The 144,179-nt window shown below is 31.1% G+C and overlaps 1 protein-coding gene and 1 long non-coding RNA gene across 4 annotated transcripts; both read right to left on the bottom strand.

Moving 5' to 3' along the window:
- Positions 1–32,333: 32,333 nt before the first annotated feature.
- Positions 32,334–33,795, bottom strand: LOC119609545. The gene is made up of 3 exons (XR_005231936.1): positions 33,677–33,795; positions 33,450–33,612; positions 32,334–33,391 (listed from the first exon to the last, which is right to left on the bottom strand). It is a non-coding gene; the product is annotated as an uncharacterized LOC119609545 (long non-coding RNA).
- Positions 33,796–34,962: 1,167 nt separating this feature from the next.
- On the bottom strand, positions 34,963–116,851 carry LOC119609552 (probable G-protein coupled receptor Mth-like 14). Of its 3 annotated transcripts, none has more exons than XM_037964389.1 (6): positions 116,437–116,851; positions 87,131–87,421; positions 52,224–52,685; positions 37,460–37,623; positions 35,404–35,593; positions 34,963–35,339 (listed from the first exon to the last, which is right to left on the bottom strand). In XM_037964389.1, exons 1-6 carry the CDS (start codon positions 116,592–116,594, stop codon positions 35,099–35,101), a joined length of 1,506 nt encoding a protein of 501 aa, XP_037820317.1. In that variant the 5' UTR covers positions 116,595–116,851; the 3' UTR covers positions 34,963–35,098. The 3 variants fall into 3 exon arrangements, with proteins under 3 accessions (XP_037820317.1, XP_037820325.1, XP_037820335.1); XM_037964397.1 differs by having other exon boundaries at positions 35,093–35,339; positions 116,433–116,851; XM_037964407.1 differs by lacking the exons at positions 34,963–35,339; positions 35,404–35,593; positions 37,460–37,623 and adding an exon at positions 69,237–69,322 and having other exon boundaries at positions 52,403–52,685.
- Positions 116,852–144,179: the final 27,328 nt, after the last annotated feature.

The raw sequence follows: 144,179 nt of genomic DNA, 5'->3' as shown, positions 1-144,179 counted from the left end.
TTTACTGCATGTATATTTACAAATCAACAATTATTTAGTGTTATTAATTTATTTTATTGGAATTTTGATGACCCAAGAGAAGAAATTAAATTGGATGATAACGCCAATGAGGAAAGTATTTTATTAGTTCCCGACAATAACTCTGCTGAGAACAATATTGAAGCCTCAAAAGCGCTGTTATTGAAAAAGCCGTAAAAATCATTTTACAATTTAATAAACATCGATGTTAAATGATGGATTTTTTAATAAGTAAAATGATATTTATATACATATGTATGTATGAACTGTTAATTTTGAAAGTAGTGTGACTCCACATTCCAAACAATGGGTTTAAGGATAACTATTCTAATTTTTAAGAGAAAATTATAAATTAGAGAATTGTGGTATATTCCATTCAAGTTTCTAATAAAAGTTTTATGTAATCTGAACATTTTAATACATTTTAGAACACATTGTATGTAAATTGCAAATTGTCTTTGGCACACATCTTTTTAAAAACATTAAAATTTAAAACCTTCTACATATATCTCATTTCAACCATTGGACTCACGATACTTTCAAAATTAACAATTCATATACGTAAATATGTCCCTTTTATGCCTGTTTATGTACAAGAAATTTATTTAAAATAATACACATTTATTATATTTTGTTCCGTTATGTAATTTTTCATGAAAAATAAAACAAAAATAAATAAAATCCAATATTTTATGTGTATTATTTGAATTTAAACATACAAAATGTGTTGTTCAATAATACGAATTTTTCGGTATTACGAAAGGGCCTGACACTATATAATTCGTACTAGTGGACGTCCACTGTACTTAGATAACATTCGATGACATCAGTATGACGTTTTAAGCGAGCAATCTAAGTACTTAGGGTGCAATGTATGCGTAATAGGGTGGGTCAAAAATATGCTTTTCTCTCTGATCAACTTCTAATAGTGAAATTATTTTGTATTTTAACGTCAAATGAAAGACTGTAAAATATTATTCAATTATTTTGAGGGTAAGAGCCCGCACATCGCCGCTAAAGTTTGTAAATGCGTTTATATGGAAGAAAATAGCACTTTTTGGAGTTTTTTCACAAAATGATTATGATTATTAATTATATTAATTATTGCACCATTATTGCACCATATTAATTATTGCACCATGTTATAGCAAAATCGTAATGTCTACAAAATTGTCTTTCGAAAAAGATAGAAAAACTCAAAATTGGTTAAAAAAGTTTTGAGTTATTAAAATTTCCCCCGAGAATTTTGTGATTCTGAAGTCACATAAAAGTAAATATATGAACATTTTTTTTAGTTTTGAAAAATTTTACAAAAAAATATTATATTTATCTTTATAAGATTCATAAATATACTAGTACGAATTTTTGTTCAAATTGGATAACGCTTACTCGGTTTAGTCTGTGGTCAAAAAAGGGCCATTATTTTAACAGCATTTCCAAAACTCCATTTTCAAACTTAAAAAAATTTTGTTAAATGGATTTTTAAAAATTAATCTTTTATATACTGAATATTTTGTGCTTAATTCTTATATATATATCCTTTAAAGTATCCAGTATAGAATTTTTTAAAATCCATTTAACAAAATTTTTTAAAGTTTTAAAAATTTAATATAAATGGCAAGAACGGATTTAAAAATTAAGGTAAATTTACTTCATACATTCTAGTTTTAATACTGATAATTTTTTCTTTGTTTACAGAAGCTATAAAGGTAGATGGCCGAACATTTCAAAAGATAATTATTTTTTATATTTCTATTGAATTATATTACATATAAACTTTATATGATGATAATTATACCCTACACCACTTTAGTGGGGAGGGTATATTGGATTTGTGCTGATGTTTGTAACATACAAAAATATTCGTCCACCTTAAAGTATACCAATCGGCTTAGAATCGTTTTCTGAGTCGATTGGATGAAATTTGGCACGCACGTTTTATTTGACCCAAGGACGAAGCCTATTGAAAATGGTTAAATCGGTCCATTATTTCACCTAGCCCCCATAGAACAGAACCCCCCGAAAAGGGCTTCTGAGCTCATAATTATGTTAAATATACAGATATATCGATAAAATACGGCACAACTAAGTTTTATAGAATTCTTGATGACGCTGCCAAATTTCATAAAGATCGGGCCCCATTTCACCCTAGCTCCCATACAAAGTTCCCTTCAGAAAATTACTTGAATGTCCCAAATTAACTTATAATCACAAATATCGCGATGAAATTCAGCACAATAAAATATTATGTAAATATAAATATATTCACAACATTTTATCGGGCTTGGTCCATATTTGCCCCTAGCCCCATATAAAGCCTCTTTCAGAAAATTAGTTTTTCATCCATAAATTGCTTAAATGTATCGGAACAAGGGAATATTGAAGATAAATGCTTTATTATGAAAAATAAATCACATTTAATATTCATAACTGGTGTAGGTATCATATGGTCGGCCACGCCCGACTATACTTTCTTACTTGTTTTAAGATAAACTTGTATATTTTAATATAAATACAAAACAAGTTAGAGTGCTATATTCGGCTGTGCCGAGTCTTAAATACCCTCCACCAGCAAGCTATTTTTTATTAAAACCCATTTAACTATCTAATTTTTAGATAACTTGACAAAATTGTTGTTTCCGTAGTGAGGGCACTAACATTTATGCATATGTGGAACTAATTTTGATTAGGTTCATAAAATCTTATATTAATAGGCCAGTTGTAAACATTTTAATATAATGATTTATCTATACACAAACATACTCATGTCGAATTTTATCTGGATGTAATTAATAAATTTAATAATGAATTAAGTGGTATTAAGTGATTTTCAGAAGTAAAATTCCGTATAACGATTTATATATACAAAATACACATTTATGTCGAATTTTATCCCGATGATTTCAATGTGTATGGGAGTTGCGACCAATTATGGACCGATCAAGAAAAAATTTCGTATAATGATTTATATGCAAAAAAAAAAATCAAGTCGAATAATACTCCAATAGATTTATTAATTAATAAAATATGTACGTTTAAGTGATTTTCGGAAGTGGACTTTATATAGGAGCTATGACCAATTTCGGGCCTCTCCAGAAAAATTTCGTAGAGTGATTCATATGTATGTACACAAAACATATCTGCATAGACTACTCATAGACTGGAATCAGCTGATTTTAGCAATATGGCGGAGGCAAACAAAAAAAAATTTACGAAAAATCAACAAAAGAAAATGTAAAATGAACCACGGTAGATTTAAAAGAGGGACAAATATATAAAGATATATTTCCATCTCTCTTCACCTTACACTTAATTTTTTTTCAAATATAAAAAACAAATTGCATTACAGTCAAACCCATTTATAACTTTTTCTTGCTCTTTACGAACTCATCTTAATTACCGGAATTTTGATAACTATTTTGATACAAAAACAAATTTTATAAAGAATTCTTGGTTAAAACGAATTACTATTTAGTCCCATGAATAATATTTTATGCATTTATCCTTTTTTATATCGAACTTCAAAAAATATGCGTTGAGATCAAATAAACGGGTTTTACTGTACATGCAAGTCAAAAAATTTGTTTGTGGTGTTGATAGTGTATTGAAAAGTGTTTTATAATGAAAGAACATTAAGGAATAATTAAAAAACAAATCCAGTACACTTTTAATTAGAATCTAAGCAAATATTTAATAAAATAATTGTTTTCTTTTTAATACCTTATTTTTTTGCAATTCTTCTTCACATACAATTTCTTCGATGTTTACATTTTTTGCTATTTTTTTTAAACGAGCGATGAAAACAATCATACAGCTCATCTCACACACTCATCGATTTTTTAATACATTTTATTTTTTCTTTTGCTCTAAAATTTTACCTAATGGCGGAACTCAAAAATGGTAAAAAAAAATGTAAACAAAACCATACGGTTCGAATTTACTTTTTTGACAGCTGTCAATGGTTTCTTATCTGGTTATCTGTGCATATCTGTGTCGAATTTTATAAAGAAATATGGGCAATTCCATACGTTTGTATGTGACGTTCGTACGCCTTCAAAGTGGTATAGATTTGGTAAAAATGGGAGTACTTGGAAAACAATATTGACATTCTGTTCCATTCTGAGAATACTACATTTGCAAAAGGAATCATCCCTTTCGGAATCTTGTTTTCCAAAATATGGATTAAAATATGGTGATATAATATGTGACGAAAAACGGAAATGTTTTTAAAGTACATGTAAATATTTACGAAAATCTGCGAATTCTTTTTCTTTTAATTTCTTACACTATGGGACATATTTTTCATTCGTAATCCATAATTTTTAAATAAGAAAAAAAATTAATATAATTTTATAATGAAAATTTTTGAATATCGTACGTGTTACATCGTATGTGACACATTTTTCTCCTGAATTTTTTTTAGTTATAAAATATATATTTTGGAAATATGTGCACACACACACCTCAACAAATAAAAAGGAGTAGGAAAGTTCAGTTCAGTGTTTAAACAATTTATAGATAAAATAAAAAAACAGAAGTTATATGGCGACTAGGGTCAAATATGGACCGATCCTCATAAAATTATGGGGTTGGATTTTTATTCATATATAGAACTTATTTGTGCCAAATTTTATTATAATACTAGTGCTTATAAGTGAGTTACGGACGTTTAAGTGAGGTCCAATCGTTATGAAAATCGCCATAGTGGCTTATATACATTATAGATAGTGGCTTATATACATTATAGATCTGCCGATTTTAGAAGGAATAGTATTTGATATTTGCGGGTCCGTTTGTATGGGGGCGAGCTGTAAAAATAGGCCGATTTTCAACAGTCTTCGTCTTTGGTACTACAAAAGATCATATACCAATTTTTGTTGAATTATCTTCAAAAATGCAAAAGTTATAGGGGTTTTATTTTTTCAGTCGTGGTTTACCTTTTCAGGAATTGCCCATATGTGAGTTTAAATGATTTTCGGAAGAGGTCCTTATATGGGAGCTATGACCAATAATGGACCGATCCGGGGAAAAATTGGTATGTATTATGATTTATATGTACACAAAACATATTCAAGTTGAACTTTATACCGATAGCTTTATTTATCAATGGAACATATGCGTTTAGTGATTTTCGGAAGTGGACCTTATATGGGATCTATGACCAATTATGGTCCAATCCGAAAAAAATTTCGCAGAGTGATTCATATTTGTGAATATTTGTGTCGAATTTTATCAAGATACCTTTATTAGACAATGAATTCGGAAGTGGGCCTTATATGGGAGCTACGACTAATAATAGATCGATCCAAAATGAAATTTGGTAGAATGATTTGTATGTACACAAAACATATTCAGCTCGTATTTTATCACAAAAGCTTTATTTATCAATTAAATATGTGCGTTTAGGTGATTTTTGGAGGTGGACCTTATATGGGAGCTATGACCAATTGTGGACCGACTGAGATCTACGTTGGTTGTATGATTTCTATTCATATTTTATTTGTATATACAAAACTTTGTGTTGATACCGATATATTTGAGGGAGTTATTAACGGTAAACTAATTTCCGGGAATATACACCTCTGTATGGGGGCTATGGGAAATATTGGATCAATTGTTATGAGTTTGAATATATTTGATCCCTCGCACAAAAAAATAATGTGTGACAAAATTCATCGAAACATCTTTGGTAGTTTCTGAGAAAACTACTTAAGAATTGGGAAAAAAAACTTTATTTTTTTCGAGGTAGTCTGAAATTTTTACTCATAACTTTTTACGTCGTAAACCGATTTTACTGATTTTTAATACCAAACTGTACCTGATAATAAAGAATGTTTTGGGTGAATTTCGTGAATTTCTATTGCTTTGTTTTAACTTGAGCGTGTTTTACACAGACAGACAGTCGGACTGACGACATAGCTAAATCGACTCAGAATTTCATTTGTTGGGTGTCAGATGAATATTTCTTGGTGTACACACGGAATGACAAAGTTATATATACCCCTCTATCGCCACTGACAGAGGAGGAAGTTGAAAGAGATGCTTCAGGATATCATAGTTAGTCAATCCCACGAAACTCTTTAGGAAAAATCGGGCTCTCTCACAATATCTGAGGCAAAGAGGATCAGGACTCCCAAGGAGTTGACAACTGAGAATAAACCTAAGAAGAAAATACGCAGTCGAAGCCAAGCCATACTTCACTCAAAGGAATCCTCAAGTTAGAATCCTGCGAGTAAGTGTGACAACACCAAGCCAGATATTTTGAAGACGAACACGTCGGCGAAACCAACCTCGAAGGTAAGTGTATCTCAAAAGAAGCCCCGAAAAACGAGGAAGGAAAAGCTAGACAGTGGAAAAGGAAACGAGCCGCCATCTTACGCCAAAGTGCCAGAAGAAGACGCCGGGACGATCTTTGCTATCCGACAGGCATGATGTTGATGAAGTTGGCATCTCACCAATGTGTTAGCACCCTAAAGTACTTGGTGGGAAGTATCCCTCCTCCCTGGGACGGCGCTAGGCTGGGACTGGAAAAGAACAGCGAGCTTCCGGTGCTCTTAAAGTCCACTGTCTACATAAAAGGATGGGGCAGTAAACTGGCTAATGAACGTATACTGGAAATTCTTGGAGGTCAGAATGCTGAGCTGGCCGGGGAAAAATGGGATGTCTTTTAGAGGAAAGAAGAACCTGAGGGAACTCTATTTGTAATAGTTATCGACAAGAATTCCATGGCTAGTCTTGCCAAGAATAAAGGTGGGGCTTTCTTCGCCTCTAAAGCTATCATATTCAAAATTGGGAAGGTCCCGATTGGAAGGCCTGTTACAACAAGCCCCGAAAAGGACACTAAAAAAATCTAAGAACACAGCCACTACTGATAAAGTTGAGGAGTCAAATCCTAAAATCGAGGAAGTTACCGCTAACTCGCCAGAAGAAAGTGCAGCTGCCCTTTCCAAAATTGGGAAGGCGCCAATTGAAAGGGCTGTCAAAAGTACTGGTAATGTTGAAGAGCCAAATCCTAAAATCGAGAAGGAAATCACTCATTCGCCAGAAGACAGAACAACAGTGCTTTCCAAAATTGGGAAGTTGTCGATTAAAAAGTCTCCTATTCCAATGCCAGATAAGGACACCGCAGTGCAATCAATAGTGCCCACTGCATCAATAGCCACTTCAGTCTACCCGGAGGAGTCAAGTCCAAAGAGCGAGGAGGTGAAAACCAACTCGCTGGGAGACAGTTTAATAGCTGACCATGATTGAGGTTATCCAAATAAACCTCCATCGGAGGTAGAAGGCTACCAATGCTCTACTTGTCTTCCATTCTCCGACGCTACCACCAACGTCGGATCTGATGAAACTGGTTGAATAGGCACAAAGAAAAAATAAGAAAATTGTAATAGGTTGTGATGCAAATTCCCACCAAGTAGCTTGGTGTAGTACAAACATCAATCACAGGGGACAAGCTCTTACGGATTTCCTTAATACTAAAGAGTTGATCACATTGAACTTAAGTAATAAAGCTACCTTCGTTAATAGAATCAGAGAAGAAGTATTACACATAAGATTCAGAATACTAAGACCACCACCAAGGCCGATAAAGTTTTGGAAAAGTTTAAAACTAATTGGACAATTTTCGGGACCTTACTACAGAACTTAAGTAATAAAGCTACCTTCGCACAGTGGGGCAGAATGGAAATTTTTTGGAAATAAATTTGGCATTTCTAAACGGCTGATCCGATCGGGATAAAATTTGGCGTGAGCGTAGCCAAGGAGTATTCGAGTTTAAGTTTTGAAGATGAACCCTGCAGATGCCCCAGGGACGGCGCTGTGGCGGCTCAAAGTAGGGTACCTACGACATGTAAAATTTTTAAACTCGTGCCATTTTTTTGTTTTTCACCCAAATACAAAGATTTTTATATTTTGTGAGAGCGCTCGACGAGATCTTGAAAAAACATGCTTGGACATACTACTTATCTCTTATAATATCCGAGTTATAGGCATTTAAAAATTTAGTGATACAAAATTTACCATACCTTGGTCCGCCTTTTTTTGAATACCGGGCGTAATTTTGGACCAAATGGACTCAATTTTTTCTTGTTAGTTAGACAACAAAATTTCCAATAATATACAAAAAATTTCAGATCAATATTGTTTGCAGATCCAAAAATATACGTTTTTTAATTTAAAAATTCAAAAAATTTTAGATTTTTGGCGTTTTTTTGCCAAAAATGTGTCTTAACTCTTTTATTAATAAAATAAAATTTTTATTAAGAACATATAACAATTTTATAGTTTTCTAAAAGGTATCTTTACGCAGAACGCTTTGGCGTAAAAAACTTGTCCTATTTTTTGAAAATGTTGCCACTGCGTCCTTCCGAATATGACCTATTTTTTATCAAAACTTCAACTTTGGGCGACATGTTCTAAAATCCAAAAGCTGGGATCAGAAAACTGAAAGCAGTTTTGGAAACCTCAATATGTTTTCTATTTACTCCAAAAGTATTTTCCCAGCCCTGAAAGAAATGTGGACCCTATGGGCAAAAAAGTAAAAAATCCCATTTTTGGGATTTTCATTCCTATTTTTGGGAATTGCGGGATGCCCTTTGACCTTTTCAATTTTTTTTTTTGCATATTCTTATTTGAAATGACAAATTTAACAAGCGTTGAAAATTTCATTGAGTTTTGTTCATAAATAAAGATTTTGTCATATATTACATATTTGTTTAATTTCTAAGACTATGATTTATATCAAAATTTTAATAGGATCGCAGATAGCTACAACAATTTAGTCCATATTTATCCCTTAATATCATTTTTTAGTTAGATATGGAAATTATCGACCCTTTACAAAAAATTTCAAGCCAATATCTCAATTACATTCAAAAATATGTTCATTTAAACCTGTGTCCTTTAATTTCATCTTTTTCATATTTTAGTATTAAGTATGACAGAACATACATTTGGTGTTGAATAAAATATTTGGACAATTTTTAAAAATTATTTAGTTAATTATTTTATTATAATATTGTATATAAAATAAAAAAAATTATAATTTTATTATGAGCCACGCACAACAACACCTAAATCACCCCACACAAATTACCTTTCCCGCCCACCGAAATATAAAACACAATATCATCAGTTAGTATAATAGCTTTTTTTATTTGAACTGTTTATCTTAAACATAATACAATTAATTCTTACAACCTACTTATATAGTATATATAACACTACTTATTTTCTATAAAATAATCTGTCATATCGGTATACATATCCAGAAGGTAATATAAGTCCTTTAAATCTTCCTTGTTTTGAGATGATAGAGTTTCATAACAAATCCATCTTTTTCGCATAGTTGAAAGAACAGGATCAGAAGATAGAAGTAAACTATTAAAAATATATTCATTCTGTGATTGCCTGGAGCATTTTCTTGAGCTGAATAGTTGAACATGCTTAAAATCTCGATTCCTCGCTTCCTGGGCTTCTTATGTTAACTCTCCAAGTGGAAGAATATTCGATTCAATTATTATTTGACCATGACACAATACTTTGTGTACTGTTGGTGTTAGTTCCCTCCATGGATACAGAGATACAAGTAATTTAGAAATTTCAGATGTGTATTCCCCAAATCGATTTTCATTAATTTTATGTTTACTATTCAGTGCCATTAAAATAGTTTTAACTCTTCGAAGCAACTCCTTGTCGATTCCAGTTATTTTTGAAGTAATTTCAAAATCACGAAAAAACCTTCTCGACGTATTACCGTCATTTGTACTACCGCAACTTGAAAGTGGTTTGTCGATGTTTAATCCCATCTGAACTTTAAATTCTTCATGGATTCTGCTTTTTTCCGCAGCTCTCAGTTCTTTCAATTCTTCATTATTTTTTGTTGATTTAGTAGGATAGTTTGTTTTTTTTTTCCTGGATCGCCTTGTATGATGGTAATATATTGTGTCCTTTTTCATGCAGAGCTTTCCTTAATATTTGGTACTTATTTCGACTGAGACCCAGTTCCAACATAAGCGCTATTGCTTCCTCTTCAGTAAAATTTGATTATGATGTTGGAGTTGGTATACTTTCCACAATTCGCTTAAGTCGTTTTGGTGATGCATTAGGAAGAATAGTTGCAATATGTACGACATCCATAGGTTGGTTTTCCTTTTTCAGCATTTCGTTAAATGTATCAGCAATTTCCTCATTTGAGATTGAAAAAAGTTTTTGTGTGACCCTCTTTTTTTTTACCTTGAACATAAGTCTTCGTATGACTTGCAAGGCGCTCCTGTTGATGTGTTGTAAGTTGAGATTTCCGTAGTAGTTTCCATCCAACTACAAAATTTTAATCGAAATTTCTTTTGATTTCCATCCACAGACTTACTTTTTACATCAAAAAGTTTTAAAAAGTTTTCAATTTTTGATATGCCTGTTTTGTCTACTTTTCTACTATATGTAGTTTTTATATAATTTGAAATGTCTTCAATTCTTTCTGGCCCTTTTGAAGATATACTCCATAAAACGGAACACAACTCTTCGTACTTTAATGTAATCTTCATTGTAGATTTGTTAAATATGGTACTTAAAATCTGAGTTTATTATACTTATATACCAATTCTTGTCATTTCCGATACAGGTATTCCAAAGTAAAAAATTACGAATTGTCTACCTATTAACATTTAGGACTATATTACTATAACCTGTAATTCAGTCATTGATATTTCTTATTAGTGAATGAATCGAAATTATCATTACCTGTATATTTTTACCTACATGATCATAAACGAAACAGAACGAAATGATCTGTCGAAAAAATTTAGGTAAAAAATAGTTATAAATTTTTGAAAATTTAAGCATAATAGGACCTTTCAATTATAAGGATAAGCAAACAAATAGAAAATAGGTAAATATAAGATTTAAATATGTGCTGTCATACTTAATACTAAAATATGAAAAAGATGAAATTAAAGGACACAGGTTTAAATGAACATATTTTTGAATGTAATTGAGATATTGGCTTGAAATTTTTTGTAAAGGGTCGAGAATTTCCATATCTAAAAATGATATTAAGGGATAAATATGGACTAAATTGTTGTAGCTATCTGCGATCCTATTAAAATTTTGATATAAATCATAGTTTTAGAAATTAAACAAATATGTAATATATGACAAAATCTTTATTTATGAACAAAACTCAATGAAATTTTCAACGCTTGTTAAATTTGTCATTTCAAATGCACATTTCTTTCAGGGCTGGGAAAATACTTTTGGAGTAAATAGAAAACATATTGAGGTTTCCAAAACTGCTTTCAGTTTTCTGATCCCAGCTTTGGGATTTTAGAACATGTCGCCCAAAGTTGAAGTTTTGATAAAAAAAATAGGTCATATTCGGAAGGACGCAGTGGCAACATTTTCAAAAAATAGGACAAGTTTTTTACGCCAAAGCGTTCTGCGTAAAGATACCTTTTAGAAAACTATAAAATTGTTATATGTTCTTAATAAAAATTTTATTTTATTAAAAAAAGAGTTAAGACACATTTTTGGCAAAAAAACGCCAAAAAATCTAAAATTTTTTGAATTTTTAAATTAAAAAACGTATATTTTTGGATCTGTAAACGATATTGATCTGAAATTTTTTGTATATTATTGGAAATTTTGTTGTCTAACTAACAAGAAAAAATTGAGTCCATTTGGTCCAAAATTACGCCCGGTATTCAAAAAAAGGCGGACCAAGGTATGGTAAATTTTGTATCACTAAATTTTTAAATGCCTATAACTCGGATATTATAAGAGATAAGTAGTATGTCCAAGCATGTTTTTTCAAGATCTCGTCGAGCGCTTTCACAAAATATAAATCTTTGTATTTGGGTGAAAAACAAAAAAATGGCACGAGTTTAAAAATTTTACATGTCGTAGGTACCCTACTTTGAGCCGCCACAGCGCCGTCCCTGGGGCATCTGCAGGGTTCATCTTCAAAACTTAAACTCGAATACTCCTTGGCTACGCTCACGCCAAATTTTATCCCGATCGGATCAGCCGTTTAGAAATGCCAGATTTATTTCCAAAAAATTTCCATTCTGCCCCACTGTGCTTCGTTAATAGAATCAGAGAAGAAGTATTATAAATGATATTCAGGATAGAAATGTTTCGAGCACTCCTTTTCTGACCATTGGTACATAAGATTCAGAATACTAAGACCACCACCAAAGCCGATAAAGTTTTGGAAAGTTTAAAACTAATTGGACAATGTTCGGGACCTTACTAAAGAACCGTTTATGTCAGGACAGTTTTCAATGTCGAAATGAAGAGGATATAGACGTCAAAGTAGAAACGTTCACAAATGCCCTGGTTGAATCATTCGAGGACAGAAACCCTGGATAACCGGGGAGATCCGGAACCTTGGGAAGACTCTTCACACGGCACGGCGTAAAAAGACCACAGTATACTGGGATGAGTATCGCAATAAACATGGTGAATATAAGAAAATTTTTCGAAAAGCCGAACGAGACTCCTGGAAACTTTTCCCGGCACTTTTGCAGATGTTTCCGTACATCTGTTACAGATATTTACTGCATGCTTGAAATTAACATACACCCCAGTTAAATGGCAGGATGCAAGGGTAATATTTATACCCAAACCAGGGAAACCTAGCTATGCGACACCTAAGTCCTATCGACAGATAAGTCTTACGTCCTTCCTACCTAAAACCTTGGAACGGTTAGTCGATAGTGTGGTTAAAAGCTGTATACTAGACAAAGACCTTAAATATAAGCAGCATGCTTATATAAAGGGATCAACTACATGCTAAGGAACAGATGGATAAGCTTGTTACCTTTACTCTGGATTACCATGATTAATAGCCTCCTAAGAACCCTAACAAAAAAAGGACTTAGACCAGTCTGCTATGCAGACGATGTCGTAATACTTTTAAAGGCAAAGGATCCAAATAACTTGTGTAGAAGAGCTGGAGGCGCTGAATACGGCCTTGAGCTGGGCTCAACCGAGAGTCTTCAATGTTAACCCGGCGAAAACGGAAATCTGTCTTTTCACAAGAAAGACAAACATTTCTACGTAAACTGAACCTTGCTTCCTGGGCAAGAAGATATCGGTGGCAGACAATGTTAAGTACTTAGATGTAATCCTTGACTGGAAATTAAAATGGAGACACCACATAGAGGATAGGATCAACAATAGGCATGAAATGGGGTCTTAGTCCTATTATGACAAAGTGGCTTTATAAAAGTGTAATCGGACCAATTCTAGCTTATGCTTAAATAATCTGGTGGAATGCTTTGGACAAAAAGTGTAATATCAAACTACTACAGGGAGTTCAGCGTACATGATGCTTGGGTATAAGTGGTGCCATGTGCACTACTTCGAACTGCACTACATTGAAACATATTTATGATATGAGGCGGCGCTTACAGCCAAACGGTTCTTTACTTTATGCGAACTGGTCAAAAGCGGTTATGGGACATGTTATCAATGTATACTGGACACATTGGAAGGTTATACACAATCATCGAACGCGCCTGATCGCATATCGGAGACAAAATATTTCGGAAACTTTCAGAAACAGAAATATACCACCGTTTACCTAATAATAACGCAAGTTTACGACCAATAACGGAATATATAAATTGGACTAGAATAAATGTGGCGCCTACAGGGCTGAATATATTTACCGGCAGCCAAAAGCCAATTACGGCGATATCTGGTGATAGAATTAAATCTAAGACCGTATTGGATTCTAAGAAATCTTTAACTTAATACTCTCCCAGAGGTAAGGTTCATATCATATGGGTACTAGGCCAATCGGTAGTAGTCTTCTTAAAATGAGCAAGTCTGAGGATAGTATTATGGTACGTATTCTGAGTGGACACACCTGATTACGGAGCACATTTTTACAAAATTGTACGTGCAAATTCAGAAATTCTCTTTTTAATTTAGATTTTGAGGTTCGAAAAAATTATGAAATTTTTTCTGCACATCAACGATATTTTGTATGGACATTGTCTAACATCTTAGATGTACAATTATCTTCTCGTGATTAAATTTTAGCAAAAGCCGCCAAAGTTATAGCAGTTAACAGTTTAAAAAAATCCCAAAATTACGTTTTTACCTGAAACTCGAAAATATAAGCGTGGATATAACACACAACGAAGGACCCAAAATACAAATTAATTTAACCCAAATATTTTATATATTCGTGGATAAATTCGCTTTTTAAGAGTTTTTTTCAACCTCACGACACATTTTTTTATAAACTATTTAACATAATGAATTAATACATTCATTTACTATCATTATGAGGTTTTAATTTATTTATGCATATATTCGAATGCAATTTTTAAAATTGCATTAAATCCAAAATCGTATTCAGTCCACGAAAGCCCTTGATAAAATTTTTTTGATGCAAACCAAGAATTAATAATGATTACTGATAAAATTCAGAATTTAAATTTTGTTTATAATGCGAAAATTCGCTAAAGTAAAAAAGGAAAAATTCGCAATATTTTTGTATTCGCTCTAACCTCTTTGTATACTAATATTTTATCGCGGCTTTATGATTTCAACATGTAAAATGTAAAAGTATTTCGATCACGCGATATTTTGGGTATATTGAAGTTACGTTGTTAGTGTGCTTCGCGAAAAAGTCCTTTTTTGAAACTTTTACGTTTATTTTTCCAATATCAAACGACGCGTAATTACAGTGTCTACTTTTTCTCATTTCTCAAAAAAACTGCAAATTTTGAAAAATTTTATAAATTTATTTTCAAAACTTTGCGGCCTGGCGATTCTTTACTTATAATTCCCACAACAATTAAATATAGACTATAGTCATTCGTCAAGTGTATACTGCCATCATTAGCAAAATTTACTTTCTCATTTGCAGGGTAGGTAAAAATATCGCTCGCGATCGCTATTTTATTTATATCGCTCGTTTTAAAATTCAAAATCGCGAGTTTTATTTTTTAACACGCGAGCAAACAGCTGTTTCCACCTAACTTGTTTTATACCAATCGTGTAAACACGAAAAATATAAATCATACGACTTTTATTCTCTTTTTTGTCATACGTATGGAATTTCATTTTACTTTTTCATTAGACTAGTCGTATGTAAAGTGTGATCGTCTGAAGGGCCCTTAAGAATGCGATAATTCAGAGTGTATTAGATTATGAAATTTGAAATTTGTACAATATTTTTGAGAAAAAATTATTCCTGATGGAGTAAAAAGCTTAAAAAGTGCAACTTTATAAAAATCTTCTTTTTTGGTATAAAAATCTTTTTATCTTCACACCACCAACTCATTTTTTCGACCGAGTCGATATTTTTTAAATTTTCTTAATGCCAATTTTACTAGTTTAACCCAAAAATAATTTTTGTATACATTTCATATACAATTTTATTTCGAAATAAAGTACTGGAATAAGAATTTTTTACTTTAACGTTTTTAATTTCCGGTACAAATACTTATTCATTTTGACTTTACAATTGTTTACTTTTGATGAAACATCCCTACAAACATTTTTTATTGCGGAAGTTACCCGTGCGAAACTTTCAAACGTGCTAAAAGCTCGCCAGCGATGTTGCGGAAGTATAAAAATTCTTGTCACCAGTCGGGAAGAACTGATGCCGAGCTGGGGAACGTCTAAGAGTAACGTGGAAGATACTTCTGGAAGACCCGCAGAAGAAACTTCTAGATGACACTTGGAAGTAAGGTATTGCCAAAGACTCTTCTAGATTTGACTAGGAAGTCACTTCTTGAAGTGACTACTTAGTATCATCTAGAAGTGTTCCAATCTTATCTTCTAGAAGATGAGTTTTCTCTTCTTCTAGAAGATGAGTATTCTCTTCTTCTATTTGTATACTCACCAAGATAAAATATATAAAAATAAATCTAAATAAAATGAAATTTTATAGTTTTTATTGAAATAATTGAAATTAAAATAGTAGAAAAAATAATTAATTTAATAACTAATCTAAAAAAAAGTAATATACATATGTACATTAGACCGACTCACAAAAAATGGTGCTTGAGTTACCCCCTCAAAATATTCGCTGTTATGTAATATGATGTTACCCAAAATATTTTCGGTTAAGTGTTGTCCATTCGTGAGCTGGACAGTTTTTAAGAAAATATCGTATGGGAACACGATTCTTCAGGTTAAATTCAATATTTTACCCAGTTTCAAAAAATCTTTGTTATGTTTTATAATGGTTCCCAAAATGTTTCTAGTCTATCGATGGCCGTTCGTGAGCTGAACCGGTTACAAAAAAGTCCCTTTTTAGTTATTTTTTTTTTAATTATACAGCATTTCTTAAACAATATATACAGTATGTGGTATCATTTGAAAGGTTTGAAGCCAAGTCTAGTGGTGCGCAAAATTTGCAAAATTGTGCATATATTTTATTTTTCTTAGTGAAACACCTAACAATTTTAAATATTTTGGAATATGCAATTATAAGCAGACGGTTATTTATGATTAATACATCATTGGACGCGGCTTTAAAATACCTTTTTAACGATACCCCGTATTGGACAAACAAAAATTAAAAAAAAGTAATTCCAAAATACCTTTTTTTAATTTGGTCCAGCTCATGAACGGTCATCGCTAGACTTAAAATATTTTGGGAATCATCATAAAACAAAGCAAGGTAAATTTTGAGAGGGGTAACAAAAACACGTTTTTGCTTTCCATACAGAGTGAGTCGGTCTAATGTACATACTTATGTATCAATTTAGAATTATTACCTTATAATAAGATAATTTTCAGGAAATCTGTATTAATATTCCAACTGTTGACTTGTATACTTCCAAAGATTGTAAAACGTTGGATATTTTTGTAGTTCTTCATAAATTTTATGATCAATCCATCAAATTGTAAGAGTTATATTTTGGAATGCATTAATCCTTCAACGAAATAAACAGAAATAATGTTATAATTAATATTGAATATACATACTTTTGTATTTATTGTAATTACCTGTTATACTTTAGGAAGCAATAAAAATAGGATTCTCTTATGATCAATACATTTCCCACCAAAGTTTAAACGGTCAGATCCATTTTTTACATTTTCTGCAAATAATCGACATTTTTAATGTAAGTATTTTAATAGGGGGTGCAATAATAGCTACTGCTTTCTAAAAAAAAATAATTAAAAATTGATTAATTTAATTATTTATTGTTTTGAATCAATAAAAACATTACCTTTCATGAACATTTTTAAATAACTTGGAATTAAACCGTCTATAAAGATCTGAAATTACTAAGTCATGGATTATTTTTAAAATTATTTACAGTCACTAACGATAGAAACACCTTAACGACCCTAAACGGGATATTGCTTTTGACACTAATACTGCAATACTATTTTTTGTTTGCTCTCTTCTAAGTAAGGAGTTATACACATTTTAAAAAACTTAAGAATATTAGTATCATATGAAGGTCATAGAAATACCTGGTGTTAATAATTAAAAAAGTACCTATAATTAGAATAATTAAGCCCAAGCTATATGAAAATTAATAAAATTTTATTTAAAAAAAGTGGTTTTAAAAATATTTGATTTTAATATTAAATATCTTATATGGACAATTTCGTGTCAAGTGACCCAAGTCAAACAATAATTTATGTATAAAACAGTAGTATTAATTTGAATATAATGATTCCAGCTAGCGTTTAAATACTTAAGTAAAATTTTAATGTATTTTTTTTTTTGTTACAATAATGAAATACAAATAAAATTTTAGCTCAAAGTGATCATACATAATCTGGAAACAGGACCTAAACGCGCAAATAGTTTAAAAAATATTGAAAGTTAAGATTTAACTCAAATAAATCTAAATAGGTTAAAAATGCAATGTTCATCAAATGAAAGCCGAAACGTACAACTTGAAAAAGTCTTTAAATGCTTATAATATAAAAACATTTTTAATTAAACATATTAGACTTCGTTTAAAAATAATGGAAATGGAAGCCGTTTAGAGTTGTTAACTTATTCCTAAAATAGTATTTTAATGTAGAATATGACAACTTACTTTTTAATTTTATTTATATAATCCTTGAAGATAATTACTTTTTGGTATATATTTAATAAACTTCACCAATTAACATAACCTTCTTAAATGTTTATTAACAGTTGACTTTTAACACAACACTGTCATATTGTTTTTTATTATTTAAGATTCACAATATATTAATTACACTATTTTTTATTATTATTACACTATTTATATTATTATTATTAAAACTGAACATGACTGGACAAAACACAAAACATCACTGAACTTAGCAAAATTTCTGCATTATTTTTTTTTCGCGTTCACGCTAAAAAATGGAGTTTTTATATTCTTTTGTTTTTGCACTCTTTTTACTATCATCCGGAAGTAACCTAAAAGTATACTTCGAAACGGCGAAAACTAGAAATCAATGTATTTTGTTTTTGTAAAATGTGTGCTCTCGTCTGACAATTGTCCAGAAGTGACTACAATCCACACTTCCAGATGAATAAAATACAACATTAATGTGAACACTCTTCAAACTGTCTTCCAGAAGTGACATAAACAAACAAATCAAGAAGAGAAGATACAAATTAGGAAACAATATATTTTGTTATTGTAAAATGTGTGTTCTCACCCAACTCATATTCAGAAGTCACTAAAACGTATACTTCCAGATGAAGAAAATTCAACAGTCATGGTTTTTGTTTAAGCAAAATGGATGCACTCTTCTAACTATCATCCGGAAGTAACTTGAAAGTATATTTCTAGAAGACGAAAATTCGAAATCAATGTATTTTGTTTTTGTAAAATGTGCGTTCTCGTCTGACAATCGTCCAGAAGTGTTTCTGACGTGGCATCTGGGGTGATGCGCAATAGTTTTGTCTTCTAAATGTTTGAAGGGATAGATCAAGTAGTTCGAATGTATCTGGGTTGTCACTTTACTTGCGTTGCCAGTTGCCAAAATGACGTGGATACTGGACGTTTTTAAGCAATGCATTGCATTGCAATGGCTTGTAAACTTTATAAATAATGAATTTTTTTAATAACAATCTTCGTCCAATGAATTTTTGGTTTACCTGAACCTTTTCTTTACTGAAATCATTATCTTGATTTAAAGCTGGTTACGCATCTAAAGTTCGGTTGCAATACATAATCGGTCCATAAATATCTCATAATTCAATAAAGACTAACCACTATATTCATAAATGCTTCATAAAGATGTTGATGGTTTATTTTGGGAAATTTGTATAGAAAATGTGCGTTATAAACTTAACATAAGCTAATAATATCTTTATGAAGACGTGGAATATTTTATTGGACGCTTCCTAAAATGTTGATAATTCATTTTTATTATTTGTAATACAAAGCCAAAATAATTATATTACACTACATATAATGCATATAATTTCCATTTTGGATGTAGGTAGGTAGGTCGATAGGAGGATGTATACTACATCAAATCCGAAGAAATACACCTAGGCCACTATCGGGCCTGTTGTGCGCTCCTTATCATGAAAAAAAAAACTGAATGAATTATTTTTCAGTGTTCAGAAACTCAGTTTCCTGAACGTAATTCATAAGAATCTTCCAATCAGTGTTAGGAATGTTATTTCCGGAATAACATCACTTCCAAGATACTTGGATCTAACTTCGACGAATGCCTGGCAGTGGCAAAGAAAGTGCTCCAGAGTTTCACTGTCCTCTCCACATGCTCTACATTCGTCTGAATCCGCACGTCCAATTTTGCATAGATGTGCTCGTAGTCGTGTGTGTCCACTCAGAATACGTACCATCATACTAACTTCAGACTTGCTCATTTTGAGGAGATTTTTCGTCTTGCTATCATCAGGGTCACCCCATAGGATCTTCGTGGTTCTACCCACTGTTTCATTACTCCAAGAGGCCTTATGGGATTTTCTCACCCATATTTTTAGTTCAGCTTTTGTTGCGTCGAATGGTTTTGCGTTTGTCAGGTTAACTGCCTTGAGCTCCCTTCCCTTTAAAGCTATTACATTCGTTACCGACTACTCCCGAGTGGGCTGGTACCCATATGATGTGAACCTTACCTCTGGGAGAGTATTCAGTTAAAGCTTTCTTACAATCCAATACGGTCTTAGATTTAGTTCTATCGCCTGATATCGCCCTAATTGCCTTCTGGCTGTCGGTAAATATATTAAGCCCTGTGGGCGCCATATTTATTCTAATCCAACTTACGCATTCCGTTATTGCTCATACTTCTGCCTGGAAGCTTGTGTTATGATTTGGTAAACGGTGGTATATTTCTGTTTCTGGGTCTTCAATATAAAAACCCAGCCCCACTTTGTCCCCCAATTTAGAGCCATCCGTGTAACAACGGATTCCTAATGGTATTTGCTCTAATGTTCCGCTTGACCAAGACATTCTATCTGGGATCAGCGTTTCAAAGTTTCCGACATATTCTGTGTCTGGTATACGATCAGGCACATCCGATGATTTTATATAACCTTCCAATGTGTCCAGTATACATTGATGACGTGTCCTATAACCGCTTTTGGCCAGTTCCCCTAAAGTAAAGAGCCGTTCGGCTGTAAGCGCCGCCTCATATCTTAAATATGTTTCAATGGGTGGAATATCTAGCAACGTTTCCAGAGCCTTGGTTGAAGTAGTACACATGGCACCACTAGTAGTTTGATATTGCACTTTTTGTCTAAAGCAGTCCACCAGATTATTGAAGCATAAGCTAGAATTGGTCTAATTACACTTTTATAAAGCCAATTTGTCATAGTAGGACTAAGACCCCATTTCATGCCTATAGTTCTCCTACATATCGCCCAGCACCGATGTGCCTTGTTGATCCTATCCTCTATGTGGTATCTCCATTTTAATTTCCGGTCGAGGATTACACCTAAGTATTTAACTTTGTCTGTCACTGGTATCTACGTAGAAATTTTTGTCTTTCTTGTGAAAAGACAGATTTCCGTTTTTGCCGGGTTAACATTGAGGCCTCTCGGTTGAGCCCAGCTCAAGGCCGTAATCAGAGCCACCTCAGCTCTTCTACACAAGTAATTTGGATCCTTTCCCTTTAAAAGTATTACGACTTCGTCTGCATAGCAGACAGGTCTAAGTCCTTTCTCAGTTAGGGTCCTTAGGAGGCTATTAATCGTGGTAACCCTGAGTAAAGGTGACAAAATGCCACCCTGTGGTATACCGCGAAACACCTTTTTCCTGATAGTTATATCGTACATCTCGCAGCTTATCCATCTGTTCCTTAGCATGTGGTTGATCCAGTTACGGAGCACCCGGTCAACATAAAACTGATCTAGGGATTGGAGAAGAGTATCAGTGTGCACGTTATTGAAGGCGCCTTCGATGACAATGCATACCGCCAGTGTAACAGTTTGCTATCAAAGGATGCACCTATGTAGTGGATAACTTCGTTTAAAGCGGTTTCCACCGATCGTCCCTTTACATAAGCATGCTGCTTAAATTTTAGGTCTTTGTCGGGTATACTGCTTTTCACCATACTATCAACTATCCGTTCCGAAGTTTTAAGTAGGAAGAACGTAAGACTTATCGGTCGATAAGACTTAGGTGTCGAATAGCTAGGTTTCCCTGGTTTAGGTATAAATATTACCCTTGCATCCTGTCATTTAATGGGGATATATGTGAATTTCAAGCATGCAGTGAATATCTGAGACAGATGTACGGAAACCAGTCCCGCCTCCATCTGCAAAAGTGCCGGTAAAATGCCATCCGGCCCTGCAGCTTTATAGGGAGCGAAGCTCTTGATTGCCCCTTTTCCATATCAGATGTAATTACAATTTCCGTGTTAGCCTCCCCTTCCTCCAATATCGGTTCATCTATGTTATTCGATATACCAGGTGGAAAATGAGAGTTCATTAGGAGTTTCATTGTCTCCTCCATATCCTCCAGCCTCCTGCCCGTATCATCGACCATAGATTCTGGTTGGACATGAGTCTTGGATAGGAATTTTTTTATCTTCGATACGTCATTTACGCTGTCTACCTGTTCACAGAAAAGTTTCCAGGAGTCTCGTTTGGCTTTACGAACAATTTTCTTATATTCACCAAGTTTACTACGATACTCATCCCAGTATACTCCGGTCTTTTTACGCCGTGCCCGGTTAAATAGTTTGCGAAGACTCTTACCAAGGTTCCGGATCTCCCCGGTTACCCAGGGTTTCTCCTGGGCATATCTCCGCTCTCGCAGAGGACAGCTGTCCTCGAACGATTCAACCAAGGCACTTGTGAGCATTTCTACTTTGGCGTCTATGTCCTCTTTATTTCGACATTGAAAAGTGTTCTGACATAAACGGTTCTTTAGTAAGGAACCGAACATTGACCAATTAGTTTTAGACTTATTCCGAAACTTTATCGGGTTTGGTGGCGGCCGTAGTATTTTGAATCTTATGTACCGATGGTCAGAAAAGGAGTGCTCGTCCGAAACTCTCCAATCCTGAATTTCGTTTATAAGCTCTTCTGAACATATAGTTATATCTTATACTTCTTCTCTGATTCTATTGACGAAGGTAGCTTTATTACCTAAGTTCGATGTGATCAAGTCTTTAGTATTAAGGAAATCCATAAGGGCTTGTCCCCTGCGATTGGTGTTTGTACTACCCCAAGCTGCATGGTGGGAGTTGGCATCACAACCTATTACAAATTTCTTATTTTGCCTTTGTGCCTCTTCGACCAGTTTCATCAGCTCCTGCCTTTCGGAGAATCGAAAGGCAGGTAAACAGATGCAAGGTATATGTTGCCACGACCTTGCTTCAGTACCGTTGCATCCGATGTGGATAATCCTGTTGAGAGGAGAAAACATAAATTCTTGTGACATAAGATACATGTTCTCGGTCGAGACCCTGTATCAGCGTAGAAAAGTTGGAAATTTACGTGATTTAATCCAGAAACCTTGTTGCGAATCGTCCAAGGTTCCTGGATTAAAGCTATATGTATCTTAGCTGTGTTAATTTTAGCCATCAGAGCGTTGGTAGCTGTCTCGCTCCGCTTTTTAATCGACACTTTCCAAATTTTGGACAGCACTGCTGTTCTGTCTTCAGGCGAGTGAGTGATTTCCTCCTCGCTTTTAGGATTTGACTCCTCAAAATTACCAGTACTTGCTAATGATGCTTTGGGTACCGTCTTAGGTGTTTTAGTGTCAATTTTGGAAAGGGCAGCTGCACCTTCTTTTGGCGAGTTAGTGGTATCTTCCTCGCTTTTAGGATTTGACTCCTTAACGTTATCAGTAGTTGCTACTGATGCCGTGGTCTTAGGTATTTTAGTGCCCTTTTCGAGGCTTGTTATAACAGACCTTCCAATCGGCACCATCCCAATTTTGAATATGACAGCTTTAGAGGCGAAGTAAGCCCTACCTTTATTCTTGGCAAGACTAGCCATAGATTTCTGGTCGATACCTATTACAAATAAAGTTCCCTCAGGTTCTTCTTTACTGTAAAAGACGTCCCATTTTTCCACGGCCAGCTCAGCATTTTGACCACCAAAATTTCCAGTATACGATCATTAGCCAGTTTACTGCCCCATCCTTTTATGTAGACAGTGGACTTTAAGAGCATGTAAGAAAATACAGTCGGACATGATCGAAGATTAACATACTTAAGCAATTTATTGATAAAAATAGAAAAGTAGTGTTATAAGGGAACTAGGATTAAATATTAACCAATCCTCATGAAATTTTGTGGTGGGATTTACGTTTATATAAAACTTAAATATTCCTTATTTTAACACAATACTAGTGATTATAAATGAGTTATTGACTTTTAAATAATTTGCTGAAAAATGACCTTATATGGGGGCTAGGGTCAAATGATTACGCTTAACGGTCATATAAATTATAGATCTGTTGATTTTTGTAGAAATACTAGTATATTTAACGAAATTATGAACACTAAAGAGTTATTTTGAGGTCCGGTTGCATAGGACCTAAGTGAAATAATGGACCGATTTTAGTTTTTTTTTTTCAACACCCTTCTTTAGTATAATAGATGACCATATATCAAATTTCGTTAAATTACCTTCAAAGGATCTAAAGTTTTAAGTGTTTTTATTTGTTCAGTCTTGGTATACCTTCTCATGGAAATGCCCATATGCAAATCCAAAATAAAATATCTGATTAAATTTGGAATATAAACTAAAGACGTGCACAGTTACAACTGTTTGCACAAGTTTTGTAGTGTCTACTACGGTGAGTGCGTATTGATGAGTAGTTGAGTAGTTCTGGTACAAGTTGATATTGTTATTTTCTCAAACATAGGTTGTGTGAGTGAGTACAAAGAGAATAAGAGTAACATACTTGTTTTGCTATACGTTTGCCAAACAAATAAAATAGATAATGATGGTTGTACAACAAATAACTTATTGTATGCTGCAAGCGTATAAAAACACAGTTGTTTAGAAACATTTTTTTATTATTTTATAATGTATATTCGGTATCTCGTGATCTATATCGTAGCAAAATTTAACATAGTTAGAGCTGAGGTGTTTGCGTATCTACTTACAATCTGTAGACTCCGTAGGTCCAATGGAGTCCAGTGGTAAGGCCCTTAAAATTGGTCACCTCGACTCAATTTTTTTAAAATCAATAAAAGTGCATTTATGATCCGAATTAAAAAAAACATTTTAATGAAAAAATACCAAACAAAACTTTTGAAAGGGTCCTTAGTTTCCTAATTGAAAATCCTGATCTCAGTACAATTTTTCAAAAAATAAGTTTTTAAATTTTGTCGAAATTCATCTCAAATATTCCCTAAATTGTAAAATTTGTAAGAATATTTTTGGTCCACAAAAAGACTTTTATTTAGCGCATTACAAAGGACACAGATTTTGAATTTTTTCGAAATATGTAAAAATTATCGTAATTTTAAGAAAAGTTTACAAAAATATTTAGCTTTTTACTTAATGACTTTTTTAATTTATGTAGGAATTCTGAAGCACTAAAAGTAATTCTGTGGAATAAAAGTACTTCAAACAATTTTATGATTATTTTTTCTAAAAAATGTAGGAAACTTTTTTTATAATTTGTACTGAGATCATTATTTTCAATAGGTGGGAAAATTATTTTTTATTTTTTTTTCGAGTTCACTACGACAATACACATCATTTGAGACTTGTGCCCACTTTAAATCACAAAAAGCTGTTTCTCGTTACACTTTTCTTTAGATCAGATATTAGGCTTAGACTTTTTTTGAGAGACATTTTTCAAAATTAAAAAAAAATGTTCTTTTAAATGTTGTATTTTAATTTTTTTATCAAATATATGATGATAAGGAATATCTATATATTTTCTTTTCATTTATTATTGATTTTATGTCGATTAAAAAATATAACTCTGGAGACCACCTAAGAATATTTATGTAAAATTTAATTTCAATATCCTCAAAAGTTCACTAGAATTATTTTCAGAAAATGTTGAATTACTATCAGAAAATATCACAGAAAAAAACAGATTTTAAAAAAATTCAGTTAAACTATTAAACGAAAATTTTAAAATGGTTCAATTCATTTTGTGTTTGAATCATAAAAATGTATAATCAAATACGTATTTAACAACAAAAAAATTAGAAACAAATAAAAATGTTGTGTGAAATCAATCAAAAATGAAACATCAATAAATAAAATAATTGAAAACAAGGTTTTGGTAATTGAAATCGTTTTTCAGTTTAAATAAATATTAAATAAAAAAACTGAAAACTGAACTAGAACTAACTAGAACTGAACTAGAATATTAAATAAAAATATAAATAAATAAAAAATAAATATAAAAATATTCACTAATTTATTATTCATTTATTACATATTTTTCTTTTGTTTTGAAATAATCTTATTTAATATAAATAAACATACTGCATCAATATACATATATTCTTTGTATTACTATAAGTAACAACAAATAGTCAAAAATATTTGTAGTACAAACAGTTATTTGAGAGCAAGAAACAAATACAATACAGTATTCAACTCAAAACCATAAGCAACTGGTATTGTTTTTGTGGATAGAGTGGATGAGCACAAGCAAAAGCATACAATATCAGTTACACTCATTCTCTCATTTATACTTATAGTATTAGGTACTCACCATGGTGTATTTGTTTTACAAATACTTTGTGGTGTACTACTGCACGTCTTTAATATAAACGCAATTCATTTATTCAATAAATGTTATTGGTCGTTTTCCAAATAAGAAGAGATATTTTATAAGGAAATGTAATATTGAAGAAATAATTGTTTCAAAAATTCATTAAAATTTAGATAGTGAGAGGCTTACTGCAATAAACCCTTCAATTTTAAACAACGAAACCTACTTAAATTTGGTACAATTAGTAAAATAAATAAGAAGCCGACAAATTTAACCCATTCAATCGACGCCTTACCAAATTTCATTAAAATCGTCACTGGTTTAAGCTGGAGGTCCACACTACGCGTCTTCGCGGCAAAGCATTTCGTGCTTTTCATACATTCTTTGCATCCTACGCATCAAGTTACATGCTACTCTTCTTAAGCGTACAATTTTTGCTTTATTTACAAGAACTTCGCGTTTTTTATTTATATTTTCACAATTTAACTCGTTTTAGTTTATTAAAATTGATAAATACACATTAAAAAGGAATATAAATTGTCAAAATCAGCTGATATATTCGTGCGCCGCTTATTACGCTTACAAAAGTAGATCTACTTTAAGCATTCTAGGCGTCAAGGCATCCTACGCTTTTGTGCATGTAACTTCTAGCACACAACAACATTGATTCTACTTATTTGACAGCCGCGTATAATTCGAAGAAGCGTAGAACGCGTGGTGTGCACCTGCAGCTTTAGACGATCCCATGTGTACTCTTTTACACAAAATTTTGACAGATCATATTACTTGTATGCTCGTGTGAAGGGGGTTTTATAAGTTTAAGAGACTATTTAATCCCCCTTCACACGAGCACACAAGTAATATGATCAAAATTTTTTGTAGAAGAGTACGGATGGGATCGTCTAAACCAGCCAATCGCAGAAAGAGAGACGCTAAGAAACTGTTATTGTAGTGGTGAGAAAATACTAAAAAACACTTAGAAAAAATATTGCCTAATTACGCTTGTTATAATAAAATTTCATAACAAGTACATTTTATAGATAAAAATATTCAAAGAAAAGAAAAATATATATTTCTTCACAAAGATAAAGTTTTTTATTTAAAATGTGTAAACAAAAAGTATTAAAAATACTGTTTTTATGTGTTTTCATTCTTATGCATTAGTAAATTTTTTTGGAGTGTACGAGTTTTTTGCAAGTAATTCTCTTGTTTACAAATTATGATATTGTTTTTAGAAATTGTTTTTGCAATTTTTGAAACATTGCAATTGAAGATAATTTTTTGTATTTTTGCGCTCTTGCTGTGAGTTTTGTTTACGATCGGGTAGTGTAAGTGTGAATTGGCGAAAATCTTCGTAATTTGAACAATATGAACGCGCAACGCTGGTCTAAACCCGGTATTGCCAAAGATGAAAGATTGGTGTGAGAGAGTACTGCACTGAGAGAAAAGTGTAAACCAGTCAAGAGCAGAATTGTGATTCGAATGCTCGCGTGTGTAGGCTGAAAATTCTGCTGACGCTTCGTTGGCACATGTACACAATAAGCTTGCGTGTATTGGCGTGTCTGTGTTTAAGTGAAATGAAAACTTGTTTGTTGTTTTGTTGTTGCGAAATTTTTTAATGCATGTTATGTTCTCTTTTAATACACATAGCAAAATGTTTGAGGTTAATTGGGAAAAATGTTTTTTTTATAAAAAATATGGATGGTGAAATATAATTGTTTAAGTATAAAAAGCATTAAAAAAAATGAAAGAGAATTATAAATTTTTATAGATAATATTCATTATTTATAAAAATATTTAGTTTCCACGCTTTATTGAAAAAAATTATTGAAATAATTTATTAATGTATGTTTATGCACATTAAAGGTGTATTTGCACGCAAAATATTTTATTTTGTTTATGAACAACTTTTTACAGTGTACTAATACTAAATGTTGACTTGAATACGCTGCTTAATACACACAATGTTGACTTGAATACGCTGCTTAATACACACAATAAATACTTGATAGTATGTGTCTGCCCACCACTGGTGTAAACTAAAGTAAAATGTACGGGCGACAAACACGAAAATATGTTTTGAAATAATTTTTTTTTTAAATAAATATATTAAAGAAAATGAATAAAGAACATGAAAAAGTACGTATTTTTCAATTTTCAATAAACTAATTTATAATTTTAACAATTTTAGCGCATTAAAAATAAAGCTTTGATTACATTTATAGGTTATATCATACGGAAAAACATATGCAGGTGTGATAGCAAAAATTATGAATCGTATATAAAATCACAATTTTGACAGAACATATCGTCACCAAAAACGCAAACGGCCCTGTCTAACATTTTTTAAATATTACAGGAGAAGCAAAAAACTATTTATATTGAAAAGTTTGTTTCAATCAACGCGATTTATTTGTAGTAAATAAACAAATTTTTTAATAGTGGAACCTATCATTTGTTATAATAGTTGACAATGGCGTATATATTTTGATGCAATACATTAGTATCAATAATAAAATCGATTTTGAAATTTTGGTTAGTTAGGGCCATTTGCGTTTCAGGTGACATTATGTAAAATACATGTCGTCTAATACCACCTTAAACAAAAGATAATAAAAATGTGTGTGTTGTTAGTCAATTGTGCTATGAACTGACAAACCCTGGTTTAAACGCAATATGTAATGAAACCATCACACATTGAGAGAAATGATAAAAAAAAACAAGCAAGATGCATTAGATCAGGGATGTATTTTTATGTAAACACATACAAATAAAGTGAAACAGCTGTTTCCATATTACTTTGTTATTGTTTTATACTAATCGTGTAAACACTGAAAATATAAATCATACGCAATTACATTTTACTTTTTCATTAGACTTTACGTACGTAAAGTGTGATAGTGTGGAAGCTCCTTTAGGCTGATAAACATAGATGATATAGATTGCCAACTCAAGCATTACCACGAATAAAAGAGCTTTCTCTCTTTACACTTACATGTTCTGTGTGAATTCAATACAAAGCTACAACCACAAATATTCAATATTTAAACTCCAAAATTATAATACAGACACACATTATTTATTTTTTAAATTATTTTAAAATATTTTCTTTATCAAAATCTTTTTAATTTTCACAAACCAAAAAATTTTTTGACATTTAATTTTTTGTTTTTCCAATTTCAAATTAAAGGTGCAGAGTAGCATTTTTTAGTAGTTAACAAATTTATGAAAATCGAAAAAAATAAAGAATTTTTCATTTTAACAAATATAGAATACATGAAAAATATATATCATGCTTTTATAAATGCAATCTACAATTTAAAATGTAATAATATAAGAGAATTAATGCAATAAAAACATTGTACTATTATTTCGAATGATTTGAACAGGGGTTTCATGAAACATGTCGAATAAAGTTGACCACTTATACAAATGGTAAACATAATCGTTTAAATGAAAAACCTTAATAATTATTTGTTCAAAAAATTACATTTTATATTTTAAATTCATTTCGCACCGTCCTTTCAGAAAACACATGGAACAAACTTGACCACATTTACAAATGCAAAACTTAATCGTTTAAAAGAAAACACTTAATTTTATTTAAAACTTTATAGGAAATGATAAAAATAAAGAAGGTAGTACCAATCAAATTTTTTTATTAAATAAGGTTTTTTGAAGTTTCCTTTTCTCTTAATCATTATATGTAGCGTTTCCACAATCATAAAAAACATTTTGGTTTCTAAGAAATTTTTGATGACAAATGTGTAATTTATTATTTTGTATAAATAAAAAATAATGCATTCAGATCTGACCAGAAATATATAAAAAATGTTAGGTTCATATAAAACTTCTTTATGTGAAATTTGGTATGTCCATTTTTAATACCAAGCAAACTGCATCAATAAAAAATATTTATGCAAAATTTCAGCTCCTTACCTCTTCTCATTCGGACTCTATCGTGCTTTCAACAGACAGACGGACTATAGTCAAGACTATAGTATATTCTATATTCTGGGCCGTAGTCTAGTCTATAATCTGAACTATAGTATAGTCTATAATCTGGACTATAGACTAGTCAATATTCTGAACTATAGAGTATTCAATAGCGTGGTCTATAGTGTATTCTATAGTCTGGACTATAGTCTAGTCTAAAATGGACTATAGACCATTCTATCATTGGACTGACTATTGGTCAAATTGTTTTAACCAGCACTACAAAGTTCAGTACAACCGTCACACGTTTCCTTACAGCCAACCGCAATGTCAGAATTGTTGTGTAGGATTTTCAAACTCTTGGCATTCATGTTCATGCGGTATGTAGTTTGAGCTGGACACGAAATGATCATAAAATACGTTTTAGCCTTCACAGACAACAACGTGGGAATTTGGGATGATTTGAGTAATGTAGAAACCTTAAGAAATCCGTATATTGAAATTTGTGCTAAAATCTTTTAATTAATTTCAAAAATTAGCTTCTAGTTAATTTAAATACGCCATGAGTCTTACCTATTTTATTTAAATGAAAATATTCTGTTTATTGTTTAATATTTTTCAATTAAACTTAAAAATTATTTTTATTATTACCCTGCAGGAAATGAAGCGATAATTGTCTTAATGCCACTAGTACTAATACTAGAACAACAGACACTAGTACAAATTGGGTTAGAGTTTATATGGAAAAATACTAGTACTAGAAGTAGTTGAATGGCGCCACTTGTAGATTGATTTTTGTTTGACATGTGTTGGAAAAAATAATTTTTTTAAATTATTAAAATATAATTTTGAAACATTTTGCATAAAAAACGATATTTTCATACATATCCCTTCAAATGTGAGGATAAATAGTGCATGCAAATTTAGGTCCGGTTGCAGGCAAATCCCTATGTAAGTACGTCTATTAAATTTAAAAACTGCAGTAAGTTTAATATTTGTTTTATCGTACGGCAAATGTTTTTATAACGAAATGGAGATATATACCTGAAGGGAATTTTTGGACATAATGAAATCAATGATGGTGATACGGATAGAACCAGAATTTCTTCAAACTTTCATATTGAATTGTTAGGTATATGTATTTACAACATTTGTTATTGCATCTATAGAAATAAAACCTTATAAAAAACAAGTTGTGTAGTAATTTTCACTTGGAATTGTGCAGGAGGCTTTCAAAAGAGCAAAACCACCAATTATGGCGACTTTTTATGAATATTAGAACTAGTATCAAACTGGTTCTAAAGAACCCAATTGGGTCGAAGTGTACTAGTATAAGTCTAGAACTAATGGTACTAGTAATTTTTCAAACACACTCAATGTTAATTTGAGCATTATGATGGTATAGGAAAGTTTACAGTTGGGAACTAGTACTGGTGATTTTGGTACTAGTTAAATACTAGTTTGGTACTAGTTCCATTTCCTGCAGGGTAGGTTTCCCTATTAAACAATTTGTTTATTTACTACAAATATATCGCGTTGATAGAAACCAGAGTACCAAATATTCTTTCATTTATCACTCATGTTCATGTAAATGAAAAACAATATTTTGTTGTTGCTTTATTCATTCTTGTATGTATTGTTTTGTTTTTTTATTTTCATACACAAAATTGAGAAAAGAATACAGAAATATTTTCGTAAACTTTACTCAAATGAATTAGCATATTTTATTTTGCACTCTAGCATTCGAAAATTTAAAACAAAGAATATTTTTCATTTAAAATTTACACGAATTTTCATTGTTGATATAAGGTACAAATTATGTTTGCAATTTCTGAAACAAAGCGACGGCAATCTACTTTGTTGCTGTCAAGCAACTAAATGGAATATGTATGTATATGTATTTTTTTTTTTTTTGGCACTTCCCAGCAAAAATTTATCAAAATTTTGTAATATGTATTAGTTATTTCCTAGGTTACAATGTAATTAGTGTTACTTATTAATCTCATTATTTCAAATATAATAATAATTAGTTCCTAGTAATGATATAAATATGTATTTATATATATCATTACCTGCAAGAATTATGTAATTATTTGGCTGTAATGAAATTAATAACCAAAACATCAAATTTTTATGCTGAGTGTTTTCTTTTGCGTTTCAATATTATAAAAAATTCAAAATGTACAGTTGAACGATAAAACTGACCAAAGATTTTCATTCCATCAGGATCCTAAATGCCAAATTTTATTTTTCTAGGTTCAATATTTCAGAAAATTTAGAAAGGAACAGTTAAAGACGAAAAATACCAGAATGACCCCTTTTATAGATTTTCATTCAATCAGTATGCTTTGTGTTTCTATGTTTATAATATAATAAATTCAGGAAGTTCCAGTTGAAGAACAAAAAGTTCACTCTTATTGATTTTCATTAGATCAGAATCCTATATGTCTGATTGTTGAAAACGAAAAAGTACCAAATGTACAATGATAAGTATCATAGTTTTTTTTTGTTTAGTCTAGGAAATATGATTGGATTTTAGATTATTATTCAAACATATTGTATTCTTATCAAACTGTTTTTATGGTCTAATTGCAATTAAAAGAAAATTAAAAAAAATACTTAGCAAGCGCAAGAATTCTAAAATATGTTTGCCAAGCCTATTTGGCTTTTTAAGCTACCGTAATCAATAATATGTATACATAAATCAAACTTTTGTTTATATTTAAAAATAAGTTTATTTTAAAAATTACTTTACTTTTAGGACAAGCTTTAAGTATTATATAATTTATTAACTGTTTCAGTTTTTGTTTAGTTTTAGCACAAACCAAGAAAATTCAAAAAAAATTGATTTTTTCTACACATTTTTAAAATATTTTTTTTAGATATAACTTGAAATTTTTAAAATTCGAACATTACACTATATTGTTATCAGATGTCTACATCCATATACATATTTCAAATTTCAGATATTTGAGCTACAGGAAGTATTTAAAAAAATTCAATTAAAATTTGCAACAAAATACTAACATAACTCCGAATTTTTACTATTTAATTTCGATTTTTCGAACATAACATTGCAATGCCATCAGGTGTCTTTATGTGTGCCAAATTTCAACCAAATCGGGCCAATTCCTTGCATAACTTACAAGGAAGATTTACTACAGCTATTGAAGTCAGTCAATAACATCATTACGAAGGCTACATATTGTCCCTGAGCAAATCGGAGCCGAAGATATTATGGGCAAATTGGCATTTGAAGACAAAAAGTCGGTAAAGATACGTAGGTCAACCGATGTGTGGGCCCTTTTAAAACTTGTAAACCACAACTTAATCCCTGTGGCCAGTTGCCATTGTTTCTAAGAAAAAATATTATTTTAGTTAAAAGTAAAATAAATAATTGTTGAATATATGTACTTAGCGTGGAGGATTGGCTTGTTTTATATAATTTGCAGCCTTTTAAATCAATTGGATATTTGCTATTAAACATTATATTTATTATAAATATTTATTGTATTAAGTTAAATAGCAAAGTAAATGTTTTTATTTTTGTGTGAAAGCAGCTGATAAAAAAGTGATGCTAAAACAAATAATAAAATAAAATCGCTGTAATTAGAGCACAATAAAATATAAGAATAATATACATTTCTTCAGAAGAAACATCGATGTAAAAAGCAAAAATAACATATGTGATCTACACATATATTTTTTCTATGTATATCATCATAAAAATACATTTATTATATTAAGATCACTATCAAGGTATATTTATTTTATATAAAATAAATATACCTTGATCACTATTATTATATTTTTGAAGTTTTCGTAAGATTAAGCGAAGTTGCGCGGCTTAAATAGTACGAAAAGTAAACAACACTAATTTGATATGAATACTTATAAGGTACATTTGTGGTAAATAAATCCGTTTACTGTCAATTTTTTTTATACGGAGTTTGTCAGTAAACTGATACCGCCCTACATCTGATTATTTCTATAAACACAACAATTGTTGAGTTTTTTATTTATTGTGAAAAAAAACCTATTTTATTTTTTTATTTTCAAACAACTCACACATGTTTACAAATATTAACGAGTGTGATGAGAAGACTTGACATATTTCAGTATTTGGTATTTTTTATTTTTCACTATTCACTAAATATGAAAGATTTATTAGACATATGTACATATAATTATTTATAATTATATTTGTATTTTCTTTTGTTCCAGCAAGTAATCGCCTAAATTGTATCGATTAAACGATCGACGTTTAATAATTTGAATACCTAATAGATACATTTAACAATGCATACACAAACAACAGCAACTATATCTATCAATACCTTCATACCTTCATACATACATACATACATACATAAATACATACATACATACATACATACATACATGCATACATACATACATACATACATACATACATACATACATACATACATACATACATACATACATACATACATACATACATACATACATACATACATACATACATACATACATACATACATACATACATACATACATACATACATACATACATACATACATACATACATACATACATACATACATACATACATACATACATATACATACATACATACATACATACATACATACATACATACATACATACATACATACATACATACATACATACATACATACATACATACATACATACATACATACATACATACATACATACATACATACATACATACATACATACATACATACATACATACATACATACATACATACATACATACATACATACATACATACATACATACATACATACATACATACATACATACATACATACAAACATACATACATACATACATACATACATTCCTTCATTTATAATACTAATAATATGAGTAACACAAATAAGTACAAACATATATTTTTTTTTTCAGTGCGAAGCACACATATTTTCATTTACGTTCTCTTTTATATTTTACACTACAACATATGCGTTTTAAACATTCTCTTTCTGGCCACCGTTGATATAAATTAACGAATATACGAAAAATACGCATCTAAATTGAATTTAATTCTATTTTTTCAATAGTATGCGACCCCCTGTCGTTCCACCATCTGAAAATTATTGTACGTCTCCTTCGTATAACTAGGAAAATAAGCAACACGAATACTCCTTGAAGGCCATTTATCATATCCATTAATATAAGGTAAATCTGTGGCCCTGGCGAGTAGAATGTAACTATTTCCAACAGCCATGTGGATATAAGTATTATTCCTAGCAAACTAATACATTTTGCGCTGAAAAAGAAAAAAGAAACAAATTAATTTTTATTTCTAATTACAATTATTTTATTTATTTAACTCTTTTTTAACTTCTTCAAAAATGTTTTCATCGTATGATGGACTGTTGATTTCCTCGTCGTTTGAATTTACAATAACTCCTTGCGATTTTAATTTTTGAAATCCAAAGAAAGCAGATGTCATTACTATGAAGCTAAATAGAAGCAAGGTAGATACTGGTGGTATGAAATATCGCTGTGATTCCCGGATTGCTAAAAATTGCAAAAAAAACAATATTAATGTTACAAAATTAATTTTTTTAGTGTGTTTGTGATGAAAATGCGTCTAAAATGCTGTTTAAACCCCCTTCACACGAGCACACAAGTAATATGATCTGTCAAATTTTTGTGTAGAAGAGAACGGATAGGATCATCTAAACGCAATATTTCATTACATATTACATTGAGAGAAAATACGGATGGAAAATTTGACAGTATGGCTCTCTTCATTTTTTGAAATGATTCAAAAAACGACATGCTTTTTTTTTTTTATTAGTTCTGGGATGTATTTTTATGTAAATACATACAAAAAAAGTGAAACAGCTGTTTCCATCTTACTTTGTTATTGTTTTATACCAATCGTAAACACGAAAAATATAAATCATACGACTTTTATTCTCGTTTTTGTCATCCGGATGGAATTTCATTTTACTTTTTCATTAGACTTGTAGTAGTTCTCATTAAAATGTTAAAGTAAAGATACATATGTATTTTAACTCGCGAACTGTGGAGTATATATATAAGTTGGATTGTTATGTTTTTTTAAATGATGATATGCAGATAAAAATATAAATAAATACTATATGCAAATTGTTACTAATTATAATCAGTAACAATAAAATCAAATTTTTATAAAATTACAAGGTCCGACCAATAAATTTTGATAGAAGAGACGAAAACAAAATACATGTGTATCGGCGTTTTGAAAGTTTACATCTGAATTTAATTTGAGCAAGGGTTAAAGTTTACCTACTCTGGCACATTCTTATTGTTAATCGGCATAAGAAACCATGAGACCCTTCCCTTTTATGTATTTGTGGAATATGTTAACCCTCTAACTCATACCTTGAGGGTATGGACCTTTTTTGTCCTTCTTAAAAAAAGAGCAAAAACACTATTAAAACCGGTATTTAAAATGTTTCGCAGAAATATTCTCCGTGAAATTCTACTATAAGTCGCTGAATACACCAATATGGAAAATTCAACCAGAAAGTTGAAATAAGGCACAACAAAAGAGAGTTCAGGGTTAATTTTGCATTTATTAAGAATTTTACCATGATATGTTAAATATCTCCACCTTAATTTTACATGTGAAAAGGACAAGGTAGACATTTTACATATCAATGATTGGAAATTAAGTCTACTTTTCAGAAATTTATAAATTTTTCAGCAATTCGGAAATTCATGAAATACTTTTTTAAAAAATGTGGCAAAAAGAGTTTTTTGTTGAATATAAAATTTATTTTTATGAATATTTTTTATCGAAAATTCACAGTTATAATAAACAGTTATAATAAAATCCCCTCTGTACCAAAATTTTCGAATTTTTTTTTCCCGAAATAATATTTAGTTAGCTTTTCAAAAAGTATAAAAATATAAATTTTCTTAGAAATTTTTTAGATGAAAAGAAAAAAGTACTTTCCCACAAAAAAATAGCAAAAAAATCGCTTTTTTTGATTTTTTAAATTGAAATGCATATATCTTTGGACTCAGTCATGATTTTAAAACCATTCTTTCACTGTTTAATGTATAAATTTGTATTTAAGTGAATAAAGGAAAATCGGAAAATTTTGAAATGCGAATATCTCCAAAGCTCTCTTCTGTTGTGTCTTATTTCTGACTTTCTTATTGAATTTTCCATATTGGTGTATTCAGGAACTTAGGGTAGAATTTCACGAATTTCAGAGTTTGGAAACTTCAACATATAAGATATAAACTTTCAAAACGATACACGTGTCTTTTGTTTTTGTCTCCTCTATCAAAATTTATAGGCCGGACCTTGTAATTTTTTTGTGTTGTACTGTGTTATTTAATACAAGAATATATTTTATATGAATGGGTTAATATATACATACGTACATTCTGTATAACCCTGTATAAAGTACGAGGGCATTCCTGGAAGACCCTTTTGAATGGTTAAAATAACCAGAATAACAGCTCCAATCAATGACATCATACAATAAAAACCAAAGTATAGACTTGTTGTGAATTTTGATTTCTTCTTATTTAATGGAATATGAATCCTGGAAATAAGTAAAATTTTAATATACATTTTTTGTCAGAGATTGTAATTTAACCCTTTCCGTGGTTTTGTCGAATATATTCGACATTACAATAGACTCTGTTTTTAAGCATTTTTTGGGTATAATATTTAACTTTAGTTTTAATTTTTTTCTTTTAGATGATAATGAAGACTTTATTATATTTATAATTGAGATTTTGAAAGATCTTCCGTATTTTAAAAGTATTTAAAAATCAGATTTTAAGAAATTGTCACTTATGACTACTTTTTAAAAAGTGCTTTTTAAAAACGTTTAAAAAACAGCTTAATTTAATGGCCAAAAAAATTGTATTTTAGGAGATCGGACTATGCAGATTTAAATTGTATTGTATTGAAAGAAGTTTAAGAAGACATTTTACAAAAAAAATTCATAAAAAATATTGGTGGTACTTTTTGGAGACTGTCGAATATATTCGATATTTAACTTTGACCTTCTATAACTTACTAGGGAAAACTCAAATTCGAAAAATATTATTTTTCCCGGATTCAGCATACTCAAATTATCTTAAATATAAGTTTTCAAGTTTTTTTCTATACGGTTTTCTAAACGGTTAATTTTATTGCAATTTTCAATATATTTTTTTTAATATATGTAACAAATTTAAGAGTTAACCTTATGGATGAAAATAATAGTACTAGGTAAATTCTCTAAAAAAAAATTTCAAATTGCAATAAAAATTTTATTTATGAATATTTTTTGATGAAATTTTACAGTTAGGTAGACTTTTTTACTCAAAATCCAAAATTAAATAAAAATTTCGAATTTTCTTATTAGAAATCCCGGAATTCCCAAAAAAGTTTTAAAAATCCCAAAAATGGGATTTTTCGTTTTTTGCCTATTATATCCATACCAGGGGCGGGGTTATCGAAACCCGTTACAAAATGGTTAAGAACATATTGGGTCATATAAAACAGGTCACTATAATTTGATATCGACTATGCGATTTGAGAATTTTTGCATCATCAAAAAATATTCATAAATAAAATTTTATTGCAATTTTCAATATATTTTTTTTAATATACAGTGGTGGCCATGAGGTTAGCACATTTGGTATCTGTTAAATATAAAATCAAATATTTCCTATAGTTCTTAACTTTTTTAACAAAATATTTTTTATGCGTAACACATGTCCTTCGAGGATCACGACACATTACATTTTGTTCCACTACTTTGTTGCATGTAGATTTTTTTCTTTCCAAAGTACATCTACCCCCAAAAAAATCTGGACATAAGTTTAGCACAAAATTAAAAAATCATTAAAAAATTAAAAATAAAACAAAACAACCGGTTATATTTATCTTATTGCACTTAAGATTTTATATTTTGTGGAATAGTTGCAGATTTTGATAATATCATTCCTCCTCCTGGACATAATCTTCACCAGAACCCTCTAGAAATTTCAGCCCATAAATTGGCAAAATTGTTGGTGATTTCTGCTTTTATTTGTTGGTCCATATTATGTTATATGTTCTCTATTGAATTGGAATCGAGAAAATATACTGGGCACTGCAAACATGACAATCCCGGTCGCTTCCAAGCAGCTCATCTCAGCACTTTTAGCATATTTACGGTCGATGTCGACCAAAAAACGCCATCTTTGTCCTCCGATTTTTTTAATAAAGTATTTAAGATCCTATTTTGATAGTCATACGGATCCACTTCTGCATCCAACATCAATATAGGACCAACAGCATGCCAAGAAAATGCAATGAATACCATGAAATTTCCCCCCATTGTGATATATGATTTCTCTGGAACACTTTAGCTTTATCTGCATGATTGGAGGATACTAGTTGAAGATTAATAGGATCAAATTTGATGGAAAAATGTAATTATGCTGTACTCCAAACATGCAGCAACAACCAAAGTGTACATTTAAAACCATAAAACACAATGGGTGAAATATGACGAATTCGGAGGCGTTTTCCGGGCGTAGTGGAGGTTCTATACGCAAGGTGGATGCACAAATGGATCAGTATGACTATCAAAATAGACTCTTAAATATTTTAGTAAAAAATTAGTGGACAAAAGTTCAGTTAAATGGCGTTTTTTGGTCGACAATGACCCAAAATATGTTAAAAGTACAGAGAGGAGCTTCTTGGAAGCGAGCGAGATTGACATGTTTGCAGCCCCCAGAATAATTTCTAGATCCCAATCCAATAGGGAACATATTAAACGAAATGGTGCAACAAATAAAACACAAATTCCTAAGAATTTTGCCTATTTATGGGCTGAAAGTTAAAATTTATGTCATGAAATTTCTAGTGGGTTCTGGTGAAGATTATGTCCAGGAGAAGAAATGATATTATCAAAATATGCAACTATTCTACAAAATATAAAATTTTAAGTGAAATTACATAAAATTGTCCAGTTTCTTTGCTTTATTTTTAATTTTTCAATGATTTTTTATTTTGTGCTAAACTTATGTCCAGATTTTTTTTGGGGTAGATGTACTTTGGAAAGAAAGAAATCTATCTGCAACAAAGTAGTGGAACAAAATGTAATGTGTCGTGATCCTCGAAGGACATGTGTTACGCATAAAAAAGAATTTGTTAAAAAAGTTAAGAACTATAGGAAATATTTGATTTTATATTTAACAGATACCAAATGTGCTAACCTCATGGCCACCACTGTATGTAACAAATTTAAGAGTTAACCTTATGGATGAAAATAATAGTACTAGGTAAATTCTCTAAAAAAAATTTCAAATTGCAATAAAAATTTTATTTATGAATATTTTTTGATGAAATTTTACAGTTAGGTAGACTTTTTTACTCAAAATCCAAAATTAAATAAAAATTTCGAATTTTCTTATTAGAAATCCCGGAATTCCCAAAAAAGTTTTAAAAAATCCCAAAAATGGGATTTTTCGTTTTTTGCCTATTATATCCATACCAGGGGCGGGGTTATCGAAACCCGTTACAAAATGGTTAAGAACATATTGGGTCATATAAAACAGGTCACTATAATTTGATATCGACTATGCGATTTGAGAATTTTTGCTCAAAATTGAATTTTCCATAAAAAATAGGGTTTTTTTTTTGGATGGACCTGGTCCCCTCGGTGTCAAAAATTTTTAAGTTTTGTTTCATTTATCGTATTTTATGTAAAGTCAGCTTTCCAAAAAGTATAAATTCTATATACATCTTCTTAGAAACTTTTTAGATAACTTAAAAAGAAAAAGATACTTTTTTCCCAAAAAAATGACAAAAAATCGCCTTTTTTAATTTTGGACTCAGTCATGATTTTTACATAATTCTTTCACTGCTTGATATATAAACTTGTTGTTAAGCGAATAAAAAAAATGGCGAAAATCGGGAATATTTGGACCCGCTATTATCAAAAAACTAAAGTAAGGACGGTAAAAATTTTAAAATTTTAATTTTCAAATGCGAATGTCTCCTAAACTATAAGAGATAATTTACTGCTACGACGACATTTTTTATAGTGCTCGATGAGGAGATTCTATATAATTTTTTTTAAATCGGAACTCAAATGAATGAATTGAGGACCCCCCGCCGGGCCCCTGGTTGGTCTATACGGTCCAAATTCAAAACCTAAACTCTACACCAATTATGAATATTAAATTTGATTTATTTTTCATAATAATTCATTGTTCCGATACATTTATGCAATTTATAGATGGAAAATTAATATTCTGAAAGAGGCTTTATATGGGGGCTTGGGGCAAATATGGAAAAAGTTTTGTGAATATATTTATATAATATTTATTTGTTCTGAATTTCATCGCGATATTTGTGTTTATAAATTAATTTTGGACATTCAAGTAATTTTCTGAAGGGGACTTTGTATGGGAGCTAGGGTCAAATGAGGCCCGATCATTATGAAATTTGGCAAGGTCATCAAGGCTTATATAAAACTTAGTTGTGCCGCTTTTTATCGATATACAGGTATATTTAACATAATTATGAGCTCAGAAGCCCTTTTCGGGGGGTTCTGTTGTATGGGGTGGAATAATGGACCGATATTAACCATTTTCAATAGGCATCGTCCTTGGATCAAAACAAACGTGTAAAGCCTCTTTTAAAAAATTAGTTTTTCGTCAATAAATTGCTTAAATAAATCGGAATCAAGATAATATTTAAGATAAACGCTTTATTATGAAAAATAAATCGTATTTAATATTCATAACTGGTGCACAGTGGTATAGGAAAAAAAAGAGGGAAATAATTCAGTAACTTCTAAACGGTTAATCCGATTTTAATGAAATTTGGTATGCAAAGATAATTTACTGCTACGACATTTTTTATAGTGCTCGATGAGGAGATTCTATATACGAAATTTTTTTTAAATCGGAACTCAAATGAAGAAATAGGATCGTTTTAAAAATTTAACATACATATATTAAAAAAATATATTGAAAATTGCAATAAAATTTTATTTATGAATATTTTTTGATGAAATTTTACAGTTAGGTAGACTTTTTTACTCAAAACGACATTTTTTATAGTGCTCGATGAGGAGATTCTATATACGAAAATTTTTTTAAATCGGAACTCAAATGAAGAAATAGGATCGTTTTAAAAATTTAACATAGCCGAGGTGTCCTAATTTGAGGACCCCCCGCCGGGCCCCTGGTTGGCCTATAAGGTCCAAATTCAAAACCTAAACTCGACAACACCTCCTCTTTGTGCATACCAAATTTCATTAAAATCGGATTAACCGTTTAGAAGTTACCGAATTATTTCCCTCTATTTTTTTCCTATACCACTGTGTGGTGTAGGGTATAAACTCTGCTTTTTATAACAATTTAAATTATAAAAAAAGCAAATATTTTTAAAAACATATTTAATTTCCCATTAATTAAATAGTTAATTGAACTCTCGTATTAAAGTAAATACATAATACAACAAGTTCAAGTCGACATAAAAACCGAACTATATTTTAATCATTGTTATCTTCAAAAATGAATTGAACAATTTAAATAAAATTTTGGACTTGAATAGGGTATTATCTGTATTCCAAGGCAGGAAAATTGATGTAGAATATTGAATAATATTGTCCATATTATTGTAAACTGAAAATTATGCTCAAATTTCCAAAAATGTAAATAGATATGCCAGCAAATTTTTCTTGTGTGATAAATTCAAAACCTGTTTTTACTAGTGGTACAATTAATGGTGAAATTTATGGAGAAGAATGCTTTGAAAATCGATTGTTACCATTTGTATGGTTTGACACTACAAACTCACTATTTTGGCCAAACCTAGTAGTTCTCAGTATATAAGAAACATTTAATTTAATTTAAATTTACAAAAAAAAAATCCACTTTGCACAAAAACAATCCCAAATTGAACAGAATAAAGTCCAATAAAAAAATACTGGGCAATTAGGAAAGGCAAAAAAAAAAAAAAAAATAAGTAAATGCATACTTTAACAAAATTCTCATATATTCAATTCATAGTCATAACAATGTTGTTGGTATTTTCTATGCAAAACCTCTATACAACTCCTACGACAATTTTTCATATGTTTTTCGAATGTTGTAAGAAAGTTTAGTGTTGCCAATTGTTTACTTCAACATATAAACAAAAAATTCAAACGATTTTAGCATAAAAAACGATAAAGTGGTAACACTAAAGTCAAAAACAAACAGCTGTTTACCAAAACAAAAAAACTAAAATTTTGTTAAAAACAGTTTATTTATTAGTTTAAAATGTGGAATAAAGAAAATAAAAGAATTGAAAATACAAAGAAAATAATTTGGTTTATTTCGCATGTTTAATTAATTTAATATTTTTTGATTTTTTATCTTTTGACATTGTTATGTATATTTGTTTTGATTGTTTTTTTTTTTTTTTTTTCATTGAGAACATAAACTTATGACTTGCTACAAAGATCTGTTCACAATCACTGTTACTACACTTTAGTATGTACAATATACATTCCGTTTGTAATTTTCAAAATATAATTTTAAAGAATCCCTATCTATAAGGATTCAGAATATATATACTTTATAGGGAGTCGATTAAGCCATGTCCGTCTGTCTGTTGAAATCAGTTTTCTGAAGACCCCAGATATCTTCGGGATCCAAATCTTCAATAATTCTATCAGACATGCTTTCGAGAAGTTTCCTATTTAAAATCACTTTCACCTTTACTTGTTTGACAATAAATTGTTAAAATATTTTTGAATTAAAGTAAAAATTAATTTAAATGCTTTATTATTAAAAAATAATCAACATTTGTTACATAATGACTGGCGTAGGGCATCATATGGTCGGCCATGCCCAACTATAAATTTTTACTTGTTTATTTATTTGCTTTATTTATTCATTGAAGTAGTTTTAATTGTCTGAAAATATGCATTTATTGAGTCCCTTTACGCAGCAAATACATTTTTTGTCCCCTTCCGGTCCAATTTTCGCAACGGCACTTTGCTAATATATATTCCTAATTAATTCTAAATTGAAATGCTTTTGCTTAAGGATAGACAAAATCAGTATTTACTATCATAAGTACTAATTTTGCCCGTTTTTCACAATTTTACCCCCTTTTCGCACACCCCCACCCCCCCTTGTCCAAGTTCTGAAAAAATATAGCCTGTAACACTCTCCAGGTATAGAACTAACTATGTTCCAAATTAGAAGCAAATGGGTCCAACCGTTTAGGCGTGATTAACAAACAAACGAACAGACTTACAAAGAGACATAATAATAACATATATTAGGATTCAAAAAGTACCTTTTGTAGAACGAAAAAGTACCAAAAAGTACCCTTTTATGTGTTTCATGTTTCTAGGTTCGATATTATAGAAAATTCAAAAAGTACAATTTGTAGAACGAAAAAGTACCAAAAAGTCCCCTTTTATGTGTTCTCGCCTAATCCAGGCTCTACATACTTTGTGTTTATAAACAATAACAAACAAGTTAGAGTGCTATATTCGGCTGAGCCAATCTTAAACACCCTCCACCAGCTACTTTTATATTAATACTTTCCTAATTGATCAAATATTTGTAGAAATAAGTTTTCTCATGTCTTAAATAGAAAAATCACAAGATTTACAGCTTAAATCTATTACAATTCCAAGATTTATTGAACATTACAAACGCCATTTTCTTTATATTTTTATAGCGCTTAGCAATATTTTGTAATTTGCATGTATGCATGTGTGTGAAAGATTTAAGAATTTTCGAAATACATTTATATAATTTTGTTCTACACAAATTGATAATGCAACTAGTTAAATACGGTTAAAGCGCCTTTAGGGGAAGGACCTAGTATGGGAGATATGACCAAATAAAAGCTATATTTCAGTCAACTTTTGTATCTATATCGTAATTTTGTAATAAGTACTATGTGTTTAAGTGATTTTCTGAAGGGAACCTTGTACGGGACCGAGCGGATATCTTAATTTAGTAATGAGTTATGCGCGTTTAAGTGATTTTCGGGAGAGGACCTTGTATGGGAGCTATGACCAATTATGAACCGATCGGAAAAACATTTGACAGTCATATTTTTGTGTATATGAGCAATACTTGTACCAAATTTTATATGGATATCTTAATTTAGTAATGAGTTATGCGCGTTTAAGTGATTATCGGGAGGGGACCTTGTATGGGAGCTATGACCAATTATGGACCGATCGGAAAAAACTTTTCACAGTAATATTTCTATGCATATAGGCAATGCTCATACCAAATTTTTTTTTTATTTTTTTTTTATTTTTATTTATTTATTTTTATTTATTTATTTATTGACCTAAAAGGCCATCTATAGTTAAACAATTCTACTGAATAAATCTATAATACAGTAATAAAATAAATAAATTAATCCCTTTATTCATAAGCAACATTTACCCTGTAAAAGTTTTACAAAACAAAATTTCTATAAAAAATTTGATTTACAACCCTTATAAAACAAAAATTCGCTTATGAATAAGGCCCTAAATCTATAATCAAAGTATAAAAAAACACTTAGGGCCAATCTTTAGGTGAAAGATTAGCGATTAAATTAAAATTAATCCTCGAAAGATGTTTTTGAGTACTCAATTAGTTAATTTTGTTTGCAAGTTTAAGCGCCCAATGGAGGTGGTTTAATCTTAAGCACGAAATGCAAAAGTGTAAACAGCTGATGCAAAAAAAATTAATAAAATTTTTATAAATATAAACATTAAAATGTTCTCTTTATTGATTAGTATAAATTATGTACATTTCAAAATACATTTTTTTGTTTTTAATTAAAGTTTTCATTAATTTTCATATTAAATTTACAATTGTCTTCTTCTTTTTTATAAAATATGCATTGTTTTGATAACAAACAGTGAAGTTTTCTGTTGTTTTATATGGCAACACTGCGAAGTTTAATCTTGTACTCAAAAACATCAAAGGGGATTAACATAAGATTAAATTTATTTTTAGATTAACTAATCTGATTATTAATTGGCATTTGATTACCATCTCAAAAACCCGCTCTTATAAGTGAATAAAATAAATAAAAAATTATAATGTGCCATACTTATTTCTAGAACAAATTTAACAATAACGAGATACAACATAGATAGGATAAAATTAGGTATTAAAAATAATTAGAAAATTAGAATAATTATTGCTATGTATGTACACAGAAAAAAGTTTGAGCATAAATATTATGAACAGCTTTCATTGACTAAAGTTAATAGTATTTAAGAATAAGTTCCTAAATTGCATGAATTATTTCATTTTTATTTTTTTAAACATAATCTAGAAGCCTTGACTTGAAAAATTAAAAATTTTCTTTCTATTTTTCTATTTGTTAAAAAATGTTTGAAATTTTTTTTGGAAAATTTTTTATTTCTTTATGATTTTTAGATTGAAAACAATGAAAATGCGCGTAACTTGCAGGATTGTCTGAAGAATGGATGTTTAGCTATATTGCTGATGTTTTTTTATTTCATATTTTGTTTTCCAATATTTTTATTTATTTTTCATAAAAATTCGCTAATTATTATTATTTTATTTAAAAAAAAAAAAATGGAACATTGAATATTTATTGCAATGTGGATATTTATTTCAATTTTTTATGAAAATCAAGAAAATAAGTAAAAAAACCAAAAAGTTCATTCATGTACAAATTCATAAATTTTATGAACTTTTAATATTCCGAATGAAAATGGTTTGGGAAAAAAAGTCATGTTCGATTCATACAATTTATTACAAAATTCATTCTAGTTATGTATTATTTTTTTCTGTGTAATTTAAAAAATTATTTATTATTATGTTCTGGCAAAAATTTCAATTTTATAAACAGGTCAAAAGAAAATGCTAAACAATATCATTTTCACACATGTATTTACAAATTCTTTGTTTAAAAGTATGATAAGAAAATTCAAAAGTTTTCAATGTTCTTGGTAATGTATTAAAAAGTCGTGCAACTCTCACGTAATATGATCGTTCTAAAATCGAAGTTAACTTTGGAATTATGATTTGACAATTACGTCTTGAATGAGTGATATTATATGGATATCATAATTTAGTAATGAGTTATGCGCGTTTAATAATTTTATGGGCCGATCGGAAAAAACTTTCACAGTAATATTTCTATGCATATGGACAATACTTATACCAAATTTTATATGGATATCTTAATTTGGTAATGAGTTATGCGCGTTTAAGTGATTTTCGGGAGGGGACCTTGTATGGGAACTATGTCCAATTATGAACCGATCCAAAAATTTTTTTCTCTGAATGAATTCTATTGACATAAGATTTTAATTTGTAAAATTCTGGGAATATGTACTTTTGTATGGAAGCTACATGAAATTGTGGACCGATTCTTGTCATTTTCAGCAGGGATCAAGATCTTGTTTAGAAACGAATGTACGGTGATTTTCATGGAATTATCTTGCATAGTTTTCGATCAGAATGTGTAAAAAATGCTTATTTTTTCGAGGTTGTTTTAAATTTTGATTCATAACTTTTCCCGGTGTGAACCGATTTTGCCCATTTTCAATATCAAACAACTTAGGAAAATGAAGAACATTTTGGGTGAATTTGGTTAAACTCTATTGCTTCGTTTTATCGTGAGCGTGTTTTACACAGACAGAAGGACATAGCTAAATCGACTCAGAATTTGATAAGGACCCAGAATATATACTTTGTTGGGTCTCAGATGAATATTTCTTGGTGTTACACACGGAATGACAAAGTTATATATACCCTCTATCACCACTGATGGTGGTGGAGGGTATAAAAATGGACCGATTGGACTGATTTTAAATGGCGTTCTATTCTATCGTTTTTCCGATAGAGTTATTGAAAATTCGGATCTCGCAGATATCTGGGGTCTTCTGAAAACTGATTTCAGCATACACACAGACAGACGGACATGGCTAAATCGACTCCGCTATCTATAAGGATCCAGAATAAATATACTTTATAGGGTAGGAAAATTATATTATAGATATTATAAACGGAATGACAAACTTATACATATGTATATACCCTTCTCACGAAGGTGAAGGGCATATAGTAGTGGTATAGGCGAAACTGAAGGGGTTGTCAAACAAAATTTGTTATTTTCTTCACACAGACGAGTTCTGAGAGAATAAAACACACTTGAGAGAACCAAACGCACTCACAAAACTTCAAATTTTCTTCGCGAAATTTTGAAGATATTAGCACTTAATAGTTTTTCTTATCACTTAAACTTAATATTTATTATTTTTTGGGACACTTTTATTGTATTTAAGACCCCTAAAATAATTTATATTTTACAAACGAAAAAGAAATATTTTTTATTCTTTGACATTTCATTTTAATTAAAACTGAAAAAATAAAATTTGTTAATTTTCGTATTGAAAATGAAAAAAGTATTTCACATACTGTTTTTTCTTTTTTCATTAGTGCAGAAAAAAATAACATATAATAATATGTTTGAAGATGAAATATCTTCTGAAAAAAATTAATTAACTATTATTCTCATTCATTAGTATATAAAATCCCAGTAATAACATACAAACAATAACGTCTCAAAAATACATTTATTATTTAGTGCCTTTTGTTTATTTTTGTGCTTCTAGTAATACATTCTCACTAGTTAGGTTTTTGACAGCGGACTTAGGTCTTTGACAATCCCTTTCGCCTATGTGCTACTATATGGTGAAGGCTATAACAAAAAAATACCCAACTCAATGAAACCAACAGCCATCCAAACATACGAAACAAAATACACAACGCAATGAAACCAACCGACATCCAAACATACGAAACAAAATACACAACGCAATGAAACCCACAGACATCCAAACATACATATTATTTCCAATAAGTATTGTTGTTGTTGACTATTTATCAAAGCATGCAAAAAATTTTCTTTGATTTGCTGATTTGCTGATTTTAAATAGGAAACTTCTCGAAAGCATGTCTGACAGAATTGTTGAAGATTTTGATCCCGACGATATCTGGGGTCTTCAGAAAATTGATTTCAACAGACATGCTTTCGAGAACTTTCCTATTTAAAATAAATCCGTCCATAAGATATAAGCAAAAATCCGAGACAACCTCTGAAAATTTCATAAAAAATAAGCAACAACAACACTGCTTATTCATTGCGTTGTGTATTTTGTTTTTATACCCTTCACCTTCGTGAGAAGGACATATATAAGTTTGTGATTCCATTTGTAATTTTAATATAATTTTCCGACGCTATATAGTATATATATTCTGAATCCTTATAGATAGTGGAATCGATTAAGCCATGTCTGTCTGTCTGTTGAAATCAATTTTCTGAACACCCCAGATAACATCGGGATCAAAATCTTCAATAATTCTGTCAGACATGCTTTCGAGAAGTTTCCTATTTAAAATCTGCAAAATCCGTCCATAAACAACGGAGATATAAGCAAAAATCCGAGACAACCTCTGAAAATTTCATAAAAAATAAGTAACAACAATATATATTCTGGATACTTATTAAATTCTAAGACGATCTAGCTAAGTCCGTCCGTCTGTCTGTCTGTTGAAAACACGATAGTGTCCAAATGGAATTAGCTAGCGGTCTGAAATTTTGCACAGACATTTTATATTGATGAAGTTTGTTTGGTATTGAAAATGGGCAATATCGGTGCTCGATTTCGCCTAGCCACCATATAAGGTCCCCTTCAGAAACTGACTTTAACGCTCGTAACAGACTAAAAGAAGCAGATATAGTGATGAAATTCGACATAAACATATTTTATAGGAACCTTAATATCTTTGTAAAATTTTACAAGGATCGGTCCATAATTGACCCTATCCCCCATATAAGGTTCCCTTCAGAAAATGACTTTAACGCTCATAAATGACTAAAAAAAGCAGCTATGACGATGAAATTCGACATTAACATATTTTTAGGAACCTAAATATCATTGTAAAATTTTATAAAGATCGGTACATAATTGACAATTTCCCCCATATAAGGTCCCCTTCAGAAAATGACATTAATGCTGAAATTCAACATAAACATATTTTAAAGGAACCTTAATATCTTTCTAAAATTTTATAAGGATCGGTCCATAATTAACCCTACTCCCCATATAAGAAAATTACTTTAACGCTCATTACTAGCCTAAACTAAAATCGTTCTAGAAAATTTGACGAGGATCGATCCATAATTGACCTAACCTCCCCCCCAAATAAGGTCCCTCACAGAAAATTACTTTAACGCTTTTTACTCCCTTAAAAATACAAGTACATCGACAAAATGAAATAAATGAGAAAATTGTTTTGATAACAAAAGCATAGATTCTTAAATATCAAAGTTTATTTATAAGGAAGCATTCCTTTTCGGCAATGATTTGATGGTGGGTATACAAGATTCGGCACAGAACTCTTACTTGTTTTTGTTTCTTGGTGTATTTAGTTCTGTACGTTTGAATGTTTGTTGGCTTCATTGCGTTGTGCATTTTGTTTTTTTGTATATTTCGTTTCGTATGTTTGGATGTCTGTTGGTTTTACTGCCTTGTGTGTTTTGTTTTTTTGTGTGTTTATTTCGTTTAGCGTTGTTGTTGTTTATTTTGTTTTCCTATTGCTATAATAATGATATAGTCGGGAAAATGAAATAAATTTAAATTTTATAAAATTTTTAATTTTTAAATAAACTATGGTGAAGGGTATATAAGATAAGAATATAGCACTCTTACTTGTTTTTTATAATATTTGAATATCAACTATTTGGTTTACTAACTTTTTCCCTGCATATAAGTGAAATTATTCGAAATATTTTGATAAACGTACTAAAGATTTGTTAGAATAATGAAACAAATCCATTGATAATATAAAATCTTAAACGTAAACAAGAAAAAATATTGATAACAATTTAGTTTATTTAAAAAATCGTAAAAAAGGACCGATAAACTTTATTTACTTTTTAAAACTTTTTTATAGTTTGAAATTGATTTTTTAATTTTTCCAGTAAAAATGTTTATTATCATGTGGGGGATTAAAATGCTAAAATTGACTAACACATTAGCATTTTTACACGGCAATTACTTACCACAATCGCTTACAAGTAATTAGAAAATTTAGTCATTTTCTTTGTCAAGTTCAAATTTAATATTTTTGGTTAATTTTTATGTTGTTAATATTGTATGAAAGTATTTATTGTTGAAATTTTTATTTTTTTAATAAATACTGGAAATATGCCACAATTTTAGGGAGTCACAAATATTGTTTTAGTTAATGATACGGAATAGTGAAATTTAAATAATGAGAAATAAATCTGTAGAAAAATTAGAGAATAACACAATTATGTACATATGTGCAAAGTAAAGTAGAAATATCAGTGATTCAGTAGCAATAAAATAATTAACAACAAGAGTATTTTTTCTTTAATATTTCAAATTGGTTTAGGTTCCATATGTAAATATTGAGCCATATGGGCAATTCCATGAAAAGGTAAACCACGACTGAAAAAATAAAACCCTTATAACTTCTGCATTTTTGAAGATAATTCAACAAAATTTGGTATATGATCTTTTGTAGCACCAAAGACGAAGACTGTTGAAAATTTTTGAAATTGGTCTATTTTTACACCTCGCCGCCATACCAACGGACCCGAAATTATCACTTTTTAGCTCATAATTCTGTTAATTATAATACTATCCCTTCAAAAATCGCCAGATCTAAAATGTTTATAAGACTAAACCTTTATGTCGATTTTAATAACGATTGGATCTCATTTGACCCTAGTTCCATTCAAAGTTTAATTTCAGAAAAACACTTAAACGTCCGTAACTCACCTCTAATCACTAGTATTATGATAAAATTTGGCACAAATAAGTTTTATATGAATTAAAATCACACCCTAGAATTAATCGTATTTAATAGCCCATATGTTAATGAAAAGTTTATGATATTGTGTTATATTCCAGGAAAAACTTACATTGAAAAGTAATAAGTAATAAAACTATTTTTCACTATTTTCACTAGAATATCGAAAAATCATAGAAACCTCAAAAAAGGGTTTATCCTATGATGCAGCTCACTAAATATTTTTGGGAAATGGTATCATAGAATTTATTTATTTTCGGCAGAAATATATTATTTGAGTATGTTACATACATACATAATTGTTTACACTTACCATATATTTAATGAAACATTACAGCACAACGAGAAAAACCAAAAGTAATAGGATAATAAAAAGAATTGCACGACATATCCTACATTACGTTCATCCAAATTAAATATATGTACTAGGAAGTACAGAAAGTAACCTGTTGCTAAAGAAGATGACATACAGCTCAGAATTATTCCATGTAAAGATCTTAGTTCCTTTATTCGCAGATGTAGGTAAGCAACTAATAAAAGACAAGGTATAGATAATAGCATTAGAATGGCAACGACGACAATCTGACTGCGACTTATATGCTCTGCCACCGAAGTAATGCAAACAATAGCGAATGTTATGCCGGATATATTATTTATATCTATGCAATAATTATTATACAGTTCATATGAATCGTTTGCATATAAATCCATTACGAGTAACGAGCCATCCTGAATTACAAAAAACAAATCATCTACATCGTTATATAAGATTGATCTGTAAAATAAAAAAAAAATTATATATATATAATAATAATGAAGTGAAAAGGAATACAATGTCCTAAAAGGAAAACTGGACGTATTTCACATTAATTTTTAATTTAATAGATGGTATATTAAAAAATTTCTCTTAATATTTTAACTTATTATTTTGGAATATTCCACATTGGAATATTCCACATGAAAAAAAAAAAAACATTAACAATTTTAAGTCAAACGCAAATTCAAACAAACAATTAAAATTCAGATTTTTGATCTTAAACATTTAAAAACAATATATGTATGTAGATCTATTAAATATGTGCAATGCACATTGGCATCTTATTATTCGGTAGGTGATATATGAAATCTGTACGAAATATTCCTAAAATCGTCCACGACATTATTGAAAAGTACATATGTATGTATATAAATGAAAAAGTTTTCATTGGCAATTCGGGTATGAGTTGGAGAACAACTCTCGCTTCATCGCCATTATTTTTTTAAGAACGGTCAGGCTTTTTTTTGACTCTGTTTTATGGCTAAACATATGTTTATATGCTAGTGCTAACTTATTTTATTTCATTCTTCACGTAGTGTTGCTATCTTTAATGTGTATACATAAAACTTTTCGTTACATTTGAGGGTGTTTTAAAATGTGGCAAGGCAACGTATGACCAGAAACAAAAAAGAGCGATACAACAAGATTGAATATTTGAATTTGTCCATTATAGTTGAATATTTGCCTCTTTGATGTAGTCCGCAAGCATTTTGAGGACATCTATATCTTTATCTTTGAGGAGATCAAGTAGGTTATTATAATTATTAAAAAAGACGAATTTTGATCTAAGGGGTGTATATTTACTGCAGTCAAAAATTACGTGATTTTCCGATTGGCGTACATGACAGGTGTCGCAGGTATCCGTTTGTTCATTATGAATTAATTTCAAATAGGTTTTACCATATGTATGGCCAGTAAACAGACGATTTATAATTTTTATATATTTACTATCCAGATTTGAAGACTCAAACCAAAATTTTTTTGGTAATTTTGGAAAAATTTTAAAGAACCAATTTCCCTTTGACTGGGATGACTGAGAATATTCTTGTCTGCAAGCATCCTTAGGGGATATATGATTGTCAAACCATCCGTTATAGCAAGTTTTGCAAGGCTATCAGCTTTTTCGTTGAAATCCAACCCAATGTGGGATGGGCACCAACTGAAAACAATGGATTCAATATGCGAATTTTGAATTAATAGAAAAATTTTTGAAATTAAAAAGTTACCATCCAAATGTTTATTTAAAAGAACACAAGCATTTTTGCTATCAGTAAAAATTAAAGCTTTTGATATACCTTCATCGACGATTAATACAATTACCTTCAGAATTGCGTATAATTCTCCTGTTAGAGAGGAAACTTTTGACTCAAAACGGAAAAGTGCAGTATTTTCAGATGAAACGTTATAGACTGCCATAGCAGTAGTGGTGTGAGTTATCGAAGCATCAGTGACATAGATGGCATAGCCCTCTCCGCTATATGCATTCAAGGCCTCAAGATAAAACGGGCGGAATTGGTCCAAATTAGCAGACTGTTTACCAAAAGGGGAGATTTTAATTTTCACCTCAATTTGAGCCGGCCGGGGACAATTTTGCAAAATGCCAATAGTATCAAATATATCCCTGAATTTGTGGTACGTCGTAGACAGGCTGGATTTCATGGTGTAGTTATTGGTGATCTTATCATAGGTGTCCTTCCTATAGATTTTCAACTTGATGAGTTCTTTGGCAGTGAGATACAAAGCCCGTTTATCTGGCGGTAATTGGATCGATAACGCATAAATAGACTGTACAGGAGTTGAGGGAGTGAGTCCAAGTGACCTTCTCAATAGGTTATTTTGGAAAGACGTTAATTTTTTATTAATATAAGAAGGTGAGTTAGATGTCGTGGTACGAGCATATTCAGCCTTCGAGAAAACTAGACTTTTAGAGAGATTCAGAGCTATCTTAGGGTTTATACCAGCTTTAATGGGAGTTAACATTTTAATGGCATTTATAGCAGCCTTGATTTAATTATTATGTCATCATAATGTTCTTTAACTGTCAAACTTTTATTAAGGTATCGGCCTAAAAAGTAAAATCACTTGACGTTTTCAATAAGATTTCCATCTATAGAAATTTTTACCTCCTTACGAGATCCTTTAGCCAGGTACATAACTTTTGTTTTTTTCCAAATTAATAGTGAGGTTGAGCAAAAGAGCATTTTCCTTGAATTTTACCAATTTCCGTTGAAGATTGTTGACCGCAGTGTCAAAACATGGATTAGAAGATATGATTATAAAATCATCAGCAAATTGAAAGATTTGGGTCTCAGCGTCCTGTAGGTTGTGAAGATGCATCGTATATATATTAAATAGAGTAGGGCTGAGGCAGCTACCTTGTGGTAGGCCGTTTGAGACTTCCACGTCCTCATTCCCCATGGTGAGTATTCTTCTTTTTAGAAAGTTAAGTATCCACAAGGTAATATGATCCGGACAGTTTATATTCTTCAAAATATTATAGAGTTTGGATAGGTTAACGCAATCATAAGCCTTCGAAATGTCGAGCGAAACCAAGACAACTTTTTCATTTCTTTCTTTAGCACAACCAATAAAATGTATAATTTCATTTATGCATGAACTCGCAGAGAAATGTTTTCTGTAAGCAAAAGAACGATCAGGGAGAATTTTAGCTGCATCCAGAAATCCGTAAGTCTGGTTTTTACCATAAGATTTATAATTTTTTCAAAGACAGATATTAGGGCGATAGGTCTGAAATTGGTATAAATCTCCAGATCCTTATTCCTTTTAGGAATTGGAATAATTTTAATCCTCCTCCACGCATCTCTAAAAGTTAGTGATTTCCAATTTTCATTTATAGCTACTAATAGGTTTTTAATAGAATGAGGTTGTAGCGATCTTACCATTTCATACGTGACCATGTCAAAACCAGCAGCCGAGGGTTTAGATTTTGTCTTAAGTACCAGAGTCAATTCATCCATAGAGAAAGGTTCAACAAACGATGAACTATCCATTTGGGGAAGGGATAAAGTGTCATCACTAATTACTTGGTCCTTGAGATGAGTTAGATAGAGCCTGTTATTGTCAGGATTCCACTTATTTCGCAGATTTTCCTGTCCAGCATTTTTGCAGTTATTAACAAAACGAAAAAGAAGTTTTGGGTTTGGGTTGGCATTTAGATCATTTATTCTGCCGGTAAACGAATCGTTTTTGGCTTTTCTGATGGAGATTTTAAAGTTTTTGATGGCTTCAATAAGAAGTAGAGAATTTTCCATGGACTTGTATTTGTTGAAACGTTTCTGAGCAGCGATTTTTATTCTATGAAGTCTTGTCAGTGAAGGATTCCACCATGCTTTGGGAGTGTGTTTATCTCCAAGTAAATTATATGAGGATAACTTGAGAGCATTGCTAAAGTTGTCCTCGATATCATCAAAATCTGGTTGAATAAGAGTGTTAGATATGGTGTTAAGTAATTTTCTCTTCGAAATGAACTTAGTACCTTTGCCTCGAATCGACTCGATTTTAACCATAACCGGAAAATGATGGCTGCCACCAATAACCGCTTGATGAGCATTCCATTCGATAGATAACATAGAATTAGTAAAAGTTAGATCCAGAAATGATCCCTGACATGCCGGTCAGGCTTTTTACGGAGTTGCATATCACTCGTACTTTTGTGATGCATTACTTTGTGTAACTGTACATTGTCAGCCTTATGCTGTCGAATTGAGGTTATATTTTGACTTAAAGACCCTGATGGGGACCATTAAAACTCAACAGTTTTTACCACGTGCATCGATTCTGTAACTCTCGCATCGAGAAATTTCTTGCATGAAACATTGAAATTGAAGAATAAACAATGTGAATTGAAACAAAATATCATTTCTCACATGAAAGTGTTTATGTAAATAATTTTTGTGAGATATGTCAATTTGTGAGTAAAACAGTTTTTGTAAGCAAATTTTGTGAGAAGTTTCTCGCATGAACAGTCAAATGAACTTACATTTTAAAACGGTGCGGAAAGTATTTTTTTAATTTTTAATTTAATTTATTTTCATATTAAACCTAGCCTGGCCATAATCGGTTATACCCCATTTACACATACACGAAATCTAGTACTTATGAGATTTCGAGCCAAATCTAGATGATTTTAACTAGATTTCCCATACAAAACAAAATCTACTTCGTAAATAGATTTCGTTAAAACCTACTCAAAATCTAATAGTTTTTAATGATGCAACTCTGTTTTCTCCTAAATAATACTAAAAAATACACAAGAAAAAAGAGAAAAACAAAACAAACAAAAAAAATTAAAATGTCGACAAAATTTTTTTAAATTGAAAAACTTGAATGAAAAGTTCATCTAATATTAAAGGTAATGTTATATTTAAATATTTATTTTTTATTATAAATAAAATTTTAATAAATATCCCATTTTTCCTTCTTATTTTTCATATCACACACTTTTTCGAGAAATATTAGAAAAAATTAAATCTTCCTAAATGTCAAGAAGAGTAAGTGTAAACGGTCTAGATTTGCAAATAGATTTTAATTGAAATCTACTAGATTTCGTGTATGTGTAAATGGGGTATGACAAATTTCTACTTAAATAATAGGTATACATAAAAAATTAAGAAAAAATAAAGTTTAAATTAAACTTTATTTCTATGAAATAATGAAAAAGTAATGTTGTTTTTATAATTAGTTAAGATTAAATTTAATTTTGTTAACTAATGTTTTGAAAATAGGAAGAATTTCGGATATACAGAATTAAAAGCTTAAAAAGTTAGTGGTCATAAATTTTGTGGGATAAATTGTTCAAAAATTAAATCAAAATTCGAAACAAAATCCAACACAGTTTAGAGAAACTTTGAAAAACTCTCTCTAGACCCTACATCGGCAGACAGTAAAAAATAAGTTCTCTTACTGGTTTTTATCGTTTTTTATACATGTGTAAGCATACATGCGTGTGAAATTAAGAGTGCAAGAAAGCCCTTAACAAAGCTCTTTGCCGATCAGGGCTCTAGACTCACTTTGCTAAATAAAACTTTATCTATGTACATAAACTTAACTTAATATTTTAAAGAAAGTTGTCTCTAGACAATTCATTGTAAAGAAAATAATTTTAAGAGACTTTTCCAAAAAGCTTACATCTAGAGAAACTTTAATAAAAAAACTCTCTTTAAACTTTTGTAAAGATAACTAACTCATTAGAGACTTTTCTAAAGATAATTCTCTTAAGAACTTATCTAAAGATACTTTATTAAAGAAAATTCTCTCTAAATTTAAAAAAATACTCTCTCTGGATCAACTTTTCTAATGAAAATGCTCTCTATAGAAATGTATCTAAATGAAATTTTCTAAAGAAAAAGTATCTTTAGAAAGAGAAACATTTCTAAAGAAAGATATCTCCCAATTTTTGAACCAATTGTTATTCAAATAATTTTATATAAAATCTTCTAGAAAACTTATATATATATATAATTTCTTCATTTTTTGTTTATTTAGCAGGTTACCAAGTATTAATTTACTTATCACGCTCATGAAAAAAAATTTTGTTATCTTCTATTCGTATACAAAAACCAACAAAAATAAAAGTTTGCTTTATTCATTCTTGCATGATACTATTAGCAAAGTTTTGTATTTTCGTACAAAATTCAGATAATATAAAGTTTTATTTTGCACCAGCGCAAAGTGTCCGATTTTGCAATTTTAATGAGACTAAACTCTGCATTTTGAAATTATTAAACATAAAGCTATGAAAACGGGTAAAATTAGTACTTTTTTATATAATTTTAATTTTTTTCTATACTATAACCCTATATAAATCGACTTTCGAATAATCGAACAATCGAATTTTTGTCGAAAAAAGTCGAAGTCGACTATTTTGTTCCAAAAAAGTCGATAACTCGACTATGGTCTGTGAAAAAGTCGAAAAGTCGACTTTGTTAATAAAAGTCGAAAAAAGTCGATAAGTCGAAGAAAGTAGAAAAGTCGTAAAAAATCGAAAAAAGTCGAAAAAAGTCGGAAAAGTCGAAAACACAAAAATTTTAGAAACAAGTCAAAAATAGTCGAAAATCTTAAAAAAAGTGGAAAAAAAGTCAAAAACTCTAAAATAGTCGGAAAAACTCGAAAAAAGTCAAAAAATAGTCGAAAATAGTCAAAAAGTCGAAAAGTCGAAAAAATCGAAAAGTCGGAAAAAGTCGAAAAACGTCGGAAAAAGTCGAAAAGTCTACTATTTATATAATACTTATAGTCGAAAGGTCTAAAAGTCGACTTTTAATTAAATAAAAAAAGTCATAAAATCGACTTTTTATAAAATGCAAAAAGTCGAGAAGTCGAAAAGTCGACTTTTAACTAAATGCAAAAAGTAGAAAAGTCGACTTTTCGTTTCAACTATAGAACCCTAATTCCAGGGTACACTAAACAGGTATATGCATCACTACAACAATACAAAAACAACAAGTATTTTGTTTTTGTACATGTATGAGCTCAATGTCAAACTCAAATGATTGAAATAAAAACAAAAAAAAAACAATATTTTGACGTTTGTTTTGAAATATGAAAAACATTTGTTTTAATAAAACGAAAAATAATGCATTAAGCATTAAGTTCATATAATTATTTGTAAATCCTGATGCCGTAGGCAATTTTTGTGCCAATTAGAGATTCTGTACACCTCAATCTTTATTACTGGACAAAGAAATAGCGAAGTCAAATTTTAGTTCAAACCTTGAAGACCATTTTTTGTATTTCAATGAATTTCATAAATTACAAATGTAATATTAATGTCTTGTTTGTAATTTGTAACAATCTATATATATAACAAGTAAGAGTGCTATATTTGGCTGTGCCGAATCTTATATACCCTTCACCATAGTGTATTTAGAAAATATAAATTTTATAAAATTTAAATTTATGTACCTATTTAATTTTCTCGATTATATCATTATTATAGCAATAGCAAAACAAAATGAACAACAACAACGCTAAACGGAATAAACACTCAAAAAACAAAATACACAAGGCAGTAAAACCAACAAACGAAACTGTACACCAACAAACAAAAACAATATACACAAGGCAATGAAACACACAGCCATCCAAACATACAAAACTGAATACACCAAGAAACAAAAACAATATACACATGCCAATCAAACACACAGCCATCCAAACATGTGAAACGAAATACTCAATGAATAAGCAGTGTTGTTGTTGCTTAATAATCAAAGCATGAAAAAATTGTCTTTTTTAATGAAATTTTCAGAGGTTGTCTCGGATTTTTGCTCATATCTCCGTCATTTATGGTCCGATTTTGCTGATTTTAAATAGCGATCTTCTCGAAAGCATGTCTAACAGAATTATTGAAGATTCGGATCTCGCCGATATCTGGGCTCCTCTAAAAACTGATTTCAACAGACAGACAGACGGACATGGCTTAATCGACTCCGCTATCTATAAGGATCCAGAATATATATACTTTATAGGGTCGGAAAATTATATTATAGAAATTACAAACGGAATGACAAACTTATATATACTCTTCTCACGAAGGTGAAGGGTATAAAAATGAAAGTGTGTCTATATGTATGTATCTATATATATAAAAATGAAAGTGTGTTTGTATGTATGTATGTATGTATGTATGTATGTATGTATGTATGTATGTATGTATGTATGTATGTATGTATGTATGTATGTATGTATGTATGTATGTATGTATGTATGTATGTATGTATGTATGTATGTATGTATGTATGTATGTATGTATGTATGTATGTATGTATGTATGTATGTATGTATGTATGTATGTATGTATGTATGTATGTATGTATGTATGTATGTATGTATGTATGTATGTATGTATGTATGTATGTATGTATGTATGTATGTATGTATGTATGTATGTATGTATGTATGTATGTATGTATGTATGTATGTATGTATGTATGTACTTTTATGTACTTTTTATGTTGAAATTTCATGTGGGCGACGTGCCACGCCCATATTAAGAAAATATTAAATTAGTATATCTGAGATAATATAATAGTTAGAGTCTTCAAATTTTGTCGGAGCAACCTTAGTATCAATATAATTATTTAAGACAAACAGTGGGCGGATTAGCATTAGGGGGCGTAGCACGTCCTATATAAATTAAATACAGAAATTCGTTTATCTTGGAAACTATTATAGTTAAAATATTAAAAATTTGCACGAGTAACTTTAACATCCATGTAAACATTTTGGGAAATAAATTGGCGGACTACCCATATTAATAAAATACAAAAATTGGTTTATCTGGGAAACTAATAGAGCTAGAATCTTCAAATTCTACATGAAGATCTTTGACATTAATGTGAACATTTAGAGAATAACGGGTGGACTTTCAATGGCGTCTTGGCACCCCCTATATGAATTAAATACAAAATTTCGTATATCTGGGAAAATATTAGATTATTTTTTTACTTTGTCATCGATTACATTAAAATCTTAATTAACGTTCGGAAAAAATGCATCTCAGGAAAACATTACAATTAGAATCTTCAAAATTATTAAGAAGATTTTTTATTTATATTGCTTTTAGGGTAGCAAAGCACACTGGGTATAGCTAGTTCTTTATATAAAGAAAATAAATGAATGTAATAAATAAGGGAATATGTAAATATTAAATAATAGGAGACCAATTGTTGTTAGGAAACCAATTCTTGTTGTTGGGACGCCAACTGTTGTTGGTAGGAGACCAATTGTTGTTGAGAGACCAATTGTTGTTGAGATACCAATTATTGTTGTTAGGAAACCAATTCTTGTTGTTGGGAGGTCAATTGTTGTTGGTAGGAGCCAATTGTTGTTGTTAGGAGACCAAGTTTTGTTGGTTGGAGACCAATTATTATTGGTAGGAGACCAATTGTTGGTAGGAGACGAATTCTTGTTGTTAGGAGACCAATTGTTGTTGTTAAGAGGCCAACTTTTGTTGCTAGGGGGCCAATTGTTGTTGAGAGACCAATTATTTTTCTAAGGACACCAATTGCTGTTGGTAGGAGCCAATTATTGTTGTTAGGAGACCAGTTGTTGTTGTTAGGAGACCAAGTTTTGTTGGTAGGAGACCAATTGTTGTTAGGAGACCAATTGTTGTTAGGAGACCAATTGTTGTTGAGAGACCAATTATTGTTGTTAGGAGATCAAGTTTTGTTGTTGGGAGGCCAATTGTTGTTTGTAGGAGCCGATTGTTGTTAGAATACCAATTGTTATTGTTAAGAGACCAATTGTTGTTGTTAGGAGACCAAGTTTTGTTGGTAGGAGACCAATTGACCAGTGTGTTGGTAGGAGACCAATTGCTGTTGGTAGGAGACTAATTGTTGGTTGAATGTCAAAAATGCACATATAAACACTAAGTAGAGGTATCAAGCCCACTACTATATTTTGTTCTTTTCTTTCTGTTCCTTTTTAGGAACTTACCCTTGTTCTATAATTGGAGATGGAATTTTTGGCTCCGCATTTGGCATTAGCAACAGCTTATTATGTGGGAAGCATGAAAATGGTCCACACATATACGGGTGCTAGGATATAATGTTTTTTGGCATATATCTGCCCACTTCAATCGCCTTTCCTCGTCTTTGGGAACGTTAAAAAACGTCCCGTTTCCAGGCTTTACCTTTTTTTACAAAGGCAACAGGCAACAATTATTTCAAATTTATCACCTTGGCCGCAAATATATTTATTATATATGTATATGTTTTTTATATAAATTTGTTTGCACAATTTAAAATTTTTAAGGTTTAGATTTTTTAAAATCCAAATTTATTTATTATAACTGTCACTTCAAATAGACAAAAACAACTTTGACAGAGAAGCTATGCTACTTACGTATACAAAAAATAATCAGCTGTTCGATTGCATATACCTGTTTATTTTATCATGCCTAATTTTAACGTGGAAACTAGGGATGCCAATCCCGAAAATCCCGGGATTTGCAAAATAAATCCCGTGATTTTTTCGGGATTAGGATATCCCGAATCCCGGGATTTTTTCGGGATTAGGATATCCCGAATCCCGGGATTTTTCAAAATGAATGCCGGGATTTATTACTAAATTCTTTTTTGAGCCATAATTCGCTTGAAAATTACGATCTTAGTTTATTTTTGACTTATGCAGAACAAAATTCAGCACAGCATTTTGCATCTTTTTTTTTTAAATGGTATAATACCATTCATTGCGTCGTAGACCCAAAAAGTATACACATTCTTTGTCTATAGTAGGCTCATTCTATTTAAGACGCAAATTTGGACCAAAATTAACACAAGAAATCCTAAAAGGACCTCCTCTAAAATTCAATTTGATGCCAATATTAATATCAATACATTACAATCAGCTATTTGATGAAATTCATTTTTAAAATAGATTTAAATCTACAAAAATTTCTGCGGCTTTTCATACAAATTATCATATTTTTATACCCTTCATCTTCGTGAGAAGGGTATATATGTATAAGTTTGTCATTCCGTTTGTAATTTCCAAAATATAATTTTTTTAAATTGATTCTCTTAAATGGAAAGAAAGAAAAATAATAAACCATTCCTCGATCGAAATTCATCATACCTTTTCAAATCGTTCGAATTCCATCACATACCGGTATATTTTTATTTCGGCACAGTCAAATATAAAATTTATTTTTTAAATTATATCTAGAAGGTTTTGCATTTCAAGCTTTCTACAAATCTGAGTGATAACTTTAAAGGTAAATTAAATTGTTCTGAATGTAGATAACATTTTCCAAAGAAAAGGTTCATTTATGATCTAAATTGATATTCGAAGGATTGAACGTTATATTTATTATACCCTACATCACTACAGTGGGGAGGGTATTATACATTTGTGCTGATGTTTGTAACGCATAAAAATATTTGTCCTACACCCACCTTAAAGTATACCGATCGACTCAGAACATACATGGGCACACTGCAGTATAATTTTACTGCATTACACATCTCAGTAATCAGTAAATTTTTACTGGTTACTGTATATCTTTACTGGTTACTGAAAACATTTTCAGTATTCAGTAAATTTTTACTGATTACTGAAAAAATTGCAGTATTCAGTAAAATTTTACAGGTAACCCCCCTAATACAAAGTTATTTGTGGGGGGATTCGGTTGGAATACATTGTTTAAATGTTCAGCGAATACTATGGCCTTATCCTTTGGACTTCGGGCCCAAGTGCCATCAGATTTTCTTAACGGACTTTATCCCTCTACCGGTGTCTTAATATTTTTAGCTGCCTTCCAAAGGGAGAAATTTGTGTTCTTAGTATTGGTTAAACTTTTAATATAGTTTCTATTTCTGCGATCCTCTTCCGCATGAAGGGCTCTTTTTAGTCTTGAAAAAATAAGAGATGGCAAAATCTATTAGATCAGGAATCTTTCTAGGATCAGAAGGCCAATAAGTTGGCTGGCCAGGGGATATAAAATCCAAGTGGTTTCTTCGATCAACTAGAGTTCTGTAAAGCTCTCTGCTTTTGGGATTCATTAATCTGGAACCCCAGTATGTGTGCTTAGCATTGTAGCCGCCGCATGCCAGGAAACGATCTCCTAGGGTATTAAAATACTCTTCAAACATTTCCTTAGTCACGGAAAATCTTGGAGGGCAATATACTGAGCTTAGGGTTAAACCAACAACTCCGCATTCTAATCGGATGTTGCCTGCAAATAATTTTTGGAGAATTTATCTATGGTATAGTGTTTTATTATATTTCTAATTAGAATGCCAGTACCACCATGTGCCTTACCATCAGGATGATTAGGATGATTAGTGAAGTGAAATGTGTAACCTGAAATATAAAAATTGTATCTATTTGTTAAATGAGTCTCAGAAATTAATAATACATCTATACTGTTGACGTGGATAAAATGGGATACCTCAGCTTTATGCTGGTTCAAGCCATTTGCGTTCCAGAAACATATTTTCAAATAACTAATTTTTTTGTTAAGAGTATTTGAATCATTTGATTCTGGGCTCTCAAAAGCTCTTGTATGGTATTCTGCATGGATGTCATGAAGTTAGACATGTTTTGATTAAGAGAGGTTATATTTTGTGTAAGTGTATTTAGTAAATTTTCAAACCCTCCCGTATTTTGGGGGACAATAGGCTTTTTGTTTTCAGACTTCAGTATGTTAGCATATGAGACGGTTTTAGACTGCACGCGAATATCTTGGTTAACTTTTTTGTCTTTCAAATTTGTTTCTGTAGAAGGTATATTTTGAGTTGGAACTCCAGAAATTAGCGCATAGGAACCATAGTTCAGATATACTGGTTCGACTATTTCGCCTCTTAACAAATTTTTTCTCTCTCTTAATCTTTTCAACAATGCTTTGTAAACTGGGCATCCACGATAGTTTGCAGAGTGGCCGCCTCCACAGTTTCCGCATTTTCTATTGAGACCTTTTTTTATGACATCACATTCAGTTGAAGAATGTAGGTCTCCGCATGCAACGCATACAGTACGCAATGTGGAATAGTTCTTCGTGTGACCTGACAATTTCCACATTGTACAGGTGTATTGCGTTTTAAGGGTTCCTCAACAGTTACCCTGCGATTCAACAAGTATCGTAGAGAGTAAATTGGGTGAATTTCATTGCCTTTTAGTTTTTTATTATCAGGCTCCAGCTCGACTCGAAAAAGCGGTTGGGGAACCTTATCTCTATTAAAGATATTGACTACACTTCGTGAACTATATCCCTTTTCTTTTAGGGCCTCCTTGATTTCGTTTGGCTCTACACTGGACTCTATATCTTTGATGACCACTATCAAGCCTTTACTACTTTTCAGCTGATAGGTGTAAAAGTTTCTTTTGTTATCATTTAGATATTGAGAGATTTTTCTGTAATTATCCTCAGTGTATATAACTATTTTAGTTTCTTCCACTCCTCCCTTTCTTATGGGAACAATGTGGAAATTATTTTGTTTTAAATTTTATCAATAAGTGATTTCACTAGAGTATTTGAACTAGGTTCGCGAAGGAATATAGGAGGTGGTTTCAATGATTTTTGGCTAGTATTAGAATTACTGCTCTGATCATTATTTTCTTCACTTAGGAGGGCAAAACGATTTTTTATTTATTTATTTATTTATAGCCTATAGAATATAATCCTTACAGGCAATTAACAATTAGTAATAATAATCAAATATACAATAATAGAAAACATTTAAAAAAATTATGAATTTAGAAAAGTAATTATGTTGTTTTTAACTGTATTACTACTTAAAGAAAAATCAATCAGCATGTAAAATTTATTAAATTCAATACACATTCTTCTCACTTGGCGTTCGCTTTAAAAAATTTCACCGATAAGGGAACAAAATGACGTGATGGACGACGAGGTACATTAAATGAAATATTTTGGATTAGAAAACCGCAACTTACATTCCCATTGATTATGTTGAAAATAAATGATATATTTAACATTGATCTTCGGCTCTTAAGGGTTGGAAGTTTAATCAACGCCAGCCTAGCAGAATATGAGGGAAGATTTATTGGGTTGAAGTTCAATCCACGAAGACAAAAGAGCAGGAACTGCTTTTGTACAGATTCAATAACGTCTGAATATTTTTTATATATAGGGCCATATTACAGATCCGTATTCTAGGATAGGCCTTACAAGGGATGTGTAAAGAGATTTAGTGGCATAAGGATCGTTGAACTCTTTATCCCACCGTTTTATAAATCCTAGTACACCCCTGGCTTTATTTGCTATCATTGTAATGTGTGATATAAAATTTAACTTGGAGTCCAGTAAAATACCCAGATCTAAAAAATTATCGACCATTTCAAGCTGATGTAAATCAAAGACATAGTAAGCCGGTATTGGATTCTTTCTAACAAATCGCATATATTTGCACTTTTTTAGGTTCAATTCCATAAGATTTACTTTACACCAAATATAAAACGAATTTAAATCATCTTGAAGGATCTGCTGGTCAAGAACTTCGCGATAACTTAAAATTATTTTAACGTCGTCCGCATACATTAAGACTTATGATCCATGAATAACTTGGGGAAGGTCATTTATAAACAACGAAAAAAGTAGGGGACCAAGGTGGCTGCCCTGTGGTACCCCAGATGATACATCTATATTTCTGGAACAAGTATTTTTAGAAAGTACAGCTTGTTTTCTATTTGTTAAATAAGAGAAAATCCACTTTAGAGTACTTTCGGAAAACCTCAATAAACAAAGTTTCTTTCTCAAAAGCAAATGGTTACTTTATCAAAAGCTTTGCTGAAGTCAGTATATATTACATCTGTTTGGTGCTGCTGAAGAAATCCACTAAAAATTATGGATGTTAGATGAAGAAGATTTGTTATAGTTGAACATCTTTTCTGAAATCCATGTTGATACGGGGATATTAAATTTGAGACTTGATAGCATAATTGTTCAGTAATGATCTTTTCGAATAATTTGGGTATTATGCTTAATTTAGCAATTCCACGATAACTTAAAATATCCGATTTATTTCCTGGTTTAAATAATGGGACAATAAAAGAATCCTTCCAAACGCTGGGAAAATTACCACTCTTCAATGATTTATTAAACAAATACGTAAGAGGAATAGCAATATTGTCAGCACAGTTAATTAAAATACTGCTAGGGATTTTATCAGGTCCAAAATTATGCGAAAATTTTAGTTTCCTTAATTCCTTAATTAAATTAGAAACATCGATCAATTGTGTATAAACTGTTTTTTTTTGAAGTTATAGTATATGGATAGTCAGCAGAATCATTATAGGTTACATTAGAATAAGTTGTTGAGAAAAAATCCGCAAATAGGTTGCTTATAACTACTTCATCACTAGATTCATTTTGTTGAAACTTCATAGATAAGGGGAAGCCAGTTGATTGTCTTTTGGAATTGACAAATTTGAAAAACGATTTAGGATTACGTTTAAAATTATATTTCACTTTGTTTATATAATTATTGTAACATGATTTATTGAGCAGAGTATATTCAGCTCGACAAACAGAGTACTTGAGGTAATAATGATGAGAACCAGTTTGTTTAAATTTTTAATAGAATTTGTTCTTCCTATTTTTTGCTTGAACCAGCTGTTTATTATTCCATGGTGGACCAGATAGCTTTGTAAAACTTTGTTTTGGAACACATAAATCCAAGAATGAATTTAATTTATTGTAAAAGGCTTCAGTCACTTGCTCAACATCTGTATAGTACGTAAATATATTATACCAGTTTGTTCCAATAAGGAGCTAATTCAACATGTAATCGGTGCGAGCGAATGCAAAAACTTTTTTACTTTCACAAGACGAAGTCGAGAAAGATTTATATGTTATTGACGTTCTTAGCTCAATTGTAGGATGGTAGAAATCTTCTGGAGTTGTAATTGGGGATGAACGTTTAATAAAGGAACTAGTCACATCGTTTACGAATATTAAGACTAACATTTTTGAATATTCATTAGTAATGCCATTAATTTGAGTCATATAATATGTTAAAAAATTCTTCAAAGTTCGAATTCAGCTTTGTTTGGACAAAATATTTTTCATCTGGTAAATAATTCTAAGTGACAGATGGAAGATTAAAATCTCCAAAAACAAAAATAGCATCATTATTTCGAAGGGAGCGGGCAATACAATTGATAACTTCGGCATGTTTAATGTATGTTATTTGTGGAGAAGATGGCAGAATGTAGGAACATGTAACATGTATTTTATGTCCATTTATTTTTACTAAAACTGATATAAATTCTATATCTTGTGGGTATTCCAGATTTACAAGTTCAGATGGAAAATTACGAGAAACTGCAATCAGGACTCCACCGCCTGTGGACTTGCCGCCACGATCACGACGATAAATACTGAATTTGTTACATAGTATTTCAGAATTTAAAAAATTCTCATTGAGCCATGTTTCTGTTAATACTAAAATATGTTGATCAATGTTAAAACTTTCTATATATAAAGATGACAGCTTTGTTCTTAAACCACGAACATTTTGATAAACGATAGACATGAAGTCATTAGTTAGATTTAGTTTTTTGGAGAAACAAACTCACGTTGTGGAAGAGTCGCTATATTTTGTGGTCTGGGTCTGTATATATATTCACGAACAAGTGTATTAATTGGCCAGAAGTTCGGATCAACCAAGGTTTCAAAAATATCAATGGGAACAGTAATTTTAAATGATGAGATAGATCTGGGTTGCGGAAAGTTAAACTTTTGTATTGAAATATCAGCATCATATCCAATTGCAATTTTAACGTAGTAATCAACAGCTTCAGTGGTAGTATCATTTGCAAGACGGGAAACAAATATAGTTTTTTTTAGGAGGTACGGCTCGTAGAGGAATATGAACGTTTTCATTATTCAACACTTGTGGAGGATTATAAGCAATATTAGAGTTTACATTAACAAGGGATTGTCATTTATCTTTTGCTTCTTTAGGGTATTTTCTACCTTTTGGGGGCTTAAGTTTCTTTTATTTATATTAAAATATCTAAGCATACCTGGCTTTTTTTTACTCTTCTCATTTACAGCTTTTGGGATGGCACCCTTTGATGTATCATTATTGTTACTTAAGCTACGTTCACACCTGAAAAATATTTGGTTCAAATATTTGTAATAAAATATTTTTGAAGTTGCGTCAAACAAACGCAATATTTATTTCATGTTCAGAGTTGAACAAATATTTGGTGGTATTGTTTTATCAAACAGTGCAAAAATAATTTGGTTCAAACACACACATGTTTTACAGCCACAGTATATCGCATATTTTCATGCATGAAAAAAACAATTTATCAATTTGTTTTAATTTTAACTATTTTTATTATGTTTAAAATTAAATTTATATAATATTAATATATAACACGATTGAAAAAATCTGAACATAAAATATTTCATGTTAACAAACAGCAATGCGGATGATTTTCATAAAACAAATTGATTTGCTGCTAAATAAATATTTTCTCATTGTTTCATCAATGTGAACTAAAGACGTGCACAGTTACAACTGTTTGCACAAGTTTTGTAGTGTCTACTACTGTGAGTGCGTATTGATGAGTAGTTCTGGTACAAGTTGATATTGTTATTTTTTCAAACATAGGTAGTGTGCAGTGTTGCCACAACAAAATTTTTTTTCTAACCAAAATTCGAATAAAAAATAACCAAATTAAGAAAAAAGTAAACAAAATTATTTTTATTTGTTTCATGTTTACATTTGGACATTAAAATAACAAATTCATTTTCTAAAGTGGAACTTGTAACTATGTTAAATTTCGTCGCTAAACTGGTATTATGAAGACAGTTATGAGCGTTAATGTAATTTTCTGTACGGGATCTTATATGAGACGTATGGTCAATTATGGACCAATTCTCATAAAATCTGACAGAGATATTTTAGTTCCTTTAAAACTTGATTATGTTGAATTGTGTTGCTATATTGCAGTACATTATGAGCTTTAAAGTCATTTTCTGAGGAGACTTTTTATGAGGGATAGAGTCAATTATATACCGATCCTCATAAACTTTGACAAATACATTTCCAATAAAACTTTTTTATATTGAATTTCAATAGCGAATACATGCTTTTTTAAGCAATATAGTAATTTTTTGAATAGGGCATAATATGGGGGCTAGGTGAAATCGTTGACCGATATTTCGCATTTTCAATACCAAGCAAACTGGGTCAACTAAAAAAATGTTGGCAAAATATTTAAGTTTTCTATCTTGTTTCTTTTCGACTCTAACGTGTTTTCAACAATAAATATATATCTCTTCGCGGAAAAAAATAGCTGAGTTTTTAACGCGTTTTAGCGCAATTAAAAAATACTCCACATTTGACTTTTTGGAAAACAATTTTAAATTAAAAAATTCTTCCCATTTTATGTACAGATTTTAAGATTTCGTTCGAAATTTGGGCTTAAGGGGTATATTTGACCAAATTATAATACCATGTAGCGGATGTTAGCATTACATTCATAACTTCAGCAATATTTGTAAACGTAATGTATCCAAATTATCCAACAAATTGACCAAAATTTAGAATTTAAGAATTTAAAATAAAAACTAGTATACAACATCATCTAGAAAATGTAAATAAAGAACTAAAAGTCATGGTGAGATAGTAGAAGTCAAAGGTCATGAGTATCAAATCTTTGCATATATATCGCGATTATTGTTCGTCGTACGGGTTTAGATGTTATTACAAGTTTTGTATATAATACAATTTCATTTTCCTTAGCTGTGTTACTTAAAAATATCAGTTGATTAATACTTTAAAGATATTGTGATACTATTCTTGCACCAATTAGCAGAAAATACTTTATTAATTCTTATTAAATCATTTATATTAGAATTTCGACAAATTGCAAAATATGCAAAATTTCAGATAGGTATAGAAGTCGCAATTATATTTAAAATTTTTAATTTAATTTGGAGGACATAATCTACTAAGTAGTTCTTTACATAAAAATTTCCAATAGAAATATTAACGGAAAAACAAAATCAAATCAGTTGCTGATCAGCACTTGTCGAAGCAAGGTCTGTGCGCGACGTTTTTAAAATACACACAGAAATACAGCAACAAAATTTTGAGAAAGCCGAATTAATGTAGGAGAACATGAGAGAACAGTTGATAGTTTTTTATATATAGACTTTGATATACGCTGGCTGTCAAAATCTATAATAAATATTTGACAGTTAGCATATACTTATAGTTTGTAGTCGTTTTATTAGTATACCTTTATTTTAAATTAAATTCTGTTCTCTGCTGCTTTACCAACACAAATAAAACTATGGTAGTCTATGGTAGTATCTGTTTGAGCATCTCTGATTTACATAGTTGGTTTAAAGCTAGAGATAAAAGAAGTTTTTTTTAATTTTATTTTGAGAATAAATGCAAACAGCATTTAGTTCAATTGTTTGCAAAAAATAACCAAAACGAGAAAATAATTCACATGTACACATGCAAAACAAAAATAAACAATTTTGGTTAATAATAATCAAAGTGGCAACACTGGTAGTGTGAGTGAGTACAAAGAGAATAGGAGTAACATACTTGTTTTGCTATACTTTTGACAAACAAATAAAATAGATAATGATGGTTGTTCAACTAATAACTTATTGTATTCTGCAAGCGCATAAAAACACAATTGTTTAGAAGCATTTTTTTATTATTTTAAAATATATATTCGGTATCTCGTGATCTATAGGAGATATCGTAGAAAAATTTAACATAGTTAGAGCTGAGGTGTTTGCGTATCTACTTACAATCTGTAGACTCCGTAGGTCCAATGGAGTCCAGTGGTAAGGCCCTTAAAATTGATCACATCGACTCAATTTTTTTAAAATCAATAAAAATGCATTTATGATCCGAATTAAAAAAAAAAACATTTTAATGGAAAAATAAAAAACCAAACTTTTGAAAGGGTCTAATTGAAAATCCCGATCTTAGTACAATTTGCTAAAAAACAAGTTTTTAAATTTTGTCAAAATTCATCTCAAATATTCCCTAAATTGTAAAATTTGTAAGAATATTTTTGGTCCACAAAAAGACTTTTATTTAGGACACAAAGATTTTGAATTTTTTCGAAATATGTAAAAATTATCGTAATTTTAAAAAAAGTTCACAAAAATATTTAGCGTTCACTACGACAATACACATCATTTGAGACTTGTGCCCACTTTAAATCACAAAAAGCTGTTTCTCGTTACACTTTTCTTTAGGTCAGATATTAGGATTGGACTTTTTTGAGATTTTTTGAGAGACATTTTTCAAAATTAAAAAAAATTCTTTTAAATGTTGCATTTTAATTTTTTATCAAATAAATGATGATAAAGATCATCTATATATTTTCTTTTCATTAATTATTGATTTTATGTCGATTAAAAAATATAACTCTGGAGACCACCTAAGAATATTTATGTAAAATTTAATTTCAATATCCTCAATAGTTCACTAGAATTATTTTCAGAAAATGTTGAATTACTATCAGAAAATATCACAGAAAATACTGATTTTAAAAAAATTCAGTTAAACGATTAATCGAAAATTTTAAAACGGTTCAATTCATTTTGTATTTGAATCATAAAAATGTATAATCAAATACTCAATGAAACTTCAATAAATAAAATAATTGAAAACGAATAATTGAAATCGTTTTTCAGTTTAAATAAATATTTTCAGTTTAAATAAATACTGGTATTGTTTTTGTGGATAGAGTGGATAAGCACAAGCAAAAGCATACAATATCAGTTACACTCATTCTCTCATTTATACTTATATCACCATGGTGTATTTGTTTTACAAATACTTTATGGTGTACTACTGCACGTCTTTAATGTGAACACCACAAGTCAAATAATTTACATCATTTTGGCAAAATAATTATTTGATCTTGCAAACCAAATGTAAGATCAAACAGCGTCAAATAACAGTTTATTTTCTGAAAAAGAGTGTTATCACCCCATACAAAAATGTCAATAGTCGCTAAAATGACTGGTTTTCTTTTATTTTTTATAAAATAGATATCTGAGACAAAGTAGTTGTGACATTTAATATAAATAAGCAATTGCGTAAATTAAAGATAATTATTAATTTCAAAAATTTTCGAACAAAAAAGTAGGATTTTGAATTTTTTTCAACAAGTATTAAATTTGACGTATATTTTCTTAATTATTTATCCAATTTTAATCGTTTAGTCCCCAATTAAAGCCAACGTCTTGTAGTTCGACAATATTTTCTTTATTTACATTTTTAACGTGAGGATGATGGCATCAAACAATGTCTTTTAGTCAAGGATATCTCAAAAAAGATACCCCTTCCATTTTCTTTATTCCTTCACATAAGATTGCTTATGTGAAGGAATAACAACAATATATAAAAAATTTGGAATGGGACAATGAGGGGATCTGCAGTAAACCAACTTTTAGTAAAATAATCCACATCATTCCCATACAAATTTCAAAATTTATAGTTTTATTTGTAGATGAACACAAAAATCGAAATTTAAAACAACTCCGAAAAAATAAGCATTTTTTTATACATTCTGATGTAATTTTCACGAAAACCATACAATATAATATGACTACTGCTGAAAATTGGCGGAATCGGTCCACAATTTCATATACCTCCCATACAAAAGTACATATTCCCGGAATATTTTAATATTTTTTTTTTAATTTGATGTATTCAGACTACCAACACATATCGCTTGAGTGGTATTCCTACATAGTATTCATGATAAAGCAGCCGTTGTTCCTCGACAATCGGTGGATTAACATTGGAGTTTCTTTATTATTTGTTTTTTATATTTAAAATGTGTTATATAAATAAAAAGTTCTCAATTTCATTTGAAATTTTCTTAATTTCATTTAAAATTTTTTCAATTTCATTTGAAACTTTCTCAATTTTAATTTAAGTTTTCTCAATTTAAATTCCAAATTCTCAATTTCAATTGAACTTTTCTAAATATTAAATGGAAATTCGCATTGAAATTAAAAGTCTTAATTTCAATTGGAATTTTCTGAATATAAAACGGAAATTCTTAATTTATTTGGAATTTTCTCAACATCAATTTGAAATTCTCAATTTCATATAGATTTTTCCCAATTTTAAATAAAAATTATCAATTTTGTTCGGAATTCTCTCAATTTCAAATTGAAAATCGTAATTTGAGTTGAGATTTTCTCAATATCAAATTGAAAATCATAATTTCTCAATATTAAATGGAAATTCTCAATTTCGTGTGGAATTTTTCCAAATTCAGTTAAAAATGGTGTAGTCTAGTCTATATTCTAGTCTATAGTCTAGTAATTAATTGAGAAATTATTTAATTAATTTATTACTCAATTTATTTAAACAATTATTTATTATATATAATGGATATAAAAATATATTAATAATAAAAAATTTTCTATAATTTAAAATTTATAGATGATTTAATGAAAATAATATATAATTTGGTTATTTTTTAATCGCTATAAACCGTTACAAACAACAAAGGTTTTTCGCTACATTGACTATACTAAATAGCTACAACATGGCAGTGCAGGTCCACCATCTGTCTCTTTTCCACTTGCACAAGGTATTTAAAATTTTTTTGTGATAAAATTTTGTTGAAAAATAATATTAAATGAAATTTTAGATGTTATTATTCAATGATATTTCTTTTTAGTAAATATAAACAAATATATTTTTGGCTTTTGGCTTGGTTGCGCATTAACTGTTCTTCTTATTATGTTCCTCTTTACCTGCAAACAAAATTTTGTTTTTTCACTTATTTATCCGTCAATTGTATTAAGAAATTATTTGTTGTAATGTGAACATCGCGCTAACAAATTTTCACTATTTGCACTGCACAGTGGGGCAGAATGGAAATTTTTTGGAAATAAATCTGGCATTTCTAAACGGCTGATCCGATTGGGATAAAATTTGGCGTGAGCGTAGCCAAGGAGTATTCGAGTTTAATTTTTGAAGATGAATCCTGCAGATGCCCCAGGGACGGCGCTGTGGCGGCTCAAAGTAGGGTACCTACGACATGTAAAATTTTTAAACTCGTGCCATTTTTTTGTTTTCCACCCAAAGATTTTTATATTTTCTGAAAGCGCTCGACGAGATCGTGAAAAAACATGCTTGGACATACTACTTATCTCTTATAATATCCGAGTTATAGGCGTTTAAAAATTTAGTGATACATACCTTTACAATTTTTTCTTGTTAGTTAGACAACAAAATTTCCAATAATATACAAAAAATTTCAGATCAATATCATTTACAGATCCAAAAATATACGTTTTTTAATTTAAAAATTCAAAAAAATTTAGATTTTTGCCGTTTTTTGCCAAAAATGTGTCTTAACTCTTTTATTAATAAAATAAAATTTTCTTTAAGAACATATAACAATTTTATAGTTTTCTAAAAGGTATCTTTACGCAGAACGCTTTGGCGTAAAAAACTTGTCCTATTTTTTGAAAATGTTGCCACTGCGTCCTTCCGAATATGACCCATTTTTTATCAAAACTTCAACTTTGGGCGACATGTTCTAAAATCCCAAAGCTGGGATCAGAAAACTGAAAGCAGTTTTGGAAACCTCAATATGTTTTCTATTTACTCCAAAAGTATTTTCCCAGCCCTGAAAGAAATGTGGACCCTATGGGCAAAAAATAAAAAATCCCATTTTTGGGATTTTCATTCCTATTTTTGGGAATTGCGGGATGCCCTTTGACCTTTTCAATTTTTTTTTTTGAATTTTCTTATTTGAAACGACAAATTTAACAAGCGTTGAAAATTTCATTGAGTTTTGTTCATAAATAAAGATTTTGTCATATATTACATATTTGTTTAATTTCTAAAACTATGATTTATATCAAAATTTTAATAGGGTCGCAGACAGCTACAACAATTTAGTCCACATTTATCCCTTAATATCATTTTTTAGTTAGATATGGAAATTCTCGACCCTTTACAAAAAATTTCAAGCCAATATCTCAATTACATTCAAAAATATGTTCATTTAAACCTGTGTCCTTTAATTTCATCTTTTTCATATTTTAGTATTAAGTATGACAGAACATATTTAAATCTTATATTTACCTATTTTCTATTTGTTTGCTTATCCTTATAATTGAAAGGTCCTATTATGCTTAAATTTTCAAAAATTTATAACTATTTTTTATCTAAATTTTTTCGACAGATCATTTCGTTCTGTTTCGTTTATGATCATGTAGGTAAAAATATACAGGTAATGATAATTTCGATTCATTCACTAATAAGAAATATCAATGACTAAATTACAGGTTATAGTAATATAGTCCTAAATGTTAATAGGTAGACAATTCGTAATTTTTTACTTTGGAATACCTGTATCGGAAATGACAAGAATTGGTATATAAGTAAACTTCTTAGATTTTAAGTACCATATTTAATAAATCTACAATGAAGATTACATTAAAGTACGAAGAGTTGTGTTCCGTTTTATGGAGTGTATCTTCAAAAGGGCCAGAAAGAATTGAAGACATTTCAAATTATATAAAAACTACATATAGTAGAAAAGTAGACAAAACAGGCATATCAAAAATTGAAAACATTTTAAAACTTTTTGATGTAAAAAGTAAGTCTGTGGATGGAAATCAAAAGAAATTTCGATTAAAATTTTGTAGTTGGATGGAAACTTCTCAACTTACAACACATCAACAGGAGCGCCTTGCAAGTCATACGAAGACTTATGTTCAAGGTTAAAAAAAAGAGGGTCACACAAAAAATTTTTTCAATCTCAAATGAGGAAATTGCTGATACATTTAACGAAATGCTGAGAAAGGAAAACCAACCTATGGATGTCGTACATATTGCAACTATTCTTCCTAATGCATCACCAAAACGACTTAAGCGAATTGTGGAAAGTATACCAACTCCAACATCACAATCAAATTTTACTGAAGAGGAAGCAATAGCGCTTATGTTGGAACTGGGTCTCAGTCGAAATAAGTACCTAATATTAAGGAAAGCTCTGCATGAAAAAGGACACAATATATTACCATCATACAAGGCGATCCAGGAAAAAAAAAACTATCCTACCATCACCTATTGCTGTTAATGATGTGGAAGCTTGTATTGATATATCATCTTTGCTCGAAAACACAGCATCAAGAATTGTGTCAGACTTTTCAGAAGACCAACTAAGGAAAATTCATAACTGTGATGTTGTCTTAATGTGTAATTGGGGATGTGACGGTTTATCAGCACTTCCAGAATACAAACGAGCTTGTGGAAGTCGGACATTAGCAGACTACAAAAGCTAAGCTTAACAATGATTGATGGAAAGGTCAGCAATGCCATAACAGAAACTTCTTCCTTCTGGAGATGCTCAATATGTAATGAGAAAAAGTCGCAATTCGCAAATATAAACAAAAGCAGAAGTATTAATGAAGAAGTCCTGTCTTTCGGAATTTCACCACTTCATGCCAGAATACGATTTTTGGATTACTTTTTACACATAGCATACGACCTCAAATATAGAAGTGTGCCAGAGAATCTTACTAAATCAGCAAAAAATAATGAAGAATTGAAAGAACTGAGAGCTGCGGAAAAAAGCAGAATCCAAGAAGAATTTAAAGTTCAGATGGGATTAAACATCGACAAACCACTTCCAAGTTGCAGTAGTACAAATGACGGTAATACGGCGAGAAGGTTTTTTCGTGATTTTGAAATTACTTCAAAAATAACTGGAATCGACAAGGAGTTGCTTCGAAGAGTTAACACTATTTTAATGGCACTGAATAGTAAACATAAAATTAATGGAAATCGATTTGGGGAATATACATCTGAAATTTCTAAATTACTTGTATCTCTGTATCCATGGAGGGAACTAACACCAACAGTACACAAAGTATTGTGTCATGGTCAAATAATAATTGAATCGAATATTCTTCCACTTGGAGAGTTAACATAAGAAGCCCAGGAAGCGAGGAATCGAGATTTTAAGCATGTTCAACTATTCAGCTCAAGAAAATGCTCCAGGCAATCACAGAATGAATATATTTTTAATAGTTTACTTCTATCTTCTGATCCTGTTCTTTCAACTATGCGAAAAAGATGGATTTGTTATGAAACTCTACCATCTCAAAACAAGGAAGATTTAAAGGACTTATATTACCTTCTGGATATGTATACCGATATGACAGATTATTTTATAGAAAATAAGTAGTGTTAGGAATTAACTATATAAGTAGGTTGTAAGAATTAATTGTATTATGTTTAAGATAAACAGTTCAAATAAAAATAGCTATTATACTAACTGATGATATTGTATTAAATTGTGTTTTATATTTCGGTGGGCGGGAAAGGTGGTTTGTTTGGGGTGATTTAGGTGTTGTTGTGCATGGCTCATAATAAAATTATAATTTTTTTATTGTATATACAATGTTATAGTCTTTAATAAAATAATTAACTAAATAATTTTTAAAAATTGTCCAAATATTTTATTCAACACCAAATGTATGTTCTGTCATACTTAATACTAAAATATGAAAAAGATGAAATTAAAGGACACAGGTTTAAATGAACATATTTTTGAATGTAATTGAGATATTGGCTTGAAATTTTTTGTAAAGGGTCGAGAATTTCCATATCTAATTAAAAAATTATATTAAGGGATAAATATGGACTAAATTGTTGTAGCTATCTGCGACCCTATTAAAATTTTGATATAAATCATAGTTTTAGAAATTAAACAAATATGTAATATATGACAAAATCTTTATTTATGAACAGAACTCAATGAAATTTTCAACGCTTGTTAAATTTGTCGTTTCAAATAAGAAAATGCAAAAAAAGAAATTGAAAAGGTCAAAGGGCATCCCGCAATTCCCAAAAATAGGAATGAAAATCCCAAAAATGGGATTTTTTACTCTTTTGCCCATAGGGTCCACATTTCTTTCAGGGCTGGGAAAATACTTTTGGAATAAATAGAAAACATATTGAGGTTTCCGAAACTGCTTTCAGTTTTCTGATCCCAGCTTTGGGATTTTAGAACATGTCGCCCAAAGTTGAAGTTTTGATAAAAAAAAGGGAACATATTCGGAAGGACGCAGTGGCAACATTTTCAAAAAATAGGACAAGTTTTTTACGCCAAAGCGTTCTGCGTAAAGATACCTTTTAGAAAACTATAAAATTGTTATATGTTCTTAAAGAAAATTTTATCTTATTAATAAAAGAGTTAAGACACATTTTTGGCAAAAAAACGGCAAAAATCTAAAATTTTTTGAATTTTTAAATTAAAAAACGTACATTTTTGGATCTGTAAATGATATTGATCTAAAATTTTTTATATATTATTGGAAATTTTGTTGTCTAACTAACAAGAAAAAATTGAGTCCATTTGGTCAAAAATTACACCCGGTATTCAAAAAATGGCGGACCAAGGTATGGTAAATTTTGTATCACTAAATTTTTAAATGCCTATAACTCGGATATTATAAGAGATAAGTAGTATGTCCAAGCATGTTTTTTCAAGATCTCGTCGAGCGCTTTCAGAAAATATAAAAAGCTTTGGGTGAAAAACAAAAAAATGGCACGAGTTTAAAAATTTTACATGTCGTAGGTACCCTACTTTGAGCCTCCACAGCGCCGTCCCTAGGGCATCTTCAAAAATTAAACTCGAATACTCCTTGGCTACGCTCACGCAAAATTTTATCCCGATCGGATCAGCCGTTTAGAAATGCCAGATTTATTTCCAAAAAATTTCCATTCTGCCCCACTGTGCACTGTATTGTGTTTGGCATTGTTTCTTCAAACAAAACGTATTTAATTTTTTGTTTTTAGACAGAATTTCTATGAAATTTTAAAAACTATTGTAATTTCAATTAAATAGTTTTTTTAACGTTAAACAAAAATGTTTCGTGTTTGGTGTTCACACTGTGAAAATATTTGTAGGTTGACAAATAAAAATGTTTCACGAAAAACAGCTGATATTTTGTTTGCTCTTCAAAAATATTTTGTGTTCACATTACAGCCAACCAATATTTGATAAAAAACATCAAATATTTGATAGGTGTGAACGTAGCTTCACAGATACTGCAGGGTTACACTCTTTTAAGCTGTATGATTGATTGTTGGTGTTGTTTTAGGTATGGGCATTGTTGTTGTGTGAAATGCAGTTTTACTTGTGTTTTCTTTTATTTAATTTTCTTCACAATTTTTAGTTGGTGATGTTGGTTGAGTATTATTATTATTATTATTTGATGGTAGAGCGGGGGAACAAGAGCGAGATCCTTCAATTGGTTTGGCGGTTAAATAGTCTTTGTTAAAATTTGGGTCTCTTATATTTGGTTGCATACACTCTTCGCTGAGAAATATATAGGCATTTCTAACGTTTAAACTGAGCCTTGTCTCATTTTGAGAACTTGTAAGCTCTTTTTAAATATTATTGATTATAACACAATTATAACACACTAATTTTAATGGTAAAAAAGACACTTGTTATTGATTTGTTTATAGTTTTATTCAATTATATGTGAAATATTTTATTATTTTTTACACTAATAACAAATATATTTTTTTTTGTTATTTTAAGCGTCCATCCGCAATTTGTTTATTTTTTTATACGTAAATAAATTTTTTTCCCGAAATAAACGTCTGTCTCGCGAAATTAAAACAATTTTTTGAATCTTCTTTTTGTTTATAGAAGTAGCAAGGTTGTTCAGACCTTCTTGCTTCACTTCCGTATATATAATGGTATCTATAAATCCAATCTCTATTTGTTGATCTAGAAAAACGTTAATCGAGTGTTTGTACTGTTGTCCATCTAATTGATTTTTAATTGCAAATGTGAGATTATTGAAGCTGTTGCAGATATTGGTAGTAGCTTGTACCAGTTTCTCAACTACCATTTCTAGATTGTAAGAAGAATGTTTTGGTGGCATTTCTCCAACACTCGCAGTCTCATTGCTGTGTAAAACTTACCATATTTTATCAGTTAACTGTGTTAATTCGTTAATGTCTGTTAAATTAGAACCAGTCAAGGCAACATTTAAACTTTTCTTAACCAAATTTTCTTTAGAATATCAGAGCTAAAATTTGAATTTACAAGTAAAGCCAATGATCCATAAAATTCAGATGGATTTCGATCTAACATCTCAGCATTAGACAAAATTTTATATAATTTCTATTTTCACTTATAGAATGTTTGTCAATGACATTCTACATCACTCCCAAGGTATTTGGATCTAATTTCGGCGACAGCCTAACAATGGCAAAGAAAGTACTGCAGAGTTTCACTGTCCACTCTACATTCGTCTGAATCCGCACGTCCAATTTTGTATAGGTGTGCCCGTAATCTTGTGTCCACTCAGAATACGTACCACCATACTAACCTCAGACCTGTTCATTTTGATGAGGCATCTCGTCCAGCTCTCGTTAGGGTCACCTCATAGGATCTTTGTGGTTCTACCCACGGTTTCATTATTTCATTTTGGGTTTCTCTCAACCATAATTTTAATTCTGTCTTCATTGCGTCAAATGATTTTGCGTTGGTTAGGTTAATAACCTCGAGCTCACCTCCCTTTAAAGCTATTACATTAGCTCTTTTATTGACGACTATTCACGAGTGGCCTGTTATGCATATGATGTGAACCTTACCTATGGCTATAATTCAATGCGGTCTTAGATTTAATTTTATCATATGATATCGCCATAATTGCCTTCTGGTTGTCGGTATGTGAAGCCCTATGGGCGTCATATTTATTCTAATCCAATTAACGCATTCCGTTATTGCTCGGACTTCTGCCTGGAAGATAGTGTTGTGATTAGGTAAACTTTGTCTCCCAATTTAGAGCCATTAGTGTAGCAAAGGATACCTTCTGGTATTTGGTATAAAGTTCCGCTTGACTAAGACATTTTATTTAAGATTAGCGTTTCTCTGGTATCCGATCTTGCACGTCTGGTGATTATGTATAGCCTTCCAATGTGTCCAATATACATTGATGACGTGTCCTATAACCGCCTTTGGTCAGTTCGCCTAAAGTTATGAGCAGTTCGGCTGTAAGTGCCGCCTCATATCTTATTAATGTTTCCAGAATCTTGGTTGACGTAGTGCTCATGGCTCCATTTATATCCAAGCGGCATGTACGCTGAACTGCTTGTAGTGGTTTGATATTACACTTTTTTTCCAAGAAGTCCACAAGATTATTGAAACATAACTTAGAATTGTTTTAATTACACTTTTTATAAAGCCAATGTGTCAAAGTAGGACTAAGGCCACATTTCTTTGTGCTTCTTCAACGAGTTTCATCAGATCCGACGTTGATTGTAATGTCGGACAATCGAATGGTAAGTAAACAGATGCAAGGTATATGTTGCCGCGACCTTGCTTCAGCACCGTTGCTTCCGTTAATGTTGATAATCCTGATGAGAGGGGAAAACATAGGTTCTTGTTACATAAGATACATTTTTTCGGACGAGACCCTGTATTAACGTGATTTAATCCAGAAACCTTGTTGCGAATCATTCAAGGTTCCTGAATTAAAGCTATATGTATCTTGTACCTTTGTTTATTTTAGCCATCAGAGCGTTGGTAGACGTCTCGCTCCGATGGAGTTTTATTTGGATAACCTCAATCACGGTCATCTATTAAACTGTCTTCCGGCGAGTTGGTGATACCCTCGTCGTTGTTTGGATTTGTCTCCTCCGGGAAGCCTGATGCAGTGGGTACTATTGATGGCAGTGGACACTATTGATGGCACTGCGGTGTCCTTATCAGACCTAGGAATAGCAGACTTTTTAAATTGGCACCATCCCAATTTTGGAAATCACCACTGCTCTGTAACAAGTAATTTGATTCCTCATCCTTACCCGTACTGGCTAATGATGCTTTGGGCACCGTGTTAGGTATTTTTGTGTCCTTGTCGGGGACAGGACACAAATGTGGTCTGTAACTTGCGGCTTGTAAAGGGCAAAAAGTTTGAAAAGCGTAAACGTGTTGCCGCCTCAACGCGTGTTGTATACTTCCACTTTAAATCTGGAGGTCCACACTACGCGTCTTCGCGGCAATGCATTTCGTGCTTTTCATACATTCTTTGCATCCTACGCATAAAGTTACAAGCTACGCTTCTTAAGCGTCAAATTGTTGCTATTTACAAAGAACTTTGCGTTTTTTCAAGTTTTTTATTTATGTTTTCACAATTTAACTCGTTTTAGTTAGTTAATTGTTAAATATACATACATTAAAAATAGAATATAAATTGCCAAAATCAGCTGACATATTCGTACGACACTTATGACGCTTACAAAAGTAGAAAGTAGATCTACTTTAAGCATTCTACGCGTCAAGACATCCTACGCTTTTGTGCTTGTTACTTGTAGTAAACAACAACATTTGTTCAATTCACAATCAAGTTGTATATTGTACCTACTGAAGTGTAGTAACAGTGATTGTGAACAGATATTTGCAGCAAGTCATAAGTTTATGTTCTCAATAATAAAAAAAAACAATCAAAACAAATATACATAACAATGTCAAAAGATAAAAAAAATCAAAAATATTAAATTAATTAAACATGCGAAGTAAACCAAATTAATTTCTTTGAATTTTCAATTCTTTTATTTTCTTTATTCCACATTTTAAACTAATAAATAAACAGTTTTTAATAAAATTTAAGATTTTTTTGTTTTGGTAAACAGCTGTTTGTTTTTGATTTCAGTGTTACCACTTTATCGTTTTTATGCTAAAATCGTTTGAATTTTTTGTTTATATGTTGAAATAAACAATTGGCAACACTAAACTTTTTTTACAACATTCGAAAAACATATGAAAAATTGTCGTAGGAGTTGTATAGAGCTTTTGCATAGAAAATACCAACAACATTGTTATGACTATTGTAGCAGCTGCTGACATACAACGCATACAACGCTACAACATCGATAGTGAATTGAACAATTGATTCTACTTTTTTGACAGTCGGGTAAAATACGAAGAAGCGTAGAACGCGTGGTGTGGACATCCAGTACACAACACGCGTTGAGGCGTCAACCAGAGATACAAGCCGATGCGAAATGATCGGCGGCGCAACCATTTTTGGTCGGCGGCGACGGCTTATTACAGAAAATATCAGCGGCGGCTAAATTGTCGGCTCAATTTAACTTTTTCTTTAGAAATTGACCTTATAAGGTTTATTATCTTGAAATATCTTTGTATAATAGTCTGTTACATAGAAACCTGTCTCTATATAAGTTTTTTTCTGCAGGAAATTGACATTTATAGTAGTTTTCACAATTTTAATATTAGCACAATATTGTGTGGCAACTCTTTTCAATTTGCCATAAGAATTTAAAATAGTGGCAACTCCGTTCAAATTGGTGAAATTATGGCGCAATTTACATGAAGACTTTTCAGACGTCTGTTTTTTCCAATTCTCTTTTGAGAATCTTCCAAAAAATCATGAACATTTATACGGTGATTTTTTACATGCAACTATGCATGTCTTTTTTTGATGTTTAATTGTATGATCCTTTTTAATTACTTATTCGTAATAAAAATAAAATGAAATTTTTAACATAAAAACCATTCAATTTGATTAAAAAAAAATTTAATTACACGCTATAGTATTTTTTTAATGCAAATTTTAATGTTTTCATGTAAAAAAAAGACATAATTATTTTTTTACATGAGCATAATATCAACAGTACGAATGAGTTTAAAGAGGAATGTCAAAAACAATCATGAAAATCCCAAATCATGTTTGTTTTCTTACCCCCCATTCTTCTCTACCCCGCTCACCACCAATCATCGACAAACATGAAAACAGACGTCTGGGCAAACATGAAAAAAAATTATCGTGTAAATTGGGTGTATGTTCTGAAATACATGTGCTATTCTAATTTTTATCAGCGGCTACGTTTAAGCCTGCTTAGCTTTTGAGCCGAAAGAAGTCGGCGGCGGCGTGGCTTGCAAAATATTAACGGCGGCCAGCCGCCGCCGATTTGAACCGTATCGGCTTGTATCTCTGGCGGCAACGCGTTTCACGCTTTTAAAACTTCTCGCGCTTTATAAGCGGCAAATTACACACCACGCGTTATTTAGATCTTTCTTTTAATGTTTTTTAAGACCATTACTGTTTTAAAAATCAAAATTTTAAGTTATTGTATATTTTTTAATATTTTTCTTCCATTGTAGGAGAAATTTATTTCATTTTAGTTTCTACACAAAATAAAATACAAACCTAATCAGCTGTCGACGCGTCAAAAGTTGAAAGTTGCTGAACTTTTCGCGGCAGACGCGTTACAAACTATAATGTGTAACTTGTTAAATAAAAATACATTTTTTGACAGAATCCTATAACGCTTTGCTGCGTAAAACGCGTGTTGTGTCCTTCTACCTTTACTTTTAGACTTTCATATACGCTGACTGTCTAAACCCATAATAATTTTTTTACAGTATGCATATACCCTTTAGTTTGGAGTCATTTTATTAGTATACTTTTATTTTAAGTTGAATTTTGTTCTCTACTGCTTCACCAACACAAATAAATCTATGGTAGTATGTGTTTGAGCTCCACTGATATATTAGTAATAACAATTTCTTTAATAAGCTTTTTTGCTGAAATGTTCTCAATTCTTAAATCATGTACGAATCGAGTTCATATCAAGCCCATTATGGGATTAATTCATTTGAATCAAACCAGAAATTCTCAAAATAAGTACTTTGAAAGATCACTATGACCCAAAAGGTGCAGTAGCTTAAGTGGTTAGCGCGTTTGACTACTAAGTATTACTTGGCAATATCGGCCTGGGTTCGATCCCCAGCCGCCAGCAATCAACAATTTCTGGTAATTATTAAGTTTCTATTAAAACTAATATTTATACTATATATACTTAGCTTAAATTAATTCGCCTACTTAACACCAGAAGCGCTGCAACTCCGTACTAAAAACAATCATAAGGCGCAACTACAGTGTCGTAATTAATAAAAATAAGCTTTCCTTCTTCTTTCACCACCTTTCCTTTCCCTTTCCAAAGAAATTAACACGGTTTATACTTAAGGGTCCTTCAGACGATCACACTTTACGTACGACAAGTCTAATGTTTCACTTTTTTTGTATGTGTTTGCATAAAAATACATCTCTGATCTAATGCGACTTGCTTGTGTTTTGATTCATTTCAAAAAATGAAGAGAGCCATACGACTGTCAAATTTTCCATCCGTATTTTCTCTCAATGTATGATGGTTTCATCTCATCTACACAACATTTTGACAGATCATATTTCTTGTGTGCTCGTGTGAAGGGGGTTTTATAGGCATTAATTGCCTTAGTTTTACTTATCTTTTAAAAAACAGACAGAAATTAGAATTTTCGCACTGTGTTCCAATCCGTAATTCAATCAAGAATTTTGTTCTTGGTTTTAGGAAAACCGTTATTACAAACCGCTCCGAATTGATTTGAGTACGGATTACTCAATTATTTTTTTTGCTTATGTGTTCCAAACATTTCTATACTTTTTAAAAATGACACTAACAAAGCCCAAATATTCGTTTACACACGATTTTAGCAATATTTTGTACAGATTTTATATTTATACCTAGCCGAAGAATGAAATGCCTCATTTCTGCTTTCTTTGCCACGATTATACAAACAGATAAATACTATGGAAGTAGATAGTTTTTAAAGTTTAAGATGCAAAATCGTGTAAATATTGAAACTTAAATGTTAAAATGTTCTATAATATGAAATAAGTCTATAAAAAAAGAAGATACTACATAAAACATACTTATACCTCGTTAAAACTAAAAAATTAAATTTTAATATATTTTTTTATTTAATTTAAAAATATTACGAGCCATGTCATATTTGGTGTCTGAGTCAGTATGTGTAAGATGTAGATTATTGCAGTGGATTTTAACATATATACATACGTATTACAAGGATTTCCAATTTCTAAGGGCAGTGTATACTCGGTCTCCATATCTTCAATGCAATTGTCGAACAGTGTTACGTTAATGAGATTTGGTGTAAATTGTAGGTTTGCCGATCCACACATTGCACCGCTTTGATTCTCTTCACTCATGCTTAAGCTTTCGCCAATGGGGCAACATTTCTTTAAGCGCGAATTTTTATGTCGATAAATGTTCTTGCGTTTTTGTCTTTGAGAACAGTCTTTTGGGAAATTATCCAATTCTAAGACTGGTGTTGTCGTCTCAGTATATCTGAAATATAAGAATACGTAATAAGCACATCTATTTAAATAAATCCTAAAACCAACAGTAATGATGTGAGGATATTTATTTTGTTATACTACAGTGTTTATCATTCAAGAGTGTTATATTCAGCTATGCCGAATCTTATATACCCACCATCAAAATACGTTCCAAAAATTTAAAGAGAATTTGTGAAGGTTATTTGTTGAATGTTACCTTATGTAAAGTGGTCTATATACCTTAGAGTGCTCCAAAAAAACGAAGTTGCGAATTTTGCCCGTCCCCCCTCTAGAATTGTTCTTTGGGTTGTAAAACTATGTCATACAAAAAATTAAGCTGATAGGATAACGTTAACAGGTGCCCCAACGGCTCTGAAGTTTCCAAGTGCATTTACAAGGGGAAAATATCGATTTTTTCAGTTTTTGGTACACAGAGTAAGCATTTCGGAAAGATATAAAACACAAAAATTGCTTGAAAACTTTAAAAGTTATAGCAAATTCCCCAAGCCACTAACGTGTCTCACAGCAAATAAATTCGAAATGTGACAAAAAAAATACTTTTTTGGGATATATTCTAAAAAAAACATTTTGTTTTAACATCTAGAGTTACTCGAATATTAGTTTTTGCCCTTATAAGATAACTCTAACTCGTTCTCAGCTATGGTCAAAAAAGTTTGATTTTTTCAACGGCCATTTCAAATCTCCAATTTCAGTTTTTTTGAAACTTTGTTAAACAAATTTTAAAATTTTTAGGAGATCTCATGGGGATAGATAAGACTATTAAATAGATAAGGCTATTAAACGCTAAAAAAGCTGTACCTGCGATTTGAACTCGGCGGATTTCGGGAAAATCGCATTTTTTTAATATTTTAGAGAATACGTATTAATTATTTACTGTTGCACATTTTACATAAATTATTATCAGAATGTTATAGTCTAGATAATATAAAATATATATCCGAAGTTTTATTAAAAGCGGAAATTCTTAACCCAGAAACTATGGATGGAGTTCAAAGGTCAAATTTTGCAATATTTGTGAATTTTTAGTGTACCATATCGAAATAATATTTATTTGTCGGCCATATTTACCAAAAATGACTGAAATTTATCGTATATAGTCCGATATTTAAAATAGAGTGAAAAAGGGTAGATTAACCCCTTAAGGTACTTGGGAATAATTTAACACCAAAGTTCAAAAATTCGAAAAAGCACTATCTATTTGAATAATGCTCTATATAATTAGAGGAATAACAGAAATAAAACAAAAAATTCTATATTTAGTATAAAAAATTATACCTTAACCCTTTTTGACTATGGAGTAAACTTGAGGTGCACATTTTTAAAAGAAAAATTTTGTTTTTAAAACTGATAATTTACGTAATCCTTTTTTACGGTCGATTTTCAATGTAATATGTCTAAAAATACAAACTTTATATTGTCAAAAAGGGTTAATTCATAAGTTTTTATACTTAATATAGAATTTTTTGTTTCATTTCTGTAATTCCTTTAATTATATAGATCATTATTCAAATAGAGAGTGTTATTTCGAATTTTTGAACTTTGGTGTTAAATTGTTCACTATATTCTAAATATCGGACTATATACGATAAAGTCCAGTCATTTTTGGTAAATATGGCCGACAAATAAATATTATTTCGATATGGTACACTAAAAATTCCGAAATATTGCAAAATTTGACCTTTGAACTCCACAGTTTATGGGTTAAGAATGTCCGATTTTAATAAAACTTCGGATATATATTTTATATTATCTGGACTATAATGTTCTGATTATACTTTATGTAAAATGTGCAACAGTAAAGAATTAATACGTATTCTCTAAAATATTAAAAAAATGCGATTTTCCCGATATCCACCGAGTTCAAATCGCAGGTACAGGTAAACTGTAAGAAATATTGATCTAATTTTTTACCGTTTATTAGCCTTATCTATTGACCATAAATCCCCATGAGATCTCCCAAAAATTTTTAAATTTGTTTAACAAAGTTTCAAGAAAACTAAAATTGGAGAGTTGAAAAGGCCGTTGAAAAAATCAAACTTTTTTGGCCATAGCTGAGAACGAGTTAGCGTTATCTTATAAGGGCAAAAACTAATATTCGAATAATTCTAGATATATTTTAAGTAACAAAATGTTTTTTTTAGAATATATGCCAAAAAAAAGTATTTTTTTTTGTCACATTTCGAATTTATTTGCTGTGAGACACGTTAATGGCCTGAGGAATTTGCTATAACTTTTAAAGTTTTCAAGCAATTTTTGTGTTTTATATCTTTCCTAAATGCTTACTCTATGCACATTACAATTTCTTTACAATAAAGTTCAAAACTTATTACTAAATGAAAAAAATCGATATTTTCCCCTTGTAAATGCACTTGGAAACTTCAGAGCCGTTGCGGCACCTGTTAACGTTATCCAATCACCCTAAATTTTTGTACGACATAGTTTTACAACCCATAGAACAATTCTAGAGGGGGAATGCCTGTCAGACAAAATTTTTTTTCCTTCATACAAGCTTGAATCACTCTAATATATATAAATCGATAATTTTGTTGTTTGTTACCACGTTATACTCAATTATTTATTTATTTGATTTATGCTGAATTTTTCGGAAAGAACCGAACTCTACAGAATTCGAAAGAGTCATAAAAGTTTTAAAACAAAACACTATATTATAATAATAACAATAAATAAAATGAAAGATTTAACTGATTTTCTATTACTGTACATATATATGAGGTAAGGAAAATTATGAACCGATCCACACAATATGTAGTAGAGGGATTTTGGATTCTATAAAAATTATTTAAATGAAAAAAATGAAAAAAATCGATATTTTCCCCTTGTAAATGCACTTGGAAACTTCAGAGCCGTTGCGGCACCTGTTAACGTTATCCAATCACCCTAAATTTTTGTACGACATAGTTTTACAACCCATAGAACAATTCTAGAGGGGGAATGCCTGTCAGACAAAATTTTTTTTCCTTCATACAAGCTTGAATCACTCTAATATATATAAATCGATAATTTTGTTGTTTGTTACCACGTTATACTCAATTATTTATTTATTTGATTTATGCTGAATTTTTCGGAAAGAACCGAACTCTACAGAATTCGAAAGAGTCATAAAAGTTTTAAAACAAAACACTATATTATAATAATAACAATAAATAAAATGAAAGATTTAACTGATTTTCTATTACTGTACATATATATGAGGTAAGGAAAATTATGAACCGATCCACACAATATGTAGTAGAGGGATTTTGGATTCTATAAAAATTATTTATATCGATTTTTACCGCTATACGTACTTCCTAATGTTAAGTATAAAACATATTTTTGTCGAATTTCATTGATACAATGGTAATTGTAAGCCAATGGTGAGCGTTAAGGTAATTTTCTGAAGGGACTTTCTAAGGGTAGTAGAGTCAATTATGTACCTATGTCCGCCATAATTTTTTCTTGGATCAGCACTCAGGGGATGACTCGTACTTATGTAGCGTTTTGGAACTAGGAATATAGTTTGTGGGAGGTAGGATAGAGGAAGTGGTATTCGTGGACATCAGATTTAAATCTTTTGCTAAAAACAGTGTGCTTCGTTACCATAAAAACAATATAATATATAAATTTCATTGATGCAATGGTAATTGTAAACCAATGGTGAGCGTTAAGGTAATTTTTTGAAGGGTAGTGAGTCAATTATGTACCTATGTCCGCCATACCTTTTTATTATATATAAAGATTATAACCATTTTTATGCATTTGTTTTGTTTAAATATAAACAAACCAAATTAAAAGTTTTGAGAAAAAAATTGATTAATGTTATATGAATGATTTATTTTCTTATTAAAATGAGAAAATTACGTATTTAACTCCCATGTGAAAACTTCTGAACATTTTCGAGTAATTTTGTTGACAACCAATTCCAGTTCTCTATGTATTTTGAAAATAATCACAATATTCTTTTAATTTAATAACGTTAAAAGATAAATCTTTTTGAAATCTTGTACGTATAACAACGTTAAATTATTATTAATAGGAGTATTTTGCAACAAAATTAACTATTGAACATTTTCTTATTTATTTATTTACAAAGTTGATAAACATAATTATTTTTTTCTTATTTTTACTTATTTTTATTGCTATTATTACATATCTAATACTTATAGCATTATATATAACTTACATATACACTATGAAAAGGAGGCATTTCAAGATTACCTAAAAAAACTGCTGGCCAATTGGAATATTGTGAAATATTCATCTATCCAATATTACCTAGATTAGAGTCTTTTTCACAAAATATAACCTTTTAACATTTTTCTGGGATTTTATTTACAAATTTGTAAACAATAAAATTATAAATTTTAGGTTTTATTTTAAAAGAAATCAATAATTAGTTTTCGATATTAATCTTAAATTAACGAAAAAAGCTGAGATCTGAGAAAAAATGTTTAAAATTTTTGTTGGTTAGTTTACAATAAATATCTTATACTTGTCAATGGTTAAATGAAGGTATTTTAAGCTATTTGACTTTTATGAATTAATAAAATTTGATTTAATTCACAAAAATAAATTTTGATCATGGTTTTGAAAATTAAGATGACATATGGAAATAGATGATAGAATGACATATGGAAATAGATGACAGAAAGAGGACATAAATTTTAAAGATGACATCCAGTTAAAATATATGATTGTCCTCTAAAAAAGAGGACGTATGCTTTGGATAGAGGAAGTGGTGTTCGTGGACATTAGATTTAAATCTTCTGATACCATAAAAACAATATAAATAAAAAACCCTGTATGATTTATCTTACTAACTTTTTTAGTCCGCTACTCCAGGAAAATTAGGCCAAAAATGAACAATCTGGGGAATTTCAGATAGCTAAATGAAAATTTGCTCATAGCTTCTTCTAAGCATAATTAGTATGTGATTAAAAGTCACAGAAAATATAACGCAATTAAGTGTTATATATCTAATAAAATTTCACGTATGCTGATACATATTAAGTACGTTAGATAATTATATCTAGCATAAAACCTGGGACAAAATAGAGTTTAAAATATTAAAATAAAATACTAAACATAACGTTCGGTGAAATTGTATGAAGTTTATAATGTAACAATTTCAATTAATAACATTAAATAATTCTGTGTAAAAATTTTAAAAACTTAAAAATTTTCCGAAAAGTTACGACATTTGTAATAATTTTGGAGTTGTATACACATTTGTTTTATGTCATTGAAATCGTCTCCCAAAGACCTTTCATATGATATTAAATATGGTTTATTTGCCAGAAATAGGACCTTTTTATCCTTTGATCCAGCTCACCAGACGTTAGGACAAACATTTTGAGAAATGGTATCTTAGAATGAACTAAATTTTAATTTTCGACGGGAACATCATATTGGGTTTGTGCTGATGTTTGTAACGCATAATAATATTGGTCCTATACCCACCTTAAAGTATACTAATCGGCTTAGAATCATTGTCTGAGTTGATTTAGCTATGTCCGTCCGTCCATGTGAACCTTGTAATCAAACTACTGGTGGCAATTTTGAAGATAATTCAATGAAATAGCACGTGATCTTCTATTGTCGCAGGGACGAAGCCTATTGAAAATGGTTAAGATCGGTCCATTATTTCACCTAGCCCCCATACAACTGATCCCCTGAATAGGGCTTGTAAACCTTGTAATCAAACTACAGGCCGCAGTTTTGAAGATAATTGAATTAAATTTGGCAATTCTACGGTACCGAAGACAAAGCTTATTGAAAATAGTTAACATCGATCCATTTTCTCACCTAGCCCCCATAAAACTGAACCCCCGAATAGGGCTTATAAACCTTGTAATCAAACTGCAGGTCGCAATTTTGAAGATAATTCAGTGAAATTTGGCAGATGATGGTACTGGAGACGAAGCCTATTGAAAATGGTTATTATTTCACCTAGCCCCCATACAACTGAACCCGACTAATAGGGATTTTTAGTTCATAATTATGTTTAATATACTCGTATCTCGACAAAAAGCTGCAAAAACAAGTTCTATACTAGCCTTGATGACCCTAATGAATTTTGTAATAATAGGGTGTCATTCCTTCACGAAGGGTAGTCATATTGTCGCGATGTGAAGGCTTAAGTGCAATGAATCTCATGGGCCATGCTGACGGAGACAGTTTTGCTTGAGCTGGCTGCCTCCTAGGGGTCACCCTTGTCAGACGGGTCATGAGACGAGCAAGAAACTAAGAACTATTCCTTCCACCTAACAGATGTCTGTTTCCCATATTGTTAGAAACGATCTGTTGATTTGCTTCTCCTGTCACTGAGACAGGACAATCAACAGAAAGTCCGGTCGAATCCTTTGGATTCACGCACTTAAGTGTGCAAGTCCCGAAATCCATCAAGCGTCTGTTCCAGATTGGACGACTTGATGGTCTGTTTGCTCCCAGTGGGACGGCAGTTTCTAGTCATGGCAGAAGGCCAAAAATGCAACAACGATTTCCCCCCCACAAGAATGTCAGAGAAAGAAGAATGCCCCCCGTATCCGGTCCGGGGCTTGATAATATCCGGAGACCCTATTCTCACAGTGGCGACACCGGACTGTGGTGAATCGAATGCTACTGGCGTCCGGACTAGTCTGGTGGTAGCACCAGGCTTGACTACTCCGCGAGCTTCTGGAGCAACAAACACCGCAAGTAGCCGGCTCAAGCTGGCCTTTCAGTAAGGTAGCTAGAAACCGACTGGTAAGGGCTATTGTTGACCGAAGCAACAGCGACGGACCCATCACCCAGGAAAAATTAGGGGCTATCCATCAGAAGATGCTAGCCGTGTACTGGAAGATCCTAAAGGAGAATCCAGGACCCGCCCCCCAAATGATGACGCTGGTTGGTTCCAGGGTCACATCAAGCTAGCTATTCAGTCCCTTGGGGAAGTGTGGCCAGGTGCAAGGCTGGACGTGATCCCGATAAGCGAAATTCCTCGCAGACCGAGATCAATTGCCACCATCCCAACAGAGCCACATGACCCGGCGGAAATTCTAGCGTTCCTCCAAAGCGGAAATCCTCATCTACCTACCCATGATTGGAAGGTGCTGAAGGTTTCCGCCCCGATGGGAACCGTCAGAAATTGGACTGTTGTCCTTAATAAGGAAACGTTTGCGCCATTGCGTGAATGCGAATGTAAAGTTTACTATGTTTCTGATAGTATATCCCTACGTATTTATCGTAGTGATGCCAAACGTAGCGCCGCTGTCTCTGGTACCAAACTGGAGGCTCCGCCCAAGGCCGAAAATGTAAAGGCCGACGATCCCGCTGGTTCTGAGAACCAAGAAGACTCCCAGTCTACCACAGGTCTAATGGGTGATCTTCTTGGCAATCTGAAGATAGCAGAGGATGGAGACACTTCGCAGGATTCCGATCCTAAGGACGTCGACGTCACTGTCGTGTACGATCCTGATCTTGGTGATAGTGAAGGTAACTCAGATTAACCTTCACCACTCCAAGGCAGCATCAGGTGCTTTGCTCCTTCGGATGGCTGACAGAGGGGAGGAGCTCATCTTGGTCCAAGACCCGTGGACCCACCATGGCAAAATCCTTGGACTATCTCTCAGAGGTTACAAACTTCTGTATTCAAATCCTGTTTAATTCACTTTCCATTAGAATTTAATATGTCAGTCGTTAACAGAGGTTCAGAATCTACTTTTATTGTGACAAACAGAAAAGAAGTTCTGGATGTTACAGCTATTAGTACAAACTACATAGAACTGATCAAAGAATGGAATGTTTCCAATGACTGCTCCTTCTCTGATCACCGCTACCTGGACTTCGACATAGTGGTCCAGGTCAAAGTTACAAAACCCTTTCTGAATAGAAGGAAAACAAATTGAGAGAAGCACAAAGCTTCTCTGTGCACTACTCTTCCCTCTGCTACGAAAGTAGAATGCAAAAGGGATATTGATTTAGCTGCAAATTGGATTGCTAGTTCTCTGAGCGTTGCCACGAAGAGAGCCTGCAAGCTATCCAGTTGCTTAAATAAGGACAAACCTCCGTAGTGGAGTCCTGACATAGCGAGCAAAAGAAGAATATGCCGCCGGTCCTTTAACGAGGCTAAGAGATCAGGAAACTGGTCCCTTTATAAGGCAAACGTTAATAAATTTAAAAATTTGGTTCGGAATACGAAATGGAATTCGTGGAGGGTTTTCTGTAGCAATATTAAAAGCTCTTTCGAAACCAGCCGTCTCCGTAAAATTTTGTCAAAGTCCCCTTTTGTACCTAGCTATATACAGAAAATGGACGGGAGCTGGACTTCATGTAGTCAGGAGACCTTAGAGCATCCCGTTAATACTCACTTTCCCGGTTGTATCTCAATATGTGATTCGAATAATTCTTCAACTTCAATACGTACTGCAACACGAGTACCTATTGAATATGACATTATCCGATGGACAATTAAAAGCTTTGATCCTTACAAAGCGACCGGCCCTGATGGTATTATCCCTGCTGATCTTCAACACAATATAGATCTTGTAGTTCCTTGGCTGCGGAACTTATACACAGCCTGTCTTTCTTGGTCATATATTCCTATTCAATGAGCCAAGTGCAGTGTGATTTTTATTCCCAAGGGGGGTAATACTTCACACACTAAGGCAAAAGATTACATAACTTAAATAAGTCTGGCATCATTTATGCTGAATACATTGGAAAGAATAATCGATATCCACATAAGGACTTCGATAGACAAATCCTTTTTCTCTGCCTCTCAACATGCATATACAAAGGGTAAATCTGTTGAGACGGCTCTTCATACACTCGTTAGTCATATTGAAAAATCCATGGGGTATGGAAATTACACAATGGTTGCCTTTCTTGATATAGAAGCCGCTTTTAATAACGTCAAACCTGCATCTATCTGCCAATCTCTATCTCGGGCTGGGTTTGGCAGATCCGTTGTGGGCTTTTTATACCCTACACCACTATAGTGGGGAGGGTATTATACGTTTGTGCTGATATCTGTAACACACAAAAATATTGGTCCTACACCCACCTTAAAGTATACCGATCGACTCAGAATCACTTTTTGAGTCGATTAAGACATGTCCGTCCGTCCTGCTGGCTGTCCATGTAAACCTTGTGCGCAAGGTACAGGCCGCAATTTTCAAGATAATTTGATGAAATTTGGGCCAAGTATGTTTTTTGGCACAAGGACGAAGCCTATTGAAAATAGTTGAAATCGGTCCATTATTTCACCCTAGCCCCCATACAAACCCCCCTTCAAAAAATGTCTTAAACGTCTAAAATTGACTTGTAACCATTTGTATCGCAATGAAACTCAACATAACTAACTATTATTTAAAAATATGTCCTTTTCCCAAATTTAATGATTATCGGCCCATGTTTGACCTATACTCCTATATAAAGCCTCATTTAAAAAAAAATTGTTTTTTATCAATAAATTGCTTAAATACTTAGGAATTAAGGTAAAATTCAACATAAAAGTTTCTTTATGAAAAATAAAAATTTTTAAAATATACTCATGGTGTAGGGTATTATATGGTCGGCCATGCCCGACTATACTTTCCTACTTGTTTTATTTATTTCATTTCATCTACAGAATCGTATTCTTACAGATTACTAAATTATTAATTATAATATTTAAATAACATTAACTTAAATAAATTCTTATTTACATTAAAATTTAAATGAGGAGCAAAGCTATTACATAAGCGTAAGCATCTTGCTATAGGCTCATTTTCCGCATAATTAGTTCTATGGACAGACTCCACAAACATGCGATTAGTCCTCAAATCCCTAGGTGGACAATATAATGTAAAATGTTCTTTAATTTCAGAATAATTTATTACATTAGATAAGACATTACCCCATGTCTATATTAGACAAATATTTATCACGGCACTTGACAAAACGTCGGCAGAAAAATTGTCAGTTTTTTGTTTATGTTAATACATAGGGGTAACAAAACGCTGATTTTATCACGACAACTCACAGATAGTTTTATTGAAATAATGCTATATTTTATAAAAACAATTAAAAATCAATTTTAATTGCACAAAAACAAAATTCTAAACAAATTTTACAATAAAATGACGTTTGTTATCAAGACAACGTTGTCTAAACAATTGTCTAGAAGTTGTCAAAGTTTGAAAATTATCAACATTGTTTAAGTCGCCATTTTTAAGTTGTGTATTGCTATTTGTGAAAAGTTGAAAAAGTGAATGAAAAGTGGTTTAAAAGTGTTATAAATTATATAATATATAAAAATATAACTATATCCTTAATATTTTAAACCTAAAAGTATTTTTTTATTTAAGTTTTCTTCCCATTGTTGTTGAAAAAAATTTTGTTAAATTTTGTTAACAAAAACCATATGATTTTGACACAATCTTAAATTATTCCAAAAGCAAAATACATGTTGATGTTGTAGATGTTGTTGTACAACAAGAGATGTCGCTATTTTATTAATATACTTTGGTTGCCAGTATATAATTTTCCATATGCAAAAAATGTTGTATTTAATAATCTGTTAGACAATGTTTACATTAATAAGGTGAAATCATTTCAACAGCTGATTATTTTTTTTGCAAATTTAGCCCGAAGCTATCAAACTCCATCCAAAAAAAATGCTCTCTCAAACCCGACGCTGTCAAACTACATATATAAACAATTTCATGAATTCGCCGCAAAATTAAATGACTTCACCCATGGCGAAACGAATAAGGTGAAGTCATTTCAACAGCTGATTGTTTTTTGTCCTTGGAAATTTAGCCGGAAGTTGTCAAACTCCATATAAAAATATTCTCTCTAAAACCCGACGCTGCACATTAGGGCAAAGGTACTTAAAACATGGAGATTAATAAACTACAAGGTTTTGATATAAGTGTTTGGTATCAATAAAAAAAGAATTTCTCCTTCATTACAAATCTATAAAAATATAATAACCCTTCGAACAATTTTAGAACATATATATCAAAAGATTAAAAAAATATATATGTTTTTGTATATCAACAATTATATTTAGGAATAATGGGACTTTTTTTCTTTATGCACATTTATATGTTCATTTAGGAGCAAATCCGACATACATCTTATCCTCTTTTAACGCTGAAAATAAAATTTTGTAAAAAGAGGATGAGGTGTAAACATTTTAAAATTCAGAAACAATATACATAATTCAGAAACAATATACATAACATAAACTGATTCATTACTTTACATATTTTTCTAAAAAGTTTAATAAAATGTCTCGTAAGGTATATGTAACTCTATACAAATAATTTTTCTGCAAAGATTTTCTCAATAAATATGATATATTTTAATAAATCTTTAGTTTTGTTTTGGAATAATCGAAGAATTAATTACTTCTTCATATAATTTAACTCAATGTGTTCTGGTCCTAGTTTAAAATGGGTTTTAAAAAAATACTTAAAAATGCACTATGGTAACTCTGGATTTATAAATTTTAATTGTAATACCGTGATATAGGATTTTAAAATTAATATAAATAAAATTTTAAATTAGGGGGAAATAGGTTTAACCGGTCTAGTTCTTAGATATGCAATTTGTGGCAACATTTTGATATTGAATGTGTTAATATCAGAGACAGTAACTGTTATAAGTTTTATTATAAAACTTAAAATTTAATAATTATTTTTCAAGCAAAATTTTTTTTCCTCAAAAATAAAACTTAATGTTAAGTTTTATTTTTTTGTTCAAAAATAAAACTTATTTCTCGATATTTATTTTTTGTTCAAGAAATAATTATTATTTTTGAGTTTTATTTTTTTCATTGAAAAATAAAAATCATTTTTAAGTTTTATATTTTTGGTTGAAAAATAAAAGTTATTCTTGAGATTTATATTATTTTCTTCAAAAATAAAACTTAATATGAAAATATATTCTTACAAATATGTAAATGAAATTTTGATTAAAATGTTATTATAACATTAGAAAGAAGTAGTTGTGTTACATCCAGGCAAACCGAATGTATTGTCACCATCTAAACGTATCTAATAACCTCTATGAAGAAAACAAACTTTTTAACAAACTTTTTTCAACTTTAACAAACTTTCTTTCAGAGTTGCAAAAAGAGTACTTTTTCTGTATGCACGTGGAAAATTACAAAAAAAAGTGTAAACAATAAGAAAACAAACCATAACAAACGTATTGCTTTATTTATAAAATTGTGAAAAATTGTCATAAAATTGAAAATCTTATTTGAGCACCAAAACTGAAATATATAATCGATAGGGAATCGAAAATGGAATCGATCTCTGTATTAAATATTCTTCGCGATTCTTGCTATGAGATGCTGTGATGTAACAAACATTGAAGTAATTAAAAATTTAACAAAAAGTGTTTTTACTCATAAAAAATTAAAAATATTCTTTGAGCAACAAAACAGTCAACAGAGCCAGTACTCAGAAAAAAATCGATATGGTGTTCGATTGGTATATTGTTTCCCTATCGGTAAATAATTTTAGTTTTGTTGCTCAAAGAATATTTTAAAATTTTTTGGTATAAAAACTTTTTCATAAAATTTGCGAATTTATCAAAGTTTGTTACGGTACACCGGCTAAAAGCAAGTACTCAGGAAAAAATCAATATACGGTTCGATTTGTCTATTGATTCCCTATCGACCACATATTTCAGATTTGCTGCTCAAAGAATAATTTAAATTTTTTGGTATAAAAACTTTTTAAAAATATTTGCGAATTTGTCAAAGTTTGTTACGTTACACCGTCTTATAGCAAGTACTCAGAAATGAAATCTATATGCGAATTGATTCTTCTAACCATTCCCTATCGATCACATATTTTAGTTTTGCTGCTCAAAGAATATTTTAAATTGTTTTTGTATTAAAACTTTTGGGTTAAATTTGCGAATTTGCCAAAGTTTGTTACGATACCGTCTTATAGAAAGTACTCAGGAAAAAAATCAATATATGGTTCGATTTGTCTATTGATTCCCTATTGATCACACATTATAGTTTTGCTGCTCAAAGAACATTTAAAATTTTTTTAGTATAAAAACTTGTTCATTAAAATTTGCCAATTCGTCAAAGTTTGTTACGTTATACCGTCTTATAGTAAGTACTCAGGAAAAAATCAATATATGGTTCGATTTGTCTATTAATTCCCTATTGATCACACATTATAGTTTTGCTGCTCAAAGAAAATTTTAAAATTATTTAGTATAGAAACTTTTTCATTAAATTTGACAATTTGTCAAAGTTTTTTACGGTACATCGGCTAATAGCAAGTACTCAGGAAAAAAATCTATATACGGTTCGTTTTGTATATTAATTCCCTATCGATCACATATTTTGGTTTTGCTGCCCAAGGAATATTTTAAAATTTTTTAGTATAAAAACTTTTGGGTTAAATTTGCGAATTTACAAAGTTTGTTACATTACACCGTCTTATCTCGGGGGAGTTTTCCCGTTTTTCCTACCGAGTGCGTCCCCGGGTGGCGGATAGAGGGTGGTGATGGACCATCTGTCTTCCCCCAAATTTTAGTTTCACTCAAGCTGAGGGAGGGCAGATTGTCCACCACCTGGGAATATTATATTCCCCACGGACCAAAAAACTGGAAAAAACATGGAAAATAAAAATAAAAAGTTAAAAGTTACGGTGCAGGGCCTAAATAACCCAGTACCGGCAGCAAGTGTTGATCCACTTGCGAGTCACGTGTCGTCGTCATCCTGCAATCGTGAGCACAATAATACTACGGAGGTGAGTACCTTGGCCTCCGTGGCGGACAATGCGTCAAGTGTACAGCATGCCTTTGGCAAAAACATAGTGGTGAAAGAGAAGGATGTACTCGGAGAGAGCTCTAAGCTACCTCATCCTTTAAATATAGGTGAGGGTTCTGACTCTGAATCCTCATACCTATTACTAAGAAAAGACTATCTGGAGCACAGAGGAGGAAGTAGAAAAATATGCTTCAGGATATCATAGTTAGTCAATCCCACGACACTCCTAAGGAAAAATCGGACTCTCTCACAAGATCTGAGGTAAAGAGGATCAGGTCTCCCGAAGAGTTGACAACTGAGAATAAACCTAAGAAGAAAAAGAGCTCCCCGTCTTCTAATACACAGTCGAAGCACAGCCACACTTCACTCATAGGAACCTCAAGTCGGCATCCTGCGAGTAAGGTTGACAACGCCAAGCCAGATATTTCGGAGGCGAACACGTCGGCGAAACCAACCTCGAAGGTAAGGGTATCTCAAAAGAAGCCTCGAAAAACGAGGAAGGAGAAGCTAGACGGTGGAAAAGGAAAAGAGCCGCCATCTTACGCAAAGTTGCCAGAAGAAGACACCGGAACGATCTTTGATATGCAGTTTACGATGCCGGTAATCCGACAGGCAAAATTCCAATAAACCAGCAGAGTAAAGTAGAAGATCTGGTGAACAATAAGATAGTGGACCACGCAATCGCTTCAAAAGGCAAACAATCAATAGAGAGCGTGAGCTGTGAGTTCAGCATGGGCGTGATGTTAATGAGGTTGGCTTCTCACCAATGTGTTAGCACCCTAAGGAACTTGGTGGAAAGTATCCCTCCTCCCTGGGACGGCGCTAAGCTGGGACTGGCAAAGAAGAGTGAACTTCCGGTGCTCTTAAAGTCCACTATCTATATAAAAGGATGGGGCAGCAAACTGGCTAATGAACGTATACTGGAAATTCTTGGAGGTCAAAACGCTGAGCTGGCTGTGGAAAAATGGGATGTGTTTTACAGGAAAGAAGAACCTGAGGGAACTTTATTTGTAATAGGTATCGACAAGAATTCCATGGCTAGTCTTGCCAAGAATAAAGGTAGGGCTTACTTCGCCTCTAAAGCTGTCATATTCAAAATTGGGAAGGTGCCTATTGGAAGGGCTGTTACAACAAGCCCCGAAAAGGACACTAAAAAACCTAAGAACACAGCATCAGTAGCCACTACTGATAAGATTGAGGAGTCAAATCCTAAAATTGAGGAAGTTACCACTAACTCGCCAGAAGAAAGTGCAGCTGCCCTTTCCAAAATTGGGAAGGCGCCGATTGAAAGGGCTGTCAAAACCTGAAACACACGTTACCCTAAAGAATTATTTCAGAATTAACGGATACTACACTTACGATACAAAATATCCAAGTGGCAGAGCCTGTGGTGGAACAGCCATATTAGTGAGAAAAAATATTAGACATTTCCCAATGCCAGAATACAAAAAGGACCATATCCAGGCCACCTCTATAAATATACCTGATAGCAGAGTTACAATATCTTCAATATATTGTCCTCCTAGGTATAATATTAATCGAGAGCAGTTTCTCGATTACTTTAAAACTCTTGGACCAAGATTCATAGCAGCTGGTGATTATAATGCAAAACATACATTTTGGGGCTCTCGCCTCATTACTCCCAAAGGCAGACAATTGCTAGAAGCAATATCGCATAACAGACTAGATGCCATATCTAGTGGCCAACCTACCTATTGGCCTACAGACCTCAATAAGATTCCCTATCTAATTGACTTTGCTGTAATCAAAAACATAAAACGAGAATTTATTTCACTGATCTCTTCACTGGACCTCTCGTCAGACCACTCGCCTACAGTTTTAACGTTATTAGAAACCCCAAATAAATTGGAAAACTATTGTTCTTGTTTCCCTAACAAGAAGACGAACTGGTTAAAGTATAAAATGTATGTCAGCTCACACTTGCCACAAAACATTTCATTGAAAAATGACCATGAAATACAATCCGCTGTCGATATATTTACGGATATCTTACAAGATGCTGTCAAAGTTTCTACACCCCCAGTCACCTTGGGATACTACAAAAATTCGAAATGTCCTAGGAACATTGAGTCTCTAATTAAAGAAAAGAGAACACTCAGGCGTCAATGGCAACAATTGCGATCTCCAAACATAAAGATTAAACTTAATCAGTGCCAAAGAAGACTTCACATCGCCTTAAAAAATAATAAGGAATCTAGTCTGAGAAATTATCTCAGAAACTTAGACCCTACTAGGAAAACAGAATATAGTCTCTGGAAAGCTGTTAAACATATGCAATGCCCTATTGCATATGAGTCACCCATACGCCTCCAGAATGATCAATGGGCAAAAAATACGTCAGAAAAACTTGAAGCATTCGCCAATCACTTGGAGAATGTGTTTACTGAAAATGATACAGATTCTTCTATTAGTGCTAACATTATAAATAATGTGGTTCCACGCCCAATAAAATTCCGGTTCTCTGCCGTGAAGACGGCAATCAAAGGTCTAAAGGCAGGAAAATCATATAGATAAAATTACTACCATGATGATAAGTAACCTGCCCAATTCAGCACTGAGAATTATTTTGTTCATCTTTAACTCGATGCTACGTATTGGATATTTCCCTACCTCATGGAAAGTATCCGAAATTGTTATGATACCAAAACCGAGAAAAGATGTCACTCAAGTGACATCATACCGTCCCATTAGCCTGTTGTCTATATTCTCAAAAATTTTTGAAAAGCTATTGCTTGAAAGCCTTATAGTACACCTTAACGATAATTGCATTATTCCATCAGTTTGGTTTCAGAAGAAAGCACAGCACTATCGAACAGGTACTCTTATTTGGAAGGCCTTCGAGAGCAAGCAATATTGCTCAGCATTATTCATAGATATTTCTCAAGCTTTCGATAAAGTCTGGCACGATGTACTAATACACAAAATTATCACATTACTACCTGCGAATGTTCACAAACTGCTTAAAAATTATATATATGAAAGATCTTTTCAAATCAGATCTAAAGAAAAATATCGAAATATATCTGCTGGAGTACCCCAGGGGAGTATTCTAGGCCCGTTCCTATATATTTTATATACTGCAGATATGCCAACGAGCGCACTGACTCACACATCTACATTTGCGGATGATACCGCTTTTGTAAGCCTTCAATAGCTTCTAAACAACCCTTCAATAGCTTCTAAACAACTCCAGCTTCACATCGGCGAATTCTAAAAGTGGCTGGACAAATGGAAAATAAAGGTCAATGCAACAAAATGTACTCAAGTTACATTTACTTTAAGACGAGAAAATTGTCCTCCCGTACAGATAAACAATATAAAAATTCCTGAACAAAGCCATGTGAGATATCTTGGTATCCACCTTGATCGCCGCTTAACATGTACTCACCACATTGAAGTCAAGGTTACACAAATAAAATTAAAGTCAGCTCAAATGTACTGGCTAATTGGAACACGGTCAGCTCTAGACTTGGAATACAAAGTGCTTTTGTACAAAACAGTTATGAAACCGATATGGCTATACGGCATTCAACTGTGGGGAACAGCCTCCTCATCTAATGTTGAAAAATTACAAAGAAAGCAGTCAGCACTGTTAAGGTCAATAACAGGTGCCCCGTGGTACATTCGCAATAGTAATATTCATAGGGATCTCAATGTCCCCATAATACGCGAGGAGATCAAATTCTCTTGTTTAACCTACTTGTCGAAACTAATGGATTACGTGAAAACCAACTCGCTGGAAGACAGTTTAATGGATGACCATGATTGAGGTTATCCAAATAAACCTCCATCGGAGGGAGACGGCTACCAACGCTCTGATGGCTAAAATTAACACGGGTAAAATACATATAGCTTTAATCCAGGAACCTTGGACGATTCGCTACAAGGTTTCTGGATTAAATCACGTAAATTTCTTTTTTATTCTGATAGTAGCAACATATATCTCGCTTCCGTTTACCTGCACATCGATCACATTGAACTTAGGTAATAAAGCCACCTTTGTCAATAGAATCAGAGAAGAAGTATTAGGTATAAATATATGTTCAGAAGAGCTTATAACCGAAATTCAGGATTCAAAATACTAAGACCACCACCAAAGCCGATAAAGTTTCGGAATAAGTCTGAAACTAATTGGACAATGTTCGCGACCTTACTAAACCGTTTAGGTCAGGACACTTTTCAATGTCGAAATAAGGAGGATATAGACGCCAAAGTAGAAACGTTCACAAATGCCCTGGTTGAATCGTTCTAGGACAGCTGTCCTCTGCGAGAGCGGAGATCTGCCCAGGAGAAACCCTGGGTAACCGGGGAGATCTGGAACCTTGGAAAGACTCTTCGAAAACTATTTAACCGGGCACGGCGTAAAAAGACCGCAGTATACTCTGATGAGTACTGTAAAACTCTTGGTGAATATAAGAAAATCGTTCGAAAAGCCAAACGAGACTCCTGGAAACTTTTCTGTGAACAGGTAGATAGCGTAAATGACATATCGAAGATAAACAAGTTCCTATCCAAAACTCATGTTCAGCCGGAATCTATGATCGATGACACGTGCATTTCTCTAAACATTTTGTAAAAGAAAATGTTTTCATATTTAGTTTTATTTTTGAAAAAAATCAAATAAAACTCAAGAATAATTTTTATTTTTCAAGTAAAAAAATAAAACTTAAAATTGATTTTTATTTTTCAATGAAAAATATAAAAATCAAAAATAATCGTTATGATTTGAACAAAAAATAAAACTTAAGAAAAATTATTATTTTTGAGTAATATATAAAACTCAAAGAATAATAATTAAAATTAGGTTTTTTAAATAAAACTTAAAAAATAAAAATCATTGTTTTAACCGATAATGCATCAACAAAAAAACAAAAATGGTATATTCAATTAACTTTTACTCTTAATCCTTGTATTTGATTTTTTTGTTATAAATTTTAAGAATAATCATTATTTTCTGTCCCTGGTTAATATACATATTGTTGAATAATTTCTATAACGAATTGTAGGAGAATTCGGGAGAATTTTTGACTATATTTGCTTTTTACATTTTTATACTTCACCTTATAGTCTATTCGCCTTGCCCATCACCTTCTCAAGAATAAATAAGTTTGTCATTCCGTTTGTAATTTCCAAAATAAAATTTTCCGACCCTATAAAGTATACATATAAATTCTGAATCCTTATAGATAGCGGAGTCGATTAAGCCATGTCTGTTGAAATCAGTTTTCTGAAGACCCCAGATATCTAGCAAAAATCCGAGACAACCTCTGAAAATTTCATAAAAAATAAGCAACAACAACACTGCTTATTCATGCGTTGTGTATTTTGTTTTTTTTTTTTTGAATATTTCGTTTCGTATGTTTGGATGGATGTGTTTTCATTGCCATGTGTATGTTTTTTTTGTTTCTTGGTGTATTCATTTTCATATGTTTGGATGGCTGTGTGCAGCGTTGCCGTTTTGGGCTTTTCCTACCAAATTTGGTAGGATTTTTTTCATTTGGTAGGATGGTAGTTTAAATCGATTTTTGGTAGGTTTGTTTATAAACGGTATTAAAATATTAAAATTTTTTTATTTCAAAATTTTATTACATTTTTAAATCATTAAATGAAGTTTGGAATAACGCCCTATAACAGGACTTAAGGATTGAAAACAACAGATTTTTCTAGACTCTAGAGTCATTAATTTCTTAAAACAATTTATGTAATTTCAGCGCAGTTTTTTGAGAACGACTTAATGTGGGAGCTAGAGCAAAATTTTGTTTGAAATTCTGAAACAAAGAAATATGTAGTTTATGACGAATTGTAACTAAGTAGTCACCTGAAATGTAAAGAGGCACAATAACCAAAATATTGAAAACTTTTTGATTGAAAATGGTCCACTGCATCAAAATGTATATTGTCGTAAATTTTTAGAACTCTATTGTCAAAAACAGGTCCATATTAATATTATTTTGAGCTATTTTATGTAGCAGTTAGGGAACCGATATTATGATTTTTGGATACTTCAAACTTAGTGGGGGTAAATTTGTTTATAATTGCTACATAACCAACATATTTTTCAACATTAAAATTATTTTCCAGAAGTTTTCCGATTTGTATTGGGTTTGGATACAATTATGTATACCAAATTTAATGGAAACATTCTAATCCTTGTAATTAGGTACAGTGGCAACGCTGGCTGTCTGTTTCATTAACTTGTGTATATTGTTTTTGTTTCTTGGTGTATTCAGTTTCATATGTTTGGATGTTTCATTGCGTTGTGTATTTTGTTTCGTATATTTGGAAGTCTGTTGGTTTGCCTGCATTGTGTATTTTGTTTTTTGTGTGTTTATTTCGTTTAGCGTTGTTGTTGTTCATTATGTTTTGCTAATAATGATATAGTCGGGAAAATGAAATAAATTAAAATTTTATAAAATTGATATTTTTTAAATACACTATGTTGAACGGTATATAAGTATATAAGAATTTAACTCCCGCCTGAGGAGTCCAGAAAAAAAAAACTAATGGCAAGGTTGTATGGAGCGAAATGTCAGCTTTCCAGCTATATAAATTTTCGAAAATCTCATTTTTAATTATTTAATTATCGCCAACCTTCTCCATATATCTGCCCCAATGTGCGCTGTCAAACTACATATATAAAAAATTCCATGAATTCGCCGCAAAATGAAATGACTTCACCTTATAGTTAATTCGCCTTGGTTTACATGGATGACAAAATTGTTTGTGTAAAATTTGAGCATTCTAACTCAAATTGCTATAAATAAATAAATAAAAAAATAAATAAATTAAATAAAATAATTCCTATATCGGGGAAACTCTTGGAGCTAGAATGCTCAAATTTTGCATAAACAATTTTAACATCCATGTTAGTATTTGCCTAATAAATTGACGGATCACGGGGGCATGATCCCACCATAATTAAATAAAAATAACCATATATCGGGGAAACTATTGGAGCTAGAATGCTCAATTTTGCACGAAAAATTTTGACATTCGTGTAAACAATTGTCTAATAATTGGCGGATAACGGGAGCGTGGTACCTCCCATATGAATTAAATACAAAAATTCGTATATCTTGGAAACATAGCTAGAATCCTCAAATTTTGAATTCCATGTGAACAATTTGCTGAAAATAACCGGACTAGTAATAGGGTCATGGTACCTCCCATATAAATTAAATGTTTATCAATTCTATAACAAGTTTCACTAAAACCTCAGCTACCTTAGTTTTAATGTGTTTACTATGGCATTGAAATGTTAACAAAACAATTGTCTTTTAGTCAGCCACCGTTTACCGACAAGAGAAATGAATATAGGCCTTTAGATGATGTAGCAAAGTTTGTGTTTTTATATATGATTCCATATTTTTTTTATAATTTAATACCATAACTTTTTTGTTATATAAAATCTGAATCTTCTGAAAATTTTCTTTTTCTATACTAAATATACTATTGTTACACAGTGAGACAAAATAAACGAAAATTTAAATACCTGGGACGTTTTTCTGAAAGGTGAATCCGCTTAGCACAAGAATATGTTTTTGAAATTTACCAAGCACCTCCAAAATCTTGAGTTACGGGTATAAAAACCGGTTTTTCGTACCTTTAGGCACTTTTAAGTGAGTAACTTAGTTAAATCTGGACCGATTTTAAGTTTCTCCACGGATTTAGAAAACAGAAGCTGAAGCGTTTATAATTACATATATAACGTTTAAGTAACCTGGAGAGATATGATTTTCATCAGCAAACATATTTTTTAGTTAACTTTTGCACCGTTGTACAAGTTTGGATAGGTTTATTGAAAGTATTTTATGTAGGAACCGTACTATTTATTAATTGATTAGAAACCCATGTCTATTCATGAGAAATATAAAATTTTTCCAAAACTGATTTTCCGAAAGATGCTTTATATGGGGGATAGGGAAATATTTAGATTTATGTAAAAGTTATTTATGCTGCATTTCATCGTGATATTGATTTCATCATTTCTGAAGGCGGATTTGCATGGTCACTAGGGTCAAAGAGGTTCAAACAATACAAAAATCGGTATAAATGAGTTTGCTGTAATCTTTAGTGATACTGCTTATTCTTTAGACAATACGGTATTATTTGACGCTAGTGCCCTTACAACAATTTTGTATTAAAAAAAATCAATAACGTCGTCAATTTCTACACAGAAAAAAATTAATACATAACTTGAATGAATTTTGTAATAAATTGAATGAATCGAACATGACGTTTTTTCCCAAACCATTTTCATTCAGAATATTAAAAGTTCATAAAATGTATGAATTTGTACATTAAAGATTTTTTTTTTTGTTTTTTTGCTCATTTTCTTTGATTTTCATAAAAATTGGAATAAATATCCGAGTTACCTATTAATATCTTCCATTTTTTAGAAAATAATCACATATTAGCGAATTTTTATGATAAATAAATAAAAATGTTGGAAAACAAAATATGAAATATTCATTCTTCAGAAAATGCTGCATGTTACGCGCATATTTCATTGTTTTCAATCTAAAAATCATAAAGAAATAAAAATTTTTCCAAAGAAAATTTCAAACATTTTTTAACAAATAGAAAAATATAAAGAAAATTTTTAATATTTTAAGTCAAGGCTTCTAGAATATGTTTAAAAATATAAAAATGAAAAAATTCATACAATTAAGGAACTTATTCTTAAATATTATTAACTTTAGTCAATGAAAGCAGTTCATAATATTTATGCTGGAACTTTTTTCTGTGTAACAGATTTTTAAAAACAAAGTTGCGTTTTTCTCATAGACATGGGTTTCTAATCAATTAAAAAATATATTTGCTGATGAAATTCACACATATCTCTCCAGGTTACTTAAACGTTACATATGTCATTATAAAGGCCTCAGCTTCAGCTTTCTAAATCTAACTTAAAATCGGTCCCGATTTAACTAAGTTACTGACTTATAAGTGCCTAAATGTACGAAAAACCGGATTTTACCCGTAACTTAAGATTTTGGAGGTGTTTGGCAAATTTCAAAAACATATTCTTGTTCTACTCGGATCCACCTTTCAGAAAAATAGTATCACTTCCAAAGTATTTATTTTTGTGACATAGTGTTATGTATGAAAATGTGTTATTTAAAATCATCTTTACGACTGTATTTATAAAAACATATTTTAGGTTTATTAAACAATTTTAGACAAAATTCAGGAAAATCGTATTCATAAACGCCAAATAGCTTAAAACACCTTCAATAAGCCATTGACAAATATAAGAATTTTATTGCAGGCTCGACCTTTACCCAGCAAAAAAAGAACATCCAATGAAGCGAAAAAGAAGGAGAATTTACTCCATGGAAGTACTGAAAAAGACCTGCAGATGTGATAATTTTAACACAGGCTTGTCATAGGAGAAATGTCTCTTTTTTTGATTCCAAATTTACTACTTCTGAAGTCATTCCCAAGAAGTACTTTTTATGTCCTTTTTTGGAAGTTATTTGGATGCGAAATTGTATTATAGAATACAACTAATTTGACTTAAATAATATTAACATTAATTAGGGAAATATACACATTTAATACAAAATCCCAAAAATAAATTTTTTTAACTCACAAAAATATAAATATCTTCAGCATTGAGAAAATTAGATTATTTTCGTTTTTTCGGAAGTCATTAAACATAACTTCCACAGAAGGTAAAAAAATCACTTAGTGCTAATTTAGAAGTGGTGATAAATGTTCTTCTTTTGGAAGTACTTCGTTTTCTTTTTGCTGGGTTATTTAAGCCAACAATAAGTTGATTTTTAACAGTTTTTTTCTCAGATAAAGCTGGTTTCGTTTACAAATTTGTAAATAAAATCCCAGAAAAAATGTAAACGGTTATATTTTGGGGAAAAAAACTCAAATCTAGGCATTATTATATCAATACACTTATATTTGTCAATATTCCAATTGGCCAGCACTATTTTTAGGCAATATAGAAATGCCCGTCTATATATGAACATATATAAATATAATGCCATAAAGTAATTAATCATGTAAATTATATCGATTAGTGTTATACTAATGCAAAATATATTCGCAGCGTTAAAATTAGTCGAATATCAAAGAAATTTATCAATATTTGCAAAAATTTGTCAAAAATTACAAGGAAAATATGTAAAAATAAGAAAATGTGCAATAGTGATGTTTATTTTATCCGTTATTTGGATACTTTTAATCATAACACTGTGTGACACTCAAACACACTCAATATATATACTTTGTTGGGTCTCAGCTGAATATTTCTTGGTGTTACACACAGTATGACAAACTTATATATACCCTCTATCACCACTGATGGTGGTGGAGGGTATAAAAAAGAAACAGCTGTTTCCATACTACTTAAGTTCTCTTTGCTAAAATACTGATGGAATTTCATCCACCCTAAAATCAATATAAATAAAAACTCATTTTACGATTTTTGAAGATTTTAGTTCTAACTAGTGGTCCTGTTTGGTTTACTAGAGAACTCAAACGAACTAAGAATCTTAAAAGTAGGTTATTTAAAAAGTATATTGAAAGGCGGTCAGCAGTTAACTATGTTAGATATTTTGAATCGTAAATGCTATTCTGATGACTTTCGCCGTACGATGGAAAGGATAAATGTTGATCAAAAAAGTTTTTATAGTTTTGTGAATTCTAAATGTAAAATATGTGGATTTCCAATATCTTTGAGATTCAATAATGTTGAATTAATTGATGGACCTGGTATTTCTGATTTGTTTCTAGGAATTTATACAACTAGTACTTTCTCTAATGAATATCCATACGTTTTGGAGACTTTTACTATGGTTCGTGATTTACATATTACAGAAAATGAGGTTCTTAAAGGCCTAAGGAATTTAAAATCATCTAATTCTCCTGGTCCAGACGGAGTTCCCTCTTCTGTTCTAAAGATGTGTGTTGTTGAACTTTATATTCCACTTACAATATCATTGTCCTCCGGTCACTTTCCATCCTATTGGAAGCAGAGTTTTATTATTTCTCTATTTCAATATGGGAATCGTCGTTGTATTGGAAATTATAGAGGGATCGCTAAATTGTGTGTTATCCCGAAATTATCTGAGAAAATTGTAACTGATAGATTGATTCATATGATAGGAAATATCGTCTCTGTTGTAAAGTCTTCAAAGATATTGGTGTACTCTGATGATGTAAAATTGTTCTTATCTTTTAATAATATACTTAATTGTGGTTAGGGTTTCCATATTCCCGACGTTTTTTGATTGAACCCGGGAATTACCGATAAAATAAAAAACAAATAATTAAAAAAGTGTTTACGCGATGTTTTATTGTTTTTTTAAACATATCAGGTAACTTAGAAATATGTACATACATATATATAAAATCAGGGTTGGCAATAGTTTTGAAGCAGTGAAAAGATAAGGGTAACGGTATTTGGATTATTTTGGTAACGTTATTTTAGCGGTAATGGTAGTAAGATAAAAGGGTATTTTAAAGGTGGAAAAATTATTTAAAAATAATATAAAATAACTGTAATTCGGTAACAATATTTTAAGTTGGAAGTACACAACACGCGTTGTACGCGGCAACGCGTTATAAGCTTCCGTCAAAAAACGTTGAAATAGTGTATTTTCATTTAACAAGTTATACACTGCGTCTGCCGTGAAAAGTTCAGCAACTTTCAACTTTTGACGTGTCGGCAGCTGATCAGAGTAGTATTTTGTTTTGTGTAGAATAAAAATAAACTATAATGAAATAAATTTCACCAACAGACAAATATTAAAAAATAAACTAAATAAACGCGTAAAACGCGGTGCCGCCTCAACGCGTGTGTACTTCCATTTTTAGAGATAACGACAGTAGAGTTGAGATAGCCAAGATTTATTTAAATAAAGTAAATAAAATACTTTATTATTTTCTTTTTAAATACATACATATCGCCCCTGTTTTGAATATTAGTACTATGTGGGTTTTCAGAAAAGCAAAAAACAGGTTAATTTACCTGTATTTTTGCTATCGCGTTGCTTTAGAAAAATATGTACCTTTTCGGATTCGGTAACTAAATTAATTAATATGTATTTTGAAAAATAACCAAATTTTTTACGCGTTTTAGCGCAATTCAAAAAAAACTCCACATAGGCCTTTTTGGAAAACAGTTTTTATATTGAAATATTCTTTCCATTTTAGGTATAGATTTTAAGATTTCGGTCGAAATTTGGATTTAGGGAATTTAAGGGGTATATTTGACCAATTATAATACCATGCAACGGATAAATTAGATGACAAATAGACCAAAATGAAGGTAATATAAAAACAGGTAAACAGCATCATCTAAACAATTCTAATAAAGAAATAAAAGTCGCAATCCTAATGAGATAGTGGAAGTCAAAGGTCATATGTATCAAATATTCGCATATATATCAATTATTGTTCGTCGTACAACTTTTGATGTTATTACAACTTTTGTAGATAATACAATTTCCAATCATTTGGTAAATATTATTTTCGCGAACCATCAGATGTTTTCGAATTATTTTCTTTTCATTTTCCTTTAACTGTTTTCCCTTAATCTGTCATGTTCCTGTTTTCTGCTGACGTCCCTTATTAACTACTACAACCAATAAACTCCTGTAGTCCTGCCGATGACTATAAATTAAAAACTACCTGTTATTTAACGTTTATTCCTGTTTTCACACATTTTGCTATATTGCTGCTGATCACACTTTGTTCCAGCTTTCTGTTGACATACCTTATTAACTATTTCACCCAATTTCTTTTTTTTTTTTCAATTTGTCTCTAAGTTCCTTATGAATTCTTTAATTTCTACTTGTTTATTTATGTTTTCCATTTTGTATTTTCTATTAATTTCTATAAATTCTTCTCATTTGTAAGTTAAAACTCTTAACATTTTTACAATTAACCTTACATATACATGTAAAATATACATGTATATTTCTTTTTCAATTGCAGTAGTTTTCGTTTATAGTCATCACTGTTATACTCACATTAGTTATATTGTCAATTTAAATACATTTAAATGTCTCTGTCGATCAATTTCATACTTTATAGTCCATTTTTGATATAACCACTTTTCACATAAATATATGCCATCTACCAGTGGCTATTAAAAGTCATGTTATATGAAAAAACTTCACGATATTGTCACACACGAAATTTGTTTCTAAAAAATTTGTTTTCAAAGTCTTAGAGCAAGTGCAAATTCAAATTTTTTATTTGAAAAAAAAAAAAAATATATATACATATATAAGATACAACTGTAACCACATCCTCAAGCTAAAACAGACTAAAAATATTGATTTTTTTATATAATATAAACAATATTTTTTAATGTAATGAATTTATGAAAATAATATTTATTTCTTTAATAAACTTGAATTTTTATTTTTTTTTGTATTCACAAAAAATGAATATATATATAAGATTTTGTTGTGGTTATACAAAAAATTTTGTTTATAATCACTTTAGCGATATAGCCCTCAGTGTGTAATTAAGGGTTGTGACTATAAGCGAAAAGTACTGTATAACTCTTTTTGTCATTGTTATTATTAATTAATAATTCATTAATATTGTTACTTATATATTATTTTAACTCTATGTACCACATTTTTGATCACTGATGTCAAGCCCCTATGAAAGTCCACCCATTTTTCTCCCAATTATTCACATGAATGTTAAAGGTATTTGGGCAAAATTATTATTGGGATAGTTTGCCACTTTTTGTTATAAATATTAATGTCGATACTAAAGGCTTTCCGAAAAAATATATATAAATACGTTTTTTTGCTCATGAAATGAAACATATATTTTTGGAAAGGGCTATATCCGATGGTTAAATAAAAAATTTTATTTTTTTCCTATATGTTGAAATATTGAGATAAAGAGGTTTTCCTTTATAATCTTCCTTCAGTAGTGCTGGAAAAATATTTGTAAATGAGTATTGATTTTTGGGTAAAATTTGTTATATAAAAAATAACTATAACTCTAAATATTAAATTTTTCCTCCTAATTTAACCCGTTTTAGCATTTTCTTTCTTTATAAATAATTCATAAATTTTACGTGATAGGTTTTTTTAATATTTTTTCTGAACTTAGACGGCCGAAATAAAGATATCCATATAGATTTTATATCATGAGCAAAATCATTGTAAACTAGTGTAAAAAATAATGACCTCCTACACCAGTTAAAATATTAAAATTAGATTTATTTTTTTATAATAAAGCATTTTAGTTAAATTATACCTTACGTCCTATATATGTACATACATACATACATATTTAAAAAATAATAATTTCTTGAAAGTGACATTATATCGGGGATGGGTGAAAATGTGGACCAATCCACATAAAATTTGGTTTAGATAAAATTGATTTATCCTGAATTTCATTGCGATACTAGCCCTCTTAAGCGAATTGCGAATTGTTTAACTCATTTTCTGAAGGGGTCTTTGTATGAGGGCTAGGGCTAAATGAAGTCCGATGATTACAAAATTCGGCAAGGTCATCAAATTTAGTTATGTCTCTTTTTGTTGAGATACGAGTATATACTTAAAACATAATTATGAGCTCAAAAGCGCTATTCGGAATGTTCAGTTGTATGGGGGCTAGGTGAAATAATGAACCGACTTTAACCGTTTTCAACAAGCTTTGTCCCTGGGACAATAGAAGATAATGAATTATATTCAAAATTGCGTCCTGTAGTTTGATTACAAGGTTTACATGGGCGGACAAAGCTGAATTGATTCAGAAAATGATTCTATGTCGATTGGTATACTTTAATGTGGGTGTAGGACAAATATTATTGTGCATTACAAACATCAGCACAAACCTAATATATCCTCCCCATCTAAAGTAGTGTAGGGTATAACAACGTCAGTAAAATAGTTAAGAAAAATGCACGTCAATTCCATTTGAAAAGTGCATACTTTGGTCCTTGAGATGTGCATACTTTGAATTTTTTTAATTGTTGGCTTGTAAAATTCAAAGTGCGAATTAAGAAGTTAAGGTTACCGTACAAACATAGTATTACGACTAAAATTTTAGAAATTCCGAGAGACGTTTTGATACTGGATATGTAAGATTTCACATACTGGAATATAACACTGTAACATGTTAAAGTATTTTGCCACGGTTTTTTGTGAATTGGTGACTAATCACACACATATGTATGTACATACAACGTATTTATGTATGTACATGTACTTACGTACTCTTTCTCAAGATTTTCATTAAAGTTGATTGTTGTTGATTCTGGATTATTAGTACTCGTAATATTATCAACCACAAACTGATCGCCATTACAAGATAATATCATTAAATTCATACTTATTATTACAGAAAACATACTTGTTACTTTAAAAATAGTCATATTTAGGATTTTTTTTAATTATTGATATGTAATATGTAAGTAAACAATATTATCAAATTTTGCATTCCAAATAAATAATATTTCAATATTTTTTATGTTACTTATTATTTTATTTTCTATTATTCACTGTTATATTCTGTTATTTATGCGTAATTTATTACAAACATTTCGTTTTGTATTAGTAACAAAATAAATTAAATATTTTAGACCGATTCGATGAACACATTGTATGTTTATGACACAAATTAGATATTACACTAAGGTGGAATTTGCTTATCTTTCTGATGAATAATTGAACGGAATACATGGCAGATAAGATAATATTTCAAAATATATATTTATATACGTATGTATAATACTGTTATTTTATCAGTAGTAACCCGATTTAACATTTTTGAGAAAATGTGCATTACTTTAACATTTTCTCTAAAAATACTCAAGCTAACGAGACAGTATTTTTATTGTTTTATGATAACATATACATTAGAGTGTCCCGAGGAACAGTCTTTTAAAGAATTTCATGTAGGAATACTTCTCAGTCGATGCGTATAAAGAACACGAGAAAAATAAAAAATATTTTTTCGAATGGTCCTCAGTTCCCTACCAGCGATTGAAAATCCTGACCTCAGTATAATTTGTGAGTTTTGAGCTGATTACGGGAAAAATAATATTAAAATTTTTGTAGAGTATTTTTGGTCCACAACATGATTTTTAGTGGGTTGTTGTTATGTTTGAAACGCACGCATTTAAGGATTGATTGAGACTGACTTTATTTATAAAAGAATAGATAAACTAAACTCCAATGACATAGTTGTATTAAAAGGGGTTAACAACATAGTTGCAATATTAATTAATAAAGTACATTTTAAATAAATCAGTAATATATAACAATACTCGTCCTTAAGAAAATTTAAATCTATGAAAGAAATAATAATTAAAATAATAGGCACTTATTTAATTTTTTCATTAAAAAAATGATTAATATCAACGAAATCTCTCAGGCGAATAACGACATACTCCCTTTCTCATCCTGGCACTTCGACGAAGTTCCTGTTGAGGTGTGTTCACTGTTCTATCTACTGGAGTTCTAACCTCCGGCTCTTGGCTTACAGCTGCCGGCTCACTAGGCTCTTGTGGTTGGTTTTGTACAGAATCCGAAAGTTCACCTGATAACGATAAGTATGAATAATCATTACTTAGATCATTTTGAGATTTTACTTGTGAAATTTTTGGATAATCTGGGTTTAATCTGATTTATGTGACGTCTACAGTCACCCATTTCAGTGCTAACGTTATATATCATTCTGCCCATTTGATGTTTTATGATTCCTGGAATCCACTGCTTTCCTTTGCCATAATAGCGAATGTAAACTTGTTGGTTTTGTTGGAATTTTGTGGCATACTTATGTTGTGAGGTTTTCTTCTTATCCAATAGCTAAGACCAAACTGTACGAACGGGCCTACCTCTTATTAACTCTATAGGGGATTTGCCATCTACATTAGGCATAAAACAATATGTCGACAGGAATTTAAATACTGCTTCTTTAATTGACATATTGTCATCAATATTCTTGCGCACAGACGTTTTAAATGTTCTAACAAATCTAACAGCTAAGCCGTTAGATGCGGGTTGGAATGGGGCTGTTGTAATATGTTGTACATCAAGGTTTTTACAAAAATTTTGAAAAGTAGCAGACGTTAGTTGCGGATCATTATTGCTGACAATGGTGTCAGGGATACCTTCCATTGAAAATATAGTTGACAGGGCTGCAACTGTATCCTCTGATGTTGTACTTGACATTGACGAAACGTAGGGAAATTGTGAAAACGAATCGACACATATAAGCCACATGGAATTAAATATCGGTCCCGCAAAGTCGATATGTACTCGTGACCAAGGTTAATTTGATGCAGGCCAACTTTGGTATTCTTTTGGTGGTGAAAACGCTTTACTCCAAATACTATTGCCAGTCCTTCTTTTTCAATTTGACTATACTTAACTTGGCGTTGATCTAGAGTTTTTGAGGCGAAAGCAATTGGCATTTCAGATCCATCGGGATACAGGTGTGATATTACCGCGCCTATTGCAAAAGGTGAAGCAACGGTATCGAGAACTAAGGGTAATGTATCCTGAAAATGTGCTAATTGTGTTGCATTTACAATGTGGTTTTTCAGTTGAAGAAACGCCTTTCCTTCTTAACATATTGATTGGCGCAGCCAAATTCGAAAAGTTTGGCACGAAACTGTGGTAATAATTTACTTTACCCATGAAAGCTTCTAATTCCTTAATATTACTAACGGGTTTTAAATTTTTAACTGCACGTACACCGGATTCTTCTGGCAAAATTTCATTGGAACTAATCTGACAGCCCAGATATTGGCATTTTAAAAATTGGCATTTTTCTTTTTACATTTAATGCCATTAGATTTTAAAATCACTAAGATTTTTTCAAGGAGTTCAAAATGTTTTTCTATTGTTGGTGCTGATATTATAATATCATCCAGATAATTCCCACAACCTTCTATACCAGTAAGAAGTTATTTTTGAAAAAATTGCTGGCGCACTTGCAACTCCATACGACAACCTTTGATATTGAAACAGACCGGCCGGGGTATTAATTACCATTATTTTCTTTGATTCATCATCTAATTGCATCTGTAGATATGCATCTTTGAGGTCGATCGTAGAAAAGTATTTACCATTGCGAATAATGTGCAGTAAATTAACACGAGTTGGCAAGGGATATTGTTCAATATCAATCTGTGCATTAACAGCTACCTTAAAGTCTCCGCATATACTCACTAAATTTCACAGGTTTTAAAATACCTTCATTAATAAGCCTTTCAATTTCCAGCTTAAATTGTAGCATTTGAGCATATCGCAAACCCAGTACAAAAGTGACACAACTCAAAAATTTTTTTTAAGAAACGGAAACAAATTTTTTACAAATTCTAAAAAGATAAAGAAAGAGATAACGTTTTTTTCTTGAACAGTTAACAACAACAAAATACACTATTATTTTTGTAGAGTTAAACTAGTATCTTGTGTATAGTTTAAGGCTTAAAGAATATAAAAACACAAAAATAAAATTTTGAGTTGTGTCACTTTTGTACTAGGTGTGCGATATGGTATTTGTCTAGTTTTAAAAAATCTGGTTTGGGCATCGGATTTTAGACGGATATTTGCTTTAAAATGTTTTATTACACCCAGAGCCGGTTCAAAAATATATTTGTATTTGGCAAGTAAATCGTTAATTGTTTTACTAAATATAACAGAAACAGCATTAATAGTCTTTATTTGTTGAATTTCAAAACCAAATTTTCTAAACAGAACATAACCAAAAAGATTGTCTCCAACTTCTGTATTTACAACAACAATAACAACGTTTTTCCGCTGTCCGCCGCACTTGACTATTGTATGAATTTCACCCAACACTGGTATTTCTTTTTTACCGAAGTTTGTTTGTATCAATTTTGGTCTGTTTAGTTTTCTGTACGTTTTCAAGGTTATAATAGAAATGGAAGCACCGGAATCAATTTGAAAATTTTCAATTTGATTAAAAATCTCCAGTTCTATAAAACTTTTTGAGTCTTTATTTTTTACTACACCGGTTACATCAAAAATTGTTTCAATTATGTCAATATCTCTTCTATTATAATTTCTCTTGTTTCTTTTGTTGGTATTTATATTTTCTGACATACAGACGAGCGAAATATGTCCCTTTTTACCACACTTGTTACAGGTCGCGAACCTAAATTTGCAATTTTCTCTTTTGTGTGAGACAAAACAGCCCGAACAAGATTTAAACAAATTTTGTTTCACGTTGTTTTTATGAGTTTGTAAATTGTGTTTGGTAACTGCGTTCACTTGTATAGATTCATCGTTTATATTCTCTTTAATAACAGCTACTGTTTTTGTTGTTGACTCGAACGACTCTGCTATGAGTAAAACATCTGCCAGCGTTGCTTGCTGCTTCTGTAAAGATGCTACTCTGACTGCATCATGAGGTGTATGGACAATTATGTGATCACGTATCATGTCGTCAACGAAACTTGCTGAGCCTGCTTCGGAACTGCAAATAAACTTACACTCTCTTGCAAGACCGCACAGGTCTGCAACCCACTCTTTGTATGTTTGATTGTTTCTCATTTCTTTTTTAAAGAATTCATATCGAGCAGCAACAATGTGATGTGAGACTTTAAAATGTTCCGTTAGCTTTTCCGTTAACGTGCTAAATGTTTGCAGTTCAAGATTTGAGGAACCAAATAAATTTTTTAACAAGTCAAACATTTCAGTTCTTATCCACGATAAAAAAAATGATTTTTGTTTTTCTGGAGATGACACTGTGTTCGCTAAAAAATGTTGTTTTAACTGCTGCAAGTATGAGTCCCAATTTTGGCGATCCTTGTCGAAACTATGAAAAGCTGGCACCATTTGCTGGTCCATATTTCCTGAAGAACTTGGTCCAGGGAAATTTTGCATGAACGACTGCATCCAGACCTGCTGTTGTTTTAGTAAATTCCTACTGTTGCTTTAAAAGTTCTTGCATTTCGGCCATGTTGCTGTTTATATATATATTTTTTTACACACATACATACATATATACACGAACTAATTTAAAGTTCTGTTTAATATTAATTAATAAAGTACATTTTAAATAAATCAATAATATAGTATAACAGTTGTAGAGGCTTATTATTTTCGCTTTTTATCGAAATAGGTGTCAAAATTGTCTTAACTTTTAGTTTATACAGAAAAATATTTAAAAAATAGTTTGGCATTTGTTTTGGTCTATTTCAGAATTTTTTAGATTATTTTGAAATTTATATAACACTTATAATACACTAAAAGTAATTTTGCGGACCGAGAATAGTCAAACAAAATTTTTAATTATTTTTCCCGCGATAAGCTCAAACTTACGGAATTTTTGAGACTCATTTCGAAAAGTTTGTAGACAATTTTTTTAACATGTTGTACTGAGATCAAGATTTTCAATCGCTGGTAGGGAACTGAAGAACTTTTCCAAAAATTGTTTTTTATTTTTCTCGTACCTTTAAAAGGTAGGGAGCTCGAGGCAGTTAACCTGACAAACGCAAAACTATTCGACGCAACAAAAGCTGAACTAAAAATATGGGTGAGAGAATCCCATAAGGCCTCTTGGAATAATGAAACAGTGGGTAGAACCACGAAGATCCTATGGGGTGACCCTGATGAGAGCAAGACGAAAAATCTCCTCAAAATGAGCAAGTCTGAAGTTAGTATGATGGTACGTATTCTGAGTGGACACACAGGATTACAAGCACATCTATGCAAAATTGGACATGCGGATTCAGACGAATGTAGAGCATTTGGAGAGGACAGTGAAACTCTGGAGCACTTTCTCTGCCACTGCCAGGCATTCGTCGAAGTTAGATCCAAGTATCTTGGAAGTAATGTTATTCCGGAAATAACATTCCTGACTATCACTGATTGGAAGATTCTTAAGAATTACGTTCAGGAAACTGAGTTTATGAACACTGAAAAATAATTCATTCAGTTCCCTTTTTTTTGTTTTTCATGATAAGGAGCGCACAACAGGCCCGATAGTGGCCTATGTGTATTTCTTCGGATTTGATGTAATATACATCCTCCTATCAACCTATCTACCTACCTACCTACCATTTTTCTCGTATTTATTACATTAATACGCATAGTTTAAGAGGTATTCCTCCAAAAAAGTGGTCTACGGGACACCCTAATATACATATTTTCATAGTTAGTATTATATACAGATCCACGGTAGTTTTTAGGTATGCCCCATGGTCCAATAGTATTTGGGGCAATCCTCTACAAAATTTTAAAAAGGAAAAATAAATTTTATGTTGGTATAAAAATGATGAAGCAAAAACAACATGTATTTTGTTTTTGTAAAAATAATTTCTAAACATCAAAAACAACTATAAATAAAAACAATTTAAAGTGCTATCTTAAATACCCTCCTCCTGTAAGCTACTTTTTATAACAACCCATCTAAATATTTTTAGATAAGTATTAAATTAATAAATTGTTAAAGTTTAAATTTTACTTCCGTAATGAGGGCACTATCATTTAGTAATTTCTTTACATATACATACATACATACATACAATACATACATACATACATACATACATACATACATACATACATACATACATACATACATACATACATACATACATACATACATACATACATACATACATACATACATACATACATACATACATACATACATACATACATACATACATACATACATACATACATACATACATACATACATACATACATACATATGAGCAATTTCCCAACTCAAAACATCGATTTTGATGAATATGCACCAAGGTTAGTACTATTGGATAGTAGGCCAGACCCAAATTTTGACATTTTGGTCATACAGGGATTTATGCAAAAACCTTAAAAATCCCAAATATTGACGCCATGACAAACATTTTGAGAAATTAGAATTAATGATACTGTGTTTATATATGAATTTTATTCGAACGATGACCTGCACAGAAGAAAAATATGGATATCAATCAATCGGGTTAAATTTTAATCCTAATATACATACATATTATTAGTATTACAATTTTTTGTTCGTCAATCACGCCTAAACTGCTAGACCGATTATTATTCAAATCGGATTATTCAAATTTGGAACAAAGTTAGATCCATATAGCATATAGGCGAAACTGATTGTCAAAGACTTAAGACCCCTGTCAAAGACCTAATTGGAGAGAATAGGTCTGTTCGCGTACTCGATAATTTGTAACAATTTTCAACAACTGTTACTGGATTCCTTTCGCGTACTTTTGAAAACGAGAGAGTAAGAGCGATAAAAATGACAGTTCGTTGATAGAGAATTTTTTGATTTTACTGGGGAAAAAACATATGTATGTTCAAAACATATGGTTGAAATATGAATACGTAAGCAAACCAAAGAAATGGAAAATTTGGTAAATTTTTAATTTTTTGAAAGAAATATTTAAATAAATAACACGAATATTAAAAAATTATTTGTAATTAGATTTATTATGATGTTATTTATCATAAATTAGTTTCTAAAAATTTTGTTTGTTGTGAAAAATCATAACAAATAATGTCAATCTAGCGTAAGAGTTTGTCTTTCTCTTAGCGATTTTGTGTAAATTTTTATTTTACTAATATGTTTGTAACATGAAGTTTTAAAACAATAATATATTTGTAATGATATTACATGTTTTGTTAACTTAATATCCATTTATTTATAAGAAAAATCAATAGTTTTTTTTTTTTGGTGTTTTGTTAGCGATTGAGATTTCAGCAAAAGGGCATTACTAATCTTTGTTTATAAACAAAAACTTGCAAAACAAATTGCGTTCGCGTACTTATTAGGATATTTTATAGATTGAGAGTAAATTAAATATTACTCTCTATCATAAAGTTACTGGATATTTTTTATTGGAAAGTACGCGAACCGACCTAATGTATTAGTAGAAGCACTAAAATAAACACAGTTGTTCAAAAAGTACTAAATAAATAGTAAATGTATTTTTGGTACGTTATTTTTTGTGTGTTATTAATGGTATTTCATTTACTAGTTAATGAAAATATTAATTTAATAATCTTTTTCAAAATATATTTTTTATCTGTACTAATGAAAGAATAAAAAAGTATGTGAAATACTTTTTTCGTTTACAATAGGAAGATTTACAATTTTTCTTTTTTCAGTTTTAATTAAAATGAAATGTCAAAGAATAAAAAGTATGCTTTTTTCGTTTGTAAAATATAAATTGTTTTCGGAGTTCTAAATACATTAAAAGTGTCGCAAAAAATAATACACATTATGTTTTATTGCCGGTTTCTCTAAATGCGAAAGAACATTTTCATTCTTACAAATATATTGAAAATAACAAATAAATTTAAAATTTTGTTTTTGCTTTCAATATATTTATAAGAAAGTGATAAGAAAAACTATAAAGTTAAATATCCCCGGAATTTCAGGAAGAAAATTTGAAGTTTTGTGAGAGCGTTTAGTTCCCTCAAATGTGTTTAATTCTCCCAGAACCCGTCTGTGTGAAGAGAATAAAAAAATTAGTTTGACAACCGATTCAGTTTCGCTAATACTATTATATGGTTAGATCCAAAGTATATTAATAAAGTAGCGACATCTCTTGTTGTACAACAACCACATGTATTTTGTTTTTAGAATTATTTAAGATTGTGTCAAAATCATATTGATTTTGTTTACAAAATTCAACAAAAATTTCTTTCAACAACAATGGGAAAAAAAATTAAATAAAAACAAGTTAGAGTACTATATTCGGCTGTGACGAATCTTAAATACCCTCCACCATTAACAGGTTATATAAATCTTCAAATTTTAACGATGGATTTAAATTCACCATAATACATAACATATATCCTTTATTTTCATTACGCCTTAAACTATACCATGTAAAACGGAACTAACACTTAACAGACTGTTACATAATGTACTTAATTTAACAAATCTTAAACTATGATAAATATTTAACATTATTTGTATCTGCATGAAAATGGAAATAAAGATGTACTACAAAACTTTTTATATGATTTTGTTTGTAAAAACTTGTGATCCGATTTTAAACATTGTTTATCCTAGTACCAAAATTTGTATGTCGGACAAAATCATTGATCTGCATTACTTTTGTAAAAAATGAACAAAAAATAGTGAAAAACTATGATTAACCCCAGCCTTATGTAAATGCACTTACCCAGCAAAAAAGAACATTCAAAGAAGCGAAAAAGTAGTGGAAGTACTGAAAAGACCTGCAGAAGTGATAATTTTAACACAGACTTGTCATGGGAGTAGGGTTGCCAGCCTGGCTGGACTTGGCTGGATTGTCCGGCTTTTTTGATGCTTGTCCAGTTTCAAGCTAAAATTTAATTTGTCCAGCTAAAATAGATTGCTTTTAGTACGCTGCAATAACTTGGGCAATAATTATACCCTACACCACTTTTATTGATCCTAGGACGAAGCCTATTGAAAATTAATAAAATCGGTCCATTATTTCACCTAGTCCCCATACAATAGAACCCTCCGAAAAGCGCTTCTGAGCTCATAATTATGTTAAATATACCTGTATATCAGAGGAGCGCAAGATTGCCATTACATAGCACGCGTGATAGGGTAAGAAAATTCTGCTGACGCTAAGTTGATACACATACACTATAGGTTTAATTCTTCTTCTTTTTATAATGAGCAATATCAGTGGGTTTGCTCTCAACTTGAAAAACAAAATCAAATCAGTTGCTGATCAGCACTTGTCGAAGGAAGGTCTGTACGCGACGTTTTTAAAATACACACAGAAATACAACAACAAAATTTTGAGAAAGCCGAATTAATGTAGGAGAACATGAGAGAACAGTTGTTAGTTTTTTATATATAGACTTTGATATACGCTGGCTGTCAAAATCCATAATAAACATTTGACAGTTAGCATATACTTTATAGTTTATAGTCATTTTATTAGTATACTTTTATTTTGAATTGAATTCTGTTCTCTGCTGCTTTACCAACACAAATAAAACTATGGTACTCTATGGTAGTATGTGTTTGAGCAACACTGCTGTATATCGATAAAAAGCGGCACAACTAAATATTATACAAGCCTTGATGACCTTGCCAAATTTCATAAAGATCGGGCTTCATTTGACCCTAGCTCCCATAGTTTTTCATCCACAAATTGCCTAAATGTATTGGAACAATGAATTATTATGAAAACTACATCACATTTAATATTCATAACTGGTGTAGGGTATCATATGGTCGGTCACGGCCGACATTACTTTCTTACTTGTTTTTATATTACCTTTGTCAAATCATATTAGCCAATACTGATCGTACATTTGTTATACAACTAAGTTATGATTTCCCTCTTCTATCATCACCAGTGTTGCCAAAACCTAATTGAAAAAAAGTGCTAGATTGTTTTGAAAAAAATGCTAGAAAGTGCTAAAAATAAAGAAACAAATGCTAGAAAAAGTGCTAACAAAAATAAGCTTTTTTATTGTAAAATATTTAAATTTAAATTTTTAAAATAAACTACATAAATAATATTTTTAGCTCCGTACGCAAATGGACCAACTTCACTTATTATGGGACGATTTGAACACATAACAAAATGTTTGTAATAACTAGTTTTAGTTTTTCGATTCTTAATTTATCCCAAAAAAAAGGATTTTTTATATGGCCCCTAGAATTTTTCTAAAATAGCTTTATTTTTTGGTATTTTTTAACTGCATAAATAATGTTTTTACCAGGGACAGAAAATAATGATTATTCTTAAAATTTAAAACAAAAAAATCAAATACAAGGATTAAGAGTATAATTTAATTGAATATACCATTTGTTTTCTCTAAAGATGCATTATCGGTTAAAACAATGATTTTTATTTTTTAAGTTTTATTTAAAAAACTTAATTTTAATTATTTTTCTTTGAGTTTTATATATTACTCAGAAAATAATAATTTTTCTTAAGTTTTATTTTTTGTTCAAATCAACGATTATTTTTGCTTTTTATATTTTTCATTGAAAAATAAAAATCAATTTTAAGTTTAATTTTTTAACTTGAAAAATAAAAATTATTCTTGAGTTTTATTTTATTTTTTCAAAAATAAAACTCAATATGAAAACATTTTCTTATATAAAATGTTTAGAGAAATTACTTTTTACAATACTACATGTAAATTTTAAGCTTTTCTTAAGACATTTTGAAAAAAAGGGCAAGTATGAATTTTAACTCTTCACTATCTAAAACGCATAGCTATGATAACCCTTTCACGTATACGGGACACCGCGGTTTGGTTTTGTGCGTGAAAGGGATAATATTGATATGTATAAAATGTTCAATATGGAATATGTGCGTCCAATATAAGGTTTAGTTTCCAATTCGAATTTTTATGTATATTTTGTCATTTCGTTTGTAACTCATCGTAGTCGTAGACTCACAAAAGTTCATACATACATATATTCTGGGTCCTTATAATATTCTAAGACGATCTAGTCAAATACGAACGTCTGTCTGTTGGATGCACTGTATAGTGCAAACGGGAAAAGCAAGTATGCTTCCAGAATAAATTTTGAACTCTTATAAATATATTTATTATATTGCAATTGTAATCAAATAATATCCAAGAGTATAAGCATTTCGAAATCACATGTAAAATGTCTCATTTGAAAAGTTGAAAAAGTTAGTTTAACGCAGAGTTCGGTACATAAATCCCTTAAAAGGTACACTTTCGAAAACCGCCCTAATGCTCATATTATTCTGATATATGATAAGTACTGTGTTGATCCAATAAGTGAGTTAATCGTAATATAGAATTCCGAATAGATCGATACACAATCATCTTCTTAAGACCTCCTTCCAAATTCACTTTAAGATTCGGCTTGCACGAATATAACACAACTACTTCTTTATAATGTTATAATAACATTTTAATCAAAATTTCATTTATATTTGTAAGAATATATTTTCATATTAAGTTTTATTTTTGAAGAAAATAATATAAAACTCAAGAATAACTTTTATTTTTCAAACAAAAATATAAAACTTAAAAATAATTTTTATTTTTCAATGTAAAAATAAAACTCAAAAGTAATAATTATTTTTTGAAAAAAAAAAAATAAGAATCAAGAAATAAGTTTTATTTTTGAACAAAAAAAAAAAATAAAACTTAACAATAAGTTTTATTTTTGAGGAAAAAAATTTTTGCTTGAAAAATAATTATTAAATTTTAAGTTTTATAATATAATTTAAACAGTTACTGTCTCTGGTTTTTACCTTAATATGCAAACGTAATAAATCCACTTATTTTAGGTTGATTTTAATACGGAATTAGAAATGCTTATTCAATAAATTTTTATTTTTTTTTTTTTTTTTTTTTTAATTTTTTAGATCGAAAGTAAACAACCTGATTCTGGAACTGCGACATTGCAACTAATAATATCACCATTAATTCTCGAAATAGTTCTGTCGAAAAATGTTGTGAATAAAAAGTTCCGATGAAATCATTTATTTCAATATTTCCATTGTTACAAATATTTGCATTGGGTTAGTAGTCCAGATTTTAAAAACAACTACTTCAAACCAGTGGAAAAATATCTCGAATTTATTGTAAGAAATTTTAATTATAATTGACGGTTTAGAAAATTGTATCTCAATCTTAACAATTTGAATCATAAATCGCTGGAAAAAGATATAGTTTTAAAGAAGGTGAATATGTTCTCTAAAGCTTCTCTAGAAATTTATCTGAGGATAGCAAACTCGAACTTTCATTGATTAAAAAACTTGTTCCAGAAACGTTCCATTGAACGAGTTTGTTGATGCGTAACGCCAAAATTTTTGGTTGTGAATATTTTTGAAATTGTGTTTACAATTATAATGATATTTCTAATTAAAAGTCTAACGGGAAGACACAAATGAAATCCTTTCTAAAGAATATTGCAATTCAAAAAATTTTTGGAAATGTATATTGAATATAAGATTTTAGTTTAGCTTTGTTCCATAGGAAGCGGGCCTTTTAAAATGTAACTTAAGCTCATCAAATACGAACCGATATTTCTGTAGATAACCAGTAAACATTAATTTTTATGTTGTACATAATTAATTAATTATTCATTTTTAACCGTATTTTTACAGAAGAACAATTAAAATTGGCATACAAGAATATGTACCAAAAAATCCTAAAATGTGCTAAAAAAGTGCCAAAAAACCTTTTAAAAATGCTAAAAAAGATGCTAGGTGCTAGATTACATTTTTGGGTTCTAAATGAGTTTAAAAAGTGCTAAATCTAGCACTAAAAGTGCTAAATTGGCACCACTGGTCTGGGGTTCTATATTAAATACCCAGAAACAAAAATATACCACCGTTTACATACACACAGAAAACAGATCGATTGGAAATCGGTTACCATGATAAATATTTAGTTAACTTAATTAAAATTGTATAGATGTTATTGAAAAACTGTAAAATTAACTGATTTTCTATATTCAGAATTAAAAAACCATAATATTAATCGAATTGTGGTTGTAACAATTTCCAAGTCAATAATTTGAACTGAATTCTATTGGTTATTAAATTCATTTGTGAATTCAGTAAATGCAGCCGACTTTTATTTAGGATTAAAATGTAAGAACATCAAATATTAGTCTCTGTAACCGAAAAACAGTAGAAAGTAAAAAATATTGACCACTGCAACCAATTATCAACTGATAAAATTATTTAAAATTTAATTACGGTTAAAGGAACCAAATTCGATGTTCACAACCGATGAATTGGTAATTATATTTGACGTATACAAAAAAAAAATAAAATAAAACGATTTTATAATTGAATAATAAAACTAGTAACAATTAAATGTAAATTAATACGGGAAAATGGGATAGAAAAGGTAAGTTTAGTCTATTTTATATCTTAACATCTATTTTGTGTTATTTTCCTATAATCTTTAATAATTTTACAGCAGCGGAAAAGCGTGATATGGTAGTGTTCCTTTGGAAATGTTGGACAGAATTAAGAGTAAAATCTCTGGTACATAAACATAGCTTTTACCATCAATATGTCAAAACTAGAGAAGAAAAGTGACTATTTTATAGTAATAAGTTTTGTAGGTTTGTAAATGTACATTTATATTTATATTTTATTTTAATTATTTTAAACAAAATAAAATATATTTTCAAATAAACATAATCCACAAATTAGTTTTAATAAATAATATTTCAGTTCCAAATACCGATCATTTCGATCGGAAATATCGAAAAATAATTTAAAATAGTTGCGTACACCATATATTCAGTAACAGGAACCGAATTTTACAGTAGTTACAATCGAATTATGGGGTAGTTGTGAGAACCGACTGAATTCGATTGGAAACAAATTCGGTTATCACAACGAATCTGTTTTCTCTGTGTAATCAAAACACAATCTTCCAGGCAAAAGTCCGAGCAATAATGGAATGTGTAAATTGGATTACAAGAAATATGGAGCCCACAGCCCTTAACATATTTACCGACAGCGAGAAGGTAATTTGGGCGATATCAGTTGATAGAATTAAATTTAAGACCGTATTGGTTTGTAAGAAAGCTTTCTATTCGACTCGCGAGTTTAATTTTTAAACTCGCGATAAGAGTTGAAAATTTAAAGAGCGTAAAATAGAACTCGCTCGCGATTCGAGTCAAAACGAGTTAATCGCGAGTTTTATAATTTTGTAAATGGAATAAATGTAAATTTATAAGGCATAATCAATTTATATTATATATAAATATGACATAACCAAATAAGTTTCCCATTAAAATTACGTACACAAATACATATGTACGTACATTATTTGCTGCAAAGTAGTAGACACTTCGTACATACATACATACATACATACATACATACATACATACATACATATATACATACATACATACATACATACATACATACATACATACATACATACATACATACATACATACATACATACATACATACATACATACATACATACATACATACATACATACATACATACATACATACATACATACATACATACATACATACATACATACATACATACATACATACATACATACATACATACATACATACATACATACATACATACATACATACATACATACATACATACATACATACATACATACATACATACATACATACATACATACATACATACATACATACATACATACATACATACATACATACATACATACATACATACATACATACATACATACATCATTCAACACGTGCTTTATTATCTTCGAAACCATTTGATTCACAATCAATAATCTGACTGCCTGTTTCACAATATCGAAACAACATTTTCTTTCTTATAAATATATTGAAAACAAAAACAAAATTTTTAATTTATTTGTTGTTTTCAATATATTTGTAAGAAAGAAAATGTTCTTTCGCATTTAGAGAAACCGGCAGTAATAAAAAAAAATTTTTCAAGATCACTTGCATGTCCATCAATATAAATATGTATATACATAACTACAGATAAAAAACATACACATTTAAATAAAAAGGTAGACAATATGTGTATTTCATATACTTTCCCACATTTGCTTTGTCAGACCGCCATAAAACTTACGGCTACACAATCACACATATATTATTGGTTCTTTTTTACTACAGAACCTGTTTTTTTTTTTTTTTTTTTTTTTGCACACACACTTTGGCAGAGGTATTTCAGGAGCACTACTCGTCAGTCTTTCGTGAAAAAATACCTGAAATCCCTCATGAATATATAACGGAACGAGTTTCATCTGGTCTGAATCCTATTTCCCAACATATTTACTCATTTGATGATGAATTTAATTCGTTGGATAACAGTGATTTATATCACTTTACAAATGTCAATTCAATTAAGGAAATTGTTAAGAAAATAAACAACAAAAAGTCTTCTGGATTAGATGGAATCTCGAACTTTCTAATCAAAAAGCTTCCTGACTTAACGCTAAAATTCCTTGTCATAATATTTAATAACTGCCTTAATAATTGCTACTTCCCGTCCGCATGGAAAACTGCAAAAATAATACCTATCAGAAAAAAGGACAATAGTGACAGACCTGAAAATTTTCGTCCAATATCATTGCTATCGAATCTTGGCAAAGTTTTCGAACATGTTTTGAAAGAGAAGCTTGAAAAAGACTTCATAGTTGAGCCGATTTCTCCATTTCAATTTGGCTTCAAACGGTTTCATTCTACCCAACATGCACTTTTGAAATTCTCAGACGATGTTGTGAAAAATTTAAGAGGAAAGTCTTGTACAGTCGCAATATCTTTGGATATTGAAAAAGCATTTGACTCTGCGTGGCATCTGGGAATTTTATACAAATTTTTAGAACTTGGAATTGATCCATTTTTGTTGAAAATTTTTCAAAGTTACTTTATCAACCGCATATTTTGTGTTCAGATCAACGATTCTATTTCCACTGCTGGATCAGTTAAGAGTGGTGTGCCGCAGGGAAGTGTACTTGCCCCATTGCTTTTTAATCTCTTCTTAAACGATTTTCCGCACATAACGGAAAACTCTAAGGCAATTCTCTACGCAGATGACTGCATGATATACGCCCACGATGTGTCGCCAATCCGTGCATTGAACTTTGCTGCCGTTCATCTTAGATTGATAGACGATTATTATAAAAAATGGGGTATAAAGATCAACGCTGCAAAATCTGAAGCGATCTGTATAAGAAATGCATCTGGTAAATGCGCAAGATATGTTGTACCCGAAAGTAAAAAGCTTGACCTGAACTTGGATGGCGTTGACATTCCTTTTAAATCTTCAATAAAGTATCTTGGTGTCCATTTTAATAAACTCTTTAAATTTAATAATCATGGACGAATTATCCTCTCAAAGTGCAAACGTATATCAGGCATGTTCTCTGGACTGTTTAACAGTAAATACCTACCCCGGGAGACGAAACTTCTTCTATACAAGGTCGCAATTAGATCGGCTTTATCCTACGCATTCCCAATCTGGTTCACTATTTCTCCAATAGTGGCCAAGGAATTGGAGATCTTCGAGAGGAGAATCCTAAGAAATTGTATTGGGAAACATTTTGAGAGTTTCACGAAACGTTTTTCCAATACTTATATATATGAAAATGCAAACGTGATCCCTTTTAACAGATACGTATTGGCACTTCAGAGAAGATTTGTTGAAAAACTTGAATTTCATGACAACTCATTGATGAATCTGATATTTGAATCAGAGAAGGATACGAAATGGATTGACTTCCCGTATTTATCTCCGATTGGTGTTTTGAATGAGCCCACCGGTAACGATACACCGCCTTTGACACTACTGGACTTTTACGCCAACACTGTGACGGGATCTCATAGGGGTTAGGTGCAATATTTATACTTTTGATTTTAATATTATTATTATTATTTATGATTATTATTTATGATTATTATTTATGATTATTACTTTTACTTTATATTGGAGATTTTGTCCACTTGTGGAATTCTATGTTTTCTTTAACATTCATTTGTTATACATAGTGCAATCGGCATTAATTGTTTATGGATGATTTTTAATCGAACACTCGTTTGATACTCAATGTAACATATCTGTGATACTCATTGTTCTGCTAGTATATTGAACGGCTGTTTTGTTTTGATTAGTTTTAAGTGTTGATTAGTTTTAATTTTGTTTATTTTGTTCAGACATTGCTCTGTTAGATAACGTTTATGCCGGGAGCAAGCATTTTTCACTATTGTTATCTCAATGTTATTTAAAACATATTCCATTTCTTTTTTGCAAAGTTGCATTATCCTCATATTTGTGCATTAGAACAAAACGTATATAGTTCTAAGAATTTTCATGTCACTAAGTTTAGTATTTAAACATTCGTTGTAAAAGAAAGAAACGAAGACTCAATAAAACATTTTACTTACTTACTTACTTACACACACACTTTGCTGATTTTCGGCTCGAATTTAACTCGAATTCAACTCGTTTTCCATTCGCTCGTAAGCGAGTTGAAAAAACAAAAACATGTAAATATCGCTTACGAAGCGAATACAAAACACATAAAAATCTAATTAAAATTGTGCTCGCGTGTTGAAAAATAAAACTCGCGATTTTGAATTTTAAAACGAGCGATATAAATAAAATAGCGATCGCGAGCGATATTTTTACCTACCCTGCTCCTATCAACCTAATCTAATTTATATTTTTTAATCAAGCTGATATGTAATGAAACCAACTCACATTGAGAGAAAACACGGATGGAAAATTTGACAGTCATATGACTCTCTTCATGAAATGGTTCCAAAAACCAGCTTGGCGCTAATGTAATGTAAACATATACTAAAAACAGCTGTTTCCTTTCTACTTTGTTAAGGTACACAACACGCGTTGAGGTGGCAACGCGTTTTACGCTTTTCAAACTTTTCGAGCTTTACAAGCTGCAAGTTACACACCACGCGTCATTTTGGTCTTTCTTTTTATGTTTTTTAAAACTATTACTGTTTTAAAAATCAAAATTGTAAGTTTTTGTTTATTTTTTAATATTTTTCTTTCATTGTTGGTGAAATTTATTTAATTTTAATTTATTCTTATTCTACACAAAACAAAATACAACCCTGATCAGCTGCCGACGCGTCAAAAGTTGCTGAACTTTTCGCGGCAGACGCGTTACAAACTACAGTATGTAACTTGTTAAATGAAAATACACTATTTCAACTTTTTTTGACAGAAGCCTATAACGCGCTGCCGCGTACAACGCGTGTTGTGTATATTATAACAATGACATTTAAAATAAATGCCTAATAATATCAAAGAATTAGCAATTAAAATGAGTAATTAAGGAACATTTTTTGCAAAATAGTCTCAAATTGTACCTAGACTACTATCTTCTGTTAAATATATTGTAGAAAAGTACAAAATAACCGGAAAATTTAAAAACGTCTACATTAGAGTGATTCAAGTTTGTATGAAGGAAAAAATTTAGTCTGACAGGCCGTCCCCCCTCTAAAATTGTTCTATAGGTTGTAAAACAGTGTTGCCCATACACACACTGTTACACATTCATTTGTATTGGTAAAGCAGCAGAGAACAAAATGTAACCTAAAATAAAACTGTACTAATAAAATGACTGCATACTAAAAAGTATATTCTAACTGTCAAATTGATATTATGGATTTTGACAGACAGCGTACATTAAAGTTCATATATAAAAAACTATCAGCTGTGCTCTCTCATTCACCTACATAAATTCGACTTTCTCAAAATTTTGTTGTTGTATTTCTGTGTGGATTTTAAAAAAGTTGCGTACAGATCTTACTTCGACAAATGCTGATCAGCAACTGAGTTGATTTTGTTTTGCAAGTAGAGAGATAATCAACTAGCTCATGCTCAAATAAGAAAATACACAAGTAAGCTTATAGTGTAGGTGAGTCAACGCAACGTCAGCAGAATATTCTTGCCCTATCTCGCGTGATAGGGAATAGTGATTTTGGGCACCATTGTTGTAAAATCATGTCATACAAAAATTTAGGCTGATTGGATAAAGTTAACAGGTGCGGCAACTGCTCTGAAATTTTCAAATGCATTTACAAAGAAAATATCGATTTTTTCAGTTTTTGTTCAAATTTGGCCATTTAGTAATAAATTTTGAACGTTATTGTAAAAGAATCTTAATGTGCACAGAGTAAGCATTTCGAAAAGATATAAAACACGAAAATTGCTTGAAAACTTTAAAATTATTTTATTGCAAATTCCCTAGGCCATTAACGTGTCTCACAGCACATAAATTCGAAATGTGACAAAAAAATACCTTTTTTGGGATATATTCTAAAAAATCATTTTGTTACTTAAAATATATCTATAATTACTCGAATATTAGTTTTTGCCCTTATAAGATAACGCTAACTCGTTCTCAGCTATGGTCAAAAAATTTGATTTTTCCAACGGCTGTTTCAAATCTCCAATTTCAGTTTTTTTGATACTTTGTTAAAACACATTTAAAAATTTATAGGAGATCTCATGGGGATTTATCGTCAATAACCCATAGACTGTGGAGTTCAAAGGTCAAATTTTGCAATATTTGGGAATTTTTAGTGTACCATATCGAAATAATATTTTTTTGTCGGTCATATTTACCAAAAATTACTGAGATTTATCGTATATAGTCCGATATTTAAAATAGAGTGAAAAAATTTTGATTAACCCTTTAAGGTATTATTTGAATAATGTTATATATAATTAGAAGAATAACAGAAGTAAATCAGAATTAACTATGGAGTAAACTTGAGGTGCACATTTTTAAAAGAAAAACAAGTAAGAAAGTATAGTCGGGCGTGGCCGACCATATGATACCCTACACCAGTTATGAATATTAAATGTGATTTATTTTTCAAAATAAAACATTTATCATCAATATTCCCTTGTTCCGATACATTTAAGCAATTTATTGATGAAAAACTAATTTTCTGAAAGAGGCTTTATATGGGGGCTAGGGGCAAATATGGACCAAGCCCGATAAAATTTTGCGAATATATTTATATTTACATAATATTTTATTGTGGTGAATTTCATCGGGATATTTGTGTTTATAAGTTAATTTGGGACATTCAAGTAATTTTCTGAAGGGGACTTTGTATGGGAGCTAGGGTCAAATGGGGCCCGATCTTTATGAAATTTGGCAGGGTTATCAAGACTTCTATAAAACTTAGTTGTGCCATAATTTATCGATATATCTGTATATTTAACATAATTATGAGCTCAGAAGCCCTTTTCGGGGGGTTCTGTTCTATGGGGGCTAGGTGAAATAATGGACCGATTTTAACCATTTTCAATAGGCTTCGTCCTTGGGTCAAATAAAACGTGCGTGCCAAATTTCATCCAATTATCTTGAAAATTGCGACCTGTAGCTTGCGCACAACGTTTACATGGACAGCCAGCCAGCCAGCCAGCCAGCCAGACGGACGGACGGACGGACGGACGGACGGACGGACATAGCTTAATCGACTCAGAAAACGATTCTATACGATTGGTATACTTTAAGGTGGGTCTAGGACGAATATTTTTGTATGTTACAAACATCAGCACAAATCCAATATACCCTCCCCACTAAAGTGGTGTAGGGTATAATTTAGTTTTTAAAACTGATAATTTACGTAATCCTTTGTTACGGTCGATTTTCAATCTGATATGTCTAAAAATACAAACTTTATATGGTCAAAAAGGGTTAATTCATAAGTTTTTATACTTAGGTTAGGTTAGGTTGATAGGAGGATGTATACTACATCAAATCCGAAGAAATACACCTAGGCCACTATCGGGCCTGTTGTGCGCTCCAATTCAAGGAAAAAAAAAATTGTTCACTGAATGTATTATTTTTCCATGTTCAGAAACTCAGTTTTCTGGACGTAATTCCTAAGAATCTTCCAATCGGTGTTGGTTAAGAATGTTATTTCCGGAATAACATCACTTCCAAGATACTTGGATCTAACTTCGACGAATGCCTGACAATGGCAAAGAAAGTGCTCCAGAGTTTCACTGTCCTCTCCACATGCTCTACATTCGTCTGAATTCGCACGTTCAATTTTGTATAGATGTGCTCGTAATCCTGTGTGTCCACTGAGAATACGTACCATCATACTAACCTCAGACTTGCTCATTTTGAGAAGATTTCTCGTCTTGCTCTCATCAGGGTCACCCCATAGAATCTTTGTGGTTCTACCCACCGTTTCATTATTCCAAGAGGCCTTATGGGATTCTCTCATCCATATTTTTAATTCAGCTTTTGTTGCGTCGAATGGTTTTGCGTTTGTCAGGTTAACTACATCGAGCTCCCTTCCCTTTAAAGCTATTACATTCGCCCTTTCGTTGCCGATTACTCCCGAGTGGCCTGGTACCCATATGATGTGAACCTTACCTCTGGGAGAGTATTCAGTTAAAGCTTTCTTACAATCCAATACGGTCTTAGATTTAATTCTATCACCTGATATCGCACAAATTGCCTTCTGGCTGTCGGTAAATATATTAAGCCCTGTGGGCGCCATATTTATTCTAATCCAATTTACACATTCCGTTATTGCTCGTACTTCTGCCTGGAAGCTTGTGTTATGATTAGGTAAACGGTGGTATATTTCTGTTTCTGGGTCTTCAATATAGAACCCCAGACCCACTTTGTCCCCTAATTTAGAGCCATCCGTGTAGCAACGGATTCCTTCTGGTATTTGCTCTAATGTTCCGCTTGACCAAGACATTCTATCTGGGATTAGCGTTTCAAAGTTTCCGACATATTCAGTGTCTGGTATGCGATCAGGCACGTCCGATGAAAGTGTATAACCTTCTAATGTGTCCAGTATACATTGATGACGTGTCCTATAACCGTTTTTGGCCAGTTCGCCTAAAGTAAAGAGCCGTTCGGCTGTAAGCGCCGCCTCATATCTTATATATGTTTCAATGGGTGGAATATCTAGCAACGTTTCCAGAGCCTTGGTTGAAGTAGTACACATGGCACCACTTATACCCAAGCAGCATGTACGCTGAACTCCCTGTAGTAGTTTGATATTACACTTTTTGTCCAAAGCAGTCCACCAGATTATTGAAGCATAAGCTAGAATTGGTCTAATTACACTTTTATAAAGCCAATTTGTCATAGTAGGACTAAGACCCTATTTCATGCCTATGGTTCTCCTACATATCGCCCAGCACCGATGTGCCTTGTTGATCCTATCCTCTATGTGGTGTCTCCATTTTAATTTCCGGTCAAGTATTACACCTAAGTACTTAACTTTGTCTGTCACCGGTATCTTCTTGTCCAAGAAGCAAGGTTCAGTATATGTAGAAATTTTTGTCTTTCTTGTGAAAAGACAGATTTCCGTCTTCGCCGGGTTAACATTGAGGCCTCTCGGTTGAGCCCAGCTCAAGGCCGTATTCAGAGCCTCCTCAGCTCTTCTATACAAGTAATTTGGATCCTTTCCCTTTAAAAGTATTACGACATCGTCTGCATAGCAGACAGGTCTAAGTCCTTTCTCAGTTAGGGTCCTTAGGAGGCTATTAATCGTGGTGACCCAGAGTAAAGGTGACAAAATGCCACCCTGTGGTATACCGCGAAATACCTTTTTCCTGATAGTTATATCGTACATCTCGCAGCTTATCCATCTGTTCCTTAGCATGTAGTTGATCCAGTTACGGAGCACCCGGTCAACATAAAACTGGTCTAGGGATTGGATAAGGGTATCAGTGTGCACGTTATTGAAAGCGCCTTCGATGTCAATGCATACTGCCAGTGTATACAGTTTGCTATCGAAAGATTCACCTATGTAGTGGACAACTTCATTTAAAGCGGTTTCCACCGATCGTCCCTTTACATAAGCATGCTGCTTATATTTAAGGTCATTGTATGGTATGCTGCTTTTAACCATGCTATCGACTATCTGTTCCAAGGTTTTAAGTAGGAAGGACGTAAGACTTATCGGTCGATAGGACTTAGGTGTCGCATAGCTAGGTTTCCCTGGTTTGGGTATAAATATTACCCTTGCATCCTGCCATTTAACTGGGGTATATGCCAATTTTAAGCATGCAGTGAATATCTGTGACAGATGTACGGAAACCAGTCCCGCCTCCATCTGCAAAAGTGCCGGAAAAATTCCATCCGGCCCTGCAGCTTTATAGGGAGCAAAGCTCTTGATTGCCCCTTTAACCATGTCAGTTGTAATAACTATTTCCGTGTTAGCCTCCCCTTCCTCCAATATCGGTTCATCTATGTTATTCGATATACCGGGTGGGAAATGAGAATCCATTAGGAGTTTCATTGTCTCCTCCATATCCTCAAGCCTCCTGCCCGTGTCATCGATCATAGATTCCGGTTGGACATGAGTTTTGGATAGGAATTTTTTATCTTCGATACGTCATTTACGCTATCTACCTGTTCATAGAAAAGTTTCCAGGAGTCTCGTTTGGCTTTTCCTTTGTGCCTCTTCAACCAGTTTCATCTGATCCGACGTTGGTGGTAGTGTCGGAGAATCGAAAGGCAGGTAAATAGATGCAAGGAATATGTTGCCACGACCTTGCTTCAGCACCGTTGCATCCGATGTTGATAATCCTGTTGAGAGGAGAAAACATAAGTTCTTATACTTAATATAGAATTTTTTTACTTAATATAGAAGTTTTTGTTTTATTTATGTTTTTCCTTTAATTATATACAGCATTATTCAAATAGAGAGTGTATTTTCGAATTTTTGAACTTTGGTGTTAAATTGTTCCCAAGTGACTTAAAGGGTTAATCTACCTTTTTTCACTCTATTTTAAATATCGGACTATATACGATAAATTCCAGTCATTTTTGGTAAAGATGGCCGACAAATAAATATTATTTCGATATGATACACTAAGAATTCCCAAATATTGCAAAATTTTACCTTTGAACTCCACAGTTTATGGGTTAAGAATGTCCGATTTTAATAAAACTTCGGATATATATTTTGTATTATCTAGACTATAATACTCTGATAATACTTTATTTAATATGTGCAACAGTAAATAATTAAAACGTATTCTCTAAAATATTACAAAAAAAATGCGATTTTTCCGATATTCGCCTAGTTCAAATCGCAGGTACAGCTAAACTGTAAAAAATATTGATCTAATTTTTTTTACCGTTTAATAGCCTTATCTATTGACCATAAATCCTAATGAGTTTCAAAAAAACAGAAACTAGAGATTTAAATTCGCAATTAGAGATTTGAATTCGCAACTTCGTTTTTTTGGAGCACTCTAGTCTACATATAGAGGCCGTAGAAAATTTTTTAATTTCCAGTTGGAGCCAAAATTTGAACGGATAAGATTCAGAAATCATTGTCATGGAAATAGTCAAGAGTTGTACAAGCAGTGAAAATGAGAAAAGCGGGCTTTCATCAGTGGGTTGCTTGGAACCCCCATACGTAGACATAGAAAAATTTGTATATCTGAGAATAGCTAGAATCTTCAAATTTTACATAAAGAACTTTCACATTCATGTGAAAATTTAGAGAAAAATGGGCGGACTTTCAATGGAGAGATTGGCCCCTCCCATATTAAATACAATACAATATTATTCACATTTTTCATAGCTTAGATTAAAATCCTTATTAGCGTTCGGAAAAATTGTCTGTAGGATGTTTCGGAAATATAATATTCGTAGAAGGACAATGGACCATATAATTAATTAAATATTTTAAAACAGCATTTAGAAGACGATGTAGTAAAATTAGTCATTGGAGACAATTTTAAGTTCATTTATGATAACAACCCAAACCGCTCATCGAAAATTTAAAGTGAATGGTTACGTGACAATGTAAAAGAAATTCTTCCTACCCTTCTCAAGACCAGATCATAATCCCATAGAACACATATGGGTAATTTTCACACCGAAATCGGTCAGAATCTGTGAAAAATAGTTTTTGACATGTTAACCCATCGCGAATTTCTTTGAACTCGGTATTAAGACGATGCTTATCTAATTTATGCCTTAATAGCCTGGTGGTACCGCCAGGAACCAACCAACAAAAATTAAATTTTTAGTTAGTGAAATATTTGTCAACTACATGTTATGACTTTTAAAATGTTTTTAATTGCAAGCGGCACTAATTTCTTTGATCGGCATTGTAATAAAGTTTCATTTGACTTGTCCAGAAGAAAATATTTTACGGATCAATGCCTAATGTTATTGTAATAATAAGTATTTGAAGTGATTTTACTTTTTCAGTTAGTGAGATTTTTAGAAACAGATATCCATGTGGTTGAAATTGTTTCGAAACGTCGGCGCACAATCTGAGTTCATTGCCAACTAGCGATATTCATCTAGATCACATGATACACTTACCAAAATTTATATTATAAAGCAAACCTCGATGCAAAAATCCAAGTTATTCTGTTATTCTGATGCCTCATTAATTAATCCAGTTGTCTCTAATTCTGCTATTAACTCTAACCCTAATTTAAATTATGTTGAAGTCGATGCTGCTTCTTCTTCTGTCAACTGTTTTGCTTTAAGTAATTCTACTACAACCTCATCACGAAACACTACCACGACAGTACATGCTAATCCATTTAGTAATCCAGTTGGCTCTAATTCTGAAATCAACACCAACCCTGTCACAAACTTAAATTATGCCGAAGTTGTAATAAATAGTGGAAACAATGCTACGTCTCGGAGAGAATTAAGAGTAGTCCCTCCAAAGAAACAAATTTTCATATCACGCTTTGCATTCGACACGTCTGCTGAGGATATTGATTTCTATATTAAATCTCAGCTCAACCAAAATGCCGACATTATTGTTCACAAATTTTCTTATTCACAAATAAGGAGTCTTTTAAAATTACTGTTCCATTTAATATTTTTGACCGTGTTGTTGACCCGTCATTCTGGCCAAATCATGTTATAGTTCGAGAATATGAATACAATATAAATCAACGTGTAAACAATACTGTACATCTTCCGCCTCGTCAACCAACAAGCCAAAAAAACTAATTAATACTAATGATATTCAACTTAATATATTATACCAAAATGTTCGAGGTCTGAAAAGTAAATGCTCTAAACTGTATCAAGATAGTTTTAATTTGAATCATCATGTTATTTGCTTCACCGAGACCTGGCTTAACAATACTTTTTTAAATATGGAAATTTTTTGCAACAGTTTTCAAGTCTTCCGTCGAGATAGAATTACAAATACGACTGGGGGTGGTGTATTAATAGCGATCTCTAATCAATTTTCGGCTGAGGAACTAAAATTTGACGCAGCCTACAATATCGAATTTATTGCTGTGGTTATGAAAATAAATCGGATGAATGTTTTTATTACCTGCTCGTACATTCCTCCTCAATCGGATTTATTGATTTATCAGCAGCACATTGCTTTAATTAAAATTGTGTCTTTAAAGACAAAACCCGACGATCTAATTTTCGTTCTTGGCGATTTTAATTTACCTCAAATTACCTGGCAATTCTCCACTGAGAATAACAATTACATACCCATAAGATCTAATGGAAATGGCGATGATGTATTTAATGAGATTTCAAATTTATGTCTACACCAAATCAACGGATCATACAACGTTTTTGGAAAATTGCTTGATATAGTATTTGTAAATGTACCTAATGAATGTACAGTAAATCGAGTTGATCCAGTTACACTGCCCGAAGATCGTTACCACCCCACAATTGAAATAAACTATAATATTCAAGGTTGTTATTGCGTTAAAAATGTTTCAAAAAAGGAAAAAGTGTTTTGCTTCCAACGTACAAACTATGCTGACTTTAATAACCTTTTATATAATACTAATTGGCTTCAACTATTATCCATCCCAAATGGTATGCCTTATTCTATTGACAAAATGATTAAAATTTTGTATGACACCATGTATCAATATATGGAGGAATGTATTCCAAAACATTTGCCACGTTCTCAGACTGGCCCACCATGGAACTCCCAACGACTGTCTTCCCTAAAAAATTCAAAAAATAAGTATTATAAAAAATACAAGATATCTGGTCATACACTCGATTATGGGAAATATTCTATTCTTCGTGCTGAATACAATTTGTTGAGTGCTAAACTGTACGAAAACTACTTAACCAAAATGAAACGTAATTTCAAACATAATCCGAGGTCGTTCTTTACTTTTGTTAACTCAAAAAGGAAGATTTGTGTCACCCCGAAAGTATTGAATTATTTAAGTACAGAGTCAAGTGATGAATCGGAAATTGCCAACTTATTCGCTGATTTTTTTTCCTCTACTTACTCTAATGCCGAATATGATAATTATAAAACCTATCCATTTAATGTTCACCCTACTCAAACAATATCATTCCCATTACTAGACACTACACACATTATAAAATGTTTAAATTGCTTCAAATCCTCATTGTCATGTGGACCAGATGTTGTATTTTGAAAAATTGTTCTACGGCTATTGCAACATCTTTATCAATTATATTTAATACATCATTAAAATTTGGTTACTTCCCTAAAATTTGGAAAGAATCGTTCCTCATTCCTTTATTC

The sequence above is a fragment of the Lucilia sericata genome, unplaced genomic scaffold (assembly GCF_015586225.1).
Source record: "Lucilia sericata isolate MDLA Ls3-8-SP2 unplaced genomic scaffold, ASM1558622v1 Contig000024F_arrow, whole genome shotgun sequence".
Classification (NCBI taxonomy): domain Eukaryota; kingdom Metazoa; phylum Arthropoda; class Insecta; order Diptera; family Calliphoridae; genus Lucilia; species Lucilia sericata.
The sequence above is the reverse complement of the archived record's forward strand: the minus strand, read 5'-3'. Positions and strand labels throughout refer to the sequence as shown.

Bases quoted from the DNA above. Each gene is read 5' to 3' on its own strand.
- LOC119609552 (XM_037964389.1), bottom strand. From the start codon at position 116,594: ATGACTATTTTTAAAGTAACAAGTATGTTTTCTGTAATAATAAGTATG. The intron at 87,422-116,436 runs GTACGTAAGTAC...CTTATATTTCAG, and splicing joins AATGAAAATCTTGAGAAAGA to ATATACTGAGACGACAACAC. The intron at 35,594-37,459 runs GTACGTATGTAT...TGCAATTTTTAG, and splicing joins TATACAGGGTTATACAGAAT to CAATCCGGGAATCACAGCGA.